Consider the following 102433-nt stretch of genomic DNA (forward strand, 5'->3'; position numbering starts at 1 on the left):
GTTGAGTGATCGAAAATGTACAATGCTCAATCTTTTTTAGGGCCAGCACCAATACTAGAAACTTGTCCAAACTAGAGAGAAAAAAGTGAGAGAATGTGTCATACAAACAAGGAAACGGAAATAAGGTTTAGGTCTAAGCACATCCCTACCCATGTGACCTCCCTAATTGATTGATTACAATTTTTACATTCATAAGGATTCCTTTGAGACAAATCTAACTTCAACTCAAATTCTTACTTCAAATTCTACTTCCATTCTAACGCTACTATAACTCTTATGTTGACTAGGATGTCCATACATCCATGTCAACCCCTACGTTCTCTCCTAATTACTACTTGCCTTTATGGTAACATTAAATACACCCAAATTTTCCTAGTTACAATTATAAAAACTACTATACCACCTAAGTTCCTAACATGACTCCACCTTCACGCGCCTAGTCCTCAACGTTTTGGCTATGAGCAACATCTTCTTATTGTTGACAGGTCGGTGGAGCTCTGCCTTCAAACCAACAACAAAACATCCAATTATTGGCTTGCACTCACGCATGGTTTAGTGAAGGTAAAAAATGGCCCAACTGCGTAAGTTGAATTAATGGGTTCCTTGTTAGGTTTGTGAGTGGAACATAAGTTGAATCTCAATGCCTAGTCAGGGACATGGCTTCTTCTTTTGGTAGGTCAACTCTGACTGGACAACCCATGCTAATGGTGAGGCCAAGTGGAAGTCCTCAAAGGCCAAGGACTTGACATGGAGATGTTTTCTAGTTGGACAGAATTCACCTTCGATCACTTGGCTGATCTGTTCTTTTGAACTTAGAGAATATGACCTAGAAGTGATATGGATGAGTCGAAAGGACCTCCATGGATTCCGGATTCTACGAACCCAAAGCATTCATTGCCAATTTGCCCAAGGTCAAGGCAACTCAAGTAGTCACTACTCAACTTCCCGCATGACTTTTCCTTCTTCTAATATTGATATCTCCCTGTAGAAAAATCAAATCAAGAAGTTGTTTCTTGCATTAAAAAATAGACTCATAAAGCTTTCTTTCAAGGTACAATTCATTACTTAAAGTTTTGTTTTTAACGGCGCATATCATTGGTTAATTTGAAGCTTCGTTTTGTCGAATGCATCCTTGTTCAGCCCAACATTTGTCACTTCCAGCGTCAGTTCCCCTTGTAAAAAAAAATTGGACAGATGTTTGTTGTATTAAAATGTAGACCCAAAGTTCTTTTTAGAAAGGTATAATTTGGTACATAAAGATAGTATTTTGATGGCAAGAGATCCAAAGATGGTCAGCTCTCTGATACCATTGTTATAAAAGCTGTCCTAAAGAGAGATAAAAGTCAGAGAGAGAGAGAGAGAGACATGCAAAAAAGGACAAAAAAAATAGGGTCTGGGTCTACACATGTCCCTACACTTGAAAACTCTTCAATACGAATTAAATGTCTTACACTCATAAGGATTTCTTTGAGAGATATCCAACAGTAAGTCCTACTTTACTCCAACTCCTTCTTCCCTTCTAACTCATAACTTTGACTACAATAACTTTTGCATAGACTAGACATTCCCACATCCAAGTCAACCCCCACTTCTCTCCTAATTAGTAATGTACCTTTTTGAGTATATTAAATACCCAAAGTCCTTAATTACAATGATAAAGACTATTATACCCCTAAGTTCCAACCTAAAAATAATACAAATCAGTTCCAGCATCTATAATCAAGCAACACTAGCAGCTTATTGCATCATTCAGAGCCTCTCCTGCTACTAATCTTTCTACCTGGACTAGTCCTCCAAATGGTCACTAAAATTAAATTTGCTTGAAGTAATTTGGGAACACAGGCCCTGAAGGAATGGGAGGGGTCATAGACAACCATGAAAGGCTCATCCTGCTAGCACATTCAGGCACTTTGGGCTAGCGCAACTCAAGTGAAGCAAAATCCAAGCCTTATTAAATGGTACAACGTTGCATCATGAGAAATTCTCAAACCTAGTAATCATAGAGGCTGAGGGCTAGTACAACTCAAGTGAAGCATAAATCCAAGCCTTATTGAATGGTGCAAAGTTGTAACATGAGAAATTCCTATCCTAGTAATAAAAGAGAGTGATTCAGCCAATATAATAAGCAAGATGAAAGGAGAATATCAGCCACCATAGAGACTCTATTTGAACAGATTATAGACCATTGCTCTCAACTTTCTCTTAAATGACAGCATAAAATCAGAGAAGCGAAGAGTATTTCAGATTTCCTTGCTAAACAGAGTGTTTCCTAATGCCCTTGAGGTTGGAAGCTCCTTCCCAACTAATTGCATAAGCCTGAAATCTTCTCATTATACAAATTTATTATTTATTCAAGCTTCTCAAAGGAATAAAAGCCAAATTTTCAAAAATATAAAAAAAAAAAGTTCATCATAAGGGATTATTAGTAAGTGGAGACACTACCAACCTCAAGCAACCTTTAAATATTCTTGGTTTCACTTGGTGCAGGGGTAGGAGATCAAGTAACAGATCCTTAGCTACATCATGACCGTCTAGTGGCCGTTAAACATAGACGAAATTCAGCTAATACACTTGATAGGGTTGGAAAGGAGATGATTTCCTAATGGTGTTCAACAGATTACCTCAACAACTTGATATATGTCAGCCCTAGCACAAGGTGGAATCATACCTTAGCATGGCTAGCCAAGTGGTTGACTCTCTTTCTGTCATGAATGGGTTTGAAGACAAACTTTCAGTGTTCTTTCAAACTTTATTATTTCTTTTATCTTCTAAGCCATATACGTGATCATTAACTTGTTTACTGGACAAAAACTCCGAATTTTCATTTTGTCTGCCAACAACTTTTCACCATCCATGCTGCTTCTACATGACAAACTGCATCTTTCTGTCATGAATGGGTTTGAAGACAAACTTTCAGTGTTCTTTCAAACTTTATTATTTCTTTTATCTTCTAAGCCATATACCTGATCATTAACTTGTTTACTGGACAAAAGCTCCGAATTTTCATTTTGTCTACCAACAACTTTTCACCATCCATGCTGCTTCTACATGACAAACTGCATCTTCTCATTATGACCTTAGTAGTACTCTCCAAGAACTAGAAACTAGATCTTTCCCTAGATCTAAACAAGACAACTCTCACTGCACAATGTGTGTGACAGAAGTAATTAGAACTTCAGCTCAATCGCCACAATTGAGGTTTATTAGTGCAAGATCTTCATCACTTCAGTTCTCAACGTGTTTGATACAAGTATCACTTCAATACACTTTGTCTGCTTCTTTCTTTGTAAGCTGAGCTTGTCCAAGCAATAACATTACTTGAAAAAAACTATCAGGTAAGAAAAAAAAAAAGCCAGAAAATGACATGGATGAAAGTGCTGAGCAAAAACTTCAAAAGGGCAATCTACTTATCGAGTTACTGAGGATGGAGCAGAATGGAAGATAAGAAACTATGGCAAGTATGAGAAAGCTAAACTTAGTCAATAGTGGCTTTTCGATAGACATAAAACTGCATATTACTCAATTATGCAGCCAGTTCACCATCCCTAAAAAGACTACTTCTTAGAAGAAAAGGGAAAAAAAACAGAACATACAGCTAACTGAAACATAATCCTAGCTTAAAAGAACCCTGGTTATGATCAGTCACATACCCAACTTTTCCAAAAATTTCATCTCAAGGGAAAATGTGAGAGCAAAGCAAATTATTTAACCAAAGTACTTAGACTATTCAGTCATTTATTACTACAAGCAGAGAGTTTACCCATTTGTCATTCTAAGTTATTAACAATAATAATGCATGGTAACCAACATACCCTGGGTGGCATCCACCAACTCTCCATAATTTATCTTCACTGAGAACATTCACTGCAAATACATCACCAGAATGTGTAGCAAGAGCAAGTAAGAATGTTCGCTGTTGTTTTTTACGCTGAAAGAGTTGAATATGATCAGGAAGGATTTAAGAAATATCAAATCCATCAAACAAAATTCACTCCAATCACTTTGTATTGGAAATCTACCTTCTTCCCGATGAAGCTGCAACTGATACAGGAATAGCTTTCAGAGACACATTGATCAGGATCCTTCCATTCGGCAAAGGGCTTTCCACTACCTGTGTGCCATATCTACAGTTTACAAGATGCACTAATCAGACAATTTTATTATTAAAAAAAAAAAAACATCAGATAACAATTGTCAGGAATCCGGAAGAGGCTGGCAAGTGAAGGATCATCAGATCACAATATATTTCGAAGCACATGAATAAATTACAGTTAGCTCTATTCTGCAGCCATTGGGATGAGTAAGACAATGATATCATGTGAAGGCCTCTAGAAATAATGTTGAGAAAGAAGAAGATTGACAAACAAAAACATCGGTAAGAGAAAACTCATTACAAGTTTGTAGTTGGACAATAAATAAAAAAGTCTGGACAACAAAACCATTGTGCATATGCATGAGCAGGGAGCTTTACATGAGACCAAACAGTTCTAGTGAGATATGAAGCCAAACATGTTACATACAAATGGTCAGGCAAAACACATTACATGAAAATGGTTTGGCAAAACATGTTAAATGAAAATGGTTAGGAAATACATGTTCCATTAAAATGGTTTGGCAAAACACTTCTCTGAAGCGTTTTTACCCTCTTTGGCAACCAAAATTTTGTAACATTTAAGGTTCCCACACATAATGACTAATAATAGCACTCAGACATTGTTGGCATATTACTTCACTTTGCAGCATCAATGAAAACCATCCAAAGAAAAATCCTTCACTAAAAATCTTAATGAAGGGAAGATGGAATGGAAATAAATTACATCTCAAAATTGGATTTTAGCCAAACAAGCCAACTTTCATAAATGACCAGCCCAAGAAACTGGTAAACTCTATTACTGAAGTGGCAACTAGCTTGGACCTCAACAGGATGCAAGCATGCCCACAAGTACGATATCCAGCTTATTCTGGGCCTAGTGATGTGGCTCCATGCACTTGAGATTTGGAAGTAAACATCAGAACCAGTATAAGCTTCTACTTTAAAAATAAAAAACAGATTTAGTGTAAACTTCGTTTCCTTTTGTTATCGGCGCCAAGCATCCTAAGGGAAACCATATTAGCAAGAAAGGCAGCGTGGTGACCATTTAAGTTTGTTCAAGATACCGATGAACTTAACCTTAACTTACTTAGCCTCACATAAGCTATTCCGAATCTCCACCAAACATCATCTTGCCAACAAAACAACACGACAGAACAAAATTATTTGTTCATTCTAGATTATATTAACGTTCTACTACATGATTACTTCAAGCTGAAGTAGGCAAAAGACCACTTTACGATGAAGGTAGCAAAAAAGCCACCTACGAGAAAGGTCATTCTCCCACGAGAAAAAGTGATGCCACAGAGAGAGAGAGAGGGAGAGATAATCCAGACGACGCCTAAATGGTATTTTTTCTCAAAAATCCTCAAAGCAACGTAAGTATTTGGAGGGAAATGGTTAAAAAGCCCCGGTCGAATTTAACGTAGGATCTTGCTACTCACGAATTCAGACACTTCTCGTGCTTTGAAGAAGTAGCAACTACAGTTTAAAAAAGAAAGAAAAAGAAGCAGAAGATGTGAACTCACTTTGACGAGTCCATCCGCATACAAAATCGCGAAATAATCTCCATTGGGAGTAAAAGAGCTGAACAGAGGTTCAACTTTTTCTCCTGCCATTTAGCTGCAAGCGTAACAAGCTGGCGTAGACGAGAGAGAGCTTGCGAGACAAGGGTTTTGGGTTTTTGTGGCAACGAGAGAGAGCTCGCGAGAAGAAACCAGGGTTTTGGGTTTTTGTGGGAGCTATTTCCATTCGCTACAGTTCTGAAGTCCCAACAACTCTAACCGAGTCAAATGAGTCGACTCGGATTAGAGAGTGGCGGGTCGGATAGGATGATTAGTGATTAATATAAATATAAGGTTATCAAAACTTGATTTGCTTAGTTAAATTATATTTTATTTTGGGTTACGAGATAATTTAATTGAATTAGTCCAAGCTATAAAATACCAATACATATATTTATTAAGAGTTAACTATTTATAAAAAAATATTTTGTAAATTTAATAAAAAATAAAATGAAATATATAAATAATTCTCATACATAATATAATAATCTAATATTTTAATATGTAAATTATATAATAATATTTTATAAAAAAAGGAGTATAAACCTAGGTCCTTCTAAGTTTAGGTGTACCTAACCAATTTTCAGTATAAATTATAATCATTAATTTTTAATTAAATTACCTAAAAATTATTTAATCTTATTTTATTTTTATCTATTATCCCATCAAACTCAATTTAAAAATCATGTAGGGGGTGGACACACAAGTTTTGGAGAGAGAGAAAGAGAGAAAAAAAAAAAAAAAAAAAACTCTGCTCAAGTTTTGAAGTGAAAAAAACTTTCCAATTTTGGGATATAAATGGATTCGATCCAATTGTGGGTATTTGAAATCAGAAATCCAAAAAATAAATATATTATATAAAAATTAGATATTCAGTGCAATTGATATATATTTGGATACTATTTGAATTTGAAAACCTCAAAAAAAAAAAAAGCAATGAAAAAAATAAAATAACTACAAAAAATATTAATATTAAATATACAACTATAATTAAGAGTAATATTCAGAAATATTTCAATGTTATCACATATTTTTAGTTGACATGTAAAAATATTAAACATAATATTATTAAATTTGAAGGGATTAGGATATCTTAGTTTTTATTTAAATTTGAAATCGAGTTTGATATCATATCGGATATTCGATTAAGCATAATGTCACTAAATTTGAAGAGATTGTGGATTCATATATTTACCTGATTAGGATATCTTGGTTTTGGTTTCAATCTAGACCCAAGTTTGACATTGTATGTGATACTTGATTGAGTGTAAACTGAGGGATAACGGATCCGTTTATAATGTTACTCAATTTGATACTAGTGAATTGAGTTATTGCAAGTTATATGATTTTTCATTACAAAAACTCTACTCTTTTATTCAAGACTAGTGAAACAATACTGAGAAAAATAAATAAATAAATTTATTAAATTATAGGGTTTAATCCATATATAACTTGGTTTGAGAAAAATAAAGAAAAATAGAAATTAAGAGAAGAAATATGAAAAGGAAAAAGCAAGGGCACAAGTTGAGGAGAGGAACTTCATGTTGAATTTAGGAATGTAGAATTATGTTTGTCGTGATTATCATGATCAAGTGTAAATTATTTATAGAATTACAACAAAGACAGTAGGTGATTATAATTCTACAATTTGAGTATGTCTTTGTTTCAATCGCCTTTTATCTTTATCTCTATCATTATATGTATCCCTGAGAGGGAAGTCCAATACTGGTATTTAAAAAGAGGAAGTGTGTTATCGGGAGTGGGTTGGAGAAATTAGCGGCACTGGTAGCTGGTGGGAAGAGCAACGGCTGAAGCGAACAAAATCGCATCATCTGGTGGTAGAGTAGCGACACTAGTAGTGGTTTTGGGGTAGGCATAATTGTATCGTCCGGTAGAAGAGTAACGGCATTGGAGGCAGATGCAATCGCATTGATCGAAAGAAGAGCAGCAACACTAGAGGTGGACGAAATCGCATCGTCTAGAGGAAGAGCAGCAACACTAGAGGTGGTTGGGGTATCGTCCTGTGGAAGGGCAACGACTAAGGTGGACGAATCGCATCGTCCAGTGGAAGGACAATAGCTAGGGCGGCCGGAATCGTATTGTATGGTGGAAGAGTAGCAGATGGGGAGGTCGGAATCGCATCGTCTGGAGGAAGAGCAGCATCACTAGAGGCTTTTCTTAGTTTTTTTTTTTAGAATATCGCTAGCAAGATTATTTGGTGACAGCGGAAGCTATTTAGAGAGACGGATAAGGGGAAGAGAAAAGTACCAGGTATGGGCATTGGTAGTCGACTGCAACGACTACTTCCGAGAAGGATTTCTAGCGATGGCGGATTGGCTATGATTAATCGATCGGGAGCTTTGATACCAGGTAGAATATAGAAATATAGAATAATATTGTATTTTGGGGCAAGCGTAATTGCATCGTTCGGTGGAAGAGTAACGACATTGGAGGCGGACGCAATCGCATCGATCGAAATAAGAGCAGCAACACTGGAGGTGGTTGGGGTATCGTCCTGTGGAAGGGCAATGACTGAGGTGGACGAATCGCATCGTCCAGTGGAAGGACAATAGTTGGGGCGGACGGAATCGCATTGTCTGGTGGAAGAGTAGCAGTTGGGGAGGTCAAAATCATATCGTCTGGAGGAAGAGCAACATCACTAGAGTTTTTTTTTTTTTTTAGAATATCGTCGGCAAGATTATACGGTGACGGTGGAAGCTATTTAGAGAGACGGATAAGGGGAAGAGAAAAGTACTAGGTATGGCATCGGCAGTCGACTACTTCCGAGAAGGATTTATAGCGACGACGAATTGGCTCTGATTAATCGATTGGGAACTTTGATACCATGTATAATATAGAAATGTAGAATAATATTATCGTGATTATCATTGATCAAGTATATACTATTCATTTTTTTTTTTATCTTTATCTTTATTTCTGTCACTTCAGGGGTTAAGAGATAGCATGTTAATGTGTTATTCCCCTCTCGCTTTTTTATTTATATAAGTGGAGCATGAATGCTCTAATACATAAGAATAAAAAAGAACATTCAAACTGACTATTAATTACAATTTATACCAATCACTTTCATAATTACATAGAATACTACTCAAACTTTTTTAACAAATTTTAATAGCTAGAATTACTTCAAATGCTGGATTTAAAGTTCAGAACCATGGAATACATTCCAATGCACCCTAGTGAGCTTGGGTGCTTCAGGTCAAGTCAGTCCAAACGGTTTGTCAAAGGATAAAGAAGTGTCTGCGTTTGCTGAATAAACTTTTATGTAATTTACAAGTATCTCTTTAGCTAAGAAAGAGAGATCAAATCAAATACTGAGTTTTATTTTTATTTTTTCTTTATCACTTACCTCTATGCAGGCTTCTCCCTGTCCTACGTATTTAATCAATGGTTCTCCTAAGCTAAATTTGAAATTCTTACCGTGCTTCTATGAGTACATATCATGGGCATTCAGCGAATTACTTCATTATGAATATTTTTTGGCTTCTTCAGCTTTAGTCATTGTTTTTCAGTATGAGATCGGTTAGTAACTCAAATTCAGTATTGCAGTTGTAAACAGTCCCAAATGTTGAAAAGAAAGTAACTCGTATTCAAGACTTGGAAAATTGTTCTTCCAGTATCCGCTTTTCTACAATAATTGGAGCCAAAGAAACACACGGATGGCAGATTTCTCACATCCCAGAATGCTTCTGCTGTTGTAAACCCCTTTTTACAATGATGAAGGGTCAGATCCCTGCTTCATATACTGAAAATACAAGCTTCGATGATCTTATTTAATGTTGGCAGCTGCTGCCATGGACCGCAATTCCTTGGCAATCTCCGAGAAAGACGGCCTAGAGTTGGGATCTGACGACCAACACCTCTCCATCAGGGATCTCCATAATGGGTCACACCAATTTGGTATCTCTGGCCTTAAATCACCCTTAAGTACACCAGCTGAAAAGAAACAACAAACTAAGTTTATCAATCTTCATCCCTCCCACTTCCTGAATCTTCATTTGCAAGAACCAGATAAAGGACACAGAGAGACAGACAAGCTCACTTCTATGTGCTACTGAAAAATATGAGAAATACAACAAAGTATATGCAAATCTTTCTGGTAAAATAGGGCTTGGATTTTACTAGTAAATAAATGGTAAACCAGTTCAACATACCCAGTATGTCCCTAGAACGCATATTTGAATAAGGTTCATCCCCTGTCAGTAGTTCCCACATAACTATCCCAAACGAGTATACATCAATCTGCATAAAAAAAAGATAAAAATGTTAGGCTGCAGGTGCAACAAAAGCACAGAGTCTAGCAGTAATGAATAAAATGAACAACCTTTTCAGTCACACTGCAGCTTTTAGCCATCATAAGCTCTGGTGCCATCCATTGGATAGTTCCCCTAACACCTCCAGATACTAGTGTCCCTCTCTTCACCTTTGATAGGCCCAAGTCCCCAATCTAGAGATAAAGACACACATTCAGGAAATGGAAGTATTCCTCAAAAATGGCCACCCAATGTGATGCATAAGAGTATCACATAGATTACCTTACAGACTGGTCGCTGAGGATCACGCGTATTAACAAGGAAGTTGTGAGACTTTAGATCAAAGTGGATAATATTTTTCTCATGAAGATATTCCATTCCAAATGCTGCACCCATTGCTATAATTATCCTCTTCCGACGATCAATAGTTCTGTCAGACAAAAACTAGTTATTAAAGAAGATGACATCAGAGTATAAGCAATCATCTGTTTTACTACAATGTTGACTCTCCTACTTCCACATATTCATTATCCCACATGACCAAAAGGAAAGAACTATAGACCCAGTAAGTTAAAAAATTCAAAGGATATGTCTGAGTACAACATGACTACATTTTTGGCATGTCCTACCCTAAAAATAGAATGCAGAACAAGTTTGGTTGGAATTTACTTCAAAATTACCCTTGTTACATTACAATTACAATGAAAATCTGCACTTAACAAAGCACTTTCTAAACCGGGAATCTTCTACATAAAGATATGATAGAAAGGGCTTACTTGGCAGACAATCCAATCCTCAAATTGGTACCTTATAGCTATAAAAAGATTCTTGAAAGTTCAAAACTAAAACCCAGCCTATTTCCCTTTTGCAATGAGAATAAGCAGGTAAGAACCATACCTATCCTTTTTCTGCAAAACTTGTCTCAGGGATCCATTCACCATGTACTCCATTACAGTTGCTAAGTTTATTACCGGCCCTTCTGAGACCACTCCATAAAAAGCAACCACATTTGGATGGCGAAGTTGACCCAGTAGGATGGCTTCCTTCCAAAAGTCAGCAATCTGCAAGAACAAGTGTTGGGAGAAGTTAACAAGGTAATACTAAAACAAATGTTCAAAATAAAATTAACTCAGAGCAGGCAACACATATGCTTCAACAAGAAAAAGCATCAAGAAACCTCATTGATTTCCAGAATGTTATTGACACAGGATAACTGGTCAAGCAGTTCTTTCATCAAGGCAGAATTTACTTTAGATGGAACCTACATTCACCGTGACATATATAGCATACCACTCTATAGCATACCAATATACAGTCACTAAGTGCAATGGAGAAGAAAAAAACAATGAGAAATTGAGACAATAATTACCAAGCGATTCTTTCCTTCCAATTCCCCTCCTGTAAAGCAACTTGGTTTAATACGCTTGATGGCAACATCAGAGCCCCTCCATTTGCCATAAAACACAGTACCATACGTGCCTGAGCCCAACTCCTTTATTTCTTCCAGATCTGAATTTTTAATTGTCTACAAACAAGAAAGGAGAGAAAGGTTTCTCAATAGAATGAAATGAAAAGAGTAGACACTAGAAATTAAACAAATAGAAAGAATTAAAATATACACCCCGCACCTGCAGCTCTTGAGTTGCTAAATGAGCAAAATTGCAACAGGCATCAGCTTCTATATTAGGAGTGCAGTGCAATCGTTTCTCATTGGCCTGCCAAGCAATTCCAAACAATAACCAAAACAATAAATGCCAGATAGAAATCAACTTTGAATCTTAAATTTGATTGTGAAATACCTTTTCATCTGCATTCAAACATGAAGACCCAGTCTCCTTGTCAGATTCTTGATGCTCAACTATCATCGAAGTTCTACTTGAAGTAGTGTTAACAGGAGAAACAAATTTTGCAGTTGAGACCAAGCAGGGGGGCTCATCATCCAACAGATCAGATCCACCTTCCACCCGAGACCTGAGAAAGAGATCTTCCAATAGTGATATACTAGCATTACAACCCCTTGGTGGAGAAGACATTGAATAGGTGATTTCCACAGATGACAAGGAAAGGTTCTTCATTGAAAGATCCAGTGATAGCTGATTATTTGCACAGCGTAATTCTTTCACAGCCTCATCAGCATTAACAACTGTGCAGCTCATTTGTATTTTCTGGTCTTCACATGGATACTTTATCAATTTTGAGCTGTGGTTGAGCCCTGGATCATTACATGAAAAACTTGAAATAAGTGCTGCAAAATTGTTTTTCTGATTCAGCTCAATTACATGTACTTCCTTGTGTTCCTCACTTGTCCTTGTTAACAGGCTTGCAGCATGAAGAGGATAATTGCATTTAGAGCCACAATAAGTTTCATGATTAGTTAATTCAGAGCACGGAAGGTCATTCCACATAGTATTAGCCCGAAAACATGGATCTAGGCGCTCAACAGTGTTACAACTCCTGGATATAGAACACTCTTCAGGCTTTAAGAAATTACAGGGGGCTCCATGATTGTGAAAAGAACTCTTATGAGGGGGTGGGTCTCTGTAGTCTTTCTCTTGAAGATCAAACCAGGTGCAAAAATGATTAGAAAGTCCACTTTCATTGTTTGGCTGCAGAATCTCATCAGGTAAAATTCCTCTACCACTTTCAAAATCTAACAAAGATGGAGACCCCTTGGAGGGTCTTGCCTGTCCAACTTTTTTAACGCCACTTTTTGGCCCCAACCAAGCAGAGTAACAGTTCAAACACTGCTTGCCATGTGAAAGATTAAACCACATGTTCCCCCCATCATACAGACCATTCTGGCTCGTCTGAACATTGTGTGACATAGACTTATGGTTTTTGATATTGACTGGCCCAACTCGATAGTTTCTAACCCGACACTGTGGATTGCCTGACAGGCCATCCGTTCTGACAGAATACCCAGTAGAAGAGGCTTTTTTAGCATTTCGATTGCTGCAATAATCAGGCGGTACAAAGAATTATACTTTATTCAAGAATAAACCACTGCAGAAATCAAACTTTTGCAAACTTTACAGGCTGAACAGTTAGAGAATTCTGCAAACCTTTACCTCGGGTGCAAAGATTTACAAAAACAAGTGCCAGAAAGATCGTAGAAACACAATTTCTAATCCGGAAAGTTGGATTTGCTAGCTTTTGGCGTTCAACATTCATATAATTCAAGATTCAATTAAGTTTCATAATCAGGTTCAACAGGACAGCATAGCTTTTGTCCAAATCGTCGCGAGATTAACCAGAATTTATGATTCTTTTGCAAAACATGGAGTTAAAAATCTATTCGGAAGCATTTTCTGCAGGGAGCAAAAGGGACATCTGATTTAAAAGCGAACTGTCTTGAAATAATGTTAAGCCACAGAATCGTCAAGAGTTTTCCACAAATAGTAAAATAGGTCAATTTAAACCACGGGGTCTCGTATTTGCTTTACCGAAACAAGATTTCTTGGTTGTTCTCCATTATGGCTCTAAAACCGTTTGGCTTATCTAATCCTCAGAATCCCCAAGAAGTTCAACGAGTCAATCGCACGCTAAGATTTTTTAAAATAGCAAGCATAAAAGATTTCACCAGAAATACACAGGTCTCAAGAACTAACGTTTCTACCATGCATGAGTACGAAATCGAATCTAAACGACAAGAGACTCCGTTCACGTGGGTTTTCATCATCAAGCTCTACAAGAACAAAGAAGTAGGAGGGCGAATACATACCTGTACCGGGCATCACACACAAAGACTCTTATCCGTGCGTTTATTCCTTCCGCCAAGAGCCGCTCGTGCTCCTCGATCATCCAGAGCACATCTTCGTCCGTATCAACGGAGACCAATGGCTGTTCGCCAGAGCAGTCAGGCTGTGGTAGTTGGTATTTGATGGAAAAAGAATGACACATTGGGCCTAGTTCGGCAATCCTCGACAATAGACGAGATATTCCGATATTGCGCTCCAAAGCCAGGATGCGACTCTCACCACCAACGTAACGGAGCTTTCCAGGCCATTGCGATCTTTTCTGAAAGGTGCCATTGAAGCTACATAAGAGCTTGATCTGTCGCATGGAGGATGGGTGTTTCCACTGCTCTAGGAAATTTGGAGGTTCTTTCATGGCGGACGAGAAAAGCCAGCAGTGGGAGAGTCCAAGTGTAAGACGACCAGAAATAAAAAAAGGCGCGGCTATTAATAGAGAAAGGAAGAGAAGCCTCTTTTGAAATTACTATTTTATCACCATCACAATCTCATTATTCCCACAATTACCTCCTAGAAGAGAAACCTCTTCCGAAACTACCCTTTTATCACAATTAAAATTTCATTACTCCCACAACATCTCTTACGAAATTACCCTTTGAACTATGACACTCTTATTTTACATTTTATTTATTTGGAGGGTTTTTCTTTACTTAGCCAACATGTTTCTAGAATCAATGAGGCTTGAACAATAGACACTAAAGAATGGGAATTGAACAAAGATATTCTCGCCTTTTTCGATTTGAATTCAGAAAGCATGTCTCAACTATCGCCATTTAGTAACCATTTTTTTTTTCAAGGTAAAAGATGCTTAATAACCCTTTTTCAAGTGACTCCGGAATTGCATATTGTCATAGGTAACAAAAGCATATATGGAATCGAATAATTTCGAATGCTTCTTTAGTGGAGGAACTAAAAACAAAAATATACCTGCATTTTGTATTTCTCTCTTTAGAGGAGGCCAAGTGTCGATGGTGAAGCATCTTTCTTATTCTTTTGTTTGGGTTGAATTATGAAAGAAACTTGTTTACTTTTGCTAAAGTAAATGGGAATATGTCAGAATATAGAGGCAATGTTGTGGTGTGAACTTGTTTTTGTTCTTTAACCGAAGATGTCAACAATTTGAGGGTAAAATGGTCATTTCGTTTGAGACCTAACGTGGAAAGTGAAATTGGCTGGACGGCGTATGTTTGTAATTAAGGGTTTTATAAGGGGTATTTTCGAAGCTGCATGGAGGAAGTAGGGAGGAGCGCCGAAATCACGAATCGTATCTTCCATTTGTCTTTTGTACCCTGGGCACCTGGCCGAGAGAATGCCGCCAAGTGGGTTTTCCGTTTGTTCGGGTGAGTGGGCTAATATGAACGGCATGCGTACCTCTCTCCAACTTTTCCTCGTTAATATGGCGAGGGACCCTATTACTTTGGTGTGGGAGGGGGGGACCGGGCCTTATTAGTAAAGCATCTCAAGCCCAACAAGCATCTTAAGCCCAACAATTGAGGCCCCACCACGCCGCCCACCAATTATTTTTGAACAAATCCAATAATTTATTTTGTCATTATTTTACATTTTATTTTAAATACAGAATCCTTCTGATGATCGTCTTCTTTTTTATATGAGACGCTTAAAAAGACGCGTAAGTCGTGGCAAAACTTTCTGGTGAGACACGTGGACCACTAAAATTCCCTAAAAAGGTTAGGATAATTGATGTCCATGTAATCTTCGGACTCACATAATTCAAAAGGCAGCCACGTAAGTGGTAGGCGGGCCTGACACTCTGACGTGATTCGTGCTACGTGGAACCGAACAACTTCTTCATGTGCGAAAGTACTATCATGATATTTACACGTGTCAGGTTGAAGAACCTAATTGGATTATGTGGGCCCCCAACAAAGTTTCTTTTTCTACTGAAACGGAGTAAAGATTTGGGCCGCTATATCTGTTTTGTCAATAGACGGGCTGTTCAAATGGCCCAGCATAAGATGTTAAAAATGAATTTCCTTTTGAGCAACCACGAAATTCTCATTAATTTAGATTTTTAACTACAAGAGAAATACATCGTTCAAGACTCGTCTTCCCCAAACGCCTCTGAAGGAAGCAGCCGTGGGGACAACCCTAAAAAACCGAAAAGACGACATCTAATTTGGTAGATAGGCATTTCTCCTACACTTCTCATGCAGCTTTTTCCTTCATTCGCCTTGGTTCTTGTTGCCGCTGTTGTTGGTGTTCTCGTTGGTGTCTCCCATGCCCAAGGTATGCTTCACGGCATCGGCAGCCCCTTGAGCCATCTGTTTCACCTGCTCTCCTGTCTGCAGATCGAATACCTGATCAGCACTGAAACCCCAACAGATGGATTATACAACATAGAGAAGATATATGCATACCTGCTGGAGGATGCCTGCAGTTTTCTCCTTGCCTGCCTCCGCCGTCCCTTTGGTTTGTTCCAGTTTCTCCCCGAGATAGCTTCCACTCTCTTCCTTGCTCTCCTTGGCGCGATCTCCCGCGGCTTGGGCGCTCTCGTAACTCTTGTCTTTGGCTGCCCCCATCTTCTCCCGGCTTGCTTGGGTCGTCCCAGAGGCCTTCTCTTTCGCAGCTTGGGCCGTCCCAGAGGTCTTCTCTTTCGCAGCCTGCGCAGTCTCGGAGGCCTTCTCTTTCGCAGCCCCCAATTTCTCCTTCATCGTGTCCGTCGTTTGCCTTGTCTTCTCCTGTGAAACGCCAAATAAAATATTATACGAAACCCAGCCAAAATCTCATCGTCTTCATTTCTTAAGAACTTCATCCATTACTACCGAAGATGAAGAAAATGCTCTTACCTGGGCCTGTCCCTTGGCTTCTCCAGCCCCGTAGCTCTGCTCGTAAGACGCCATTGTTTCTTGCACTATAGCGAATGTGATTATCGACGAATGCTTCGGACCGAAATCGATACTGAATGAACCTGCTGCCTGCTGCTTCCCCGTACCTTTATTGATGGCGAGGTCTTCTGAGGGGAAGACACGTAGTAGAACACGTCATAAGCAGGTGACAGGTGTTTGACACACGTCGCTGTAGGTACGGACGGTGCATGGACCTAGATGATCCTGGACTAACCAATAAAAAACGAAGACGTGGACAATCACTGAGAAAGATTTATGTGAAATACCCCTGCGTCCAGATAGAAAACATATTTATAGAAATAATTTAAAATTTTATTAGATAATACTTTTAATGACAATTTATTTTGTTGCTACAAATAATTAATTTTTTTCTGCCAATATTATTTTTTGTTTCCCCAACTTTGCCTTGTACACCACTTTCTAAGAGGTTTATGTGGTTTACCCTTGAGATGGGGCATAAACCTATAATGCCAAGGCCAAAATCCAAAACATATCAGCTGATATCTGAGATGGGAGCATAAACCTATAATGCCAGGGCCATAATCCAAAACATATCGGCCGATATCTAATATGTCTTTGCGAGATGGTCTACCATGTCTGCTAGTATATAAGAACATTGAGCAAAGAGAAAAAATAGCAATTAAATGATCACATTGTTGGACATAGATCCTTAGCACAGACGTCATATAGGATGCAATGCAAAGTTTGTCACATAAAAACTGATGATATTGAGTAGGTAGTGGCTTAGTAAAAAACTCAACCAATTGATATCTACACGCACGAAGTGGGTTTGTAAAACAGGAATGAAGTTGGTTTGAAATGACAATCGATTTCATTATGTTTGGAGTGATCTTGTAATACAGGATTGGTAATGAGAGCCAATGCATTGTTATTATTGCGAAGCATAAGAGATTTATTAGAGCAACCTATTATGAAATTAAGTCGTTGATAATGAATGTGTTAAAGTCCTAGGCAAACTTCCCAGGAGGTCACCCATCCTAGAATTACTCTTGCCTAAGTTCGCTTAACTTCGGAGTTCTGATTCAGATACCTAACCAATACAACCCGAAAAGACTAACCGTTTAAGGTGCGGAAAGCAAGTACCAACACAGACCACAAACTCTAACAAGAGTGGACGGAACCACTCTCATAGAATGCAAACCAACTTTGTAGTTGTTGAGCAATCATATGTTGTTTAGGACTCTTCTAGGATATAAAGGTATCACCAAGATAAATACAAAAGTCACGGATAAAGTGGCAAGTTTCAAGATCATTGTTCAATTTCTGAATAAGAGAAATACTTCAATGACTTGTTGTAATTTGAGTACTCTGAACCTCTATTTATAATAGAAAAAACATGTAGAATTCAATTACGATTAAACTACCCTTGTTCCAGTTATACCCAAAGTCCAACACTTAAATATTATTTCTAAAACTATTATACAACTAAACATAATAATAAACTAACATACCTAAAACACTTGTAAGTTGAACCTCTTATGTGAGACCTTATTCCCATGAGACTCTTCTTAGACTCTAGCCCTGTGAGACTTTCATAGTCTAACTATGAAAGCCATGTAAAAATCTTCCATCCCTACTCTTCAACATCCTCTCGAGCAAGAGTTTATAACTTTAGCTTGTAATGAAAAATTTCTTTGGTCTTTAATCTTCTTTTGTTGAAAAAATTCTTCATAGATGCAAAAAAAATCATCTTTTATTCTCCCTGTTTCATGAATATTTTGGTCACATAAAAATTACCACAATATGTGAAATAAAATACTTCTTTCTTGTACTTCTTGTACTTCTCCCCCTCAAGCTTGGGATAAAAAATATAGAGACCCAGCATGGACAAAACACAATATGGGAAAAGAAAATCACTCCTAGCCATATTACAAAGCTCCATACACCAATCAAAATAGTCATAGTCTGAAACACACTCCACTCAATTTCAAAGGCAGAAAAAACCCAACTTTAAGGCACAACAAAGAGTATCATATTTTTAAGGGTAGTTCAAACACAAATCACCTCTTGGATGAAGAATAAAATACTTGACTTGAGTTGGATGTTGGGCACACTCTTATACTTTTTTAGGTAGTAAGTGTAGGCATTGCTTTAAAATGATGAAAATAAAAAGTGATAAATTAAAGAAATACTAGAGAAAAATAACTTAATAGGATGGGGGGGGGGGGGGCGGTGTCGACTATACAACACTCATACTTCCAAACGAATCTAGAATAAATATTGTTTTAAAGAAAAAATAGGGGAGACTATGACTCTAGAAGTCTAAAAATAACTTTACAAACAAGTTTGATCAATTATGACCTCAATTTTTTTTTCTGGGTTGACCTTAAATGAATCTGGCATAAACCTTTTTTTTATTGAAAAAAATAGGGGAGATTGTGACAGTAGAAATGTAAATAACTTAATAGACTAGTTTGAAAAATTATGACATTAATTTTTTTTATGGGGGTGACCATAATTTTTTAGACGAAAATGCGAAAGATACACATAACAAAAAAAATAAAAAATGAAAACAACATCCAAGCAAGATATTGCATACCTTGAAGAAGCACATCATGGGGTGACTATGTCTAACTACAACTCTTTGATTACAAAAAATAATTACCTAAAAAAGTAGGATTCTAAGAGAAAAGGAAACTCAATTCATACTAATGCAGGGAGAGGTAATAGGAAAAAAAATAGAAAAATAAGAAATTTTTGGAAGAACTAACTTTTTTTAATTCTGATAATGATATTTACCGTAATATAGATAAAAATTGCTAAAGAAATTAGATTCACAATGCTTTTAATTTGATACCTAAGTTGACTTATTGAATATGTTATGACCACTTGATTTGCTTTATTTTGTAGCATGACCCTTCCCAACTCCAATGAGAGTATCTTCTGACATATAGATTAGATTGACATGAAATTTACTCATAAAACTAGACTTCGATTCTTTCATTAATATATAATTTTTCTTCATAAAATATACTTATTTTGAAGGAAAGAATTTGAAATTTTTTGGACTCTATAATCTGTTCAAACTGAGTACTCTTTCTTTTTTGGCCAACATGATAATTTAGTTTTTCGATATTGATATCTCCCACTAAAACTCAAATTGAGATTTAGTTGAATAGATTAAAAAATAGACTTACATATCTTTCTTTTGATATATAATTTTTCATATAAAGTTTTGTCCTTGATGGCATAAAACTCCTCGAAATTTGAAGCATTATGTAGCTGCTCGAACCTTTCTTGTGGTTTGACCTATGTTGCTTCAAATATCAATTTCACTTTGTAAAAAACTCTGATTAACAAAATTATTTTTTATTTATAAACTAGTCTCAAATATCTTTCTAATATTAAATAATTTGTAACATTGAAATTTTAGTATGGAGGTACAAAGGGCAAGCAAACAATGGGTGCTAGGATAGGAAAGAAATAAAAAGGTAGAATATGAACTTAAAACTACTTGAGATGATAAATAAGAAAAATACCACATTATCTCTATGGGAACTGAGTTAACTCACATAACCCACTTCGATACCATTTTAAATTTATGAAGAAAAGAAATACTTCAATGGCTTATTGTAATTTGAGTAAATGAACATCTATTTATAATAGAAAAAAAAAGTAAAATCCAATTATAATTAAACTAGCCTTGTCCCAGTTATACCCAAAGTCCAATACTTAAAAGATTAGTCCTAATACAATTGAAAAGCTGAACATAAATAAAATATTGATAGAACTAAAACACATTTAAACTGAATCTCGTATGCAAGACGTCATTTCCATGAGACTCTTCTTAGACTCCACCATATTAATTCTGGCTCTCTGAGACTTCTTATTGTGAGAATCATATAAAACTCTTCTATTCCTACTATTTAACATACCAACTATATCAAACTCCAAATAACGAGTTAACTGACCCAAATCAATAGTCCCAATGAAACAAGAATGCAAGTTGACCTCGTGACTAACTATTTTTTTTTACATATCTCAAAATATGTTTCAAAGCCTCAAAATGTTGCTGATGGGGAGAGTGCATAGACCGATAAAGCTAATTTGATCAAGAAAGTAATATTAAGATTTTTCAAAGTCAAATATTAGAGAGCATCGACTAGACTGTGATACTTTAAAGGAGAGGTAATAGGAGTATCATCCATATTTTAGTTGTAGTTCATGATCTTTCTTATTGAAGTGTTTCTCATATAATAACTTTACATCCCCAATATAGCCAAAATTACTATTGAAGTATATGCTAGTCAGAATAATATCATCAACATAAACAATAACCAGTGAGTAACTGAATTTGTTAGTGAAGAAATAACGACTAATCAAGCAACATGTTGGAATCCAAATTTTTGGAGCATAACATGAAATTTTGAAAACCACGAGCAAGAGGCTTGCTTCAAACCATACAAAAAATTTCTGAGTGACAAGTATAACCCTGATGATCCAACTCAATAAATCTTATTGATTGTTCCATGAAGATCAAATTCCAAGAGAAAATAACATTATCAATTATGTAAAAAAGTGTTAATTGGGACGGATATGGGACCCAAATTTAATTCACATAAATGGTATTCCTCGTTATTAAAACAACTTTTTACAAACATTCTTGCCATAGCTTAGCTTACCACACGTGTCACATGGGGATGGGCCATGTGTTCTCCTACCCGATCGCACATTCCCTCTGTGATGCACATGCTCAGCTTGGTCGATGCACCATTCAACCACGCCGGCCTCTTTGTCCTCTTCAATCCCGCCGAATAAACGCGTGCCAGCTTTCCTAAATGAGGCGGAAATGCGGCTTTACGAGCTATTGAAAACCGAATTAAATGAAGAAATTAATCAATTTAATCACATGATCTGTCCGCTTTTATTTACCACTATCTTCTGCCCACTCTCGTAAGCTTGCCTCAACCTTCAAAATCAGCTCCTTTTGATCGGAGGCCGTAGAGGTGTAATTAACCGGCCATAAATCACGCAAATAAATGGTTAGTTTTTCCGGCAGGCAACAGAGCTGTGCGCCGCCACGATTCCGGTAAAAGAGGAAACCTTTTCTAAATGCCGCAGATTCCTGTCCCTGTAAAAAATCTGCATTCTCGGCGCTTTCCCTGATGCAATGTGGAATGTACTAAAAGAGGTAACCCACGGAGCTCTTTCTAGGTTTCTAACGTGCGGTGACAGTTTGGGCTGATCGGTGAAGAGACAGCTCGTGGCGTCTGCGCTGGATCTTTCTGTAAAGAAACGATCCTCCTCGGTCTTCGGTTCGTCCAAGCGGTCGAGAGGGACGACAGCTCACGAGGCGCGGGAGCGACGAGCGTGCTTCGGAACCGCAACCGGTAATTTTGGACCGCTTGTCCACGTGGCGTCCACCCCGCTCGTCTCGGCTTCTCCTGCGCAGGAAAACGAGAAGCATAAAAAATTGACAAAACACGAAAAGGTGGACCCACCTTCTCCGCGCGGTTTTTCGAAGAAGAGGCCGAGGTGCGGTTCTTCTTCCCTCGCTTCGAACTGAAGCGGGGAACGCATTGAAACCCCTCCCGGCAACTCTTCTGGCCTCGTCTCTCTCTCTCCTTCGTCTTCCATTTTCTCCGCTCCCACTCCTTCATTGTGCTCAAACTTGATGCGTTTTCATTCGTCTGGTTGCTTATTATCCGCTCTGTTATGAGAGAGTAAGACGTCGAAAAGCTCTTTCTTCTCCTTCCTTGCCTTTAGAGACGGTTGTTTCACCAGATTTCGGTATTCTTCTTCCTTTTTATCATTTTTCTGCATGTGTTGCATTTACAGGGTTCGGTTTCTGTTTAATGTTGAAGTAGCTTTACAGAGGTGATGTTTTTTCGTCGAGGATTTATGTGTTTCTATCATGATTAGTTTAGTACGATAACGGTGCTACATTAGGATCTTATATTTTCATTGTATAACTTTTGTTTGATCGATTAATGTTGTTCCTTTTGGAGGCTTTTCTTTTTTCCGTATGTGTGATTTTTCGGTCGGAAAGTAATTAAATGAATGATCTTCAATATGAAAGACCTTTTCTATTGAGAATTCGCTGTGTTTTCAAATTCCGAAGCAAATGTCTTATTTGGTTGGATTAGTCGAGCTCCGTGGCGTTCTTTTTTTATACGGACAGAGCTGGAAAATTAGTTTCTTGTCAAAGATCTATTAGACAGAGGTTGTCTTTCTTACTGAAACTTGTCGTTTTTCAGACTTATCGATTTTGTCTACTTTGAAGTTAATGCATCTTCGTTTTCGTATACTGCTTAAGAGAATATTAATGGACTGTATGTTCTTGTATAGTTTTCAGAGCTCACGGTTTTCTTTATGATTTTTGGCCTTGTTTCCCTTTCACAAATTCAAATGTTATTCAGTGTATAGATATATACATTTTCTCAGGCCTGATTAAATGGAATGCAGGCATAAGCTCCTTGTCTCTCTATTCATGTTTTCTCGAAGCTTATCAGAATGACCAACCACCTCTCTCCGTTCAACCAGAGAGGATAAAGAGCTCATTATGTCGGCTTTTTTCTAATTGGATCATGTTCTGGTGCCTCTGTTCTGCTTTCATTCCTTCGGCTGTTCTATCCATGTTAAAACATTGGCCGAAGTGTCACAAATATTTCTAGTTTTTGTTATTTGTGCAAAGGAAATCAAGAGAGTTTCATTTTCTTAAACATGTGTTTAAAGGTCAATTTTCTTTTCCAACAATTGAGGCTACAAAGTTATCCCTCTGTATTGAGTATGTCTACATTTTTCTTTCTTCTATGTCTGAAGTTTTAACCAGTTCAAGCTTTTCTCGGAACTTGTTTGGTTTTTAAGTCGTGTTGTAGTTTCACTTTGGTTCGCATCTTAGATCCAAGTTTCTGATTTATAATTTAATTCCCTCAAATTAGGCTTGTGATTTGCATGAATTTGTTGTGATAACGCTGATTCTATTTGATGTTTAACAACCAGTAATGGGCATCTTTGGTGCTCCATTCGAAGGAATTATCAAAGATGTAAATGGAAGAGCACTGTGCTATAAGCAAGATTGGGTGAATGGTCTCCATACGGGCTTCCGGTATGGCCGTTTAATTGTTCATTTTTTTTGGATTTTCTGAATTATTTTGACGGAGTAATATCATCACTAGTTTTTGTTGATTGAAGCTCATAATAGTTAATTTCTCTGGTTCACTGTTGTCAGGATACTAGCTCCAACAACATATATTTTCTTTGCATCTGCACTGCCAGTCATTGCCTTTGGAGAACAGCTGAGTAGGGAAACAGGTGGGTATTTCGAAAGGGAATGCAAGTTTTCACGATAAACTGTGTCTGAAGCATTCAAATATAAGCTTCATTACAAAAATGTTTTGCACTATTTAGATGCTTTTCCTTTGGCCTTGATTATATGGGTCAGTTTGAAACTCAAGGAACTAAAAGACATGGTTCATCTTTCCTATTTAGATGGACAATTGAGCACGATAGAGGCTTTAGCTTCCACTGCAATCTGTGGTATCATACACTCAGTTCTTGGAGGGCAACCGATGTTGATTGTCGGTGTTGCGGAGCCTACCATTATCATGTATACGTATCTCTACAGCTTTGCGAAAGGCAGGAAAGAACTTGGGTCCGAACTCTTTCTGGCATGGACGGGATGGTAATAAAATTCTGCCTTGTCACCTGGTTGATAGACTAAGTTTAAAGTCCTTTCCAACGCATGTATCTCCATTGTTTCTGTAGGGTTTGCATCTGGACATCTCTGATGCTAATTCTTCTAGCAGTATTCGATGCCTGTGCTATTATCACTAGATTTACAAGAATTGCAGGGGAACTGTTTGGAATGTTGATCACCGTTCTCTTCTTACAGCAAGCTATTAAGGTACATTTCGCATTTACTTCATATGAAATGAAAATTTAGGAGCCGAGCAAATTATAGATGATCTAATGATGGTGTTTTAATGACAGGGTGTGATGAGTGAATTTCATGCGCCCAGTGGTAAAGATGCAAATTCAGCGGAAAACCAATTTCAGTGGCTTTATGCAAATGGATTGCTTGCCGTTATATTCTCCTTTGGCCTGCTACTCACTGCACTAAAGAGCAGAAGAGCACGGTCTTGGCAATATGGCACAGGTTTGTTTGACAACCAAATCAAAATGGTATGCTTGCTTCATGGGTTATCTCCTACTATAAACTGAATACCCTCTGATAATGCAGGCTTCCTTAGAGGGTTTATTGCAGATTATGGGGTTCCCTTCATGGTCTTGGTGTGGACGGCATTATCATATAGCTTGCCGAGCCAGATTCCTTCTGGAGTTCCTAGAAGACTATTTAGTCCTCTTCTCTGGGAATCTGGTTCGCTATACCACTGGACAGTGGTCAAGGTAGTAATTCTGGAATTTCTCGTTTTCCTTGTACAAATTCTAAGTACTTCATACACTTTATAAACTCGGTTCTTTTATGCAAAACTGCAGGATTTGGGGCGGGTGCCACCAGTGTACATTTTGGCAGCTATTATACCAGCTCTGATGATTGCTGGACTTTACTTTTTTGACCACAGTGTAGCATCGCAGTTGGCACAACAGAAAGAGTTCAACCTGAAAAATCCATCTGCATACCATTACGATATTTTGATACTTGGGATTATGGTGATTCTCTCACTGATATTTTACAGTATTCTGGTACCCATTTTTATAAAGCTTTTGCCTGATGGAGGAATTCGATATTTCAGGTTTTAATCTGTGGACTGATCGGAGTTCCACCTGCAAATGGGGTCCTTCCTCAATCCCCTATGCATACCAAGAGCCTTGCTATTCTCAAAAAGCAGGTCTGTTAAAGGAGCTCGGATGGTATTTAACTTAATTTTTTATTTCAAGATTATTGATTAGTTAAGCTTAGACGACCACTTGGTATTTGATTTGCAGCTAATGCGTAAGAAGATGGTGAAGAGTGCCAAGGAATGCATTAAGCAGCAAGCTACTAACTCAGAAATCTATGGCAAGATGCAAGAAGTGTTCATAGAGCTGGATAGAACTCAATCTGTAAGTGTGTTTTGGAGGATTTTAGTTGACGTTGCACCCTAGTCAGCTCAAGTCATATCCAGCGACGACCTGACAATTTCTTGTGCGTGCAGACGAACTCGGTAGTCAAGGAACTAAAGAATTTGAAGAATGCCGTGGTCGGTAGTGAAGATGGAGTGACACCAGAAGGTGCATTTGATCCTGATAAGCACATTGAGATTCACTTGCCAGTTCGAGTTAACGAGCAAAGGCTTAGCAACCTTCTCCAATCTCTTATGATAGCTGCTAGTCTTGCTGCTATGCCCGTGATCAAGATGATACCCACCTCTGTTCTTTGGGGCTACTTCGCGTACATGGCGATCGACAGTCTTCCAGGGAACCAGTTCTGGGAAAGGATATTGCTGCTCTTCGTCACACCTGGTCGTCGATACAAGTAAGAGTTTTTCTGTCCTCTCATATTCTGGTACTTTTTAATAAGTGGTAATTTTCTGATTGTCTCGCTGACGGGTTTCTACCTACTGCTCGTGCTCTGTTTTAGGGTTCTGGAAGGGGATCATGCTTCATTTGTGGAAACAGTGCCATTCAAAATCGCTGCTGCATTTACCATCTTCCAGACTGTGTATCTTCTGATATGTTTTGGTGTGACATGGATCCCTGTAGCTGGAATTCTGTTCCCTGTGCCATTCTTTATGCTCATATATATAAGGCAGCACATCCTTCCCAAGTTCTTTCGGGCAGATCACTTGTACGAGCTTGATGCTGCTGAGTACGAGGAAATTGCTGGTGCTCCACATCGTGATCCTAGCCTCTCTTACAGGGTATGTCAGTTGTCAAAATTTCTAATTTTCTCAAATTGAGGCCCCAATTGTGTTGATCTTTGACAGTTCCAGATGTTGTAATTTGTCTTGACCCTAACCATAGACTCTTAAAGCCCACCCACGCAAAAGGTTAGTTGATGCGTTTCACTTTTACTAATCCACGGGTGGTGTGCGCAGGATCAGAACAGCGAAAGTGGAGACATTGATGACACCAATTTGGACGACGCGGAGCTATTAGATGAACTTACTACAAGGAGAGGAGAAATCAAGCTTAGAACAAAAAGTTTCAGCGAAGACAGGCGTTACCAGGCAAGGCGATTTTCTTATCTGATCTTGTGCTTTATGCGTCTTTATATTTCTGATCTCATCGACACAGTAAACTCTCTTCTTGCTTAAGAGAACATGTTTAACACATTTGAAGCGATGTGGAGTGACCATTCTGGCTGTGTTGCAGGTTTTCCCTGAGCAGGTCATCCCACGAAACGAGTGAGCGAGCTAAGAAGTTGATTATAGAAGAGAGAAGTGGGGGGATGACGAACATGATAATTCTGTGGAGATCGATAACCAATCAAGTGATGGCTTAAATGTATAAAAACGAAAAGAAAAAGGAAAAGTACTTACGAGCGGTTGTGATGTTTTTGTTAGTGCCCGTTAGAATGTCCACGAGAGGGTTCAGTTCACCAATAATTTTCAATCTTCCATATGTATTCTTTGATACTACAAAATGAAAATCTCATGCAGCAACATATCGCTTTTATAAATACTAGAAAACCTCTGCTGCACAAATATGTCCTTAATGGCCCCCTTAGCTTCACAAGCTTGAGAGAAGGCCCTAAAGCTCTTCAGCCATCACTTTCCCTTGCCCAATTTATGACAGTTTGGATATTGGATACACTCTTTCTTCTTATTATAGAAATGGTAAGGTTGTGGTTGGAGATTACCAACTTCTATCCGTGTCTGGTATAGGCAACACATGCCATGTATGATTTTGAATTAGGAAATTAAGACCATTGTACTCTCTCCAATCCTGCTCTTTTACAAAACAGTACGTGAAGGCTAAACCAAAAACCCAGTAGAAAGTCCTCATCTGACTTTAAAAGATACCAAACTTTAGTTTGTCCCCTTGCTTTGCCATCAATCATTGACTTCCATTCTAGCAAGATGTTCTACTTGCATTTTATTGCAGAGTTGGAACAGCACTATCTGAAATTAGTTGTTATATTGAAACCAGTCCTTTTTACGACGAAATTAAGGATTGCTGTAAAAAAAAAAAACCTTCAGCACAATATACAGAAGTCCATGAAATATTTTAACACTTAGACAAAAGAGACTTCCATGACTAAAACTTACAATTACAAGAAGTCCCCATCTGTTGCCCGTGTTTATCCCCAGTCACTGTTGATAATATTACATTTTTCTTTTGAAACAAAGGTAATAATATTACATAATGCAGTTAGAAAACAAACCCATAATAATAACAATAAGAAAATATCAAAAAAAAAAAAAAAAAAATGTTTACTGCAGGAGCATTCCATATTTTCCTTCAGTTACTTGTTGAATGTGGAAGAGCTTGTTCCAGCTTTGTCTTCTTCTCCGATACTTGGAGGAAAATTTCCTGATTATGGATGATACAGCTAAGAAGTTGATGCTGATCACACAAACTGAATGTAGATAAAAAGCTTAGGCAAAATGTTCATTTAGTTTCAGTCTAAATTGCAGCTGTTACAGATGTATACTAATACGTGATAATTGAATTGCTTACATGTTAGCCTCTCCTTCATGTTCAAGTCACCACATCCAAGGGCAAAAATAACGGACGATCCTCCAACCCGCGATATCCTACATCTCTTGTTCATCTCTCCCACAACCTTCGGTCAGATTACACAGCTTAGCCACTATTCAGAACACCTCCACTCTCAGTAAGCTATGGAATATTTTTTATGTTAATTCCATCTATTTCCATCATTCCCTTTATCCACTTTAAGCTTCAAGATAATATCAAATCTCAAGGTTAAAGGGCTAAACAAAATAGATGAAACCCATCAATGTATGGTTCAATTAAGTGCTCACTCCAGTGAATAATCGAAAGAGCTGCTCAGCACTTCAAAAAATTGTGGTCTTTCATAACCACTCCTAGTATATATCTCTATTCTTATTCATTCACCTTCTGATTGTTATCATCATGGAATCCGTCTTCTCTAATAAGAAGAAGATGATCACCGTCCCTGATTAGCTCTATATCATCAATTTCAGCTTTGTTCTCTGTAAGAACTTTTGTTGGCAAGCATCCAAATTTCTTAGCAGCCACTTTAAGCAACTCTTCCAGGGATTCTGGTAACAATACTAGTTTCCCACCCATCTCATGTTTCTCAGGACAGCTGATTGTAACTCTTATAGGAAATTCCCTGGTCATTCCATTATATCTAGTTGGATCCACAGAAGGTGAAAAAGCACTCCTCTCATTCACATGAGCAGCCGACATGATCCCAAAAAGAGAGTTGTGGAAATTGTTAGCCTTACGTCTTTGATGGTTGCCAACACCCCAAGGCCCTTCACTAACAATGGGTGCATTACTCTCATTTGAAAAATGACGAATCATAGGTTCACTCTTAAACTTCCCAAGGAATTGAACTCCAGGTTCACAGACAGTGATGGAAGACTGACAACTACCCTCTTTTTTGGCCTGGAAGAGAGCCTTGATCTCTTCATGACCCTGTTGATCAGCCAGATCCCGTGCTGTCCAACCATGCATATCAGGTTTATCCATGTCAGCACCTTTATCAAGCAAAAATTGAACCATTTCAACATTTCCTTCACAAACTGCAAGATGGAGAGCCGTTGTTCCATTGGCCTTGGCTAGGGTGAGATCTCCTCCATACTTAAAAATATCTTGGAGAAGGTCCAAGCTGTTCTGCTCAGCTGCTGTGCATGCAAAGTGAGCTACATCCCCAGAAGTGATTTTTGCTCCGTTGTCTACTAACAATTTAATTACAGGCTCATGTCTTCCAAGAATTGCTTCCCATAAAGGAGTACTACCATCTGAATCTATGACACATAAACACAAGGGTTGATTTTGTGAATAAATCAATTAAGTCAGACCCACAAATGTTCTATACTAATATGTAAAAAAAAGAAGGCAACAACTTATTCTAACTTCCAATGACGCTGTATAATAAGCACCTAGGTTTCAATTATCGACAGGCAGGAATGACCTTCAGTTCATTAACACTGGCTCAATGCAACTAACCCCATAAAGAATAAGCGACAGAATATTGCATATTGTTGAATAACTATATAAGAACAACTGCTTTACATAATTGGAGCTGCAAATGAGTGAGGAAGTGCAAATAACAGGGGAAATACCCATTTCCTTAATACCAATGATTTAAAAAATCTAGAATAAATAGTGGTGAAAATGCAAATAAACATGCATTGTTTGCAGGAGCAGGAATTGTAACATTCGTTTTTTTCAAGGGTCCCATAGACCACCACCAATGGCATGCCATCTTTTGTTCAGGGTTGGGCGTCTCCATATCAGGATCCTTGAAATTGACACGTATAGTGTCTCAGACAGTAACTTTCTGTCTCGGCCAAAATCCTAGACATATTGGGTGATACATAAGACGTATAGTGGACTGACTCACCCAGGATTTTGGTCAGCAAGGCGTTTCAAAGACCTTCAACAGCCAACAGGCGTAACTATGACCATGTGGTTATACAGTAACAGCTCAAGTAGAATTGCTATTGTGAAGAGCTGGGAGGAAGGCTGATAAGCCCTCAGAAGCCCCATTAACTCTTCCAGCAGAACTGCTTTGCACACACTAAACATGGCAAGTGGTAGCACATTGGTAACTGAAAAGGTTATGCAGATACTCTGTACAACACTGCATTTTTTGTACTATAAGAAACATACATGAGCACATCAACATATAGCTGAACAGAGAATACCCTATCAACTCATAGGACAGACATTGTAGAAATAGACTTTCCTTTCCAGATTGGAGTTTTCAAATTGTTAGAAAATTTTAGATCCATACCTCGACTATTGGGGTCTGCACCATAATCCAGAAGTATCAGAACACAGCTCTCGCTTCCTCTAGATGCTGCTATATGCTGATTAAATATAAGATAAAAAATACACAATTAAACAAATGTATGAGAGGTAGTGGAAAGACTCTTCATACATAAACAAGTGGACAAGAAAGAGATACCAGTGCCGTTCGCCCACTGCTGTCTGACTCATTTGGATCCAAACCTCGTCTTAATAATTGGTTCAATAAGAGATCATCTCCTCTGAGAGCTGCAAAGCATAGACTGAGAGGCAAGTCCATCCTACCTCGAGCCAGCATATGCTCTGTCTCTGCTAGCACTCCTTGCATTACCGGATCTTTGAGCTCTTTCAAATGCTGCTCCAAACAGATAAACCCGAAATTGATGACAGCACAAAAAGAGCTTCAAATTCAACTCCAGTTCTAATTTCAGAGGAATTCAATACCTGAAGAAGATTGTTCATAACAACAGTTCCATCACCAACATTGGACTGAACAATATTCAAAAACGAAGTACGATTCAAACGCAGCAGCTGACACAACCGCTTGGTCCGGACTGTAAATAGCTGTGGCCTATAACAGAGCACTCCAATCTCCCCAAAAACATCTCCTGCTTTTAGCTCTGTGACAACCTACAGAACAATTCATAGTGGTCATCTTAATAGTGTTTACAATCAAGTTTCAGTCAAAGAAGTCCTGAATTTCCTAAGCAACCCTAAAAGCTAATCTAATTCAGACTTGCCTGTTCAGCTCCATTTTTGTATTCCAGAAGATCCTGTGGTAAAAGTGTGAAACAGAAATGTTGTTAACTCTAACAAATAATAGGATTTATCATTTAAAAGAAAACAAATAACAGGAATTTAGAATCAGAACTAATTCTAGATGACAGAAAGAATAGAGAGAACATAAGCATAGGATATGCTACTTACCACAGCGCCAGTCACAAGCACGTAGAAATCAGTTGGAGCTTCATTCTGCAAGATCACATCTTCTTTGGGTGGAAAATATTCAGCTTTCATCTCTGAGACCTTTAAAAATTACAGAAACTACATAAATAAGAATAAAAACCAGGGAAGAAATACCAAGGAATAATTGGTGTGATATGTTAATTGTGGCTTACAAGCTGAAAAAGCATGTCATTTGAGACACCACGGAATAAATACACCTTATCAACGAGGCCGTAGAAGAGAAAGTGGGATATACTCGACCGAATGGCCTTGGGGAGAGAATCAAGAGTTTCTTGCTGTTGTAGTCCCTCAGAATCTGTTCTGAACTTTAAACATAAGTGAGCCAGCATCTGATCTTGAAGACGAACAGGAAGTAGGTTTCTTTGTGCAAAGCTTGAAGCAGCTTGGATTGTATCTCTCTGTAATTGAAACAGAAAAAATGATAATCTTTTCGTATCTCCTAAGTGGTACATTGGAGAACAAATCATTGATTTACAGTGATTTTTATATCTGCCAAAAGGTAAGTTGGAAAATGAATCACTGATTTACTTTGATATCAACAACTTTCGAGATAGTTGCAATAAGAAAATTCTGAAAATACACAATACAACAGGTAGCAGCCATATGCATAACAGATAACATACTTCTTCCAGAATCTTAGAGGTAAGTTCAAGAAAGAGAAACTCACAAACTTTCTTGTTCGGCTAGTTCCATGGACAACCAAATTGGTCATGTTTCCTATCAGATATGCAGTCAACCCAAGGTTGAATAGCATGTAGAAGATGTCAAAGATCATCTCCCTTGTGTTAGTAGGATGGAGATCACCGTATCCGACTGTTGTGAGGGTGGTAATTGACCAGTACATTGAGGTCACATATCGAACCCAAAGGCTACGTTGTTCAAAGTCTTTCATAGCAACTCCAATCCATGTCTTATCGGGATTAGGATACCTTGCAGCTAGAAGATAATAAAAGCACCCAGCACAATGAACTGCAAATAAGGTCACCTAAACAAATAACTGAGCCAAGTAAGCATCGAGAAAATGAAAGATTACATAGAAGAAAGTTCACAAAGGTTTTATCCAATACATTTCACAAAAATATTATCCAACAGACTTACACAAACAAGCTTGGCGCATCGGACCCAAAAGTAATTGAACTTCCTGTCTTTCTCCAACCTGTGCATTTTTTAACCAATGATAAGTGTGCTCAATATATCCAACTCGCTGTTTCGCTTGAGTCAGTTATTTAAAGGCTTAAACATTGAAGCTATAAGATGAAACCAAAGGATTAGGCAAAAAAGTTTTGACTAAGTCTACTGTTTCACCTTGCAAAAAGAGCACTAACTCTTCGGAGTCGCCAGAGCCTAAGCATGTTGAAGAAGCCATATGAGCGAAGATTTGGAGGTAACAGCTTCCTTGCAATTTCATTGGGGATTGTGGATGCAACATCCAAAGCCAACCAAGTGCTTGAGTACCTCCAAGCGATTTGCTTAGGATTATCCACAAGAAGATAAGTTGTTTTGTCAAGGTAAGCCACAAAGAACGTAAGGATTATATCAATGGCAAAGAATCCATTGACTACGTTATCAGCCACAACCAGAGGCCCTCTCGGTCTCTCCAGGAAGCCAAATTCAAATGGAGATACCCAAGCAGTATAAACAACGAGAGTCACGAGAAATGTCTCCCAGGCTCTGCATTTGCAGAAGAATCAGTATTAAATAGTGTAAAGCTCAACAAATTTGCCTTGTGAAAGTAGTACTCCCATCACTCCGTCCTATGGAACTCTTAACAGCACTTAAAGAGGAAAGACTGAAAGACAAACGACAACAATTATCCTTTTATTAAACAATTTAGTCTTGAACATCAACTATAACAAAGAGATCCACTCCTCCAGTCCCCAAAAAAAGATTATCTATTACTCCATACAATTTAAAGTCACAAAAAAACCTTTAACTGATCAATCACAAATAGAATTAAGAAAGCCACTTCCTTACACAGAAATGTGAAAGACAAACAAACAGAACCCTTTTCAAAGTTAAGTTTAAGAAAAGATCACGTAGACGACCATCCAGTAAGGTCTCCATATTCAAAAAGGTCCCAAAACATTGTAGGCGGTGAAACCATATGGACCTGAAATCTTGAATTGCAAGTCAAGAGCAAAACAGCATGCAAGCTAAGTTTAAAAAGAAATAATATATGCACAAGATGCAAAAAAGTTTCCCCATGTAATGAAAATCACCAATGCATTCTCAAAACTAACGCAACCAAAATTTCCAGCAAAACAGAAGGAGACAATATTTGTGGCTAAAATATTCTAACATTGCCTACAAAAGAAAACAAGAAACCAAACATTGCTTATAACGTCTTGTACAGGAAGCCTATATGATCCAAGGAAAACCCAACCTTCCTGACGGCGAGCTCCACGATCAATCACCCATTAGCAGTTCATGCAATGGATAGCAAAAGGGGGAAACAAAATCCTCCACCATGACAGAAGCCACAATAATAAAAACATGAGCAAAAACCACTAATTCCACTGTTCAACACATACATATAAGAAACTAAACAAGAACTCGAATTGAGAAAAAGGAAAATATCAAGCTTCTGAAACAAATTGAATCGCGTGCCACACACACTGAAGAATTCCACGGAAAAAGATCTGACCGCTTCGACCATTCTCTTCCACAAGAAAATTAAAACAAAAAAGCATAAGGCCACGGTTGGATGCCAAAAAGAAAAGAAACCACCGGAGAGAAACAATTTTCCTACGCTCTTTCTGCCAAAAAAAAAAAAAAAAAACAAAGAAACCTCTCGTGAAGTTCGATAGGCTAATGCAGATAGCAGCACCAACCGCAACTCCGTCAACCGCAGTAAGAGAAAAAAAGGAGATGTCTCACCCGTAGCGGCGGTCGTAAGGCGAAATAATGAAAGAGCGGAGCCTAACTCTTCGGTTACTTCGTGCACCAAGGGAAGGCAGAAGACCACCAGAAAGGCTGAATTGGCTTCCATCTCTGGAAACCTGCTCAGTCCCAGGATGGCCACACATGACAGTAAAAACGCCTCCCCTTTTCTGCCCCGCCATTGTTGACGCCACAGGATCAAAGCTGGCGAAGCAATCTGGATATCCTGCTTCTCCCTCCGCCACGGGACGTTTTTATAAGCTTCGTCACTTTCCCGTCTCCTCCGGTTCTCTTCCCTCATACCTTAGTCGGGTTCTTTACCGTAGCTTAGACTAGGCCGTCTCTAGGTAGGGTCGATCGAAACAATATAGGAATTAGGGAAACATTAAAAAATCACACCCCAACAAATGACCACTTTGACCTTACTTACCTGTCTCTGTCGTTGGAGCCAGTTCTGGAATTGAAAGACGCCATAAGTTGAGGATGTGTTCTCGAACGGCGCGGAGCCGGCGACGATGAGGTTTCCAGAGCGGCAGTGGGCGAGATGGACGTGTGAAAGAGTTCTAACCCTTGGTTAAATGGCTGGACTCTAACGAAGAGTTAAGAGACCCAAGTAGAAACACATGCTTGTTTTAATCGGATCTAAAAACAAGCTAAAATCCGATCGACTGATCCGAGTTCGGAGTTGACTAGACAAATAAAAAAACATGCTAATTTGTAGGCATGCCGGACGTCAGACGTGAGGGACGTGGGACGAAGCGAGATGGATGTCGTTGACGTCAAAGACGAGAGCTTTTACGTCTTTTGACACAAATTATAGAAAGTCAAAGCCGAGCAATCGGAACTCGGGATCATCTGCCCTTACTGTTATAGCTAAGAAACAGTGAAATGTCAGGAATACCCTTACTGATATCAAAGCGTTATTTTTCTCTCTTCTGAGTCGTTCTCCTCGGGCGGGCGACGACGAAAGGCTTGTAGATTCAAAATGGATGGCGGAAAGGTGTGAGATTCAAAGCGGATATTTTTTTTCCTGGGGCTGAGAGGAAGTCGACTAGCAACCTCTGCAGACGACGACGATATTTATGTTTTTAACGTTGCATTGATTGAGTAGAGATGGTGATGGGTGGTGGGCCAAATTAAAGGAAGCTTCCTTCTCCGGCTACGTTCATCCTTTTCTGGAGATAGAGCTTGCAATCTACATTATTAACAAATCTTACTATGTTCTTCATGTGAAGCTACCGAAAGGGTGTTTCATACTGACTTTCAAATTCATCACCAAAAGGGAGATTCCATTCTTCTGTTCTCCTTTTCCGCCCCAATTACCGTCTCATTCCGTCGATTAATTAGTTTCACTTTTGCCCATTTTTCCCCATTAGATGATCTTCGGATCTTTCTCCCTGATCTTCCTGTTGAGTGCAAAAATGGGTGCGGACGTACTCGTCTCTTCGAGTCCGAGAAAGGTGTTTTCTGTAAACCAAGCTAGGACTTCAACCTTTTTTAATGTGCGAATTCTGATCCAATTTTTGGTTTTTCATTTCAACACTCGGTTTGCTTTTCAATAAGGATTGAGGATTTGCATAGAAATTCCTTTGGTGAAACTGCAAATACAAGCAAACATTCGTCTCTACTTGCACTCCTGCATAAAAAACGAATCCGTCAACTGAGAGCAGAATGGGAAAAGTGACGAAGCCTGAAACGTATTAGGAATCCCTTTTCAGGTAAATGCACGCATGCAATCGCAGTTTTCCAGTCGTCAGCATGCACTGAATTCGGAATTTAGAACTTCGATAGATGGAGTTCTGGATTTATATATATAAAAGATTTCTGTTTCTTTATTTGAATCTGAATGCGCTGTTATATCTGATAAAAACGAGACAGGAATACTAGTTTTTAAAGCCAAGTTGGAACGACGAAATGGGTTTTTATCCACTCTGCATTGATGGTACGTCGATACGGAATTTAATACACCAAGTCTACCATTTTTTTTCTTAACAAAATAAAATGGAAGTCAACTGTGTTAGCACGAGTTCCATATCCAGTCTAATAGAATATGGAACGCTAAATATTTCTCAACTGTAACTTCTTAGAAAATGTTTCTGCTTTAATTCACTTTAATCAAGCTAAACCCAATTAAGGTATTGTTTAGTTCTCCAGAATCATGGCAAAGAAACAGATAAAAATGGCGTTCATCGTCGAATTTTGTCTGGTAAAGCTCCCAGAACCCACCATGTCGAAAGGCACCATGGCTGGTTCCCCTCTCCGTCGTCAGAAAAGTGAGAAGTCCAAGTGATTAAAGTTTGAAAAGAGATCTTCTTTTTAGCAGATGCTAACTACATCTTCCGACAGCCAACATGTTCGCATTTTCTGAAAAGCGAGAGGCAAATAATGATGTTGTCTCTCTTGTGCTGCTGGAGAATTTGTCTTCTTCTTCGACCGGCCAAACGTTGGAAAGAAAAAGAGTCAAAACTACTGGCTCGTCGCTCTTTCACACTTCTCTACCCCAGGTTCAATTCATCTTCCAACATCGTAGACGTCCCTCGTTTTCCTTGAAATCATTCAGGAAGCTAATTATCTAATTAGCTAGTGAAAGTTACAGTGAATTATGTTTTTCATGTTAGTGTAAACAATAGAAAATTTAGTGAAAAATAATTTTTTGTATTAATGTATAAGTGAAAGTTAGAGTGGAAAGCACATCAAATAGTTTAGTAGATTTAATTTTTATATGATAGTTTTTATTTAAATTTTCTATTTATAGATTAAATTTTTTTAATTAAATATAAAAAATACTTCAATGAATTTTTAAATAAAAAATTATATAAATAGAAAAGGGTATTTTATTATATAAAATTAATTTAATAGATTTAACTTTTATTTTCGATAGTTTATTTGAATAAACTAAAATAAATTGCAACTTGTTTTAAATTAATAAATAAAATTTAAACAAGTTTATTTAATATATAGAAAACATTAAAAACACTTAATTTTATAATATAAAAATACCTAATCAAAATTTTAATTTTTAATATTTAAATTCTCATTCTTAAATTAGAATTCAAATATAATAATAAAATCATGAATTTCTATAAAAAATGAGGGTATTTTATTATATAATATTACTTTGATACATTTATTTTTTATAATATAATTTCATTTATCCATTTTGTTAATAAACTAAGATAAATTTCAATTTTTTAAAATAAATAAATAAATTTTAAATTAAATTAAGAATTTAAATTTAATTAAATGTATAAAATAAAATACTTAAACAAATGCTTAATTTTATTATATCCAAATACAATAGTAAGAGGGTAGAATGAGCATAACAAGAGTGAGAAAACGAGTGAAAGTGAAATCACTAGCCTTAGGGAGTGATTTCACTTTCACTTGTTTTTCTTAAGAATAAGTGAAAGTGAAATATCTTACAATATAAAGTCTTTCTGTGATTCCAAATCACTAGGTAATTCACTTTCAATTTTGGTCAGAATGTCACTTTTGGTTTTTCTCCTCTCCAAATGCTATGTTTATTGGTCAGCCTATCACAATTTGTGCATAAACCTCACATTACAATATAAAGTCTCTCTGTGATTGGATTAACATGGACATTCATATAATGCAGATAAAATTCAGCACTGGGTTTCCCAACTAAGAACTAGAAGTAGGGTGGCTTCGAACCGAGCCGGCTTGTTTGAGTTAATGAGCCGAGCTTGACATAATCAAGGTTCGGCTCGAAAGCTCGCGAGCCGGCTCATTAATAGGCGAGTCGCGGGATCGGGAGCGGGGGGGACGTCGAGCCCTACCGTCCGCCGCTCTGGCCGCCTCTGTCGGCGTCGACAACTCCTCACCGGCCGCTACATCCCCTCTGATTTCTTCGCCTCCTCTGTTTTCGTCGCCGCGCCTTCGCTCCCCGTCGTCTCGGCGGAAAACCAGAGAATAGTTAGAGTTTCCTAATTTGGGAGAAATAATTATTTGAATAAGTATTTGACAATTGATGATATAATGCTTTTAGCATAAGGCAATTTTCATAGCAATTTTGTATTTGATATTTTATTTGATTAAAAATTTATCGATAAGTATAGTAATATATTAGATTAATTATTAATTTTTATTTATTTCCTTAGAAGTGGTAATAAGAGGTTCATTTAACTTTCCTAAGAAAATTTTAAAATATTTCTTGTAATTTTCTAATAAGTCTCAAATAGTAATAGGATTTTATTTAAAAGTTTTTTTGGAAATGTGTATCCTAGGAAAAATATTTCTAGATTTTTCTAGAATATAAATTTTCAATGAGGGGCACTAAGGAGGTCATAGTAAATTTATGGCCTGATTCAAAAATTAAAAAATAAGCTAGACAATATTTGGGGTAAAAAAAATTAATATTGGTGGGTTCTAATCCATTATCGAGATTCAATCCCGAACTTCTCCTATTATTTACATGTAGGTTAACTTCGAACTTGGCTAGAGCTTGAACTCGAACTCGGTTAAAATTATTATGCTCGAGCTCGATTACAATTTTAGGCTTGAGGCTAGGTCGACTCTAGCTCGAGTTTGAAAACATTAATTCAAATTCAGCTCGAACAAAGGAAGGTTTAGACTCAGCTAGATTTGATGCCACCCTTATGCTCAATTTTAAGTAGAGGTTTGCCTAATTTTATGTAAAATGTATGTATAATTTTATATATTATTTTTTTGACATATATTTTTAAAAAAAGTTTAAATGTATGTTAGAGTTCGAACTCGAGACATGTAATTTTTGAAAAATTTTAAATGAATGTTAAAGCTCGAGCTCGGCTCGAACTCGGTTAAATTTATTGGGCTCGAGCTCGATAACAATTTTAGCCTCGAGTTCGAGTTCAAAATATTTAAATCAAGCTCGGCTCGAACATAGGCAAGTTCGGGCTCAGGGCTCGGGGCTCGGTTCGGCTCGATGCCACCCCTAACTAGAAGTACACAAGCCATTACATATAAAAAAACATCATTTTTTTTATTTTCATAATCTATATTTTTGGTTTGAATATAATTTGGATGAGATGCTTGTAGAGAAAGAAATGGGAGTCCATATTCTCTTCCCTATTTTAGAAAAAGAAAAAAGAAATAAAGTGGCTACACCACACAAAGAAGAATGAAGGGATGAATGAGAGTCAAACAACCCACAATGGCGTCACCTCGCATGAAAGATGCTACCCAAAATTTATGAGACATGGTCCATAAATCATTTAAGTATCTTCTCTCGACAAAGGAGCTCACAAGATAGACCAGACGTGACCTGCATTTTTTCCTACTTTCAGGAATAACAAATACCGAGTGTCCCTGCATTTAGAGTCAAATAACCTGCACATCTAAGTAGAAAAAGACTCCATTATTGAGATGTAAATGACTAATATAATGGAGGGGTGACACTAATATTTGATGTGATCGGTCCCATGATGGAAAAAAAAGCCACTTGGAAATCCCAAAGTCGTTCCAGATATAGTGGAGCCAATCAAAAAATTATTTTGTAGGGTGGTAACTCCCCCAGTTGGGGACTATGTGTCCACTTCGTCCAACTTCCAAGCTCCTAGTCTTGGATTCCTCGTCAATCACGGGAGTTCTCACGGAAGAGAGGCATGTTTCAATTATTTTACTTGGGTTTTTTAGGACCTCTGTCCTTTATGCTCAGCTAAACACATGATCCTCGATAATAGCCCTAACAACGAAGTCTCTAAATATAAAAAGAAAATTAGGGTAACCCAAACAAGTGCAAAATTTCCAAAGTACGAATGGTTTAAAGAATTCTTAGCCGTTAAAATCAGTTCCATGCAGAGGTTGTCACGTAGGTAGAAAATGTGGCAAAGTTGGTCATCGCCCCTTGTTTGAGGAAAGGCGGGGGTGGTTTTTAGTTTTTGAAGACGACAGAGAGAATCTTGGAACGATGTCAGTGTTGGTCTCGGGAAAGTAGCTTTGCCAAAGCAACTCGAGAGCGTCTGAACCTGTCGAGTGGATTCTACATTCATCGGCCAAGATGAAGACAAACGTGAGTCTAGAATCTCTAGATCTCTCTTTTACTTTCTAAAAAGGAATCTTGGGAAAACCCTAGCAAGTGTAAAAATTACAACTTTTATAAAATTTATTTGCTTACAGAAAACGAAGGTGTTGGAAAATCCTAGATTCCCACTCGCCACCCACCGACAGAGGTACCTCTAATTGAGTCAAATTTTGCTTTTTAAGTTCAGATTCTTCCTGATAATCGTAATGGGTGTCGGAGTTTGATCTTTCTGAAAAGGAAATCTTTAGTCCAAAGGCCGAAGCGAAGTCCACAAATTATCATCTGTCGAAGACACGGATTGATTAGTGCAGAGGTGGATCATGGATGGATGGATCAGACTCAAAGTTTCAGCGCAGATTTAACTTCCTTTGATTATGTTCTCCTGTCACTTACCTTCCACCGACAGCTCTGGGGGTTGCGAAACTTATCATCGGGGTTTTTACTGTATGAAATTTTAATGGTATGGATACAATATCCGATGCAGGCAAGCGTGAAGCTGTTCGCCTTCTACAAGAAAAATGAAAATTTTTACTTGAAATTGTGGCATAAAACTAGTTAAGAAAGACCGATTATTCACAAATTGTTAATATAATTCGTTAGGAGGGAAATCACAGAGTTGGCTCTTCGAGTTCCCGACAGGTACATTATTCCCTCAAGTAAACGACGCCCAGCATGCTCAGTTTCAGACTAGAAGCAGCAGTAATAGATGAGTTGGAGAACCTGTCCGTAACTTCGATCTGGATCGAGTTAGAAAATATAATATTTGATGGATTTCATCCTTTTCCTCTCTTTTTTTTTTTGTTCCTGAAAATTTTATGGTCATTCGTGGATTACATCTTGTCAGGTGGAGTGCTGAATCCCATCTCTCTTCATTCTCCAGCTTAGAAAATTATCGATCAACGAGAGCAAACGGGAAGGTGTGGAGTGAAGAGGAGCGAGCAAACCTATCCGTTTCAGATAAATGCAAGCAGGCATTCGCAGTCTTGCCTACTTCATTCGACACACGAACAGCATTCAGCACACATTATTTCACAATTGTCAACTTCCATAGATAAGGTTTTTGTTCTTTGTTTAGTACAGTCGGAATTCAAAACTGTTTACAGATAAGAGCGTTTGTTCTTTATTTTAAGTCGAGAGCGGTGGTATAAAATGAATTCAAGTCAAGAAGGACGATTAAATACTACACCGACCAGATACAGAAAGTCTTCTCTTTTTAACAGATTTAATGCAAGCTCACTATGTCAGTGCTGGCCATGGCGAAATACAGAATACTGAAACCTGAATTAGATAAAAGAATACCTTCAAGTTACTGTTTGCGATGGTCCTTTCTTCTCTGGCCTTATTAGCAAAACGGGTTGAACAACAAAAGAAAGACACCAAACTTTTTGTCTTTTCAATGAAGGATCGATCCCCACCTCCTGAGGTGGACGCAAAAAGAGAAACATTTTAATCTTCACTTGCTAACCAGAAGCTAACACGTTTCCTGAATCCAAACAAAATTTAAGTTGGCCACGAAGACCAAATTAATGAGAAGAAAAGAGTTCCAGGGAATCTCTGCTGAGTCTACCTGCCATTGATGAAACTGGAATATGCTTTGGGAGCTTCAACAGTTTGATTCCTGCGGATTTTCTGGTCAAAAAGCTCCTTTGAAAAATTGTTTGGAACGTTAATTTCAAACAGCAAAAAGCTGCTTTTAAGCACCAGTATCGTTGTCTCGACAAATCTTTTCGACTCTCATCTTCAACTTTTTCTGTTTTCCATGCGAATCCAACTTACCTTGTAGTTGCAGAGAAAATTAAAAAAACTCGTGGCAATGAGCCACTTTGATCTTTTCTTTAGCGAGGAAACTCTTGCCCCGGTTGATATTCACTAGTGGCACGCGTTTTGATTCTTGACTCATCCAATATTTGACACGCTGTTCGTTCTTTCTCTCTTTCTCATTCTGGCGCTTGGAAGGTGGGAAATCAGTGCAGATCGGTATCATGCATACGTCCACTCTTACGTTAATGCGATCAAGTTTCTTCGTCTTTTCCACTGATAGGCTCCTTGTTGCAGCAAAATTGAAAAAAAAAGACGGACTGTTCGTGAAACAGACGGATACGTTAATTATCAGTAAACAGACTTCCCCATCGCATAATGCAGCTTTCTGAAAGTTATCTAGAAGAGAAAAACGAAGTCAAACGCAATCCTTGAGTAATGAGACAAAAGCAATCTCGAAAGGAAAAGGCCGAACCATTTGTAAGCTTGTGGGAAACAAAGTCACTTGTGGTCCGTGTGGGCATGGGAGACAAGCAACGGGTGGTGGGCGGGGAGGAGATAGGGAAGAACATTCAATGAACCTCAGTCAGATTCATCTAGTCGAACAAATCCTAAGGATAGTTGGTCACCGTCAGTTTGCCTCACTCCGTCGTTTTCTAGATTCCAGTAGGGGATATTTCTTTTTCTCTTCCATGTTCGTCAAGGATCAATCATAGAATCCTTACAAATGCTAGAAGATGCCTCGTTTCTTAATTCTAGTCTGTGGAAAACTTTAACTCTGGTTTTTTTTAGTGGGCCGATTCTATTCTTGCAGTTGAACACCCAGAGGCTGTGTTTAGGTTTTGAAAAACCCACAAGGAAGTACTGGTACCAATTTCACCTGTTCACTTGCTATTTCATTCTACTAGATTCAGGAGATCAGGGATCAGGGATTAGGGTTTCAGGATCAGGGACTGAGGTCGTGTTTAGGTTTTGAAAAACCTGACCTGTGCCAAGTAGACTCGAGCTTTCAACTAGCAACATTTTATGTTTAGTAATTACTTTTTTAGGTTAGATTGAGGTATTTTATAATTAGAGCCTCTAAATATTATTTTGGAATATTATTTTAGAAAATTAGTAGTTTTAACTATTATAATAAAATTATAAATAAATTTGTAGATACTATTAATATTAATTGATAAATAAAATTTTATCGATAGTATTTTAATAATCTTAGATATTTTAATTCTTAGGTTTGTATATATTTTTAATTGTTATAAAAATTTTAAAATTATTAATTTCTTTTCTTTCCTATTGTACTTGTGCTTCCAAACCACATTTCTCTTGTATCTCCTCTCTTATTTTTCATGGGCATCCTTTCATTTTTTTTTCTTTTCTAGGGGGGTCGTAGAAAGTCGAGTGAAAAGAAAAGAAAAGAAAAGAAGTTTATTTTCTCTTGTTTGGATGCCCATAGAAAATAAGGGAGAAAACGGAAGAGAAATATACTTTTTCTTGTTTGCATATGCGAGAAAAAAGAAAAAAGAAAAAAAAATTGTAAATTTTAAAATTTTGATGATAAAAATTTTCTCTCGAGTTTCTATTTTCTCTTTTCTCCCCAAATTCCATCATTTTGTGAGATAAAATTTATTAACTGACTTTCTCTCTGCTACAAAACAATAGAAAATACATTTTCCCCCTTTTTTATTTTATTTTATTTTCAGTGGGTTTTAAACAAGCCCTAAATCAATTATAATGTCTTTATTTCTATTTAGTCTACTTCTTGGCAACAAACACTATTTGTTGTTAAAAATATTTTTAGTTTTTATTTTATTATTTTTCTTGATAACAAGTTGTAATTAAAATAAGAAATGACACTGTGAAAAATAAAAATAAAATCCATTTAAAGTAATTAAAAATGTTCAAAATTAATTTTCCTTTCCCCCTCCCTTATTTGAGTATGTACGTGTATATAATTGTAGTTTCACAATTGTATGTAAGTATAGTGTCACAATTGTGTATATACGTGCATAGACTTACATGTGCATGCATGTGTAATGTAAGGGTTAGAGATGTGTATGTATGTGTGAGGGCTACATGAGTGTGCAATCACAATGTGTATTTGTGTGCAACTACACATGTTTATGTATATGGGTTCACATTGTATAAATGTAAGAATGTAAGGCTACATACATTATATGTATGTGTGTGAGCCTACATGTATTTACGAGGGTGAGAGTGTATAATCCGGCAAGTTTAAGTGGGTGAGACCTACCTATGTGTCCGAATGTGCTTGGGTCCATGTTTTTATATTTTTGAAGGGCCATGTATGTGAGCGTGGGCTATGTGTAGGTGATTTGAGCATGTGTGGGTCCATGTGTGCTTGATTGTGCTAAATGGCCTCCTTTCTTCTTGTGCTTCTTTCGTTACAAAGGCCTTGTGCCCTTTGAAGTGAAGGCCATTTGTCTTGCATGGGGTTGATTGATTTTACTAGTCTCCAACCACTATTTCAAGAACAAAATAAAAACTCAAAGAAGATCACAGGGACTTTCATGGAAACTTGCTATTCAAATGCCTCTTCATAAAATGGAATTGTGGGCAATACTAGCTGTTTATGTTCTCCCATTATCTTCCAAACATAGTTTAAAAACTTGGCTGGACGTTCCCCAGTCCCCAATCCACCACCCTGCGCTTGAAATTTTGAATGAAATATAATCTTTATGGCATTAGAGTAGCTAGGTTCAATAACTTTTCACTTAAATTATTCAACATGTTCAAAGCCACACTAAGTACCAACACATGAAGGGGAGTGTTTGGAAATGATTGCATGGTACCTAAATTGATTCCCTTACTTAGTATAAGCATTTGGGTTGAGCTAAGATTCTCTATCAGTCGGGTGCCTTTGTTTATAAAGATATATCGATGAAGATGGTGAAGAAAGACTTCAACATCACAATGTGGCTATAAATTCTTCTCTCAAATAGAAAAAATAAGCTTGGGATTTGCTCAATTTCCATGTTCCTCTTTTACCAATTAGCTAGAGACCATCTCACTCTGCATTTTGATGCATAGTTGTGAATTTTTTATGATAGAGTTGCTTCCACTTGTTGGTTGTTTTTGTTTGTGTTGAGATTTTTGAGTTTGTGATAAGATTATATTAAGGGCGTGGACGTTACAATGTTTCAAGTATTGTAGAAAGGGCTTTAGTTCTCTGTTTGTATTCAAATTGTTTTGATAGAAACCTCCTAGATATCCTTTAGTTTGAGTATTTCTTATCAAAATCATCTTGCTATGGCGCATTGATGTCCTAATCTCATTGATTAATACCATTGAGAAAAACTTGTAGGACCTCCACAGACATTATTCAAGTGTTGTTAGTACATTTATCTGGATGTTAGCATTATTCACGGTGAATGTTCCTTTCTCTTAGCAAAAACAAAATCACAAGAAAATTAGTTAAATTTTGGAAAAAAAATGTTGAAAAAGTTTCTATTGTTAAATGATTTTGTTCTTCGAAAAACTCATTTTCCTACCATCTTTAACTTTATGTGAACAAGAGGAATTGGGGAAAAACTTTCATTCCCATAAGCGATATAAACATAAAAAGTTTTGTTTGTGTTTTTTCCTTGGTTTCATCTTGGGTTTATCGAGATAATAGGCTTCTTATCTCTTTCATATTAATATATAAAATTCATTTAGGTTAGAATATTATATTCACTTATTTTTCTTGAAGTGTCTTACATTAGTAAGTGGAATAATTTTGTTTGAGATGTTGTGATGAGTGATGTTATAGTTACTCCTTATGTAAAGTTTGTCAATAATCTTAGAGAATTTGTTCACAAGGCACTTGAATATGTGTTCAATAATCTTGTGATGTTTTCACACTATCTTCTTTCTTTTTTACTTCATTGTATTCAACTTCTACATAATAACCTTTTCTAGGTGCCCCGTTTAGATATTTCAGGATGCTTCTGTCTATGACTCATATAGCTAGTGAGTTTTTTTGGGTATTGTGGTAGGTGTTGACAAAGATGGGAATTCAAAGTGGTGGTCCTATGGTGATGAAGTAGAATAATCAAGCTATAATTATAATTTCAAAAAATCCGGTATTCTATGAGTGGACTACTCACAATGAAGTGGACTACCATTTTGTTCGTGATTGTAATGAGTGGTATTGTGATTACTTCCTCTGTGAAGTTCTTATAAGAGTGGTTATCTTTTATTGCATACTTCGATCTCTTTTTAATTTTGTCCTATGTGTGTAACTTTTAATTCAATTTACGCAATGTACACATGTGATTTTACAATCAAGGTATAAATGCAAATAATCAAAACATGCATGAAAGCAACAAAAATATTAAGTACACATAATTTATAGTGGTTTGTAATCCAACCTTGGATTGTTAATCCATTTCCAAAGTATTTTTGCACTTTGGAGTTCCACTATATTAGGGGTTGCCCTATGACATCTATAGAAAATTGCTTTTATGACTAATAAAAATGTAAGTCACACAAAAACTTATACCACTTACTTGACCACAACATCTAATTTACAATAACACATTGTCACTTAGTCTACAACAACTCACTAGACCTCTGGTCTTAAGCTGATAAAAGGAATTTTCAGCAACACACTAGGGAATCCAAACTAGACCCATACTTGTTTCAACAACAATACACTAGGTAATCTAGCCAAGACCATCACCTAGGGTTTTCAATAGCAACATTAGGCAATCCAGCCAAGCCCAATTAAAGGATTTTCAGTAGTACTTGCTTTCACAAATACTTGTGGGTCATAGCACCAACAAACAAGACTTACCGGCCTATTCCCACAATTTCAATAGCTTTCCTAAACTCACTTAAGGTGGGGAATGGTCTTGCCTGGCCAAGGTGTTATAAATTTTGTAAGGGTTACTTGCTTACTATTTAGCAGAAATAAATCATCTCTGTTACTTCCCACATTAGTCATGAATCTAATTCTTGAGTTTAGATTTGTTAGAACAAGTTCAATCAACATATGAGACCAATGAACCGTAGATTTTTTAAAACTCCCTAAAATCAATCAATTATATTCAACAACCCTCTTTTCAAATGCTCCAAACAAATTCCATCACATAACTACCATTTCAAATACTATCAATATGATTTTAAACTAATGACATGAGAAATCTAAAAAGGATAAAACAAGAAATATAAGCACAAGAAGTACTTAGCTCTACGTCTAGAGGTTTTTCAAATCACAATTTAATTCTCTAAATTTTATTTCAAAGTGTGAAAGCCTTTTGGAATCATTGTTTTCCTTCTAGGAATCATGAGGGAAAAATTTGAAGGCTAAATTTCTGTAATCAATTTAGTTCTCAATGTTTAAAAATTGCACCATCGAGTTAAAAAGTGATATTCTATCATTTTTTGAAATATCAACAAAAAATGATTAAAAATCTTGAAAAATACTTAAAATCTTTGTCATGAGTTTCTAATCTTATGGATAGGTCATATAAGATTTTGGAGATCTATCTTGGCCATATCAAAGTCTTCAATCTCTTTCCCTATCTTTTCATAGAATGCATCATCCAATCAATCATCTTCAAAACTTTTCTTTTCATTCGACTTCATTTGAACTAGGCATTTGGTTGTGTGCATGAACAACTTCTCACAAAGACTTTTTTTTGTCTCAACTCATCTGATCAACTTTGAATCGTTCAATAACTTTCTTCACTACTCCTCCATATTTTTGTTCACTTTGTTCATTTGGTCGTTCTAGTTTACAACTTCTAACAAAACATTTCCTCTCTCTCCAATTCATTTGAAGAATTGGTAATTGAGGGATCAACCTTCTTTCTCTACTTTTCCAACTTCTATGAGCAACATTAGATCAGGTGAAAGTGTCTAATCGACTTGGACGCTTTATGACAATTTTCTTCTTTTCTCCATTTTCTCCTTCTTTTCTTCTTTTTATCCTTTTTTTTATGTTTCTCCTCCATTTTTGGGTCTTGCATGCTTATTACACTTGAGCTCTCTTTCTTTGACATGTACTATTGTTAGGCAATTGACAATGTACTTTTTGGCATGGGTTACTTGATCCCCTTTTTGTGTGAATGGTTTGATCAATCATGTGTCAATCAAATATGTGTACTACCAGAAATTTCCTTTGGTACTTTTTGAGCTGCAAATTAATCTTAACCTTTGATTAGTAACTTGAGTGCTTATTGATGCGAATAAAGGTTGATTTTACGTTGTTATATTGTGGGACCCACCACGGAGTCACAAGCTAGTGGGACCCACCAACATAGGTTGGCTTTACTCTGTTATATTGTGGGACCCACCATGAAAACATGGGCAAGATTTACTCTACTATAATGTGGGACTGACCATGGAGGCACAAGCTAGTGGGACCCAACATGAGATTTCGTGGGACCCACAAGGATAGCCATGAGTGGGCAATCTATCCTAGAAGGGCAGGTGGTTAGAAGATCTTGTGGGATTCACAAAGATATCCACGAGTTCGCAACATATCTCGGAAGATCTCGTTTGCATCATATTAGGTTTCTATTTACATCAAGTTACCGTAAGTAGTTTTCTTTAATTGAATGTAATTAGGGAAAGAGTTTATTCTATCTAGATTCTACCACGTCCTCCATTATAAATAGAGGAATTGTACAAGGATTTAAAAAACTTTTGATCATTATTGAAATTGAGAGTTATCCTTCTTGAGTTTTTGAAATAACTTTTCGAACTTATGAAGGATTTCCTTGTGGCGTTCAATATTGATTTATCAAATGGATTGTCTATCCCCATTTGTGGGGTCTTCACTATACCAAGGTTCTTGCTTTACTAAGGAACGGGTCGCGATTTCCATCCAAACTTGAAAGGTCTTGGGGACGATTACTAGATTTGGTATCGTGTTTCAACACCGGTTGCCATCGCTAATCTTCAGCTATGGTTTCAGTGTCGTGAGGAACCCACCATGGAGTCACAAGCAACTGGAACCCACCAACTTAGGTTGGATTTACTCTATTATATTGTGGGACCCATCATGGAGGCACAAACTAGTTGGACCCACCATGAAGACATGGGCAAGATTTACTCTACTACAGTGTGGGACCAACCATGGAGGCAAAAGCTGGTGGGACCCACTATGAGATTTTGTGGGACCCACAAGGATAGCCACGAGTTGGCAATCTATCCTAGAAGGGCAGGTGGTTAGAAGATCTTGTGGGATCCACAAGGATATCCACGAGTTGGCAACATATCTTGGAAGATCTCGTTTGCATTATATTAAGATTTTATTTACATCAAGTTATCGTAAGTAGTTTTCTTTAATTGAATATAATTAGGGAAATGGTTTATTCTATCTAGATTCTACCACATCCTCCATTATAAATAGAGGACTTGTACATGGATTTAAAAAACTTTTGATCATTATTGAAATTGAGAGTTATCCTTTCTGAGTTCTTGAAAAAACTTTTCGAACTTATCAAGGATTTCCTTGTGGCATTCAATATCGAATTATGAAACGGATTGTCCATCCCCGTTTGTGGCGTCTTCACTATACCAAGGTTCTTGCTTTGCTAAGCAACAGGTCGCGGTTTCCATCCAAACTTGAAAGGTCTTGGGGACGATTACCAGATTTGGTATTGGGTTTCGTCACAGGTTGACGTGGTTCGTATAACTTATTATCATCAAAATTATATTCTTGGGGATCTTGAGCCCAACATTCTCCCCCTTTTTTATGATGACAAACTCTCACAAGCATATAAAAATACATGATCAAGTGACTGCATATTCATGAATGAAATTTGAAAAACTCTCCCTGAGTTCTATTCTATTTTTCTTTTTTGTTTCCCCTTATGTCCAAGGCTCTATATATTTACCTATCTAATTTATTCCATCTAAGAATTCCACTCAGATTTATATCACTCTTTGTAAGCATTTTGATATGTTTTGTACAATTTTCTCACAAAATAATTTTGATAGAAATTATTTTGCCTTCGTGAAAACAACTCCTTTGACATTAAATTATTATTTTAAAATTATATTATATATTTACCTTTATTAATGATATTCTTTGGCAGAACCAAAATTGTACTAAAGAATAAGACTATTATTAGTGGAATTTATTCTATCGATAGATGCTCTTTAGTTTTATTTTTTACTATAATTTATTGCTTTTTTTGGTTAATATAAAATTCAAATAGTAAAGAATTTTTAAATATTATTGTAGAGAAAATAATTTTAAAAAATTGAAACATAAAATTCATCAAAAAATAAAAAAAATAATACCATATGTTAAAAGTAAGTATTTAACATACTTATTACGCATAAAATTAATATGATGTATTATAAAATTTTAAGAATAATAAGTTTTTTTTTTATAATAAAAAATATATTTTTTATTTTATTGATAAGATATTTCACTTATAAATGATATTTGTTGGTAGAACTAAATTCAGCCTAAGAAGGAGACCATTCTAGTCGGAAATTAAATTTTGCGAAGAAAAATTGCATTTACGACAAAATAATTTCTATCGAGAAATGCTCATTGGTTTTAATTTTTTCCAAGTTCTTTTTAAGTATTAGGTTCAAGTAGTAGATAATTTTAAAGTATAATAGTAAACGTAATAATTTAAAAATAAATTAAACTTAAAAAAGGAAAGATACTTATATAAAATAAATGTAATGAAAATTAAAGTAATTCTTTTAAAAGACAAGATTAAATGAGTAGAGATGTCTCTTTATTAAAACCAAAATGTGTGGACATCTTTATAACTTTTTAAGTTTTTATCAATTTAAATTATTTTAAATTACTAAACCAAAAAGGGTTTCATGAAATTTCCCAATTGTGTTTTTAAAATTTTTAATTTATTTTAATTTTACCTGAAATATAATTATTTTTATAATTTAGATATAAAACTAGTTTTTAATACTTAAAAAAATAATGAAATTTTATATGTAATTCTTGTGAGTATGACTTATTAGCATTATTCTTTAATTTCATATCAACTTGTAAATAGATTATATTGATCAAGGGTTGACCATAAGAATTGGAAACAATTTAAGATCGAGAATGTTCTGATGATTAACTGTCATTCCCTCGTGGATCCAATCAACTGTAATAACATCAAATCCAGAAACCATTTACGTGCCATTCCTTTGCATCTTTAACAATGAAGCCATGATTCTGTGCAAGGCCAAACACTCAACATGAATCATGCCATTAAGAGCAATTTGGACAACGTCATCTCAAAGAGTGGCATGGGCCATGAAGGCTTCACCCCAAAAACAGCGTTCCCCTTCCGTATTGAAAGGGGCGGGCGCCGGTCTACAACCACAAGAAAGGACAGTTGTGGTTTTCAAATCATCTTCTGACGCTTCTGTTTGATGTATTTCCTTCTGATTACATTTCTAGTTTGGTTCGGGCCTATAAATTGTTAAGTATCTTGGTTAATCTTCGAAGTGAGGGGTTCAAAGATAGAGAAGAGAGAGTGATGAAGGGAATGGCGGGGAGAGTTGCTCGAGCGGCCATCGCCTTCTTGATTGCAGTGGTATTTGTAGGCTGGATGCTTCTGTGGGTAATGATGCCGACAAACACTTACAAGCAGAAATGGCAGCCCAAGATCAGAGCACATGCCAATTCGACGTATTTTGGAGCACAAGGTATTTAGATTCTCCGCCTCTGTGCTTTCTCGTTGCTGGTAATTTTTTTTTTCTTCGGGAGAGATGATACTGCTATTGGTCTGTTACAAGCTTGACTGCAGCAGGCTTCTCGCTGTTAATTTCTGGGTTTTCGTTTCTGTTTAATTTTCCTTTAACAGTTTTTACTTGTTGTTGCAGGGGCGAACCTATTGACCTCCGTGTTCCCGGTTCTGTTCATGGCTGTTTTGGGGTGTATTTATCTCCATCTGGGCAAGGATAAAGATTGCCAGAAGAAGAGGTACTCCATCAATGGCTTTCCTTTGTTTTTCTTCCTCATGGTGGTTGCAGTACTGTATGGAAAACAGATCCATTACAGAATACTGTTTGTTGGAGTAAGATCTGCTAAGCAAATCTGTACTCGAATTTACAGAGTTCTAATATAAATTATTCTGGTTTAGTTGTAGTCGGGGTAAAACAAACCGTCTTTCTGTATGGAGACGACCTGTGCTTGTGAAGGGTCCTCTTGGGATCGTTTCTGGAATAGAACTGACCTTATTGGCCATGTTTGTTGCATTACTTATCTGGGCTTTTACAAGCTTTTTACAGACCAGCTTTGCCAAGATCAATGCTAAATCTGCTCATCAGCTAGGTGACAAAGTGTAAGACAGTATCGTATTCTATTACTCGTTCTAAAATTATCAAATATCCAATCTGATCGGAGTTTGGTTTCAATCTGAGATCAGTTGGCAAGAGAAGCTAGACAGTGCAGCTCTCCGCTTAGGCGTTGTTGGGGCTATCTGCTTCGCCTTTCTCTTCTTCCCTGTCACGCGAGGATCGTCTCTGTTGCCATTGCTGGGACTCACCTCGGAAGGCAGCGTCAAATATCACATATGGCTAGGACACATTGTCATGACCCTCTTCACTGCTCATGGCCTATGCTACATAGTATATTGGGCTACTGAAAACGAGATATCTCAGGTACTTAGCTTTATTTTTGGTCGATATTTTATTTTATTTTCACAAGCCGACTTGCTGGGTTAACAGCCCAAGCTGTCAATCAGTCGATCAGGGATAATCTGAAATTCTCAGTTTCAGATCATTTTCCTGAAGCTTTTTTCACTACGGTGCAGATGCTCAAGTGGGATAAGATCGGTGTGTCGAATGTTGCCGGCGAGTTAGCTCTGATTTGTGGATTGCTCATGTGGGTTACAAGTTTTCCACGGTTGAGACGAAAGACGTTTGAGGTCTTCTACTATACGCACCATCTCTACTTTCTCTTCTTCTTCTTCTTCGTGCTCCATGTCGGCGTCTCCTTCTTTGGGCTCGTTCTACCTGGCATATTCCTCTTCTTGGTCGACCGTTACTTGCGATTTCTGCAATCTAGACAGCGAGTTCGTTTGCTTTCCGCCCGTCTCCTCCCTTGTCAAGCACTCGAGCTCAGCTTCTCCAAGAGTCCAGGTAAGAGACCACCTATCCTTCTTCTTCTCCACTGTTCTATTCGATGTTGGATTCATGTCTCTGGACTTCGGCTATTCGTAGGGTTGAGCTATTCGCCGACAAGCATTATGTTTGTTAACGTACCAAGCATTTCCCGCATACAGTGGCATCCTTTCACAGTAACCTCCAATAGCAGCTTGGAGCAAGATAAGCTTAGTGTCGTCATCAAGTGCGAAGGAAGTTGGTCAGAGAAACTGTATCAGATACTCTCTTCGCCTTCTCCGGTGGAAAAATTGGACGTTTCAGTTGAAGGACCTTATGGGCCTGCTTCAACCAACCTCTTTAGGTAACAGAAGGCAATTCTTTCCATCAGTAAGGATTTAAACAATTGCGTGGAGCATAAATCCTAACTTGGTGAATTCATCTAACTACAGGTACGAGAAGCTTATCATGATAAGCGGAGGCAGTGGTATCACTCCATTCATATCTATCATCCGAGAACTAATTTTTCAGAGCTCAACTCGCAAGCAGCAAATACCGCAAGTGCAACTCGTTTGTAGTGCAACTCGTTTGTATCGTCAGGAACTCTGAACAACTCGCCATGATTGATCTCCTCCTTCCTCTTGCCGGAAACCCCTGTGACATAACCCGATTGCAGCTGCAGATTGATGCCCATGTGACAAGAGAAAAAGGACCCAACAATGAGAACAAAAACCAAAAACTCCTGCGAACGTTGTGGTTCAAGCCTAACCCATCTGATGTGCCGGTCTCAGCTGTTCTGGGACCCAACAGCTGGCTCTGGCTTGGTGCAATCATCTCAAGCTCCTTTGTCATCTTCCTTTTATTGCTGGGAATAACCACACGTTACTATATCTATCCCATCGACTACAACACTAATAAGATCTTCCCTTACTCGTCAAGATCGTTGTTGAACGTGTTGTTCATATGTGTCTCCATAGTTATGACAGCTAGTGCTGCAGTTCTGTGGAATAAGAAGCAAAGTGCCATGGAAGCTAACCAGATTCAGAATATGGAAGGTATAACCCCAACAACGTCACCGGGATCATGGTTCTATAATGGCGACAGAGAGTTGGAGAGTCTGCCTCATCAATCACTGAGCCAATCCATCAAAGTTCACTTTGGCGCGAGACCAGATCTTCAAAGTAAGCATCACATAAATATGGACTAAGTTTGCTGGCTTTTTTCCCTTCTCTTTTGAGTAATTACTGAAGCTCTGTTTTTCCACGCAGAAATACTACTGGAATTTGATGAATCAAGTGTTGGAGTATTAGCCAGCGGGCCGAAGGAAATGCGGCACCGTGTCGCGGCAATCTGTTCATCTGGTTTGGCGGAGAACTTGCATTTTGAATCGATAAGTTTTACTTGGTAACGATGGAAGAGGCTCCATTGAGATGAAAACGTTTGCAGAGAAGGGAACCCTAAAGTGAAGTTGGAAGAAAGGAGAAGCTCGTGTAAGAAGGAAAAGGAGAACCTCAGAGCTTGTTAATAAGAATCATTTATTCTGGTAAATTATCTATGCTTCTTAGGGTAATGCAAACTGTGTCATATAAATAACATTGAAGAAATGGTAATTGAACTCCTACTCATGTCAACTGATGGGATTAATGACTTTCAGCCAATTATAAATCCCAAATCTTGAACCATTTTCTTGAAGATAGAATATTATGTTAATGTACTTTCTCCAGCATTCATTTCGATTATTTTATATTTTTACATATAAATTAATCCCATGGCCCCTGAAACTGATCCATTTCAAATAATTTGAAAGTTTATACATTTGATCTAACTTAAAGCTACCATAAAGGTGAGTACTTGTAAGATCACATAAATAAATCGTCTCAAATGACCAAAATGTCTTATGCATAAACTATGTTAGCCATCAAGTACACTCTTTCATGAGAATATAGCTTTAAAATTTTATTTTACTTATTTTTTTTTTAAAGGAAAGAATCTCTACCTCACCTGGGTGAGAGGTAAAGGTGTAAGTAGCTTATTCCTCTATACACCAAAAATCAGCCTGTCAACCTACTCAAACAAGGTTAAGGTTGTCCACAAGAGGAGGAGCGACCCCATCCTCCTTTTGCAAATTAAAACCAATTTGTGCAAGTAATTAAAATATCTACAAAGAAGCAATTCAATGTAAGTATAAACATGCACACACCATAGGGACAAAAAAAAATTGTTCTCGATGTTCCTCTAGTGGTAATTACCACCTAATAACACTTGCTTGATAAAATTTTCACTATTACGCTCTAATAGCTGGAAAATTACAAAGAGATTCTGGTTCCCTTTAGCCACATGTAGCTCAATATACAATTTTCATACAACTTAATCTCCTAAAAGATTGTTGCTAGATTCTAGCTCTAGCTAAGGCTTTCTATGTAGATTATCATGTTCTAGATGAACGTTTCACAATTTCATAAACGAAAGTGAAAACTTTACACCCTTACTTGGAAAGACGTTTCTCCTTGAAAGATTTCAAGTTTGCTCCTCCTTTGTAGCTCATTCTTGAGTGATCAAGGAACTTGTATTATCATGCATGCAAGGATGATTGAAAGAGATAAAAAAATTTCAAAGGTGGGATCACTCTCTTTCTCTCTAAATCACTTTTGAAAGGGAATTTACAAGAGAAAACTTTGTGGCTTGAATATATGCCAATAAATGCTCATGCCTCCTTTATTCACAATTTGGTGGGGTATTTATAGCTTCCCTAGCTCAAACTAGCAGTTATTAGCCCATTGCCAAAAAATTAGACTGTTGATTTATCGATTACTAGTAAGTGATTGATTGATCAATTGATCATGATGACAATGATTTATTGATTGATGGATTGATCGATCAATATGCTATTATCGCTCTAGAAAAGTTAAGTTGCTCGATCATCACCAATGGTTGATCAATCAATAGAGATTCCCACTAGTTGTGCAATGCAAGTATGATCGATCAATGTGTTTTCATTTGATCGAACATGCTTTACTCCCTCGGTAGCATGGTTCTGATTGATCGATCTTTTCATGTTAATTCAGCTTGCTTGAACACCTATGATCGAGCAATCTCTGTTAAATATAGATCAGATTGAAATGAAAGTTGGTTCTCCTTCTGAAACTAAATTTCAATATCTTTAATCAAGTATAACTTTTCTTTGGCCTGCATGACCATTGATTCTTCCAAGATTGATATCTCCCTCTAGAAAACTCAGATTGAGAATTAGTTGGATAGGTAAGAAAATAGACTTAAATATATATTTCTTTTGGTATATAATTTTCTATATAAAGTCTCATTCTTAATAGCATAAAATGACTTGAAATTTGAAGTTCTCTGCTAGTACTTTAACCTCTCTTTCAATGTGACCTTTCCTACTTCAAATATTGATTTCTTTTTATAAAAAACTTCGATTGCCAAAATTCTTTTTTTTTGTTGGAAAGTAGACTCGAATATTTTTTTTGTCAATATATATTTTTTAATATAAAAATTCAGTGTGGAGGACACATACAACAAAACGAAGTTTTTCGTGTCGAGTTTGGTATGAAATTTTAGCTCTTTGAATCTAGTTTCTAGAGCAATAAATAGTTTGTCATTCTAAGCTATATTTTTGGAGATATTGCTATCAAAAGTAGTAATGGTCGGTTCTACCAAGAATTTTTATTTTTCTATTTATCTCCTATTATCTCTAGAAATTGGCATGAATTGAATTTTCTTTTCTCCTAGTCTTAATTATTTTATGCAATTTTTTCTAATCATAGAGTTTTGGCTTGCCTGAATCACTCCTTGATGTACTCGTTCAAGGTATGTGATGTCCTGCATGGATGTTGTTTTTAATTGCTTTTTTTTTTTTTTGCTTTGTTTTGTAGCTTTTGCATTATCTTCTATAAAAATTATGTTCACCCCTTGAAAAATTGTTTGAGGTCATACTTGGTCAAACTGGTCTATTAAGTTATTTTTACAGTTCTACTAACAATATCCCCTATTTTTTTCTTAAAAAAAATTCACATTATAGATTCGTTTGGAAGTATGAGTGTTGCATATTTGCCTCTTTCCAATTAAAATTATTTTCATCACTTTAGAGCAATGCCTCGACCAACTAACTAAAAATTATAAGAGTGCACCCAACATCTAGCTCGAGTTAAATATTTTATTCTTCACCCAAGAGGTTATTTGTGTTTGAGCTACCCTAAAAATTGACTAGTCTCTTAGTTTTGCCCTAAAATTAGGTCATTTTTCTGTTCTTGAAATTGAGCTAATCTTTTTCTCCTATATTGAGTTTTGTCCAAAGTGGGACTCAATGTCTTTTTTATCACTAGCTTGATGGGAATAAATAGAATAAGAAGTATAAGAAAGTGATATTTTATTTTATATACTATGTAATTTTTATGTGACAAAAATATTCAAAAAATATGGAGAACAAAAGATGAAGATTTAAAAATATGAAGAACTTTTTTTTAGCAAAAAAAGATCGAAGAACAATAACTTTTTTTCCTTGCAAGTTAACATTATAAACTCTAGTTTGACGAAGAGTGTTGAAGAACGGGTATTGGAGAGTCTCAAATGACTCACAAAGAGCCTATATTAATATGGTGGAGTCTGAAGTCTCACAGATGGATGTCTCACTACCGTGTTTCTGTTAAAAGATATTTTACTTATTTCAATTTCTATTTATGTTCAGTAATTTAATTACGATAGTATTTATCTTTAACTATTAGACTTTATGTGTAACAGTGACAAGGATAATTTAATTGTAATTAGATTCTACTTGTTTTTTATATCATAAATAAGTTACCAAAATATTACAAAAGAAATACGTAATTTAGTCTCTAGTTCAAAAATATGGCAAGGAATACTATATTTAAAAGGTAATTAATAATAAAAATATATAATTAAAAATATAAATAAACGGGCAATATGGGCAACTGACCGAGTCTGTCAAGGTCGGTGCATCCTTCCAATTTCTCTCTCCAATCTGAACAAAAACGTGTTCCGACTCCCGAAATATCCCGCTTTCATATAATTCACAACTCTGTCCTCCCCCGCTGTGCTCCCAGAACACGCTGGACCGAACCGACAACCAAGGGTGTTTACGACATTTCAATTCGTCCGACACGTGTAGTCTAGTCAGTTTGTTTTGCTATCTCCTTATCAAACTGGGATTAGGACAAAACAAGGCGGAAAAGCATCCCTGTCACGTTACAAAAAGCGCTATAAAGGACGAGACAGATCTGCAATCCTTGTCTGACATGTTTACTCCTTCGTCCTTGACCTTATCCGTTCCTCTTTCGCTTTTCTAATACTTCTACCCTGCCGTCGCTCCCCTATTCTCCAATCTTCCCTAAAGCAGACTCACCATGGCTTCTGTACTTCCCGTCTGTTCCTCTCTCCTCCGGCCCCCCTCCTCCTCCTCCTCTGGCCGGCGGAAATCCGATAGATCCGACGCGCATCGCCTCAGAGTCTCTTCCTCAAACTGGTGGACCCCGCTGTTCGGCTGGGCATCCGATCCCGACTACACTAACGACCATGAAGAGGACGCTGCCGCCCAGAAGGCTCGAAACGTGCCAGACAAGGAGAACGCTGAATCACAGCCGCGTCGTAGGTATGCTCCGGGGTGCTTCACGCAGGAGAAAGCGAAGCAGCTTCGGCTGAAGACTATGGAAACGGAGACGTTCCATGATGTGATGTACCACTCATCTATCGCGTCACGGCTCGCATCAGATTTGTCTAACCGTTATGGTCGATAGCCGGTGGGTGCCCCCTTGCCTGATCCCGGTGCCGGAAGTTTTCCTTCTCTGGTGGGTTTTTAAGGATTTAGGGTCGGGATCTGCAATTCGTCGAATTTACTGTTGTACCGCGTTGGATGTGTTTTCTTTTTTTCCCTTGGTTATTGTATCTGATTAGTCATAACCATGTTTGTTTTAAGCTGGTATATGCTATACGTTTCTCTGGATTATACTTCTTGTAGTGAATGGGATTTTTTCCCCCTTTGTTAGTATTTTCCACGGGTAATTTTTACCCGAAACTGTACAGAGAAGTGTATAAAAATTGAATTGTTGTTTTTCCAGTCTGTTTTTTTTTTTTGTGTGTACCCATAACGATTTAATGCTAATAGTTCAAATCCGGAGAGCATCTTTTTTATTTGAAGAAAGAGAGAAGTTGAGAACATGACGAGTTGGGGCTTCTCTAGTTTATCCAAAAACCAATGAATGATTGTTATCTGCTTTGGCGATTTCATTGTACATTACGGAGTTAGAATCTAGATCAACTATGGAGTTGTTTCTTTTTCTTTTCAGAAACGCCTTTTTCTGTTTAAAATGTTTCCTATAACTGCAGCTTTGTTGGATTTTTGAGAAAGAGAACAGGCCATGAACTTTGGTGGCTTTATTTTCTATCCATCTTGTTCCGAAGCGCAGGAAGCACCTATTTCTTAGTAGAAATACGTTTCTAGATACTATCTGGTTTTTGGTTTTTTCAATAAATATTAAAAATATATTTTTAATAAAAATATAAGGACCATTAGTTTTTTTTAAATGTTTTTTTAATTATAATTTTTTTAAAAAATCATATAATTTTTTAAGTAAAATTTTCTTGTCAATATATGTTAGAAAATAGTATAAAAAAATTTTGAATAAGATTTTGACAGTTAATGATATAATATTTTGAGCATGAGGCAATTTTCATAGCAATTTTGTGTTTGACATTTGATGTGATTAAAATTTTATCGATAAGTATAATAATATATTAGATTAATTATTAATTTTTATTTATTTCCTTAGAAAAGGCAATAAGAGGTCCATTTAACTTTTGTAAGAAAAATTTAAAATATTTTTTGTAATTTTCTAGTAAGTCTATAATAGTAATAGGTTTTTATTTGGGTGATTGAAAATTGATAGTGATATTTTATTTAATTTTGTTGTGTTTGATTATTGTATGTAGGGGTCGTATAGCCGAGCGCGAACCTACTTATGTTCGAGTCGAGCTTGATTTAATATTTTGAGTTGAGCTTCGAGCCGAGCCTTGTCTCGAGCCTAAAATTGTTATCGAGCTCGAGCCTCAACATACATTTAAAACTTTTCAAAAAATATATATTGAATAAAATATATATAAAATTATGCATACATTTTACATAAAATTGGGTATGACCTCTACATAAAATTGGGCATAACTTATATATATAATACGTGTATAAGATTGGGCATAACCTCTACTTAAAATTGAGTATAATCTATATATATAATACTTGTATAAAATTCGGCATGACCTCTACTTAAAATTGGGCATAATCAATATACATAATACCTGCATAAACACTCTATAAAATTATCTAGACATTCCATAAATACTTCATGAAATTGTTTATACACTCCATAAAATAATCTAAACACTCCATACACTGCATAACAATATAAATAAACTCCATAAAATAATCAAACACAACAAAATTAAATAAAATATCACTATCAATTTACAATCACCCAAATAAAAACTATAAATCCTTTAAATAAAATCCTATTACTATTACAGACTTACAAGAAAATTACAAGAAATATTTTAAATTTTTCTTAGGAAAGTTAAATAGACCTCTTATTGCCTTTTCTAAGGAAATAAATAAAAATTAATAATTAATCTAATATATTACTATACTTATCGATAAATTTTTAATCACATAAAATGTCAAACACAAAATTGCTATGAAAATTGCCTCATGCTAAAAGTATTATATCATCAACTGTCAAATAGTTATTCAAAAATTTTCTATATGGTTTTCTAACCTATCTTGGCAAGAAAATCTTACTTAGAAATTATATGATTTTTTAAAAAGAATTTATAATTAGAAAAATATTTTGAAAAAACATGAGGCACTAATGGTCCCTATGTTTCTAATAAAAATGTCTTTTCAACATTTATTGAAAAAACCACTAATAGTCTCTAGAAACGTATTTCTACTAAAATATCTTTTTAATTTATTTAAGAGCCATGAGGAAGGGACAAAGATTGTTTATGATCTCGCACGTAGGGGTGGCTTTGAATAAATTATATATAAAATTATGCATATATTTTTTAAAAATATAATGATAGGGGAGGTTCAGGAATGAATTTCAATAATGGATTAAAATGCACCAATATTAATATTTTTTACTCCAATTGTTGCCTAGCTTGTTTTGTAATTTTTGAATTTGGCCATAATTTATTATGTCCTCCTTAGTGCCCCTAGATAAAAATTTATATTCTAGGAAAAAATAAAAATATTTTTCCTATGATACATATTCCCAAAAAACCTTTAAATAAAATCTTATTACTATTAGTGACTTATTAGAAAATTACATGAAATATTTTAAAATTTTCTTAGGAAAGTTAAATGGACCTTTTATTGTCTCTTCTAGGGAAATAAATAAAAATTAATAATCAATCTAATATATTATTATACTTATCGATAAATTTTTAATTAAATAAAATATCAAACACAAAATTGCAATGAAAATTGCTTCTTGCTAAAAGTATTATAGCATCGACTGTTAAATACTTGTTCAAAAATTTTCTATACAGTTTTCTACTCCATCTTGGTATGAAAAATCTTACTTAGAAAATTATATGATTTTTAATAAAAAATTTCAATTAAAAAAATATTTAAAAAAACATGAGACACTAATAGTTTATAGAAAATTATTTATATAAATTTTATTTTTAATTTTTTCCAGATGAATTTTTTTTTATTTTATGATCTCGCTCGTGCGAGATCATCTTCTTGCGAGGGAGGGGGGAGATTATTTCTCCCCTGTTCTAGTTTTCCGCCGAGACGACGCGGAGGGAAAGGGGTTATGGCGCCAGGGAGGACCTATCGTCGGGGATGACGGCTGCGATGGAGGTGGCGGCAACGGAAGCGGCGGTGACGGAAGCGACGACAACGAAAACAGAGGCGACATCGAGGAGAGGAAGAAATCGAACGGACGGCCACAGAGGCGGCCGGCGATCAGCTGCGACGGCGGTAGAGATGGCCGGCGAACAACTGCGACGGTGGTAGAGGAGGCGACAACAACCGATGGGAGGGGTCGACGGTGACAGGGGGGAGGAAAAATTTTCCCCCCACTCGCTCGCGATCCCGTTACAGATCCATACCGATCCGACTCACTTCGAGCCGGCTCGCAAGCCGCCGAACCGAACCTAGCTTCGGTCGAGCTCGGCTCGTTAAGGTAAATGAGCCGATTTCGGTGCTCGAACTCGATAGATGACGAATCGAACTGAGCCGAACTGAGTCAGATCGGTTCGAAGCCACCCCTAGCTGTGAATCTTCAAAACTTTGACTGAAAACCCAATAGTGATGTAGCTTTCTGGAATCGGATACTCCTCGCCCTTGGTTTAATCACTATGTAGAAATTATAGTAGACTAGAATAGGAGCAATAAACAATCTTGAAGGTGATCACCAACAACTAAATTTGACGCAGAGAGTGCATAATAGAAGCAGAAATTGCAAAAAGAGATCACAAGATTTGAACAGGAATACCAAAGCGGAGAAATAAAAACACGAAAAAATGATACACTAAGGGGGGGGTTAGTCCACTATGAAGTGGAATGAATTTCCCCCGCATTACCTAGTTCATCCCACTTATGGCGTTAGTGCAAAATGATTTGAATTGAAGCGAGATAACATCGTTTCATCTCCTCAGGCAAAAACGACGGAAAATTGATTCCGCTCTTTTTTCCAAATCATCCACTTACCACGAGTGACGGCATCGCTTCTTTTGCTCCCCCCCCCCCCCCCCCCCCCCACGAAACTAAAAATCCCTCTCATTTCCTCTTCTCTTCTCCTCTCTCTCGGCTTCGTCTTCGGACGAATTTTTTCACCCGACCTTCTGCTCTCATTTTTTCTCTCTCTGCTCCCTCTGCTCCTCTCGCTCGGCTTTCGTCTTCGTTCTCTGCTCCCTCTGCTGTCTCTGCTCCCTCTACTTTCTCTTGTTAGCTCTCGTTTTCGCCCCATCTCCCTCTCTCGTCTCTTTCTCTCTCGGCCTTTCTCTTCCTTCTCCCTCTCTCGTCTCCCTCTCTCTTTTCCCTGTAGGCCTCCATATCTTTTCACTTTCGGCTTCCCTCTTCCTTCTCGTTCTCGCTCTTCTCTTTCCTCCTCCCCCGATTTCCTTTGATTTAACCTATTCCGATTTCGATATCCTTCGATTTCCTTCAATCTTCTTCGATTTTCGACAGTAGGCGTCAATTTCTTCCCTTGGGCTTACATTTCCCCATTCGGCGGTGATTTCCCCCAAATTTCAGAAGGTAATCCGAAACCCTAATTTTTTTTTTCAACTAATTTAGTGTTGTGTTTGAGTTAATTTGAATTTTTGTGCGTAATTTATCTTAATTGTGACCAAAATTTGGGATGTAGGGTTAAGGTTTATGGGATTTAGGGTTCAAATTCGTGTTGATAGGGTTTAATTTTTATATGTTAATTGTTTATCAGTTGAAATCTATTCCGTGTTTAACAATCCAAGACCAGTGAATGATTGGATTTGATCATCCGTTGTTAACTTTATGCATATACATTGTACAAAAGTCTTATTTTGTTGGAATCCCCTCTTTCTCTAGAATCTTTCCCAATTTCTTTTGTTGAGGTGCTAGAGAAACAGGTCCCTCTTCGAGCTCGATTTCCTCTCTTTGGCCCCATGCTGTGTTTAAATTAAAAACCCACCTCCCTGAACAAGCTACCTTCAGTCTCTCTAGTTGCAGTGTCACTGATAGATTTTGTGTAATATGCTTTATTCAAAGGGAATCAAATTACATGGTTGTGGGAACATGGAGAAGTTCATATCTAGAACGAAGGACATACAGAAAAACTAAAAAAAAAATATGGATGAGTAAAAAATGATTGGCTCTTGGAGTGGTTAGTCTCGTTGACGATTATATAAATGAGAGCTTTCATCAATGGTGAGAACTACATCGGGCACTTCTAATTAATTCTTCCAACAGCCAGAAGCCTTTCCACACCTCCTTGGTAAGATGACACCAGTGATTATCTCACCTTCTTGATGATTTTCAGCCATAACAAATATCTCCTTGAAAATTGAATTTATAACAAAAGAAAAGGATCAATAAAAATTACTAGCCTACATATGTCCATTGCAAATAAAAAATCACCCAGTATATTAAATAAAAGCTATGTTTACGTCAAATATGATACCAAGAATCATCCTACATACGATTAGTCATCTCATCATGAAGTTTGTCAGCTCTAAGACATTGCTCATGTTGTGACTTGATAGTTTCAGATTCCCCATCATTATTGAATTCATTTTCATCAAAGTTAGAAAAAACTATGGACCTGCTCTTCAAGTAAATTCATCACTTTCACATTCTCCAAGAAGTTAATAGGATATGGATATGGAGGTGGAGTTTGTAAAATAACAGAAAATAAATAAATTAGAACTCCAAATATTCTTTCAATTTCGTTCATCAATGTTGTATAATAGAAATTAAACAACTCTTTTGGATTTTATGAAAGAATATTATTATACTTTCAAATGATATAAAAAATCCTACACGGGCGTCGATTAGCCAACGAAACCCGACCCCCATCAATGACGACGTACGGTTCGTAGTGACTGCGAAGTCATATGGGGCTCTACCAGGGGTGTTCGGTGAATTTGGCCTTGATGAGTTAGTTTTTGCATTGTTCTAGTCATCTGCAATGAAATTAGTTAGATTAATTTTGAAATGTGTTAGAATGTTGTTAAATATGTTTGAAGTGCTATGAAATATTTTTGCCATGTGGTGAGGAGATTTTGGAGTTATAAATATCCACCACAAGGTCCAATTCAAACAAGGCTGAGTCGCCTACACGGGCGTCCATTAGCCAACGAAACCGGACCCCCATCAATGACGATGTACGGTTCGTAGTGACTGCAAAGTCATATGGGGCTCTACCAGGTGTGTTCGGTTAATTTGGACTTGATGAGTTAGTTTTTGCATTGTTCTAGTCATCTGCAATGAAATTAGTTAGATTAATTTTGAAATGTGTTAGAATGTTGTTGAATATGTTTGAAGTGCTATGGAATATTTTTGCCACGTGGTGAGGAGATTTTGGAGTTATAAATATCCACCACAAGGTCCAATTCAAACAAGGCTGAGTCGCCTACACGGGCGTCCATTAGCCAACGAAACCCGACCCCCATCAATGACGATGTACGGTTCGTAGTGACTGCGAAGTCATATGGGGCTCTACCAGGGGTGTTCGATGAATTTGGACTTGATGAGTTAGTTTTTGCATTGTTCTAGTCATCTGTTGGTTGAGCAAGTCAATATGGGGAACAGGATGCTTAATGGGGTTTGGAAGCATGAAGTATATTTGGACTGTGTCAATAGGTTCAATGAAGACACAACTAATAAAAAAACTGTTGAGCAGCTCAAGAGTCGAACAAGATCATGGAAGCAAACTTACCAAGCAGTAACAAGTTGTCTCAACACTAGTGGGTTCGGTTGGGATGCAACCACACATCGAGTTACTGCATGTCATTTTGTATGGCAAGACTATATCAAGGTCAGTAAATTATGATTGACTGTAAAACATTTTGTATGTTTTCCGCATTACTAGAACTCTATGCCAAGTTGTCTAAATGATGTTTTATCCTTGTAGGAGCATAAAGAAGCTAAAAAGTATAGACAACAAGGTTGCCCTCTTTATGACAAATTGGCTTTGGTAGTGGGAAACTCAATAGCCATGGGGAGAACAAGTCAAACTGATGAAGACATGTGCAATGATGTCCAACATCAGGAAGAAAATGAGCGCGTGGACATGCTCGAGGATGTCGATTTAGGTAGAGATACTCCTTCGCCATTCTTTATAGAAAATGAGTCAGCACCTGATCAATCTCCAAGTACTAACCCGTCAACTTCAAGTCGTCGTAGAAAGAGACCACAAATGGCCACCGACGATAGTATTATGTTCGCTGATATAATGACAAGAATTGCTACCCTACTGCAATCTCTACAATCTAAAAATGATAAAACCATCGGAGAAAATTGGTATGAAGCCCTCACAGAAATCCCGGACCTGTCGGTAGAGATGAAGTTTCGCGCTCCTGTATTGTTAGATACACCAATGAAGAAGGACATGTTCACGAAGCTGCCAGTAGAAGAGCGACTTAATTGGCTTAAATACTGTGCTAGTGAAATGTAGTCAATAGTTTGAAGTACACTATGTATTTTGGGACGATTGTTTTGAAGTTTAATTATTTTTTTTAATTATGACTTTATAAGACATATCATTGGTAGATTATAAATTTTATTATGGTTAAGATTTGGGTTTTCATGATTGTTGTGTTCTTATTGTGTGGATGAATGTTGTGGGTGTGTGATTGGAGATGGTTTTATATAGGTGTGATTGAAAATAGGTTATGATTGATGATAATGGTATGTTTTTGTGTTTATGATATTAGGAAGAAATAAGATTATTGTTGTAGTCGTCATTATGGTTGTGGTGATTGTATTTGTAGGTTTCCATGGAAGACAAATAGGAATACAAGAATGATTTTATTGACATGTCTTATATACATGATGACAAGATACTATATGAACCATAGGTATAGACGTACATTACGTCCTCGTGGGATTGATGAGGTCCGATTAGCAGGTGAAAATTTGGATGGAGATAGCGATGATCTTGGGGATGAAGGCAACCTATTAACAACAATGCGGAGGCGTCATGCATTAGAATCCACTAGAGCTACACAATTTCGAGATGCCATAGCTACTAGCATGTGAAGTGATTATTAGTAGTTGTACTTTATTGCATTTGAACATGTATGTTGTCGTTTGTATCTACTAAACTAGTAAGTTGATGATGTTAAACGCACAAAATCGTTGTTAGAAAAAATTTACTCTAATTATATTCGTTGTTGTCATTTTATACCTTTTTGTTTTAATTTTATTTATTAAGTATTTTAACTTATTAATTATTTTTATACTATATATCATGTTATTAAAAAATAATTTATTTATTAATTATATTCATTTATGTTATTTTTAACTGTTTTATGTAATTTAAATAATTTATTCTACTCACACGTAATTAGTTTAATAATTTATAATAAACTGTAATCATTAATTGGTTTAATTATGCAATTGCTATAATTAATTAAACAATTATGTTTATTTATTATATTCCCTTATGTTATTTTTAAATTTTTGTTAATTTTAAATAATTTATTCTACTCACTCGTAATTAGTATAATAATTTATAATAAACTGTAATCATTAATTGGTTTAATTAAGCAATTGCTATAATTAATTAAACAATTAGGTTTATTTATTATATTCCCTTATGTTATTTTTTAATTTTTATTAATTTTATGTACTTTATTCTAGTCACACGTAATTAGTATGTTAATTTATAATGAATTTTAGTCATTAATTGGTTAATTATCCAAATTCTATATTTAATTAAACCATTATGTTTATTCATTATATTCCCTTATGCTATTTTTTAATTTTTATTAATTTTATATAATATATTCTAGTCACGTAATTAGTATATTAATTTAGAATGAATTGTAATCGTTAATTGGTTAATTATCCAATTGCTATAATTAATTAAACCATTAGGTTTATTTATTATATTCCCTTATGTTATTTTTTATTTTTTTTAATTTTATATAATTTATTCATGTCACACGTAATTATTGTTTTAATTTATAATAAACTATAATCATTAATTGGTTTAACTATCCAATTTTTATAATTAATTAAACCATTAGGTTTATTTATTATATTCCCTTATGTTATTTTTAAATTTTTTATTAATTTTATATAATTTATTGTAGTCACACTTAATTATTGTTTTAATTTATAATAAACTATAATCATAAAAGGTTACTCATTCTCTTCTTTATTTAGAAAAGGACACTAAAATCTGTTTTCCAAACACTAACACTGGAATCTGTTTTCCAGCCACTTCAACTGGCCTGGACTAACACCCAAACATGAGTTGAAGTGGAAGCAATTCATTTCACTTCAATTCAATTTTCCACTTCATTGTGGACTAACCCCCCTAAGTAAAACCATGAAGAAAACCGCCCGTCAGGACAGCCATGAAAAGCCGATCTCTCAAGACCGCATTCCTGCTTAACCCAATTCAAACTGAAGAGAGTCAAATTTGCTAGTACATAAATTAGCTAGAAGCAAGTCTCCTCCTGTTTTGATCACCTTAACCCATTAATGATAGAACAGGTTGGTGCGACAAACACACAACAATAACCAAGGCACGTTTGTTCCCCCGACTCCTGATAGAACATAATTGTAGGCTATATATTAGCCCCACCTTCTTTTACTTAGTCAGTTGTAGATCATGTATACTCGGTACTGTCATGTGCTGTTAGTGTCCTGTTTTGTCTCCCTACTTGTAGGACACTACAACTACTTACTTGTATATTATTACTTGAGATTGAAATGTAAAGCAATGCGTTTGATAATCTTTATGGTGTCAGAGCGTTAGCTGTCAAAAGAACAGCCCCTCCTTTTTCTTCTATTCGTTCAATCTCTGTCCCATTCTTCTTCCTTCACCCAGATCTGCCGAGACTCCATATTTTTTTTTTCTCCATGTCCAATCCTTCCTCTCCACGCTCAGCCTCCTCCCAGGACACTCCACTTGTTCCTCCTCATAACTCAGCTACAATATCAACTGTTGCACACATCACCATGTCAGGTAATTCCACTTTTGCTGGTACAAATCTTATCTCCCTCAATGTTTCCTCTCAAATCCCCTTCAAATTAGCAAAAGATGGAGCCAACTATGCCTCATGGAAATCTCAGATGACCAACCTGCTGTTTGGTTACGGTCTCCTTGGTTTTGTTGATGGATCCCATCCTTGTCTTCCAACAGTCGATTATGCGTACGACTTATTGCTCCGGCAAGATAGGCTTGTCCTCCTGGGTATTCAAGCAACAATCCACTTAGCCATTGGTCCCACTATCAATAATTGTCATACTTCAGCAACTGCCTGGGGCCAAGCTTCAAACAAGCTATGCCAACAAATCAAACACAAGGATGCTTACGCTACTCACCTCCTTGATGCGGACTACAAAAGCGGGTCTTCCTGTATCAGACTATATGAATAAGATCAAAAGTGTGATTGATGACTTAGCCATAATTGGTCATCCCATCAGCGATGAAGAAATTATCAGCCATACTCTCAATGGCCTTCAAGATGAGTTCAAGGAACTCACTGCTACTGTTCGGGTTTGTGATTCTATAATCTCTTTCGAAGATCTCTATGACAAGTTACTCGATGAAGAGATGATCCTACAACGGAATGAAAACAAGAAACCAGAGGCGTCCATCACTGCTCAATTTACTCACAAAAGCAATGGTCAGAAGCACAAAGGTGGATCCCACAGAAACTACACTCCAACCAACAAAAGCTCCCATCCTTCCTCATCCAACCAACATCAGTTCAATAGCTCTCCTCATCAAGGTAACAGCTATCCCTCTGGATCATTTTCTCCATTCACCGCTCCTTGGCAGCCTAATACTCAGCAGAGCTACCCTCGTGTCGTTTGTCAACTATGTGACAAAGTTGGTCACACAGCAAAGGTGTGTCGCTCTCGCCCCAAACCAAACCATCCACAATCATGGCCACAAGCTCATTTAACCACCGGTGCCCCTAGTGCTTCCAATGGCAATTGGGTGCTTGATTCAGGTGCAACTCATCACATTGCTTATGACTTACAAAACCTTTCCATGCACTCCAACTATGACGGGAATGAAGATGTCGTTGTTGGTGATGGCACTGGTATTCCTATCTTTCATACTGACTCCTCTACACTTACTGCATCTAATACCTCCTTCACTTTGAATAATATTTTATGTGCCCCATCTATTAAACAAAATCTCATTTTCGTTTCTCAGTTTTGTAAACAAAACAACACCTCTGTTGAATTTGTTCCTAACCATTTTCTTGTGAAGGATTTGAGTACGGGGGCATCCTTGGCACGAGGCCAGAATAGGAACAACTTATACGAATGTCCATCCTACTCTCCACCTTCCAAAGTCTCACCCTCTACCTCCTTCACCACGACATCTGCCTTATGGCATCAACGACTCGGTCATCCCTCCCTCTCCATCCAAAAAAACTCCTTGCCAAGAAGCACATTACTTGTTCTGCGTCTCCAAAATTTCAGTCTCACTATGACTCTTGTGCTTGTAATAAAAGTCATAAATTGCCTTTTCATGTTTCATCCCTAAATTGTCATGAACTGTTTCAAATTATTTATTCAGATATTTGGGGTCCATCTCCAATTTTATCCAGTGACAAGTTTCGCTATTATGTAATTTTTGTTGATTACTTCACGAATTATACATGGTTCTATCCTCCCAAAGTCAAATTCGATGTTCCTGCTATTTTTCAGCAATTCAAATCTCTAATCGAAAATTTCTTCCATACCCAAATTAAAACAGTTTACACTGATGGCGGTGGTGAATATCAGGCCTTAACACACATTGTGTGTAAATCTGGCATTCAACATCTCACATCCCCTCCCTACACACCCGAACATGTTGGCTTCGCCGAACGGAAACATCGTCACATTGTTGAAACCGGTCTTACTCTTCTTCACCAAGCTTCATTACCTCTTCGATTTTGGTCATTTGCCTTTAAAACAACTACATATCTCATCAATCGCATGCCCTCCTCTACTATTGCCTTTGACACTCCATTTCACAAATTATTTCATCATCATCCCCATTACACTTCCCTTCGTGTTTTTGGTTGTTTATGTTATCCCTGGCTTCGTCCCTATACTAAACATAAATTAGAACCTCGCTCTCGCCTGTGTGTTTTTCTTGGCTACTCCATTCCTCATCACTCCTTTTACTGTTTTGACCCACGTACTAACAAAGTTTTGTCTCTCGTCATGTTCATTTTGTCGAACATATTTTCCCTTATGCCCATCTTGATTCATCCACTTCCCATGTCAGTCCCACCTCTTCTAAAATTTTTTACCATTTCACCAAGGGTCCACTTCACAAACAAATCGCAACCACCCAAACCCATCCACCCAGCCCCATCACTCCTACTACTTCTTCCCCAAATGCCACCCTGTACCCACATCATCTTCCCGATCCTCAAATCTCTCCATTCAAATACCGATCATCGACCTCCCCCGAAATCTAGGCCTCACTCTCGCCCTCACCTTCTCGGCCCGCTTCCACCTCCTCTCCTCGCATTGTTCTCCTCTCGCCTGAAATTTTGGCCTTGTCCCCAGCAAATCCGGCCACTCTGTCGCCCTACCCTTCTCTGCCTGTTACCACCCCCACTCCTCGCATTGTTCCCCTCTCGCCTGAAAACTCGGGCCATTCCCCAGAAATTTCGGCTTCTCTCTCACCCTCCCCTCCTTTGGCCGATTCCCACTCCTCTGATCTCGCTATGCCCACCTCGCCGAGTCTCACGGCCCAATTGGTTGCTCCTATCTCCACGCTATCGCCACCTCCAGATGCCCATGCTACGCACCCTCCACAGGTATGTTTTCCATCCTCCCCTTTCGTACATAATCCACCTTTTGATTTCCCCCCACCACTGATGCTTCTGCTCCACCCTCTCGTCCTACAACCCGATCTCAACATAACATTCACAAACCTAAGAAAATTTTTGACCTCCACACAACCCTCACAGACTTCTCTCTCATCGAACCAACAAGTTACACCCAGGCTCAGAAATATTCTCATTGGTGTCAGGCCATGAGTGATGAATACACTACTTTCCACAAAAACAACACGTGGTCCTTAGTTCCATCCTCTCCCTCCCAAAATGTTGTCAGCTGTAAATGGGTTTTTCGGATCAAAACTAATCATGATGGAGTCGTTGCTCGTTACAAGGCTCGCCTTGTTGCCAAAAGCTTTCACCAGCGTCCTGGTGTTGATTTCTCTCAAACATTCAGCCCTGTTGTAAAATCGGTAACTGTTCGTTTAATTCTTGGTATTGCCGTCTCTCGGGGTTGGTCCTTGCGCCAGTTGGATGTTAACAATGCCTTTTTACAAGGCACCTTGTCTGACATGTTTTTATGCAGCAACCACAAGGCTTCGTGCATCCTCAATTTCCACATCATGTATGTAAATTACACAAAGCTATCTATGGTCTACGCCAAGCACCTCGTGCATGGTACAATGAGTTGAACACATTCCTTCTTGCTGCAGGGTTCACTGCTTCCTGTTGTGACACCTCCCTGTTTATTTGCACGACTACTTCCGGCACTCTATATCTTCTTGTCTATGTCGATGATATCATCCTCACGGGTTCCAGTAATGTTCTTATCCAACAGTTTATTACTAGTCTCTCTGATCGGTTCTCGTTGAAAGATTTGGGTCCTTTGCACTTCTTCCTCGGTGTTGAAGCTTCTCGTACATCATCTGGCCTTCATCTATCTCAACGAAAATATATTCAGGATTTGCTTGTCAAAACTAAAATGGATGAGGCAAAACCTATTAGCACTCCAATGTCATCTACTGAGACTCTTCTCCTAAATGATGCTTCTCCTGCTTGTGATGCTACTGAATATAGGCAGGTTCTCAGCTCACATCAATACTTGTCTCTCACCAGACCTGATGTTTCATTTGTTGTTAACAGACTATCCCAATATATGCATCAGCCATCTACTGCTCATTGGGCTGCTGTGAAACAGGTTCTTCGTTATCTAAAAGGTATTGTGGACTATGGCATGTTTCTTCGTTCACACTCCTCCCTTGCTCTCCATGCCTTTGCTGATGCTGATTATGCTGGCAATAAAGATAATTATTCCTCCACTTCCGCCTATGTTATCTTTCTTGGACCTAATCCTGTCAGTTGGAGTTCCAAGAAGCAATCAACGATTGCCAGGTCGACTACAGAAGCGGAATATCGTGCCATTGCATCTACTACTGCTGAGGTTAACTGGATCACTCATCTTCTTCAGGAACTTGGAATTGAGCTGCCTGTTGTTCCCACGGTCTATTGTGATAATGTAGGAGCCACATATGTATGTGCGAATCCTGGGTTTCATTCTTGTCTGAAACATATCGCAATCGATTTTCACTTCGTTTGAGATCAAATTACCAAAAACCATCTTTGGGTTTCGCATGTTCATACTGCTGATCAGTTAACAGACTCGCTCACGAAACCTTTGGCCCGAACGTTGTTTCAATCTCATCGTTCCAAGCTTAGCATTCTTCCAAATGTCTTGCGCTTGCGGGGGCATGATAGAACGTAATTGTAGGCTATATATTAGCCCCACCTTCTTTTACTTAGTCAGTTGTAAATCATGTATACTCGGTACTGTCATGTGCTGTTAGTGTCCTATTTTGTCTCCCTACTTGTAGGACACTACAACTACTTATTTGTATATTATTACTTGAGATTGAAATGTAAAGCAATGCGTTTGATAATCTTTAACTCCAACGTATCTTAAGACCATTATGGCTGCTCAAAAACGAATGATATTTCCCCTTATCTTTCAAAAACACTAGAACTTCTATCAGAAGCACGAAGAACACTTTCTTCTTTTTGAAACGATTTTTAGAGGTCATTATTTTTCTCTATCTTTCTCCCACGTTCTAGAGCTCTATTTATAGAGCTTTCTAGTCCTTATGGGAAAAACCACCAATTGATTAGACCATCCATATCTATAAGTGCTTTGATCTTATGGTCCATATGATTAATCTCAATCTGACCATTAGATTTGTAGCCATTTTTATTTGATTGTTAAGACTATTAATAGCTTTTGATAGCGGCACGATATGACCATTTGAATCATCTAAAGGTGTGACCTGATAGTTCAAATTTGTAACCTCCTGATATGATGGTACAAATTTGTAACCGTTTCCACATAAGGATATATTTATCCGACTTTGAAATCAACAAGCCTTCGAAATTCGTCGAAGTTTTTAAAGTGTGATTGTAGGAAATATATAATAATAATAAACTCACATAACTTTAATAAACACGTTAATGAAACTCAAATTAATATATGGAGTCGATGCGTACCTTCTTGTCGACCCGATTCGCTAATCAAACAAAAATTAATAAATAATTTAAATAATATCTCTATCAGGCACAAGGCATGTACTCTGTGTCTTTGAATGAGATTCACCTCTTATAATGCACTGAATGTTGGTGATCCTTTTCCAATATACAATAAATCTTTACGCTTGATTACATGGGCCAAAGAACTTTATAGAACCTTTTTTGATTGCTCAAACTAAATCGAAATGAGGATATTTAACCAAAAAAATGGATGTATGGTTATAAAAAAAACTTACAGTGCTTCGGGAATGGCGAAGAAAGTCGTTGGGCTCAAAGGCAATCAAGCATGCTAAGTAAGAGTTAGTGAGTAAGTTAGTGTCTACACAAGGTTATGGTTGTTGGGAGTCTCCAGGGAAGGAAATAGGAGCGGGCGACGCTTCTCCCTCACCCTTGCATGGAATTTCGACACAAAAACAACACGTCCCTAACCCCTTCTCCCTTGGCATCTTTTGCAGCTTGCGAAAAACATCAAAAACATAAAAGGGTAGCAAGAAACCTTTTGTTTGTTTGCCTTGTTCACGTTGAGGCATGTTTGATCGCATGCTCTACAAGAAGCTTGCCTAGGGGTGAACTGCCATGCAAATGTCAAATAGAATGTTGTACTAAAAACATTTTGAAAAAGGTCTATAGGAAGGAGCTCTTAACAGAACCTTGCCAAAAGTTGAGGAGCCCTTACCCAATGGTAAGGAGTCCTTACCTGAGGGTGAGGAGGAGGATCCCATCGTCCATACTATGGAAGAAAATTCAAGTGTATGGTTGTAAAAAAACTTCCAACGAAACGGGGATGGTAAAGAAGGTAGTTATGCTTAGAGCCTGTCAAGCAGGCTGAGTAAGAATTAGCGAGAAAGACTGTGTCTCTACGTTTCTATAGTCATTGGGAGTCTCCAGAGAAGGAAATGGGAGGGCGGGGGACGCTTCTCCTAACAAAAATAAATATAAATATAATGATAGTGGTAAAAATAATTAGAGATTGAATTAGAAATAGACTCAAATTGTAAAGTTATAATCATCTATTGTCTCTGTTGTAACTCTAAAAATAGTGTTTACGGCAATATTATTCTACATGGTATCAAAGTTCCTGATCGATTAATCAGAACTAGTCTGTCATCGCTGGAAATCCTTATCGGAAGCAACCTATAGTCGTCGCCCATACCTGGTTCTTTTATCTTCCTCTTCTCCGTCTCTCCAAAAAACTTTTTGTCATCGCCTTACAATCTCTCCGGCGATACTCTAAAAAAAAAAAAAAAACTGCCGCTGACGACAGTCCAATGTCGCTTCGCCCGACGTCCTCATCGTCATCGCCCCGCTGCCGCCACTGTTCTTCCACCGGATGATGCAATTCCGTCCGCCCGAACCGCCTACAGTGCCACTGCTCTTCCTTCGGACGATGCGTTTCCGTCCACCCCAGCCGCCTTCGGTGTCTTCGCTGTTGTCTCCAAACCACTTCCGAGAACATACTTCCTCTTTTTAAAGATCAAGATTGGATTCTCCTCTCGGAGTTCCATCTTGTGGGGCTATGGTAGAAATAAAGATAAAGATAAAGATAATGATAAAGATAATTAGTGATTGAGTTAGAGACAAACTCAAATTGTAGAGTTGTAATTATCTATTATCTCTGTTATAACTCTAGAAATAATATACACCTGATCAATAATAATTATGATAATATTATTCTATATTCCTTTATTCTATATCTCCCTCACCTTTTTGCATCGGAGTCTTTTGCAACTTGGACATTGTCTATACCATTATTTTGCTGCTATGTACCTTTTATAAGTGATGAAAAATTATGTTGTTAAAAGTCCAAAAAATCTTAATTAAACTCTACCGATGGTGATTAGATTCGTCATTATAAGTTCACTGCCAAGCTCTTTGAAGATGAAACTCGATGTTTGTTGTTGAAAACTTGTTTCATTGTTAGAAAATATTAACAACGAGGTTTTTATTAAAAAGACACTGTGAACAAGGAACTGTTTCACTTATTTGATATCGGGGATTTAAATAAAATAGTTTCATGAGTAGAAAGGGTGATAAAATTGCAGCACTTTCAAACAATCCTTTCGTTCCTTTTTCAGAAATGAGCTGGGTGTACAAACTCAAACCAGAGTTCATTCGACGAAACACATGGGCTTGTCAAATCAAGATAACTGGAAATTGAATAGCTTGTCGAGCTCCCATATCCAGACTCTCTTCATGTAAACCTTACTTGATCCAGGAGCATTTTATCCCGCCGTACAGCTTTATCTTTAATGGTGTGTTGCCCACATGAAGAAGCTCTGTAGGGAAGTGGAAAGCGAATGGATTGCCATCATTTAATTCTCAATCTCGCGCCTCTCTGCATCTTGGAAAGCCACCCCCCTTTCTCGTCACCTCACCCACCGGATCTATACCCCCTTTTCACCAGTGATAATAAAACCTGCTTCGCCGTTGCCAAATCTTCTTTACTGTGACTGCTCTGTAAATTTCTTCTAACTAAATGGGCATGGCATCACGGCAACATGAGTTTGGACGGAGTAATTCAGAGAGCTATCAGAGGAGGCGGAGAAGAAAGAATCAGTTTGAGACCTCCCATGTGACATGTAAATCGATGCTTGTCAATTCTCGTCGAATTGAACTGGAGGGATGGTTCATGTGCCAACGGACATTCCATGTGAATACATGAGGCAGTGCATTGAAAAGGGCTCGCTCCTTCGTTCCAAAACTTTTCGACTATAATGAATAAATTTAGAGATAAAAAGTAAAAAAAAAAACTATCGACTCATGGAAACAGATTTATGATTGTAAAGACAAAATGGGGTAGCCCGTAGCCTGCCGACTGGTTTTATTTCTTGCTGCGTTCGTCCGATTTGTTATGATCTGTAAAGAGTGACAGAAACGGCCAAGCTCAGTTTAAGGCACGGAGTCTTCACGAAGATTTGGTTAACAATAGAAGGCATATCGATTGAAGTCGGAGGGACGTGGATGAGTCGTCCCTTTTGATCTATTTCACAGAGGCACGTTGTCATGGATCGTCACCATTTTTGTCAATATACGGAGTGGCGAAGAAGACTTGAAGACCACCCTAAAACGAGAAATCAGAGTCAAATCAAACTTGGCCTTTCACTACACCTAGTTCAGTTTTGGCAACATTATGATCTGCTTCCGAAAGCAACGTAACGTATAACCGCGGTTTGGACTGGAAAAAGGTTGACGCCGGAGTAGCAGAAAGCATAAAAAAGAGCTGGATCGAATTACGGAATACGATTTTGAAGAGAGGAAGGGGAAAACGTAGAAGGATCTGGGCTTGTAGAAAAAGGGTCCCGCAGCTTATCGAATTCGTGAAACTGTAAATCCTCTGCAGACAAACTAGCAGATGCTCTGACATTTGACATCTGCTCCGAGAAGAAACAATTTTGTTTTTACATTTATGAAACTACACTTACACCCTTTTCTACGGAATTTAGTTTTTCTAACAGTTTATGGTAGTACCCGCGTAAAAGAAAAGAGAGGGAGAGAAAACTGGAAAGAGATGGGAAAGAGCCAATGCCATGATTTCCGACCGGTACTCAGTAAGGCACATGCAGATGAAGGAGAGGCACCCTCACTATTTTAAGGCATGGGACCCCTACTGCTTCTGCTGCAGATGCTTCCAAACACACAAGTGTCTGTTAGGTTGGCTGGATTTTCACAATCCTCCACAGCCCACCCCGACTCCTCGTGGCCTGTCTCTCCTCTCTCCAACAACATTAGCCATTAGCGCTTATGAGTTCTCCGTCCATCGTCCCTCCTATAATCCTCTGTAAATAAAATCCATGGCATCGTCGCAAGCTCTAAATTAAGAAAACCACTTCTGCAGCATGGAATAAAAGCAATATTGCTTATTGCTTACTGTCCTCAGAGAATATTAGATCGCGTAAACGGTTAGTCAAACAGCATGATTGACGGCTTATTAACAAAAAGAAGAAGACGCTTCCCTCGTGGAGTGTCCCCGTCTTCCTGGTAACGCCTCCCTCGGGTGTTTTCTCGTTTCAGCTTGTATTTATATTATCTAGGCCCAGGGTTTTTAATGCCTGCCTTACCCAACAAATGAGGTTTTCATCTTCGTCAGTCCTGTTTACTGAGGCCCTGGCCTGGTTAATTTCACTAACTGACAGGGCATTTTTCACCCATTATATGTAAAAGTCATGAAATAAACATCAAAATTAATTGAGCGGAAACATGAGGTTTACTGTTTACAGGCAACAGCTCCGATGAGAAGAGAGGACGCGTGTGAGGTGCAGAGGTAATGCGGTATCTGGGCAACGTGAGACATTAAAATGCACATGGTTTGCTTAGGATAAATCTCCCCCCATGATCTGGTGATTTAATATATCCTCTTTTCGGTTCGCTAATGGCTTAAACAATACATATTTCCGGTCTTTTCCATCAGAATCTTTAGAGTTAGGGTGGTCCTTGTTTACTCCGGCCACGTGATTAGGGGATGCCTTAACGTCTCAGCTTCGGTTAATCGGAAATTTTGAAGTATATTGTCAAAAAGGCCCTCCATCCCTGTCCTGTTCGGGTGGTTCGGATCTAACGGAGAAGCCGGGAGCTTTGCAGCTTCCGGCGGAAAATTTTGTGATTTTTGGCAGTTTTGGAGGGGATAGTCATAAAGATCAAAACTGAAAACTGTTCACTGTTCAGTTCATTTTCACTGAAGTGGTGCTTTCACTTTCAACCCGGAGAGAATCAGAGAAATGTCCCGTTTAAAATTCTGGTTTTGATTGACATGGTCTTTTATTTTGTTCTTGCGGGGCCACGTGGGTGGCGCAAGGAAGTGCAGGGCAGTCTTGCGATTATGCTGAAAGACCAGAGCTGTTCGACATTGGGAGTAGGATATAAACCCATGCCCACCCCAGATGGCTTCTCAAATCTCACACACTTCTGCAAGCTTTTTTTCTTTCTTTTAAAATTTTTTCTTCTCTTCACCATGGCAAAAACGACGATTGCTTGTGTTGCGGTGTTGCTGCTGTTATGCGGCGTCGGAGACGGCGTCTACGCCTTCGTGGATGGTATGCTCGATAAGTTTCCTGGATCACACTCCATAGTCTGTTAAACAGCTTTTCTTCTTAGTTGCTGTATGTGTCTGTCTGTTTTCTTAATTCTCTTTGCGCGTTTGAGGTTGTTTCAGTTCTCCGCTTCTCTTCCTCGACTCTACTGTAGACTGTAGACCTGGTACAGACCGCGGAATTCACCACGACCATTCGATTTCTTTGAGGACCTGGTGTCTTAATCTAGCCGAAATCGAAATAGGAACTCGGAGATACGTTTTGGGGAAGAGACCGAGCTATGAGCGCCCTAAATTTTACCACATTCACTTGCAGCTAAAGTCTGCGTGAATGGCCAGAAGCTGTGGCCAAATTATACTGCTTTCCTCCTCTTCACCCTGCTACAGAGATGTTGTAGACTGGTTAGTGGAAATTGTGCTACTGCTCGACACCTCGAGTCTTGAGAGTTATGGTCGATTTACTGTGAAATCTCAATTAGGAATTATCATTCTGGGGTTATATATATTTAAAATCCTGTAAGTTTTAATGTTTCAGGATGTAGCAATCAAGCATTGCGCTGCAGCTTGGTTGCCTAGTAAGTTCTTAGTTGTCAGCGATTTGGCTAAACAAACCAAAATGCAGTTGTGAGATCAAAATCTGAATTTAATAAGACTATGAAAACTTGAGGTTCTGATTGTTTTTTCATGATATGAAATATAGATTACAGAGGAAGAAATGAAAATGGTGTTAATTGTAGTTTTTCTTTTCTTTTCTGGGAAAATGGCAGGTTTATTGCCGAATGGAAACTTCGAATACGGGCCGAAGAAATCTCAGATGAATGGGACGGTGGTGCTTGATCCCCACGCGATCCCCAACTGGGAGCTCTCCGGCTTCGTCGAGTACATAGAGTCCGGTCACCAGCAAGGGGACATGTTGTTGGTGGTGCCGGAGGGCCATTATGCCATGAGGCTGGGCAACGAGGCCTCCATCAAGCAGAAGATCAACGTCACCGTGGGTTTAACCTACTGTATCACATTCAGCGCAGCCCGCACCTGCGCGCAGGAAGAGCGGCTCAACATCACCGCCTCCTTCGATTCGGGCGTCATTCCCATCCAAACCACGTACAGCAGCAGTGGGTGGGATTCCTACGGCTTCGCCTTCAAGGCCACCGTCCCTGTGGTGGAGGCCGTCATTCATAACCCGGGTAAGGAGGAAGATCCCGCCTGTGGACCCCTCATCGACTCCATCGCCTTGAAAGTGCTCTACCCCCCGCGGGCCTCCAAGGGTAAGGCGAATCCGAGCTCCCTTCTTTCTCTCACAAATTAACACCTAAAAAATAACTGATGGGTTGTCCAATACTGACAGTGAACGTGTTGAAGAACGGCGGCTTCGAGGAAGGACCATACGTGTTTCCCAACACATCTTGGGGAGTGATGATCCCACCCAACATCGAGGACGATAACTCCCCGCTGCCCGCCTGGACAGTGGAATCCCTCAAAGCCGTCAAGTACATCGATTCCTCACACTTCACCGTGCCACAGGAGAAGCGAGCAGTGGAGCTGGTAGCCGGCAGGGAGAGCGCAATTGCCCAGGTGGCTCGCACCATCATTGGAAGGACATACCGGCTGACATTCGCGGTGGGGGACGCCAGCAACTCCTGCGAGGGTTCGATGGTGGTGGAGGCTTTCGCCGGGAAGGACACCGTGAAGGTGCCGTACGAGTCCAAGGGCAAGGGTGGGTTCAAACGTGCAGCCCTTACTTTCGTCGCCACCGCCAACCGTACAAGGATTGTGTTTTTCAGCACTTTCTACCACACCAGAAGCGATGACTTCAGCTCTCTGTGTGGACCTGTCATCGACGACGTGAAGCTGCTGAGCGTTCGTAAGCCGTAGAAAGCTAGAATTAAGGGGAGAATCACAGCGCCGTGAAGCTTCTGGTGCTGTCTTCCTTTTCCATTTTCTCTCTCTTTTTTGTCGCCTCCGAGTATATATTCCCGGTGAAGCCTGGCCCGCCTGGGTTTGAGGTTTCAGCATCGTCGTCTCTACCACCATCATATGATCAGTTGATGTAAAAGGTAATTCTAGTGTGATTCTTACTAAGTTTATGCGAGTCTGGCTTGAAGAATGAGGATATTGAAGAAAACGTCTTATTGATGGAGCTGTATGATTATCCCTTTACAAAACTTTCCCAACTGTAATTGTAAAGATAATATAATTATAAAAAATATCATAATAATGAAATTCAAAAATTAAATGATAAAAAAAATGAAATGATCATAATTAAGTAATTAAATAATTATTATCATAATTATGTTATCGTTGTATTATAATTATATCATTATTAGTATTTTATATCTAATTAGAAGCTCTATCATAAAACTTGAACTCACTCTTGAGCAAGCTAATTTTTTTTAAATGAGTTCAAACTTGAACTCAAACTCAAAAAATTTAAATGAATTCAAGATTGAGCTCGAGTTGGGTTTAGGGTTTAGGGTTTAAATAGACATAATGGAAAGAATAATCTTCTCTATTAGTAGTGTTTTTCCATTGGCAAGAAACAACATATGATGTTAAGAGACCCCAAATAGGTGAAAATCCGGTCTATTTATATAATTAAATCTTGAGCTAAGTTGTTATAGTTAACGAACTGTATTCTAATTTTGTACTTAGCTGAAGCTCTCGAAAAAATTGACCTAAGTTGAGTTTTTTTTTTTTTTGTCAAACTTGAGTAATTTGTGAGTTGGTTTGGCTCAATGTCACCCCTAATGGGGTATTTAGTAATAAGATATAAGGTTCAACTATGAGGACAAGAGGTTCAAGTCATTTATATGTAATCGGGGAGAATTGATTCAGACCTATTTGGCGAATCAACCAATTGAATCGCATGACGCGCGTTGCTCCTTCCCCCTCCCAACCCCGTTGGCCTTCCTCCCTCTCAACCTCCATTACAGAGCACAGGAAGCCGAGCCTCTATCGCAGAGCCTCTCGCCCTCCCAACTTCTCTTCTCTCTCGGCCTTCCTCCCTCTTAGCTTCCCTCTCCTCTCCTTCCCTCTCGACCTTTGTCGCAGAGCACGGGAGGTCAAACCTCTGTCGCAGAACCTCTTAGCGTACCGTCGGAGAGCCACCTCTATCGCCGTTGCCCACTAGCCCGCCATTGAGGAAGATAACACGTACCATGAGGAAGACGATGGTTTGTTCCTAACTTAGGAAAAATTAAACCATCGTCATAAAAATAATAATTTATAATGTTTATTTGTAAAATAATTATTTTTATTTATGTAATATATTTATATTATAATTACTATATTAAACTAGATATTTAATAGTCATAATTAAAATATTATTAAAATAAATATTTGATAAATTATTTTGGTTTGATTATCCCATTGCTATTTATGTTTTTGATAAATATCTATATATATATATATTTATTATATTAATTTTTTCTGATAGTATAAAATTAGTGTTTTTTAATATAAACATATCTTATGTTATTAAAAAATAATTTATTTACTTATTATATTCGCTTATGTTATTTTTTATTTTTATTTATTTATTTTTAATAATTTATTATAGTTATACGTAATTATTGTATTAATTTATAATAAAGTATAATAATTAATTAATATAATATAATTTTTTATTAATTAAGATATTAATATATTATAATACTACAAGTTAAATCACTTATAAGTATGGTAACCATATTTATTTTAGTTAATTATCTATTGAGATATATGTTCTATTTAAAAATATTATAAAAGTTAATAATTTTCTTGTTTATATAACTTATCAGGGGCATTAATACTGAAGTTGAATCAATCATTTGAAGTTCAATTCAGTTCTTCGCTACAAAAAAGTTTATCGTGAACTAATGGCGTCGGCCGATGCAGCGGAGATACTGGCATCTCATCGAGATTCCGGAACCTTCCTTTTCTCACTGGATTTGGAATTTGAAACGAAAAATTCCGAATCTGGACAGGACAGCACGCCAATTATGCTTGCCTCATGGGTTAACTTTTGGCATCTTAAGGGTATATTGGTACGTTCCTTGTCGTTTTTCCCCGACAGCCCATGGAGCGGGAGACCACGATCCATCCGACGCTTCGCAACGCACAACGCAACCTATGTTCCATCCGACGGCTCATAGAGTCGCGTCCGCTTAAAGCCACAGCAGGGAACCTTAGGTCTCCCTTTCTCCTCTTTCTCGCTAGCTATAAAGACCTAAACCCTCTTCTTCAAAAACCTAACACCCGCACACACAAGAGAAATAAGGATCGGCCCTCTGCTTTGACTGAATTTTGTGTTTTTCTATACATGGTGCGTTCCTTTTCTTCTTCTTTTGTTTCGTTTTTTCCTATGCTTGTCTTTTGTTTTCTCTGTTGGTTTTACTCGCCGTCGAAATCTGTTTTTTGAATTATGGAACTCACGGTCGCATGATTAAAATATGTCTATTTTCTTATCCAGTATTTGGAATCGTTTGCTTTTTTTGCTTAGTTATGTTGATTATCTGCTGAAATTTTCCTTTTTTTTTTCTTTTTTTGAAGTCATTGTAAATTCTGAAGAACATTGATTAATTAGTTTTTTTTTTTAATTGCCTCGTAGGCATTGCCGAACCAGCATCAGGTTGATTACCCGAGCTTCAAGCTCGTGATTGTTGGTGACGGAGGAACAGGTAACTTTAATCTATTTCTTTTCTACATCCGTTGAAGTTGTTCTCTCTTGGACTTAGGTTTCGTGTCTTTATTTGAACGATTTTTGTGAAGATTCTTTTACTTTTTACCCTCTGATCAAGAACAAGAATAAATAACTCCTTTTAGATCTACACAATCTTTATGCTCATTGATGAAAACCTATAAATACTGTGCCCTCCAGCATCTAGATTCATTGGCCCTGGGAGTCGTCTGAATTGGTCTTTGTATTTTGTCATCTGTATTTATGTCCATTTATGCCCTGTTAAATGACACTTTTCCGATCTTCTACCAAAATGACTACTAAGCCAAATGAGATTTTTAATGCAGGAAAAACCACCTTTGTAAAGAGGCATCTCACTGGAGAGTTTGAGAAGAAATATGAACGTAAGTTTTATGATCTTGCCGTCTATTGGTCACAACCTTGTAGTCTTCTTTGTGTGGATTAGTGACATTGTTTTGGCAAATGTGGTGTAGCTACCATTGGAGTGGAGGTTCATCCTCTAGACTTCTTCACGAATTGTGGTAAGATCAGGTTTTACTGCTGGGATACAGCTGGGCAGGAGAAGTTTGGAGGCCTCAGAGACGGATACTAGTAAGTGATGGTCACATTGAGCAGCTTGATGAAATTTGGGCTTCTGTTTCAGTGAATTATTTGGTTTAATTTGTTTTTTTGGGTAGAATAAGTTGAGATATATATATGCACTATATATGTGTATGTATGCTGATTTTTTATTGGGCCTTTGGGCTCAATGGATGTGGGTATCTAGCCTCTTGGAATCAAATTTTGCTCGAGTTAGGGTTGGTGGTGTCTGTTATTGAGAATTTTGGATATTGAATAAATATCTTAGATTTGTTAACCTTGTTATTTTTAAACTTTTGGAGATTCAGCTTTTGATTATTTTTATTTGGGTCTAATTTTTTATAGTGATGTGCATTCTACTTCAAGCTCTGCCAGCAGTGCTTTAGGTGACTCTTTTTACAGTTTGACTATCTGATAGTTTTAGTTCGAGTTTGATTTAAGAAAAACTCAATTGCTAGTTTTCTGATTTTCTGTCAGTAAATTTTTAGTACAGTTAAAATGCTAAAACATGAATTTTAGAAAACAGATTTAAGTGATCATGGATAAAAAAAATTGTTGAAACAATATTTTTTTTTACTGCTGATGTAAGGCAGATAAATAATCAAAGTGGCCCTTCTAGTGGAAGTAAAGGGGTTGTGTTCGTCTCCCCTTTGGTAACTTAACTGTTACTTGTTTATATACGTTATATGTCAACATTCTTACAGGATTTTGGATATGGGTAAGGTACTGGTGTCTAAGTGGTTAAACATTGCAGTTTTAAGTTCATATTGGGGAGCAATCCATTTTAAGGGTTGGTTATGTCTATCCCTTCCCATTATGAAGGGATCTATGAGTTTCTAATAAATTTCTGTTTTACGTGGGGATGTTCTTTCTGTTGAAAGATAAATATAAGGTCGATTACCAAAATCTATGAGTTGCAATTTTCAGATCATTATCTCGAAGGTAATGATCCAATTTTTTTTTTCTTCTTCTGAACTTTATGTGGGCCTTTTTGTTGTTTGCTTCTTCCTGTAAAAAATCTATAGTGCTTGCCTTCTTAAATGTTTTAACCTAATAATTCTTGCTTTGCAGTATTCATGGGCAGTGTGCTATTATAATGTTCGATGTCACTGCTCGATTGACATACAAAAATGTTCCAACATGGCATAGGGATCTGTGCAGGTATGTCTAGAAGGGAGAATTGAAAGACGGTGTTTTTTATTTAATGTTACAAATGTCTTGCTAATGGGAATTGGCTTGCTGTTTGGTGTTAATCTCAGAGTGTGTGAGAACATTCCGATTGTTCTATGTGGTAACAAGGTTGATGTCAAGAACAGACAAGTGAAAGCAAAGCAGGTTACTTTCCACAGGAAGAAAAATCTCCAGTACTATGAGATCTCTGCTAAGAGCAATTACAATTTTGAGAAACCTTTTCTTTATCTTGCCAGGAAGCTTGCAGGGTATGCTAGTTTTAATATCTAAACGTTATACTGGAGCTTTCATCTGCAATCGTTTTTTCATTGTGTGTTGCACGTTTTTTATGTTTATTGAGAATTGAGTCTTAAACTTTGTAGGGATCCAAACCTTCACTTTGTGGAGTCACCGGCTCTTGCACCTCCTGAAGTGCATATTGACATGGCTGCGCAGGCAATGTGAGTATCCCCCCTGACCTTTTCCCGGTTTTAGGAGTGGAACTCGGTTGTATCTTAGGTTTGATCTCATAGTAATACAATTTCCTTTATTTTTTATGGCAGCCATGAGGCAGAACTTGCTCAAGCGGCTGCTCAGCCCCTTCCCGATGACGATGATGATTTGATCGAGTAATAGTGGAAGGTGGAGGATCTATTGGCGAGTTGGATTTTTTTTCTTTTCTCTTTAAAACTATCTCTCATTATGTTATTACCAAATTTTCAGTCTATATAGTGAAAGAGTTTGTAGTAAAACGTGGCATCACCCAATTTGGCTTTTATGAGATGCGCTCCTCTTTATGGACTAGGATGAATGAAATATTTTCTGAATGTTTTATAAACCTCGTGGAATTTATTCGGGACGCTTTTTGTTTGTGTCTGCAAAGAGCACTCTGGAAGACAAAACGATTCGCGGAACCTTAAAACTAAATACATATATCATGGCGAGTCTCCGTCAACAAACTTAAATTAGATAGGGTGTAGCAAGTATTTGTGGTCTGCCGTTGATGATGGTCATGAGTCGTCTAATAATTTAAAGGGTTCCAAGTAAAAGAGATCGAAGAAATGCGCTGGTTGACTAGTGACATGGAAGCTGCAGGTATATAATAAAATCTCTGTAGCAATATTATCATTAGCTTTTGCTCCTCTTGACCTCAGCGAAGTTAATAAAAGTTGTAAATAATGTCGAGCAGGATCTTGATTTATTTATACTCTTAATGAAGTGTTTAGGTTCGTAAGTTGAATTTACAAGACTGGATCGATTTCTGACTCAACATGGACACCTCAGGGACAATGAAAGTCACTTAGTCACCACTTGCTAGTTCTTGGTCAAGCCTGAGGGTCAATACATTTAAGGACTTGGTGAGTAGAATGTCATTAGGCATTGGGGTTCACATCTACTCTAATCTGGAAACTGATGGGCTCCCTAAAGTTGTGTATTCTTTTAAATTTTGTTGGAAGATAGGCCCAAACCCATAGGATAAAAGAAGACCCACTTATCTAAGAGTGTTGGAAGATGAGCAAAACCTATAAGATATGGATCTATAAAAGATGGGTTCAAGCCCACACGATCAAGGAAGAGCCATATACCTAAAAATATTGGAAGATGGACCCAAACCCATAAGATGTAGGACTCACCATAATCACGTGAGGTGACATAAGAAGTTTTACACAATATGAAGTCTAACAGAGCCACAATTATTATGGAAGCAGGTCTCACAGAAGAGTTTCAATTTAAATGTATTTTAGTTATGTTAATATTTTATTTATTTTGGGTTATATCTAATTATGCTAGGACTTATCTTTAATTGTTTGAGTTTGGTTGTAATTGGAACAAAAGTAGTATTATTGTAATTGGACTCTATTACCTTCCTCTATTATAAATAGATGTTTATATACTTTGATTATAATAAGTCAATAAAGTATTTTTCTTTTTTATACGTAAATTCAACATGGTATCACAACAGGTTATGTGAGTTGACTCAGTCAGTCCACAAAGATAATGAAATCCTTTTATCTAAACCCTAAACCCTAAGTCTATGTTCATATATTTTTTTCTTTTTAGTCCCTATACCCATTAGTTTTCTATGCGTTTTTACCTCTATACTTAGATTTTTATATTGTAAATTATATATTGAGGGAAAGATATTCGAGTCTACTTTCCAAGAAAAAATGATTTTTTTCTAATCGGAGTTATCTACAAAGAGAAATCGATATTTGAAGCAGCGAAGGTCAAATTGCAAAAATAAGTTCGAGCAACATAAAAAAACTTCAACTTCCAAGGTATTTTATGCTATTATGAAAGAGAATTTATATATCAAATGAAATATATGTAAATCTATTTTCTTACTATTCAATCAATTCTCAATCTGACTTTTTTATAATTATACAATGATCTTGGAAGAGTCAATGGTCATACTGGCAAAAAGATAAACAATACTTAGTTCAGCCAGATTATAGAGACCAAAATCTATCGGATTATGTATCTCCTGATAATTATGTTTTATTAAGAGAAGTTATACGTGGATGAAAGGTTTTTAGGTCTAGTTTTAGAAGGAGAAAATTTCATGTCAATCTGATCTATATTTAAAAATATATTCTCATTGGAAGAATCAAAGGTCATGTTAGTATTCTGTTGCATTGAAAAATTTGAATTTATGCCCATTGTTTTGTGTCACATTTTGAGTTGCTATATCTAGAAAATATCTCACTTCTCCCTGGTTTGAGAGCTTATTATACATCTCTATTATTTGGGCTTATTGCTATATCTACCATATTTGGTTCAAGTTGGGATCACTGCCATTATCTCTCAACTTGAGGGGGAGAAGTAGAAGAAATAGAAGAAAGAAGTATTTTATTCTATATGTTGTGGATAAGTTTTAATTGACCAAAATATTTAAGAAAGAGGGAGCACAAATGAAGCTTGTGCATCTAAGAAGAAAATTTTAAATCAGATTATTTCATGGGTCCTTTTACAAAGTTTATTATTTTGGTTCGTGTTATATATTTCAGTTGCAATTATTGTCTCTCTGGATAAGACATTATTATTGAAGAAGAGGTGGCCTCAATATATGTTTCATCACCGTGATGGAAGATTTTATTACTAGCTTTATGTTATACCCCTATGAATTGACATTTATTACTCCTACCACATGAGAGTTGTTGTCCTGTGGAGGGACACGGTGATGGAGGATGTTTTTTATTACAAAAGATAGGAGTGACACTACCTACACTTTCGAACAACGTATAGACCCACTACTTACAAAAGATAGGAGTGTGCCGAATATCCAACATGAGTTATTTGACAGGGTTATGGAGCAATGTCATACGACACTCTTACTTATCTTATGCCAGTTGGGCCTCATGAACGAGAGCACCAGCATGAAAGTGAGTGTTGGAAGATATGGAAGACTGCCATTTTTTACAAAAAGATTCTATACATTATTTACGTCATACTGAAAGTTGATGATGTTCTCTCGCCTCCAGCTTGAGGGGGAGTGTTAGAAGATGGGCCCAAGCCCATAAGATATTGATCTATAGAGGATGAGTTTAAGCCCACACGACCAAAGAAGACCCACATACCTAAGAATGTTGGAAGATGAACCCAAGCCCATAAGATATGAGACCCACCATGATCACGTGAGGTGGCAAAAGAAGTTTTACACAATAAGAAGTTTAACAGAGCCACAATTATTATGGAAGCAGATCTCACAAAAGAGTTTCAGTTTAAAGGTGTTTTAGTCATATAAATCTTCTATTTATTTTGGGTTATTTAATTATGCTAGTACTGATATTTAAGTGTTAGAGTTTGAGTATAATTGTAATAAATGTAGTACTTGGTTTACAATAAAATGTTGGATGATAAGTAGCCTAATGAGCCAACCTGTTTCCGGTTGCAGCCTTCGTTCGGAATCTGGACAGTCAAATCCCCATGAATCATTGATCCATTTATCGGACAAAAATTCCGAGTAAAAAGAGACTAAAAGAGAGTAGATTGACGAATCAGGTTCGTTAAACTGTCACGGGCACTTGAGTTGAGAGTTGAGACACAAAAGAATGGTCTTAAAAGAAGGAAGCCAAGCCTAGGCCAGAGACCTTTGGATGGTCCCATCTGAATTCTGAAGACGGGTGAAGAGAGAGGTAGAGGGTAGGGACCCCTAGCTCCTCCCTACACCGGATTTGAAGGCTTTTTCCCTCTGCGAAACGAGGATTGGGTCGAGCTTTGGTCTGTTCATTAAATTGGCCATACTGGTGAGCAGGTCCTCATGTTCCTCCTGCTTAAATACATGAGCCCACCTTCCCTCCTTGTCCAGACAGTGTGCAGGATAGGACACTGAGTAGCCCTACCAACAAGAACTGGCAGCCAACATGAACGTTCCAGTCATTAAGGCTACGTCTCCGTCTTTGAGACAACAAATGACGAGGGTCGTCCCCCCCACCAGTGGACAAGAGGAGGCCCACCATGTAAAAACCAACAATGGGCGAGAGTCGAAAGCACAGATTTGTCAATTCGAACGGTTCATTGTTTCGGTTGAGTAATAACTAGAAGGTGAGCAGTTCCAGATCAAAAGTAGTTTTTCATGTTTTCTGTAGGACCACCGTTATCATGGTCCTGCCACCACCGCAGGGTGCAGTGACATAAATGAATAACCTTGGACGAAGTTACGGGCCTCCCAGGTGCCACCCACTCGAGCTGCAAATTATTAAAACCATGGCCGAGGAGCCAGAGCAGATTAAGTGCCATGGACACATACGGAATTTTAGAATATTACCCAGTTTTTTTTTTTTAACATAATAGCATAAATAACCAAAGTTTTTTATTTATTTACACAAATACCTAACTTTGACCGGTCCACTGACACATGTGTACAATCAAATGTAACACATAAACTTTAACTATTACCGTGGTGCTATGTCACACATTAGCACCCAAAGAGTCTTACACCATGTCACATTGTATGATGCCACATCATCGAATACATAATTAATTTTTTTATTTTTAAATAAAATATTTAAAAATTAGTAAAACATTTTTTTAAAATATAAAAAATTAATATTTTAAATATATTTTAGTTATGAAAATAATTTTTAAAATATTTAAATATATTTTCTAAAAATTAAATATTTTTGAAATTTTTTTATATAAATAAGTTTTTAAATAATAAAAAATATTTTAAAATATTTATATATATAAGATAATAAAATGTGTACCGGTAAATTATATTTTTAAATTCTAAAATAATATTTTAATATTTTTTCAACTTAAAAAATTTATATCAATAATAAAAGGAGTTAAATAGGTAAGAATAATTTATTTTAATTAATTAATACGAAATTTATGTTTTTTTATTAAAAAAGGTAGAATATTTGTACCAAAAAATAAGAATTTTAAAAATAAATTGTTATTTACTAATTATTGTATTAAATTAAATAACATCTTAAAGTAAAATTATTACATTAAGGTATTAAGTAAAATAAAGTATTAATTATATTAAAAAATATTTTTGAAATAATTAATTAAAAATATTTATTATATAAAGTAAAGATAATGAAATGAAATATATCAAAAATTTTAAAACTAGAAAATAATAATTATAAAATAACCTAAACCAATCATGAAAAGAAAAGAAGAGAAAAAAAGTAAACTGAAGTGGAGGTCTTACGTGGCGGATGACATAGTATCCTACTTGAAGGATGTCGTGACTATATATGACTTGTTCGTTGTTGTGGCGTAAGACTCTTTGGGTGTTAATGTGGCACGATGATATGGCACCAAGTAATTAGTCATGTCTTACGTGTCACTTTTGACTATACACATGTATAGTTGACCCGTCAAAATTAGAAATTTCTGCAAATAAGTTAAAAAGTTAGTTATTTGTGTTATTATGCTAAAAAAACTGGGCATTATCCTGAAATTCCCTTTAATTAATAAGAAGAAACTCTGTAATTGGCATTTCGACGAATCATTCAACTATGTTTATTAAAAGTAATAAATTTTACCTCTCCAACAAAGTCTTGTACAAAAAAATGGTAACATATATCCAAAAAATGGCAAAAAGAAAATCCAAAATGAATGGGTTAATGACTTATTGGCATCCATGACCACCATAATGAATTTATCAAAATTCACTCTGTCCAACTCTAGAGACTTCAACATAACTACAGGACCATGGTTGACAATCATTAAGAAATGTTTGTGCAGCTTGTAGTAAATCATGGATGGGATCATGGGTAACACCCTGACTTCCCATTTGATGATAGGCACAGGTTGTAGAATTGCACCTTCAATGAGTTTTCCCAAAGGTTTCACATTGTTTACCATGAGGTATCCAACAGGTATAGCTCGATAACTTTCCATTTACATATAAGTGATCCTCTATTTAGTGTATTTCGAGCTTGTATTGTAGTCTTGCTCTGAAGGAATAGAGGAGCTCCGGCCGGTAATGGTTGGTGATCCTCCGGCCTGCGGGTTGGGGAACGTCATCTCCAGAAACTCGTTCTTGTACAGTCCTTGGATTGCGTACTTATGGAAGGAGATGTAGTAGACTGGGTATTTCGAGAACGTCTTGGGCAACTCATTTGGTAATCGGTAAAAGCCATCGTTCAACATCATGAGTCCCTGGATTGTGGCACCGGTCATGAGTGCCATGAGGTAGTTCGACACAACGCTTACGATGACCATAATTAGACTCTCCACCAGCATCCAGCATACGAATAAGACCAAACTGAAGTAGAGGAAATGCTCAAAATTCTTTTGAAGGCCGACTAAGAATGTCGTAGACTCAATAGCATACAACGAAAGAGGCAACAAGAACTCACTCAATAGGATTTATTTCTTATATTACTTTGAGTAGGATTTATTTCTTATATTGTTTTAAGTAGGAGTTATTTCTAATTACTTTATATGTAAGGGCATTATGGGGAATTATTGTAACCCTAACCCTAAAACTCCATGACGTGACTTATTTAAGGGAAATGAATGAATGAAATAGGTAAGCTTTGAGATTTTAGAATAACCTAGTGTAAACAGGTTGAGATCTCCTCTTGATCTCGACTTTAGGGTTTACTCAAAAAATTTAACCTACCCTTCACCCTCCTTTGTCATCCATATTCACCCAAATTCATCCACCATCATCCCTACTAAGAAAAGGAGCTTCCTGCCCTTTTCCGAGCCCAAAGAGGAGGTCTGTCCTCCTTCTCGGCAGTAGCAGCAAAAGAGGGCTCAATTCCTCCCCTACTGAGCAGAAAAGCAAGGATCTTTATACTCAAATCTTGAGCAATCCTAGTGCAACGTGGGAGCTGATCATAACATCAAAGAAGAGGTATTACTCTATCCCAAACTCGTGTTTCAAGTTATTTAAGAAAGAAGGATTGCACTCTTAGCTAGATCAGCAACAAAGATGGCCAAACCCTCTTTGCCGTGAGCAAGAAAAGAGAGCACATTGCTCTAGCAAGGTCAACATTGTTGTGGGGTCTCCTACCTAGCACAGCAACTCGGTAGGGCCATCAAAAGAGGATCTTTCCTCCTGGCCGAACACTGGTCAAAGAGAAATACTCATATACAAACCTTTGACGTGAAGTGAGTTAAATTTTGAGTGCTGGAGTCTCAAGTTCCATGCCGTGTTACTCGATCCATGACCCGGGACCGTAACAAAGAAGTAAGGATGGTAGCGGGAGTGACCGATATGAGAATCAAGAAGGGAATGGAAGACAGGGCATTTCCCACCACGAATGCTGCGACTCCGTAGTGCTCATTTATTCTCTCATGGCAAAATATCTATTCATATATGAATTCCCATTAGAGAACAAAAATTGCAGTTTAAACAATACATATACGGGGTTGGGTTTGTGCTCATTTATTGAATTCTTTTCGGAGAGACAAGCAATGAGCACGTTTGGGATGGAACTGACCTTCATGTCCTCTTTAAAGGCAATGGATCCTCCAATTCCCATGAAAACGCGATAGAAAGTCATAAACATAAGAATAGAACCTCTAGCCTGATGAAGAAAACAAAAGATCCATGGATGAGCAAGGAAATGGAGGATACATAGGCAGCAAAGAAGGACCTTAGATCACCTTAATTGAATCAGAATCATGCCCAATGGCGTGGAAGATGGTACCCGCACAAAAGAAAAGAGAAATGTATACTACAAACCGGAGCCAATAGTAACCAAGATCCCTTAACATGTTCAAAGATGATCTTTTGGTGAGAACGATGGATTGAGTAAGAAAGTTTGCTTGGCTTTGCCCTCTTCTCCAAAGCTCCCCCTCCCTGAAGAACACAAGAACACAAGAAAATAGTTCGACAGAATGGCTACTTTCAACTATATTACCGTCCAGTGCTTGGTTCTTATTCCATGCTTACCCTAGTGCAAATCTCTTCCACAAGTCTCGTCACTTGCTGGGCAAGGGCAGATGTCTTGTATGATTCTACGAGGACTTCAATTATTTCTGCAGTCGACTTGCCACCGCCGCTTTCCTCAATGTCCTGATAACAATAACAGAGATGATTACCGATTACTTATCGGATAGCTAATAGAAAGGTGACTCTCAACTACATAAAGAATCAAATAAAAAAAATCAAAAGAAACAAATGAAGAAGTGAAAGAAGAAAAAATTCCTTGGTTATTCACCTGATCAAAGTCTTTATTGATAGATCTAAGGTAGTGATCCGAGGGATTCCTCAGAGTTGGACATGGGAAGCCACTTACTGCAAAGAACTGCAAGAAATCCACAGTCACGAAAAGAGGACCATGTTAATATTGTGCTAATTCAATAGAACCTGATTCTGTACATTATCTAATGAGAGAGCTGATTACCTCACTGGCTGCAGATGTAGGACCGAAATAAACTGCTCTACCAGCTGACAGAAGGCAGAGATTGTGGAACAGCTCAAAGACCTCTCTGCTAGGCTGATGAATGGACGCAATAACAGTTCGCCCACCTTCCCTGGCGATGCCCACTATTCGACTCATGACGTGGTACGAATCATCATTGTCTGGACCACTGGTGGGTTCATCCATGAAAAGAAGCTTGGGTGGGTTAACATCTCTGTGCAGATACTCACTCTCCTCTTCTGACCTCCACTCAGTCCTTTTGAAGCGCTTCCTTCAATTCTTGTGTTCATAGCATCCTCTAGTCCCATCTCCTTTATGGTCATCTCCGCTCTCTTTCTTCTCCGATTTTGACATGGAGTCTGGAAGTTGGAATTGAGCCGAGTAGTAGATCGCTTCTTTGACCGTTAAAGTTGTCATTAGACTGTCGTCTTGGGTCACATAAGCCTGGAGTTGTGGGAAGATAAATCGTTATCAAGTATAGAAAGCGTTAAACTTGCACAAACTATACAACAAGGGGTTGATAGACTCGAAAATAATGATTCACATTCAATCTTAATTTCTCATTCACATCATCGGCTTAAATAGCCTTTATACAAAATATACATGGAAGAATTTGAGTGATTAATGGGATTACCCCAATCACCGGATTTACAAAATATTACATGATTTCTCCTTAAGGAAAGAAATCTCTAAGTAAATCTTAACACTCCCCCTCAAGTTGGTGCATAGATATCACTTATGCCCAACTTGTCAAGACATTTGTTAAAAGCTCGGTAAGACACTGCCTTCGGCAAGCTGATCCTCAGATCGAACATGAGGGACTTCAATGATTCTTGCTTATAACTTTTCTTTAATAAAATGTCTATCAACTTCAACATGTTTAGTTCTATCATGCTGGACTAGGTTGTGGGCAATATCACATGCGGCTTTATTGTCACAATATAATTTCATAGGACTTGTCTGCTCAATATGTAGTTCTTGTATCAGATTTTTGATCCATAATAATTCACATATTGCCTTGGCCATTCCCCTGTATTCGGCTTCAGCTGAAGATCTAGCCACCACCTCTTGTTTCTTACTTCTCCAAGTGACCAAATTTCCACCTACAAATGTAAAGTATCCAGAGGTAGATCGTCGATCTTCTATTGACCCAGCCCAATCGGCATCGGTCTAACCTTCAATTTTCATGTCACCTCCCTTTTTAAATAAAATTCCTTTCCCTGGAGATGATTTCAGGTAGCGTAGGATACGGTTGACGACATTCATATGTTCTTCACTTGGAGAGTGCATAAATTGACTAACCACACTTAGTACATAAGCTAAGTCTGGTCGGGTATGTGCAAGATACATTAACCTCCCAACTAGTCTCTGATAACGCTCCTTGTTAGCAGGAACTTGATCTGAATGTATTCCAAGTTTCAGATTTTCTTCCATAGGAGTACTGACTGGACTACATGTTGTCATACCAGTTTCCTTCAATAAATCCAAAGCATATTTTCGTTGAGATAAAAAAATTCCTTCCTTAGATCTGGACACTTCAATGCCAAGAAAATATTTTAAGTAGCCAAGATCCTTCATTTCAAATTCTCTAGCAAGACGATTTTGCAATGATTTCTTTTCTTCTGTCATTCCCAGTTACAATCATATCATCAACATATACAATAAGAGCTGTGATGTCCTCCTTGTTATATTTCAGGAAGAGAGTATGATCTGAGTTGCTTTGCTTGTATCCGATAGATTTCATAAAATTCGTAAACCTTCCAAACCACGCCCTCGGGGACTGCTTCAAACCATATAGGGATTTCCTCAGTTTACATACTTGTTTGCCTCCTTTGTTTTGCATACTGCATCCAGGAGGTAATTCCATATATACTTCTTCATGGAGATCTCCGTGTAAAAATGCATTTTTTACATCAAACTGATATAAGGGCCAATCAAGATTCACAGCCAGAGATAGTAGAATCCGAACGGTATTGATTTTGGCCACTGGTGCGAATGTCTCCATATAATCGATCCCATAGGTTTGAGTATATCCTTTGGCGACAAGCCTTGCTTTGAACCTTTCAATAGTACCATCGGTTTTATATTTAATGGTAAATACCCACCTGCATCCAACTAGTGTCTTTCCTACAGGTAGGTCAACCACTTCCCATGTTGAATTCTTCTGAAGAGACCTCATTTCTTCATTCATGGCTTCTTTCCATTTAGAATCTTTCAAGGCTTCCTGCACACTATTAGGAATAGATCTAGCAGATAATTGATTCACAAATACCTCATTTGCCTTTGACAATCTATGATAAGACACAAAATTATGCATGGGATACTGAGATTTAGAGGTGAGAAGACGTTCATAATTGACTCTAGGTTTTCCTCTTGTGGTTCGATGAGGTAACACTCTTAGTTGAGTTTCGGAACTTACCTGAGGTTCAGACATGGACTCGGACTCAGAAGGCAATTGATCCATTGGTACATTATGAAGGGGGGAAGATGGCGACTGAGACTCTGGTTGCATCACTTCCATCTGGTCTTGTCTTTCTTCATCCTGTGAATCATTTTGATGTCCACAGTTGTAATCAAAATATTGACCACTTGTACTATCCAAAATATCCAAATGATGATAAAGGGTCTTTAATTCAATCCTGTTCTCCTCCTGTATTGAAGACTCAATAGTAGAATAATACATGTTTTCTTCGTGAAATACCACATCAAGAGTGACATACAATTTGCGAGATAGAGGATGATAACAACGATAACCTTTCTGATGTTGAGCATAACCAACAAAAATACACTTGAGAGCTCGGGGTTCCAATTTATGTCTCAATGACTTATGGAGGTGAACAAAGGCTACACACCCAAAAACTTTAGGTGGTAGATTCGGCACAGCAGGTGAACTTATGGTTTTATGAAGAACACTCAAGGGAGTCTGAAATTGTAACACACTCGAGGGTATTCGATTGATAAGGTAAGCTGCAGTTGTGATGACTTCACCCCAGTAACTTGCCGACATATGAGCTTCAAACAAGGAAACACGAACAACCTCAAGAAGGTGGCGGTTCTTTCGCTCTGCAACTCCATTTTGTTGAGGGGTGTACGGACAAGTAGTTTGATGAGTAATTCCATGATCATCTAGATATTCTTTGAAACTTTGATTCATAAATTCTCCCCCATTGTCACTTCGAAGAGTTCGTATTGTAGAATGATACTGAGTGACTATCATTTTGTGAAATTGTTTGAACAACGAACTAACTTCACTTTTTGACTTCATTAAACAAATCCAAGTCATACAGGTGTGATCATCAATAAAAGAAACAAACCACCGTTTATCACTAAGAGAGGCTATATTTGTTGGACCCCACACATCAAAGTGAATAATCATAAATGGTTCTGAGCTCCTATTCATGCTTATTGGGAATGGAACACGATGGCTTTTCGCCAATTCACATACATCACACTTAAAATCTGAAATAGATAGCTTTTCAAAAAGTATAGGAAACAATTTCTTTAAATAACCAAAGGATGAATGACCCAACCGTTTATGCCATAACCAAATGTCAGAATCTGCAGATTTATTCTTCATGGAGAACGCTTGGGCTAACTGATGAAAACTTTCTGGCTGCAGATCAAGGTAATAGAGTTTCCCCCTTCTAGTACCATACCCAATTGTCTTCTGAGTTTGGATATCCTTAAAAACACAAAGGTTAGGCCAAAAAACCACAATACAATGCAGAGTACGAGTTATTTGAGCAACCGATAATAGATTATGATTGAGGGTTGGAACAACTAATACAGAATCAAGACTTAGATTTTCAGTGAGAGTGATAGAACCTTCTCCAATAACGTGAGATGGAGTACCATTTGCTGTAGATACGATATGTTGTTCAGATGGTTTCATACTTTTAACATGAAGATTGTCAAAGGTTATATGATCGGTAGCACCAGAATCAATTATCCATTCACTGTTTCTACTAGGAGTAGAAGTATTAAGAATCTTACCAGATGTAGCGATTAAGACTGATGCATCCTTAGTTGTGTGAGAGGTGGAAGGTTCTGCTACTACAACGGAAGCATGATTATTTGATTTGGAGTTCCGTTTGCGAGGCGCTTTTGTAGGGTCCCACCATTCTGGATACCCGATAAGTTCATAACATCGTTCCTTTGTATGTCCAGTCTCACCACAGTGAGTACAAATGCGCTCTGGTTTGGTTGTTCCAACCTCATAGCTACGATTCTAAGATCCTGATGTTCGATTTTGATAACTGTTAGGACTAGTTGGTCGAGCTGTTTTAGGCTTAGCTCAACGTGCTACCATTGCAGATGTCTCAACACGGTCAACTTCACTATTTAAAGTGGTTCTACGAATAGAGTCACGATAAGCATAAGCTTCTTCAAGATCCAATATCGGGTCTTTTCTGAGAATTTTGCCACGGACTTGTTCGAATTCTGCATCCAATCCGTTTAAGAAAATATGAACGCGCAATCTTTCAATGGATTTCCTATAAGCGATAACATCATCAAGATCTTTCATTATAGTCCTGTCACGATGATCAAAGTTCTTGAAAAATTTCCACAAGATCACCATAATACGTTGTTAAAGGACGACCAGTCTGTTTGGTGGAGAAAGCTCTCTGATTCAATGAAAATAATTGTGATTCATCTGACCCATCATAGAAAGCTTTTTCCAGAGCATTCCATATTTCGCGTGCGGTACGCAGCCGAATATAGCGCTTCATAATATCTAGTGACATAGAGGTTAACAACCACCCCTTGACTTTTTGATTTTCAGCATACCATTTCGCATAGGAGGCATCCGTTTCTTGTGGGAATAGTGTTTTTCCCATAATATATTCAAGTTTTTCTCGTCCCGCAATTTGCATCTCCATGATCTGGGACCATACATCATAGTTGACTTCGGCGAAGGGGGAGACGCACTGTCGAGACACGAAAACTTCGTCGTCTCGACGAAGAAGAGGTACAGTAACCAGTCCAGTGTGACTTTACTGAAGTTCCAAACGTCAGCGCTTGTTTCTGGCCTTTGATCAGGATATCACCGGATTGTTTTGTGTTTGAGCGCAGTCTCCCTGCAATCCATTCAATTAAAACAGCTTTCTCTCTCTACTGTAGAAAGTCTTAACGGAAGATTTTGAGGATTACATGGAGTTTATGGTTTTTATCAAAATTAATGAAAGATAAGACAGAACGATGGATTGACTTGAAAAAAGCACCTGCCAAGGCATCAAGCAGAGCAGATTTTCCACAACCAGAAGGCCCCATGATAGCCAAAGCCTCCCCGGGCTCTGCGTAGCCCGTGAGCCCCTGTAATATCGCTCTGTATCCGTTCTCACCGTCAGAAGCCGTGACGCCAACGTTCTTCCATGTCAAGAACACACTTCTATCCTGTGAGTCCCACTTCTTGAAATGAATCATCTCCTTCTGCTTCCCAACTCTAGCAGGCTCCACCACTGTCCCAGTGTTAGTATGCGAGTCTCCATGAAGAGACTGGAACGAGGGCGATGCGCTACGGGGACTGGGACTGCCGCTCGTTCGAGGAGGAAGAGGAGGCTGATGTCCTGAGAAAGGGAGGACTTCACCGCTAAAAGAAATATCAACCGGAACATGAGAAACGAGACTGTCCATTTCTATATCTTCTTCCTCCTGGGGCTCAGTACGTAGAGACGGAGTCCTGGAGTTCGGTGCCCATCCGTGCGCCAATACACGAGAAGACATGAAGAATATTCGACGAAATTGCAGGCTCAGAGACACGGGAGGAGACTTTTATCTGTCAAGGACAAAAACTACGAAAAAAAGGAGTGGAACTGGACTGAATATCCGGACACTGGCGAAGCTAGTTTGCCGTTGCCTTGCTCTTCGTAGACTCCTTGTTATGTACAGGGAAAAAGGCCATGAGAACAGAGTCGGGGACGAGTTGGCCGTTATTTGATACTGTGACGTTGTGTGCCAAATGTTGTAAAATCACAATGATCAAAGACATGGGAAGATTTACCAACATATTAGATATAGGGAATGTTTGGAAAATACCCACGTTTTAAACGTATTTGTCAAAATACCCAATTTTGATTGGGTTAACAAGTTACGTTCCCTAAACCCTAAACCCTAGACTGCCTATGTGCAGAAGAAAAACAATAAATATTACCTTTTTTTGCATTATAAAACGGAAGAAAAAGAAAATAAACGCCTGGCGCAATACTTTAGATTTTTATTTCTTTAGTAACTCAAAAAATTACTATTTATTATCAACTCCTACATTTAAAATATGTTTAAAATTTAACTTATAACAAATAAAAGATAAAAAAATTAACAATAAATTTATAATTGATTTTCCAATTAACTATTATTGGCCTAAAATAATTTTTGAGCTTCCAAATGTCGAACTAAAGTTAGTCCACTAGCTCCCTCAACAACATTGCTTAATGCTACTTGTAGGGACCAAAATAGTTACTTCTAAGCCTAAATTCAATGACCTACGACTTAATTTCTTCAAACTCTACATCTTTTCCTTGTCTCCAGCATTCATAATTGAAGTTTATTTCATATCGTTTCCTTTTTTTATTCATAAAATGAAAGCAATATCATTGTTTTAAACATAATGAAGTGGCACTCTTGCAAATAAAAAGAGAGCTTTTAAGACAAAAAAGATTAGTTCGAAAAAAATAATTTAGTTTTCTATATTCAAACATAATGCCAAAATAAAAATACGTCCTCCTAACTTATGTCGATGTTGGTCCCTCCTCTCTTCTTTTAATTAATATGCCCACAACTTTCTTTATTTAGTTGCTGCCTTTTGTAGTGTAGGTATTTGCTGTACCAAAATAAAAATAAAGAATACATTTCTTTGGATTAATACACTTCTCTGTGAAATCTTTTAAACATAAATAAATTTAAACTAACCGTCTGTTCCATAAAACGTAATTTTTTTCTTCACTAAGGATTACAAGTTCAAGTTATAACTCGAGTCGAAATTTGAAAAATTATAGTGAACTCTTTAAAAAATTGGTGAACTGGAATAGGAAAATTAGATAAACTAAAATGAATTTAAGCGAAGTGATAGGTGAAATATTTGAGACTACAATACAAGCATAAATATATGATTATAATATTAAGTCATCACATAGGGTTGAGCACACTGGAATGAACTTTCATTTAACCCTTTTTTCTTGTACCTCCAATTTTTTTTTTTTAAAGAGAGGAGTATAACTTAATAATTAATGTCTGCAAGGTGGCATCTAGTGGGAGTGAATTGAATATAAAATTTTGTGCCTTATATTAAAATCTTATTCTAAAATTTTAATACTTAATAAAAGCCTTTTCAAATGCCCTAATAAAATAATGTACAAGCATGTATCCATATGATTTGAGAATAGAAGTTGTAAAACTGATTTCAAGTGGTTGTCAATCACACAACTACTCAAATGCAATGGTTGAGTAAAATACGATCTATGAACTACTTGTAAGATGTTCAACAAATTTAAATTTAAGTATTCAATAAATATTTAACTGAACAAGTATAGAAATAATTAGCTCGATGAAGAAAAATATCGATTTTGGCTTCCTTTCAAGCTTTGGAGGAGCCTAAAACTTCTCAAATTTTGTGTGAGGGCTTAGGAACTTTGGTTTTCACTATGGGGAGAGGGAAATTTCACTAAGGGTATTCCTTTCTTTTCTCTTGTCAAGGATGCATAGCCTCCTATTTGGCAACATTATTTCCTTCTCCCCAGTGTCTCTTCTTTCTCCTTTTTAATTTTTTCCCTCTATGCCCATAGGACTCTTCTTGTTTTCATGTTCAGTTTTCTTTATTTGAGGTGACTTCTTCATATCTCCTATGTATTATCTATCATTTGGTTTCATTTTCACTTCCTCCCATTTTTAAATGATATCTTGTGATTTCAAAGTTGGAGCTCTATCACATCTCTTCATTTTAAGTACATATGCAACCCTGTCCATTTATATATTCAAATCATTATCATACACAATAGGATTTCAAATTCTATAGTTCATTT

At 37.4% G+C, this 102433-nt stretch overlaps 9 protein-coding genes and 1 pseudogene across 12 annotated transcripts in view; 5 read left to right on the plus strand and 5 right to left on the minus strand.

Moving 5' to 3' along the window:
• Positions 1-5807, minus strand: part of LOC137945786 (uncharacterized) — a 15424-nt gene extending 9617 nt beyond the window's left edge. The window contains exons 1-3 of the mRNA XM_068791810.1: positions 5620-5807; positions 4020-4124; positions 3813-3928 (exon numbers count right to left, since the gene is read on the minus strand). Of these exons, the coding sequence (XP_068647911.1) occupies positions 3813-3928; positions 4020-4124; positions 5620-5709 (311 nt within the window). The 5' untranslated portion in view covers positions 5710-5807. The remainder of the gene's footprint in view (positions 1-3812; positions 3929-4019; positions 4125-5619) is intronic.
• Positions 5808-9445: 3638 nt separating this feature from the next.
• LOC137946721 (uncharacterized) lies at positions 9446-14039 on the minus strand. The gene is made up of 9 exons (XM_068793034.1): positions 13651-14039; positions 11729-12881; positions 11558-11644; positions 11299-11454; positions 10827-10990; positions 10212-10359; positions 10001-10123; positions 9831-9918; positions 9446-9612 (listed from the first exon to the last, which is right to left on the minus strand). Exons 1-9 carry the CDS (start codon positions 14037-14039, stop codon positions 9446-9448), a joined length of 2475 nt encoding a protein of 824 aa, XP_068649135.1.
• Positions 14040-15693: 1654 nt separating this feature from the next.
• On the minus strand, positions 15694-16588 carry LOC137946998 (late embryogenesis abundant protein 2-like). The gene is made up of 3 exons (XM_068793292.1): positions 16489-16588; positions 16060-16380; positions 15694-15984 (listed from the first exon to the last, which is right to left on the minus strand). Exons 1-3 carry the CDS (start codon positions 16540-16542, stop codon positions 15865-15867), a joined length of 495 nt encoding a protein of 164 aa, XP_068649393.1. The 5' UTR covers positions 16543-16588; the 3' UTR covers positions 15694-15864.
• Positions 16589-22021: 5433 nt separating this feature from the next.
• On the plus strand, positions 22022-27061 carry LOC137945391 (boron transporter 4). 2 transcript variants are annotated; one of them, XM_068791263.1, is made up of 14 exons: positions 22022-22299; positions 23512-23617; positions 23741-23823; positions 24001-24193; positions 24277-24415; positions 24502-24667; positions 24752-24918; positions 25009-25182; positions 25266-25361; positions 25459-25575; positions 25668-25987; positions 26093-26372; positions 26550-26681; positions 26827-27061. In XM_068791263.1, the coding sequence occupies exons 2-14, from the start codon at positions 23514-23516 to the stop codon at positions 26860-26862; spliced, it is 2007 nt and encodes a 668-aa protein (XP_068647364.1). In that variant the 5' UTR covers positions 22022-22299; positions 23512-23513; the 3' UTR covers positions 26863-27061. The 2 variants fall into 2 exon arrangements, with proteins under 2 accessions (XP_068647364.1, XP_068647365.1); XM_068791264.1 differs by having other exon boundaries at positions 26556-26681.
• Positions 27062-27688: 627 nt separating this feature from the next.
• On the minus strand, positions 27689-34809 carry LOC137945404 (potassium channel AKT1-like). Of its 3 annotated transcripts, none has more exons than XR_011110993.1 (13): positions 34700-34809; positions 34267-34612; positions 32695-33060; positions 32488-32545; positions 32057-32374; positions 31542-31787; positions 31351-31449; positions 31164-31196; positions 30868-31053; positions 30584-30778; positions 30410-30485; positions 28135-29417; positions 27689-27987 (listed from the first exon to the last, which is right to left on the minus strand). XR_011110993.1 is itself a non-coding variant. In XM_068791286.1 (12 exons), exons 2-12 carry the CDS (start codon positions 34449-34451, stop codon positions 28525-28527), a joined length of 2655 nt encoding a protein of 884 aa, XP_068647387.1. In that variant the 5' UTR covers positions 34452-34612; positions 34700-34809; the 3' UTR covers positions 27689-28524. The 3 variants fall into 3 exon arrangements, 1 of the variants encoding a protein (XP_068647387.1); XR_011110992.1 differs by having other exon boundaries at positions 27689-28033; XM_068791286.1 differs by having other exon boundaries at positions 27689-29417.
• A 16710-nt stretch (positions 34810-51519) lies between these two features.
• On the plus strand, positions 51520-54485 carry LOC137946722 (ferric reduction oxidase 2-like). Its single transcript, XM_068793035.1, is given in 9 exon segments — positions 51520-51679; positions 51857-51956; positions 52117-52317; positions 52402-52636; positions 52789-53116; positions 53198-53441; positions 53530-53656; positions 53658-54258; positions 54346-54485. Coding segments are annotated over 9 exon segments (2136 nt in total).
• Positions 54486-58455: 3970 nt separating this feature from the next.
• Positions 58456-58845, plus strand: LOC137946723 (uncharacterized). Its single transcript, XM_068793036.1, has one exon. The coding sequence runs from the start codon at positions 58456-58458 to the stop codon at positions 58843-58845; it is 390 nt and encodes a 129-aa protein (XP_068649137.1).
• A 20192-nt stretch (positions 58846-79037) lies between these two features.
• Positions 79038-81316, plus strand: LOC137945867 (BIIDXI-like protein At5g11420). Its single transcript, XM_068791936.1, has 3 exons — positions 79038-79164; positions 79928-80425; positions 80506-81316. The coding sequence occupies exons 1-3, from the start codon at positions 79083-79085 to the stop codon at positions 81030-81032; spliced, it is 1107 nt and encodes a 368-aa protein (XP_068648037.1). The 5' UTR covers positions 79038-79082; the 3' UTR covers positions 81033-81316.
• A 2034-nt stretch (positions 81317-83350) lies between these two features.
• LOC137945826 (GTP-binding nuclear protein Ran1A-like) lies at positions 83351-86388 on the plus strand. Its single transcript, XM_068791872.1, has 8 exons — positions 83351-83460; positions 83746-83815; positions 84162-84218; positions 84309-84426; positions 85486-85575; positions 85674-85853; positions 85968-86045; positions 86148-86388. The coding sequence occupies exons 1-8, from the start codon at positions 83458-83460 to the stop codon at positions 86215-86217; spliced, it is 666 nt and encodes a 221-aa protein (XP_068647973.1). The 5' UTR covers positions 83351-83457; the 3' UTR covers positions 86218-86388.
• Positions 86389-91956: 5568 nt separating this feature from the next.
• LOC137946725 (ABC transporter G family member 1-like) lies at positions 91957-100052 on the minus strand (annotated as a pseudogene).
• Between the last annotated feature and the right edge of the window lie 2381 nt (positions 100053-102433).

Source organism: Aristolochia californica, unplaced genomic scaffold (genome assembly GCF_029961685.1).
Source record: "Aristolochia californica isolate CCGP_79_NKW_82.1479 unplaced genomic scaffold, dmAriCali1.0.hap1 SCAF_12, whole genome shotgun sequence".
In the NCBI taxonomy this organism is placed as follows: Eukaryota; Viridiplantae; Streptophyta; class Magnoliopsida; order Piperales; family Aristolochiaceae; genus Aristolochia; species Aristolochia californica.

Excerpts from the sequence above, each read along its gene's own strand:
- LOC137946721 (XM_068793034.1), bottom strand. The coding sequence starts at position 14,039 with ATGAAAGAACCTCCAAATTTCCTAGAGCAGTGGAAACACCCATCCTCC. Across the intron at positions 10,360-10,826 it reads GTTTTGCAGAAAAAGGATAG|AACTATTGATCGTCGGAAGA; the intron begins GTATGGTTCTTA and ends TTTGTCTGACAG. Across the intron at positions 10,124-10,211 it reads CTCAGCGACCAGTCTGTAAG|ATTGGGGACTTGGGCCTATC; the intron begins GTAATCTATGTG and ends CTTTATCTCTAG.
- LOC137946998 (XM_068793292.1), bottom strand. The coding sequence starts at position 16,542 with ATGGCGTCTTACGAGCAGAGCTACGGGGCTGGAGAAGCCAAGGGACAG. Across the intron at positions 16,381-16,488 it reads AAGCCAAGGGACAGGCCCAG|GAGAAGACAAGGCAAACGAC; the intron begins GTAAGAGCATTT and ends GGCGTTTCACAG. Across the intron at positions 15,985-16,059 it reads CTGCAGGCATCCTCCAGCAG|ACAGGAGAGCAGGTGAAACA; the intron begins GTATGCATATAT and ends TTCGATCTGCAG.
- LOC137945391 (XM_068791263.1), top strand. The coding sequence starts at position 23,514 with ATGGGCATCTTTGGTGCTCCATTCGAAGGAATTATCAAAGATGTAAAT. Across the intron at positions 23,618-23,740 it reads GGTCTCCATACGGGCTTCCG|GATACTAGCTCCAACAACAT; the intron begins GTATGGCCGTTT and ends CACTGTTGTCAG. Across the intron at positions 24,668-24,751 it reads GTCTTGGCAATATGGCACAG|GCTTCCTTAGAGGGTTTATT; the intron begins GTTTGTTTGACA and ends CTGATAATGCAG.
- LOC137945404 (XM_068791286.1), bottom strand. The coding sequence starts at position 34,451 with ATGGCGGGGCAGAAAAGGGGAGGCGTTTTTACTGTCATGTGTGGCCAT. Across the intron at positions 32,546-32,694 it reads GTTAGTGCTCTTTTTGCAAG|GTTGGAGAAAGACAGGAAGT; the intron begins GTGAAACAGTAG and ends AAAAATGCACAG. Across the intron at positions 31,054-31,163 it reads ACAAAAATGGAGCTGAACAG|GTTGTCACAGAGCTAAAAGC; the intron begins GCAAGTCTGAAT and ends ATTGTTCTGTAG.
- LOC137946723 (XM_068793036.1), top strand. The coding sequence starts at position 58,456 with ATGGCTTCTGTACTTCCCGTCTGTTCCTCTCTCCTCCGGCCCCCCTCC.
- LOC137945867 (XM_068791936.1), top strand. The coding sequence starts at position 79,083 with ATGGCAAAAACGACGATTGCTTGTGTTGCGGTGTTGCTGCTGTTATGC. Across the intron at positions 79,165-79,927 it reads CGTCTACGCCTTCGTGGATG|GTTTATTGCCGAATGGAAAC; the intron begins GTATGCTCGATA and ends GGAAAATGGCAG. Across the intron at positions 80,426-80,505 it reads CCCCCCGCGGGCCTCCAAGG|TGAACGTGTTGAAGAACGGC; the intron begins GTAAGGCGAATC and ends CAATACTGACAG.
- LOC137945826 (XM_068791872.1), top strand. Across the intron at positions 85,854-85,967 it reads CTTGCCAGGAAGCTTGCAGG|GGATCCAAACCTTCACTTTG; the intron begins GTATGCTAGTTT and ends TAAACTTTGTAG. Across the intron at positions 86,046-86,147 it reads GACATGGCTGCGCAGGCAAT|CCATGAGGCAGAACTTGCTC; the intron begins GTGAGTATCCCC and ends TTTTTATGGCAG.